The sequence below is a fragment of the Geotrypetes seraphini genome, chromosome 5, assembly GCF_902459505.1.
Source record: "Geotrypetes seraphini chromosome 5, aGeoSer1.1, whole genome shotgun sequence".
NCBI lineage: Eukaryota > Metazoa > Chordata > Amphibia > Gymnophiona > Dermophiidae > Geotrypetes > Geotrypetes seraphini.
This window is the reverse complement of record NC_047088.1, coordinates 104,314,938-104,436,783: the sequence shown is the minus strand read 5'-3', so window position 1 is coordinate 104,436,783 and position 121,846 is coordinate 104,314,938. Positions and strand designations below refer to the sequence as shown.

The 121,846-nt window shown below is 40.9% G+C and overlaps 1 protein-coding gene across 1 annotated transcript; it reads left to right on the top strand.

The window, feature by feature from the left end:
* Positions 1–29,552: 29,552 nt before the first annotated feature.
* Positions 29,553–91,713, top strand: LOC117360376 (serine protease 27-like). The gene is made up of 7 exons (XM_033944076.1): positions 29,553–29,622; positions 40,547–40,616; positions 53,979–54,005; positions 65,753–65,921; positions 79,590–79,867; positions 83,851–84,020; positions 91,093–91,713. Exons 2-7 carry the CDS (start codon positions 40,568–40,570, stop codon positions 91,396–91,398), a joined length of 999 nt encoding a protein of 332 aa, XP_033799967.1. The 5' UTR covers positions 29,553–29,622; positions 40,547–40,567; the 3' UTR covers positions 91,399–91,713.
* The last annotated feature ends 30,133 nt before the right edge of the window (positions 91,714–121,846 follow it).

The window sequence follows — 121,846 nt, the reverse complement described above, 5'->3', positions numbered from 1 at the left end:
ATGGGGGGGGTGTCAAAAAATGATGGGCCCTGGGTGCCACATACCCTAAGTACGCCACTGCCTGCAACTACTCCATATGTACTTCTAATGTCATGACAATTTAGACATAATTTATGTTTTGTTATGTTTGGAATAATGGTTACATATATGAGGTTCAATAAAAGAAAATTTTCACTGCCTGTTTCTATTCTGACCATTTATTCCATTTCATGGTTATTGCAAAAAAAAAAAAAAAAATTTTTTTACATGGGGGGGGGGGGGGGGAGTGGTGTCAAAAAATGATGGGCCCCGGGTGCCACATACCCTAGGTACGCCACTGACTCAACCTCAAATTGTGTCTTGTATAAAAAAACTTTTGGTTCCATAATTCAAGTGGATCCTCTAAGTTTAAGGAAGTTTCATTGCAAGATATGTGGAAACTAAATGTATCAATGGAAGGGATACTTAGGTCAGTAGTTTCTGAGACAGTTGCATTTTCTAAACAAGTGACAGAGATTTGAAAATGTGGACTCTAATTTGTTATTATTGGGACAAACATGTTTTAGGGTTAGAGAAGCAGGTTATTATGCTGTGTGAAAATTCTGTCGACCTCCCCAAAAATTGCCTGTCCTATGGGAGATCCTGTGGGGAACACTTCATGGGAGGCTGGGTGCGGCACCTTGCTACCGGCCAGGGTGCCTGCTGGTTGGCAGTCTCTGCCACACCCCTTCGCTGGCATCCACTCCTCCCGCCCACCGTCTGTCTAGCTTTAAGTTTTTTTTAGAAAAGCGCTGTGGTTCTGGTGTCTGCTCTCCACTGCGGCCAGCCCTAGCGGAAACAGGAAGTTGTCAGAGAGGGCGGGCCATAGTGGAGAGTGTCGGCTGCGGCAGCAATTCTAAAACGCAGCCTGTAGCCTCCCTTCGCACTTTCCTTGTGCCGCACTCCACCCACTAATGATGCTACTTCCATTTTCAGTTAGGCGGAGCGCGGCACAAGGAAAGCACGAAGGGAGGTCACAGGCTGCGTTTTAGAGTTGCTGCCGAGTCGACATTCCCCTGCCACAAAAACGAATATGAGCGGAGGTGAAGGGGGAGGATGTGCCGGACCAGGAAGCCCCCGGACTGTTTTTTTAAAGGTAGAAAGGGGGATGGGTTTCCAAAACCTGCTATACTGGGGGTGGGGAGTGAAGGGGAAGAACTTATAGGGTGAAGTGGCACTCTAGGGGGCGCTATGGAATGGATAGTGAACAATATGTATTTGTGGAGTATTTTGTGGAGTTTTTCTACAAAAGCGCCTTCTTTTCGTATGGTTCTGGGTAACTCTAGGTAGATACAAGCATATGTGTTAGTTAAGGCCACGCCCAATAGAAGCGTACGAAAAGTTGGTGAATAAAAATCTGAATATGGATATAGCCAAGGCCAGAAAAACACACTACAGATTAATATTAAGGAAAAGCATAATAATATTATTTTTATGTACTTTGCTAATAAGCCAGATCATAGAGGAAATCAGGATATACATGAACTCCATCTTAAGGTAGTGACTCCATTTTGTTCTCTGTTTTTCTGTGTCTTCTGCTTGGCTTTACTCCATTTTGTGTTCAGCCTATGTCCCTAGTCTTTGTTCAGGTTTTTGCCCGCCTTGAGCTTCCCTTGTGGTCTAATTGATACCAGATGGGCTTGAGCTGGGTATAATTTTCTTGCATTAAATATGAATGAAATACATGGTATGGATGTGGATGAAAGGGACCCCGAACGGACAAATGAATGGATATATGAAAGATATATGAAACAATTTGTACTTAAAGTGAAATGTATTATATAAGGAACACTAAGGAAAAATCCTAAAGCAACATCTGGAAATAGTTAAGTTAGAATCAGAAACCTGTATCAGTCTCCAGCATAGGAAGGAGGGCATTGGTAGCCCACACTTAGGAATGTGTCAGTGTAACTTGAAACTGTCAGTTTCTGTAAAGCTCAGAGCAGGAGGGGGGAACAGCCCCTCCTTTCTATGGTACTAACAGGGCTATGAAATTTTCAGCACTTTAAATGTAGTTTTCTCTTGACACAGATAAGCAGTTTTAGATTTAACGTTTCTTTGGCTATGTTATAAAATGTTAATGTATATTCAAGGATGAATGTAAACAAACAAATATGATTTCTGAAACTTTTAAACATGTAAAGGAATTTTCTTTGTCCAAATTTAAGGACAACCTCTGTTAGTGGATTGGCTAACAGCCAATGATGTCAAACTGGACTGAAAGTATATATTGGGAAGCAATGCATTATCGAGTTGAGCTCTTTGTCAGAAAGCTAGTGTTTTGGCACTGTACAGAGCTTCCGATGACGCAACCAATCTTTTGAAATTCCATGATGGAAAAATAAAGACAATAATTAATTATTTTGATAAAACTTGCATCATGGGTCAGTTTTCATGTACTGTATTTTTATTTTTTTACACACCTTGAGTGAAAGCTAGCAGTTCACTTGGCAACTGCTGCTTAAAAAGTGCACTGGCGTCCATTTACCCATGCTCAAGGGCCAGGAAGAGAGGATACCAGAGAGAGATGGTAGGCAATGTTGTGGAGGGAAAGAAAAGGATAGTAATAATAATAATATACCAAAGGATCGTAAAGTTCTATGTGGTTTACAATGATTAAAGCATAGGTTGTTGCCTTCTAACACTGGATGGAGGATATCCCTGTTACATTTCTATTATTTAGATCTCTAATTATTTCTTTTGCTTTTCTCGAGACCTTATCCGACTTTTTCATATGCTTCTTAAGACTATTGGTCCCGAAAATGGACAGAGTGCTCTATACAGTGCATGCCACTTAGGTGCACATTGGATAAATGCATAGTCTGCTTGTCTGCACTGCAGAGTGTCAGTCCTGTTTTTCTACAATAGACTTTAAAGAGCAATCACTTCTGTTAGGCATATCAGCTGTAAGTGCATGCTCTGCTTATATGCCTGCACTTGACTGGTCCTGTTTATGTACATCCACTTGACTGATGCTCCGTATATGTGCACAGTCAGATCATTCACCTACCCAGCCCACCAGGTGTCCTTTCATTGGTGTATTCTTTTAATAAATGATGCTAGACTTTCTTGACTACATTTATATGTGACAGCTGTTTTTACAAAATTATCTATTGCCCTATTAATGCATACATGTTGCTACACTGGCTGTGTAACATGTGTGGTAACGATTCTGGGAACCCAATTGGAATTACACAATACATAACAGTTAACGTGTGGTAACTGAGACAGTTCAGAAAGTGTAACATCAGTTATGTGCACACTCCCATTATTTGCAAGTCAAACTTCAGTCCCAAGGCTTTGCACTTACAATACAGTAACTGGAGTGCACTGTATTACCGTACTTTGAGGAGTATAAAGCTTGATTATTCTGCAAATAAGAAGCGTGTTTATCATTTCCTTTTCAGGGTGACTCTGGAGGGCCCTTAGTGTGCAAGAAAAAGGACATCTGGCTGTTAGCTGGAGTTGTGAGTTGGGGATATGGCTGTGCCGTACGCAATCGGCCTGGCGTCTACACTCAAGTCACTGCTTACCAAGATTGGATAAAGAAACATGTGCCAGGAGTGGAATTCAGCGAGGTAGCCACAACCACCAACTCATTCAATGTAGTGAATGTGACTTCAACCAAGCTACCCACTACTAAGGCTACCAATATATCAGCTACCATTGCTACCAACAAGTCACTCGCCACTGCTATAACTGCATCCCATTCAGCCAATACAATTAACTTTAAGTCAGTCACCACTACCATTGCAACTGAAACCACTCTTAGTTTAGCCAATAAACCCAACTTCAGGTCAACCACTATTGCTATCACTACTGTACCCATACCAAATACAATCAATACTACCAACTCCAAGTCAGCTATAATTGCCACAACTAAATCAATACTCACTGTCACAAATAACTCAAATGTCACATTCCAGAAACTCAGAAATTTTTGTCCCCCCTTTGCCATTACAATTACGTATCTGGTATCGATTGCTATGGCAACAGCATTTCCCTTCCAGTGCCAGAGCTAGCTACCAGCTATTAGCTCCACCCAGTTCTGATCTTTTATTTTGTGTAGTCAGGGGAAGGAGAATTAATTATATAATGTTCTTTCTAATTAGATATAAGATTTTCCCATTTCTTCCCTATTGGAGAAACACAATGGTAGAAAACAAGAGGCTATTAGCACAGAAATCTTTAGGATGAGAGAGAGTAATTGAAGTTGGAGAAACTTTTTTTTCCTCTTAACTATGAATGTTTAAAGTACAGCTTTAACATAGTGGCTACCTATTCAGAAGAACATGTCCAAGCCAAATGTCTAATATCTGGAATTAAGAAGAGCAAATGCCAGAATTATACCAGCTGGAAAGCAATGGAAGTAAGGACAGATAGAGGCATCTGGGTTTTACTTCCATTGAAAGCAATGGAAATATGTGAGAAAAGTGCTGCCCATGGTAGAGAAAGACTCTGCAGAGACTTTGGGTAAGTAATACAATTTAGTTTATTTGCTGGCAAAAAGGGTGTCCAATCTGCATGACAATTGCCAAAGTAGGCACACAAAAGTTTACATGATCACACAATATCTAGTTAGTTCATATCTTGATGATGCGAGGAAGTACTTCTTCACTGAAAGGGTGGTAGATCATTGGAACGAGCTGCCTCAGAGGGTGATTGAGGCCAGCAGCGTGTTAGATTTCAAGAGAAAATGGGATATTCATGTGGGATCTCTAGGAGAGTAAGAATCAGGGAGAGGGTCATTGGTATGGGCAGACTCGATGGGCTATAGCCCTTTTCTGCCGTCAATTTCTATGTTTCTATGTTTCTATGTTTCTATCTTTATTAGTCCATCCTGCCTGTAAAGAGCAAAGACAGTTCACAACCTATCAGATACTTTCTCTGCCTCTTCCAGTTTCTTCACCCCTAATTACTTCTCCCATTACCATTATTTCCCAGACCCCTGACTCTATTTACCATTGCCATTGTGAAGACTCTATTTATAATTTACCATTGTGAAGACGCAGGGGGATAGCAAAGATCTGCAACGTGACATAATCAGGCTCGAGGAATGGGCATCGACATGGCAGATGAGGTTCAACGTGGATAAATGTAAAGTGATGCATGTCGGTAACAAAAATCTTATGCACGAATACAGGATGTCTGGGGCAGTACTTGGAGAGACCTCCCAGGAAAGGGACTTGGGAGTTCTGACGACAAGTCGATGAAGCCGTCCACACAATGTGCTGGGGTGAACAGAATACTAAGAATGATAAAGAAGGGGATCACGAACAGATTGGAGAAGGTTATCATGCCGCTATACTGGGCCATGGTGTGCCCTCACCTGGAGTACTGCATACAACATTGGTCACCGTACATGAAAAAAGACACAGTACTAATCGAAAGGGTCCAGAGAAGAGTGACTAAGATGGTTAAGGGGTTGGAGGAGCTGCCGTACCGCGAAAGATTAGAGAAACTGGGCCTCTTCTCCCTCGAACAGAGGAGATTGAGAGGGGACATGATTGAAACATTCAAAGTACTGAAGGGGATAGACTTAGTAGATTAAAGACAGGTTGCTCACCCTCTCCAAGGTAGGGAGAACAAGAGGGCACTTTTTAAAGTTGAAAGGGGATAGATTCCATACGAACGTAAGGAAGTTCTTCTTCACCCAGAGAGTGGTAGAAAACTGGAACGCGCTTCCCAAGTCTGTCATAGGGGAAAACACCCTCCAGGGATTCAAGACAAAGTTAGACAAGTTCCTGGTGAACAAGAGCAATACGCTGGAAGGGCTAGTCTCAGTTGGGGCGCTAGTCTTTGACCAGAGGGCTGCCGTGTGGGTGGACTGCTGGGCATGATGGACCACTGGTCTGACCCAGCAGCGGCAATTCTTATGTTCCTCCCCTCACGTGATATGCTTAGATCATCTTTTTAAACAATAGTCCTTATGGTTAGTTCTGCTGACACCTCTAATACAATGTTCACTTCTCTGCAGGCATTGTATTCAGTGTCCCAGGAATGCTCCCCCTCACACCTTTTGAGTCAGTAATCTTTCTTACTGTTATGTGCACACAGTGTTAGACAAATTCCTTCTGCTGGAATTTTACCAGTATTTCATTTAGTTTTTATTACCACTTATTAATATATCTTTATTTGTATAATATTACCTCCTCAGGGTATTTATTATATGACACTCTGCCTTATTAGAATTATATGCATTAGTAATATCTTTTCACATCTGGTTAAATGTATTATATTTAAGTGTTATATCCTATATGTTCACACCTTTGTATTATTTCTGCAATAATTAACGCCATTAGAAAATATATTAGTATTTTAATTTCTCACAAAGTAAAACCCGGATGTCTCATATCTGTTGTCCTTTTTCTGGAGCCATATGGTAACCCTGTACCAGCTGACATATATCAGGATTCTGTTTGTGAAGAACATTTTATATTCCTGCTAAATAAAACCTGAAATGAAGAGATAGATAGTATGGTGTCCTTTTATATCACCTTCGTTGTAAGGCCTAAGAGCCAGTAGAAGTTTCTATCTACTCTAACTGTGGCTCCCCCATCATTCACACCTTTTCTCACCTATTAAGGCTTGCAGCTGCTGCTGTCTCTGGAACAGCCATTTTTTTTTCCTCTGGCTCTGTGTGGCTTCTAATGAATCTGAACCATTTTGTGTCCAAACTCCCACAGAATTCTCATGAGATTATGAGAACAGTGCAGGAATTCTGGAATCATGTGGTATCACAAGAAAAGAAAACAGCTGTTCTAGAGATTGTGTTAGAAGCAAGCCTCCAGAAATGTGGAGAGATTAACTGGGAAAAATCAAGGCTTGGAGGGAAAAGGTGTGATGGTTTATTGGTAGGAGAACTGGATGGTAATTGAGAATGTTTGGGATAGAGGGAGAGGTTTTTGGAGGAAATGAGATGGCAAGATTTGTGTGTGGAAAAATGGGCTGGAGGATAGGGTTAGGCAGAATGAGGTATGTGCTGAATAAGAATGAGGAATGGGCTGAGGGAGAGAGAACAGTACGGGAGAATAGACTCTATCTTAATTTACATGTGTTGTTCTGAGTGCACTTGAGCAGTACCTTACCTGGAGAGCTAAGTGAGCATCCTCTGTGGTCCAATATGCCTGGTTAGCTATATGAACATCCGATAACTTTTGAGTCCATCCTATCTCACAGTAACATAGTAACATAGTAGATGACGGCAGATAAAGACCCCAATGGTCCATCCAGTCTGCCCAACCTGATTCAATTTAAATTTTTTAATTTTTTTCTTCTTAGCTATTTCTGGGCAAGAATCCACAAGGTACTGTGCTTGGGTTCCTACTGCCGAAATCTCTGTTAAAACCTACTCCAGCCCATCTACACCCTCTCAGCCATTGAAGCCCTCCCCAGCCCATCCTCCACCAAATGACCATATACAGACACAGACCGTGCAAGTCTGCCCAGTACTGGCCTTAGTTCAATTTTTAATATTATTTTCTGATTCTAGATCCTCTGTGTTCATCCCACACTTCTTTGAACTCAGTCACAGTTTTGCTCTCCACCACCTCTCTCGGGAGCGCATTCCAGGCATCCACCACCCTCTCCGTAAAGTAGAATTTCCTAACATTGCCTTTGAATCTACCACCCCTCAACCTCAAATTATGTCCTCTGGTTTTACCATTTTCCTTTCTCTGGAAAAGATTATGTTCTACGTTAATACTCTTCAAGTATTTGAACGTCTGAATCATATCTCCCCTGTCTCTCCTTTCCTCTAGAGCAGGGGTGCCCAACGCGTCGATCGCGATCGACAGGTCGCTCGCTCAGGTGACCCCAGTCGATCGCAGAACGGGTTCCCTTCTTTTTTTTTCCCCTCCTGACTGGCCCGCTCCTGAATTCTGCTGCTGCCTCCGCTGCTCAACATTTAAAAAAAAAACCAAAAGAGGGGCGTGGCTTTGGAGCGGAACTAAATGGCTGGGTAGTGGATTTGCTCTGTGAAGACAAGCTATTTGACAGAGATCATAGCCAGAAAAAATTCAAATTTCACTCTGAAAAGTGAGGTAGAGGTGGATAATGGCTTCGGGAAAGCAAAACAAAAATTTGGCGGCGGGGAGCAGCTCAGGAAGCGGGAAGCGATCGAAACTTGATACGGCTTCACCGATGTCAGTTCTGTTGCCGCCGGAGGATGTAGAAAATAAAGACATAATGAAGGAAATACAGGCGGTAAAGGAAATAGTATTGGAATGCGCTAAAAATATAAAAGAAGTGAAAGAAGAGGTGGTATGTTTATCAAATAAACTGCAAGCAATGGAATTGAAAGTGGATCAAATTGAGAAAAGAGTGGAAAAGTGTGAGGAGGAAAGTATAAAGCACATGGAACACAGTAAGGAAATTGAAGCACTTAAAAGGGAGCTGGAAGATTTGTCCAATAGGGAACGAAGGAGCAATTTAAGGGTGCTTGGGGTCCCGGAGGGAATTGAAAAGTCGGATCCGATTGGATTTTTGATTAATTTTTTGCCCAAGGTGCTCCCGATGCAAAACAAGTTTCCATTGGAAATAGAACGTGCACACAGGGTCCCAACGAGATTATCAAACAGCCAAAAAGGACCACGTCCACTGATCTTTAAGCTACTTAGATATCAACAGGTAGCTGAAATAATTAAATTAGCTAAAGATAATAAAAACTTAAAGTGTCAGGATTCAAAGATTTACATAGTGCCTGACTTTGCCAGAGCAACGGCACAAAAGAGAAAGCAGCTATTAGACCTGAGACCACAGCTGAGAAGTCTGGGAGCTAGATATGGGCTCATATACCCGGCAACTATGCGGGTCACTTATAAAAATAAAACTTTGAATTTTGATACTGCAGATAAACTTAAGGAGTTTTTGGAGCAGTGTGAATCACCAATGGCTACTTAATAGAGACTTGGATGGAAGTATTTGTGTTCTTGGTTGAAATGTTTATTTTTGTTTGGAAATTTCTATGTTAAAGGAAGAAAAAAGAAAAAAAAAGAGTTAATAGGATTCTGAAGGCATGGCTGCAGTTGGATTTCAAATACATTCCACATTCTATCTTGTCATGAGGCAAATGGAATGTAGCCTGCAAGAGCATAAGAGATGCAATATTACAGACCTTTTAAAGGACAGAGGTTAATAAGATGGATTGTACTGACTTGCTGTTTGGACAGACAGACTGAGAAACGATAGAGGATTGTGCAAAACAGATTGAAGGAAATAAGTTCTAAATAGTATTGAGAAGATATAAACTACAAGCAAGAGGACATTAAATAGAATGGATCTGCAAGCAAGATGAGAGTTAGACTGTGACTTTGTAAGCCTTACAATTTTCATTTGCATAAAAGGGGAAGTCAGCTGTGATATATGGAATAAGACATTGTAATGGAAATTCTCTAAATGCAGCAGAGGATTTTTTGAAGATGGTTCTGGTATATAGTTGGCCTGACCTTAAAATAAAAATGACAGAGCTACGATGGTCAAAAAAAAAAAAAAAAAAAAAAAAAGGAACAGGGTTTGTATATGTAGAATATGAAGGATCTATGATTGGCACCACAAGTTTGAAATTGTGGTCATTGTAAATCTTTATGCAAAACAATTGGAAAGGAGATTTAAGGTGGATCAAAAGATGAGACTGAGAATGTATAAACAGTAGTGTGAGAGGATAGAATTTTATATGGATCTGCAAGCAAGAGGAGATTTGAAATGAGACTTTATGAGACATATAGCATCTTATTACAAGAAAAGGAAATTTGTTGTTATGTATGGACTATAGTTTTAAAATTGCAAATCTATTAATGCAACAAGAGTCATAATATTGTTGTTTGGGATAAAAATTGGTCTGAACTTAATATAAATAATGGTGGATATACGAGGAGATTAAAAAAAAAAAAAAAAAAAATTAATTAGAAGTTTTGGTAAAAGCGAAGGATGTAGGAAAGTTTGGATGTTATAATATAAAGCATATGATATGAGAATGTTGTGAATGGAGTGGAAATTAAAAGGGTAGCAAATATGCTAGTGTGGAAATGGGTATGGAATGTTAGGAGGGTTATGTTAAAGGGATAAAAATTGTTGTTTTGGGGAATTTATTGACTTTTTGAATAGGAAAAGTTAGGAAAAAAGATTTCCATTATATATTTAATAATATTTAAAAGTGATATTTAACTTGAGGGAATGTGATGTAATCTGACATGAAAGATGGATGTGGTTTGGATGAATGTAATTTTAAAATTTGGTGTGATTATTTATGTATTTCAATAATATCTTAATGGAAATGAGTGAGTAGAGAAGGGAGAGTTCATGAGAGATGGGGGAAAGGAAAGGAAAAAAAAAAAAAAGAGGTAATCCTTGATAAAGAAGTCTTGTGTGATAAAATGATATTCATTTTAATATGATAATGATCTGGCTAATGGTTTTAAAATTATAAATATAGCTTGTGGGGAGTTTATCTATTGCCTAGTCAAGGTGTGCGTTTCAAAGTTGGCAAGTAATTTAAGGGAGGGATGGGAGGGGGAGGGGATTAAGAATATGGGAAGGGGTATAGGGGAGGGGATGGGTTCTAATAATAATTTTAAAAAGGGGAAAAGAGGTTATAATATTGATGTGAAGAATATTATTGATTATTGTTTTGATTTGATATAATGACTTTAAAAATTTTTTCAATAAATGTTAATGGTCTCAACCACCCGATAAAAAGGAAAAAAGTATTGCTATATTTAAAAAAACAAAATGCGGATGTCTATTTCATACAGGAGACTCACCTTAATGGAGATGAATCAAAAAAGCTAATTGGTAATTGGGTGAGAGATTGCTTTTTTGCACCGGCGGTGGGGAAAAAAGCTGGGGTAGCAATTTTAATAAATAAAAAATGTTCAGCAGGATTTAATATGGTGAAAGCAGATAAATTAGGAAGATGGGTGCATGTGAACATGAGTATGGGCAATAATACCGTGGCGCTATTTAATGTGTACGTACCTAATTCGAATCAAATTGAATATTTTAAAACTCTACAACCAATAATTTTACCACTGGCTGCTAATAATTTGATAGTAGCAGGAGATTTTAATGCTGTTGTGGACCCTTTATTGGATAAAAAACCTAGTAAAATTTTAAAATCTTTAGGGTTGGATAATTTTATAAATTCTTGCAATTTAAAAGATATATGGAGAATTCTTCATTTTAATGATCGAGATTTTTCGTTTTATTCACATGTTCATAAATCTTTTTCTAGAATTGATTATATTCTTGTTTCTGATGGGCTAATACAAGATGTTACACAAGCCTCTATAGAACCAATAATTTTATCAGATCATGGAGGAGTGTGGATTTCTTTAAATTTTAATGACCCGGATAATGGTAGGCCTGTATGGAGATTTAATAATGCATTGCTTGCATATCCAAAATTTTGTGAAGAATTTCAATTAAAAATGGATGAATATTTTCAAAATAATATTACAGAGGAAATATCTACAGAAATAATATGGGATGCTTTTAAAGCAACGATGAGAGGGCAAATTATATCATTTTCAGCTTATTCTAAAAAACAATTAAATAAGCAATTTACGGAACTGGAACACGAAATAAAAGATTTAGAATTAAAATTGATTAATAAGTGGGAGAATTCTACGTTGCAAACTTTATTAAAAGCAAAATATAAATATAATGAGATTTCTTCTAATTTGGCTAAAAAAAATATTATGTGTCAGCAAGCTTTGTATTATGGTAGTTCAAATAAGGCGGGAAGATTATTGGCTAATTATCTTAAAGTGAAAAAAAGAAAGATGAAATTGAATGCAATAAAAGATGAAAAAGGTGAAACTCATTTTCAGATTGGTCCTATTTTAAAACAGTTTTTAAATTATTATAAAAACCTGTATTCTTCTGAGTCTTATTTAAATAAAGAAAAAGATGGTATAGTGTTTTTAAATAATATTGAAGGTCCGAAGATTCCTGATCATATAAAAAGAAGTTTGGAAAATCCAATATCTTTACAAGAATTACAAACAGCATTGAAATCTCTTAGAGTAGGGACCGCTCCAGGTGGTGATGGTTTTACGGTAGAGTTTTATAAAGCATTTCAAAATACTCTTTTACCTCATTTATTAAATTTATATCAGAATCAACTAAAGAAAGGTTGTATATCAGGCACTATGGCAGAATCATTAACTATTGTTTTGCCGAAGCCAAATAAAGATCCCATGTTGGTTTCAAATTACAGGCCTATTTCATTGATAAATGTAGATGGTAAATTATTAGCCAAACTTTTGGCTACACGTTTGGCAAAAGCTCTTCCTCACATAGTTGGTATGCATCAAACAGGGTTTGTTGCTCAGAGACACTCTTCTAATAACACCAGATTGGCATTGCAAATGTTATATTTAACAAAAGAAATTGGAGATCCGGCTTTTTCTGTGTCTCTAGATGCAGAGAAAGCTTTTGATCGTGTGGAATGGACATTTATGTATCAGGCCATGGAGTGGTTTGGTATTGGTTCGGGATTTATACAAATGATTAAAACTCTGTATAGCTCTCCTGTTGCTAGATTATATATCAATAATAATTTTTCTGATTGTTTTAAATTGCAAAGGGGAGTTAGACAGGGATGTCCTTTGTCTCCTTTACTTTTTGATATAGTGCTTGAACCCTTATTATTAGCTATTCAACAAGAGGAGGAGATACAGGGTATACCGCATAAAGATAAAGAATATAAAGTTTCTGCATATGCGGATGATATATTACTTCATTTGAGGAATCCGGAAACAACCATTCCAAATTTATTGGTTTTGATTGAAAGATTTGGAAAGTTTTCAGGATATAAAATAAATTGGACTAAATCAGAAGTTCTTCCTTTAAATGTGCATTGCACAAAAGGATTATTTGACTCATTACCTTTTATTTGGAAAGAAGAAGGAATAAAATACTTAGGTATATGGATAAAAAACACGCTTGATGAGACAATTATAATGAATGAAAAAAGTTTATTGCAAAAAGTAACAGAGTTATGTGAGCAATGGAATCCTTTACATTTATCTTGGTGGGGAAGAGTTCAAACTGTCAAAATGATGATATTGCCTGTGGTTTGTTATCAAATGGGAATGATACCAGTTTTTTTTCAGGGGTCTTTTTACAAAAAGTTAAATAATATTCTTAGTAAATTTATTTGGCTGGGTAAAGCTGTAAGAATTGCTCTAGTGACTTTACAAAAACCAATTGAGGAGGGAGGGGTAAATTTTCCAAATTTTTATAGGTTTCATCAATCCTATATATTGCGCCAAGGTATGTATTGGGTCCTCCCAGAACTCATGGAGAAGCTTCCAGATTGGTTATGGTTGGAGTGGCAGCTCATGTCTCCTATCAGGCTTCGTCATCTGCTTAGCATTAAAATGCCTAGAATAAGGAAAACCAATAGGATATTAATGGACACATGGACAACATTAAAGTATGTAAACAACTTAACTCCTATTACTATTCAAAAATCTACTTGTCAAAATATATGGCTGAACTCCAAGATACAAATAGGCGGTTTTATGATTGTCTGGAAGGATTGGATTGAAGCAGGAATACGTACTTTAGATGATGTTATTAATGATGGTAAGCTGCTGGAGTTTTCACAATTGCAACATAAATTTGGACTTAATAAAAAACAAAGTTATAAGTGGTTGCAATTGAAGCAGGCTATTCAGGCAGGGTTCCCTGAATGGAAGTCTTTAAATACTCATTTTACTCTAGAATTCTTATGCTTCCAGGCAGATTTTATGGGTCACCAGGCCGCACAGTGGTATAAAACATTATCTGGATATTTAAATAAAAAACCAAGGACTGTACTTAGAGATATTTGGAGCATTGAGATTAAGCATCAAATTAATGCATCTCAATGGCCACGTATTTGGTCTTGGAGGATAAGATGTACAATGTCTGCGTCTATGAGGCAAACATGGTTTTTCCTGTTGCATAGAGCACTCTGGACCCCTGTTCGCTTACAAAAATTGGATTGCTCTAAGTCTAATAGATGTTGGCATTGTCATCTTGAGGCTGGAACTCTAGATCATTTATTATTTTATTGTCCTTTTATTAATAATTTTTGGAAATTGATCTGGGGTCAAATAAATTGTATGTTAGAGAATCCTGTGGCCCTATCATATGACACAGTTTTGTTTGGAATGTCTATGAGGGCCAAAAGTCAAATTTCATCGAATAATAACAAACTGTTAATGATTTTAACAGGAGTTGCCATCCAACATATAACACATAACTGGAAAGACTATAGAGGATTGAATTATTGTTTCTGGTGGAGTTCGGTTTGTCAGGTGTATGAAATGGAAAAAACATTGGCAATCAAGAGAGGTTATTATAAGAAATTTAAAGAGGTATGGAGACCATTAATTGAGTATTATAATAAATAAATAATTATATTTATCCCCATTAAATATATGTAGGGGGGAGGAGGGATGGGTGGGTTTTATGACATTATGAGGGGTAATATATGGAAAGGGAGGGAGGGGAGATAGTTTATGGTATAAAATGAATGTAGAGTTTCAAGTGAAGAATGTATAGTATGACTTGAATTATTGTACACTTGTTTGCATAATGTAAAAACGAATAAAGATATTTAAAAAAAAAAAAAAAAAAAAAAACCAAAAAAAGGCTTGGAGAACTTATGCTCCGGGGGCTAACATGTGCTTGTACCGGCTTCCCTCTGAAACCGGAAGTTATGTCCGGGGAGGGGGAGGGGGTAAGAAGGGAAGCCGGCACGCACATGTTAGAGCCCTGTTCGCGGGCTAAAGCGGGAGACAGGTCAGTGAAGCTTGCGATTTGCTCTTCTTGCTGCCAAGTCCTGCCTACTTTCTGTTTCCTTAAAGGCAGGACCCGGCAGCATTTTCCCCAAAATGTCGATCTTGGGCCGATCAGCCTTCCTCTTCCCGACCTCAATTGTGCCGTCGGAGAGGAAGTTCTGGCCAGCGGAACTTCCTCTCTGACGGCAAAATTGACGTCGGGGAGAGGAATGCTGGTGGGCCCGAAGCAAGGAGAGCTTGGCCGGCGGCGGGCGGCTTTGGGGGCCTGTTATCCGATGGCAGCGGCAGAAGCAGTGGCTTGTGGGTGGGCAGGGAGGGAGAAAGAGGGCAGGCAGGGAGACAGAAGGAAAGAAGAGAAACAGGAAAAAAGAATGGGGGCATGAAGAGAGAAAGAAAGAGAGGGCAAGGAGAGAAGAAGAAAACGTTGGGGGGAGGGGGAATGAGGTCAGGAGGAGAGGAAGCATAAAGGCTAAAAGAAGGGAAGAAAGATTGGATGCACAGTCAGAAGAAGAAAGTGCAACCAGAGACTCATGAAATCACCAGACAAGGTAGGAAAAATGATTTTATTTTAAATTTAGTGATCAAAATGTGTCTGAATTTATATCTGCTCTCTATATTTTACAATATGGTCCCCTTTTACTAAACCGCTATAGAGGTTTTTAGCGCAGGGAGCCTATGAGCGTCGAGTGCAGCACTGGGCATTCAGCGCAGCTCCCTGCGCTAAAAACTGCTATCGTGGTTTAGTAAAAAGGGAGGGGGTGGGTATTTGTCTATTTTTGTATGGTTGTTACTGAGGTGACAGTGCATAGAGTCATCTCCTTTGACCTCTTTGAAAAAACCCCAGAATAGGAATGATAATTAACAATTGTATGCGTACAGTGTGCGTTGTGTTTTTTTTTTTTAATTTTATTGTTGGTAGATCATTTTGACTTGGTCATTTTAAAAGTAGCTCGCAAGCCCAAAAAGTGTGGGCACCCCTGCTCTAGAGTATACATATTCAGGGCTTCCAGTCTCTCCTCATACGTCTTCTGGCGCAAGCCTCCTATCATTTTTGTCGCCCTCCTCTGGACCGCTTCAAGTCTTCTTATGTCCTTCACCAGATATGGTCTCCAAAACTGAACACAATACTCCAAGTGGGGCCTTACCAATGACCTGTACAGGGGCATCAACACCTTCTTCCTTCTACTGGCTATGCCTCTCTTTATACAGCCCAGCATCCTTCTGGCAGCAGCCACTGCCTTGTCACACTGTTTTTTCACCTTTAGATCTTCGGACACTATCACCCCAAGGTCCCTCTCCCCATCTGTGCATATCACCTTCTCTCCTCCTAGCATATACGCTTCCTTCCGATTATTAATCCCCAAATGCATTACTCTGCATTTCTTTGCATTGAATTTTAGTTGCCAGGCATTAGATCATTCCTCTAACTTTTGCAGATCCTTTTCATATTTTCCACTCCCTCTTTGGTGTCTACTCTGCTACAAATCTTGGTATCATCTGCAAAAAGGCACACTTTTCCTTCTAACCAAATAGTTCCACAGTGGTCAGTGGTAATATTCAGTGGTATTATCCCCTTAAGCACTGCTGAATGTTAGCAGTTGAGCTGGCCAGCATAATTGAATTGGGCAGAACCCATAACTTTTTAGCCAGCAATTCAGCAAACATACACTGAGAGCTCATAACGACTTCTAATACTTGAGGAGGCTGACTGTTATGTTTTATTCCATTTCATCATCTAGTAAGTTGTATATTTTCAAGTTCCTGTTACTTTTTCAATAAGGCAAAGCTGAATTTGGGTTTAGCTTTCTGTTTAGCTGTAGACAACATATTACATGCTGTGAAGACAGAATACACGGATTCAGTTTTTAGTCACCGCATTCCTTCCCAAACTTCCTTGAATTCACTATGTAACAAGTGAATAATTTTCTAGTCTTCCTGAGTCATGATTCTCTTTCTATGATCTTGTGTTTCCCTTCTTATGATCTCCCTATTTATTCTTGGATTCAGTCTTCTTTTAAAGACATATTTTTAACCTAAGTTACATTTAAATATTAATGATTTTTTTTTTTAATATACCTTTCCTGATGTTGTTCTTCCTTAAATGTTTTTCTTTTGGGTTGTTTTTTTTTTTTACTTTAAACAAATGTAATTTTATCCCTGTATTCCTTATGTACTTTTTTTATTTATGAATATGTTTTTATGTCTATTGTTTAAATGATTCATTTATTTCCCCAATTTTATTTTTGTTATACGCATTGAAAATATTTGATATTGCGTGTAAATCAAAATTTCAATAAACTTGAAACTTGAAACACAAGGCAGCATAGCTAGAAAATCATTTTGTAGAAATGGGAGAAGGAAATACCACAAAAACAGGCTATACATTGCAGAAGACCATGGAGATCATTTTCAAAGAAGATATGTCACAAAATGGCCCAAAACACGTACATCTGCTGAAAACATCTAAATCCCGATTTTTTTTAAAGGCAGACTTTAGACATTTTCCACTGAGTTCATCCCAATAACAAAGGGGCATATTATGGGTGTGTTTTGAGCAGGCCCATATTTAGGATTTCTTTCAGTGATAAAAAAGGCCACACAGTTAATCTGAGTGGCCAGTAACATTGGGCGACATCAAGGCCGGAGGATAAGTTAAAGGGTTAAAATAGGGAGTGAGGGATGAAGAGTGAAGGGGTAGCAACAGGAGGATAAATTTGATTGGAGGATATTGGGATTAGTTGATTTGAGGAATGGGAAAAAAGGGGCTGGGCATAGGATGAGGTGAGAAGGTGAGAAATTGGCGGGCTAGAAGAAGAGAGTAAGGGAAAAAGCAAGGGAGGATAGTAAAATTTTGAGTTTCCCTCCCTCCCACCGCTATTTGGGATTGGGGTTGGGACGGAGTAGGAGGGAGGAGGTGGGAATTGGGGTGGAGGGGGGAGGGGTCGGTCGCAGCTGGTTGTTTGGTGCCTAAGGGCAGCCATTATTAGAGGCAGATGAATTTGAAGTTCTATCAATTTGGAATAGTAATATGTCCTCGTGTGCGACACCGCCACGAGGTGAGGTGGCTTTACAACACCGTAAGTCACTGGGAGTTAAAGGAAAGTTGGGGGATAAGTGAGCTACTGTCGATACCGATTAGCTCTAGGAAGAAATCATAAATGGTTAAGTGTAAAGTTTGCTGATGTTTACAAATTTGTTAAATTAATGTTTGATATAATATGAAATAAAGCTGTGGCCAATTATTTGCCCAATAATTATGATTGTCCTGGATTATTATTATAAATATGTGTGGTTTTTCGGAAAGGCTGATGTATGAGTCCCAATGTTATAGAACCGGAAGGCATGTCCAAGTCAAAAAAGAAGTATGCTTTTATCTAGATCTATTTTAATCAAATCCAAGTTATAAAAAATGCTATGAATGACCAGCTGACTACTAGATGGATTAAGACTTGACCCCTTCATAATCCCCCAGTGGATATTGTTCCCCTCCTACCCCCCTAAGTACTGAAATCAAAAGGGGATACCAGTTGCAATGGCAATATCAGGTATTATGGGCATATCCAACAAAGCAGCTAGCAACTCCTAGGAGTAGTCTAGTGATCAGTGCAGTGGACTATGAACAAGGGAATCCAAGTCCAAATCTGACTCCCCCCCTAGTACATTTGTCATTTGTGATGGAAATTGTGAGCCCTCCAAACCCACCAAATTACTTTGTAGACATAAATAGGTGCAGGAGCGGACCACAGAGCTTCTGCTTTCTATTGGAGAGAGTGAAATGAGGAACGTGAATGTGTGCAATGGAATTTTATTTAGCACTCTGAATTAATCAGTTATTCATTTACATTCTTTGTGATTGGATCTGAGTTCTTAGCTCCTGAACAATACTGACAAGCAATGAAGCAGGCCAATTGTTATAAGATGGAATTAATTTATTTAAAAGCAAGTAGCAGCCAAAAGTGGTCAAAACAGTGCCACTTACTTAGAATGTGAGATTTATGTCAGCTTTTACAAAGCCGCAGAAGAGATTTCTACCATGAGCTAGTGAGGTAAATGCTCCAACGCTCATAGAATTTCTTAGAGCGTCGGAGCATTTATCTTGCCAGCCCGCAGTAGAAACTTCAATCATGGCTTTGGAAAAGGAGTCCTTATGCACTAAATAAACTAGGATGCTCAAGAAAAATACAATAAACATTTACTTCAGATTATTACCCTACAGGCCTTAAATTGTGCTTCTTAGTAATAACAGAGCTGAATACAACAAGGGTTACCATAAGTCCCGATTACCTTGGACATGTCCTCTTTTTAGAGGACTGGCCAGGTGTCCTGATGGTTTCCTGGACTGGGGGTGGAGGAGTTTGTTTGGGATCTGGACACACTCTCTCAAGCCCCCCACCCCAGAGTCTTTCAGCATGGTAATGTTCCAAAGAGATCAAATTCTAAAGTCCAGGAAGTACTGCGCTTTAATAAACAGCTGAACTCAAGAGCACTGCATTGATTCAGGTTTAAAAAAAATAAAAAGGCATGCCTTTATACATTTCCAGGTCCTGGAAGAACTTTAGTCCCGGCTCTGATCAAGCTCGCCAGGGTTCTAAACTCCCCACCCCCTTCAGCCGTATTGATGTACGTGGCCACTTCCACCAGGGAAGGAGATTGTTCTGGCTGTCGGCATCGTGTCTCCATGACACAGACCCGGAGCACCTACTCATGCACCCGCACGCACAGCCCTGTTCTGGCGGCCTTCTGTTTTCTAGATGTACATGCACATCCTTGTCCTGCTGCTAGAGCAAGAAGCAGGTCCCTGTTAGGAATCAAGTCATGAGAGGTTGACTCTGAAGAAAGGAAGGGAATGACTCCACTAACCCCAGACCAGAAAGCAGAGAGGAGAATGGGAAAAGCAACTGCTGGCAAAATAGTTCTCCTCCCAAAAAAAGAGAGAGTGCCCTCCCAGAAAAAGACCCCAGAGGAACTTCAGGCAGCAAGACAAACAGATAACTACTCTCTTTCCTGCTCATCACCAGCTCTAGGCCTATTGGACTCTAGCAGTGCCAGGCTCAGAATAGCAGGGCTTTTCACAGTTCTCTAAACTAAACGAAACTAAAAGCTTAAGTTTGTAGACCGGATCATCTTCAGTTCTCTTTACATGCCTTACAGTGATGGGTCTCTTAGCCAGGGCAAGCCTTAAGAAGGGGCAACAGGGCAGCTACATAGGAACTTGAGAGAGAGTTGGGGTGACACACTAGATGGAAATGGGGGGAGAGAGGGGGTGCACTGGATGAGAGAGTAAGAAGGGGGATACACTGGATGGAAGTGGAAGGAGAGAGAAAAAGACCTGCTGGATAGAAAGAGGTAGAGGATAGTTAGTGTGTGAGGGGGCAGTGACAGGGCCAGGGTGGGGCCATGGGTCCTCTCTTTTATCTTCACAAATATGGTAACCCTAAATATAACCTATCAGAGAAGAGGAGTCTTTTCTGGTCCAAAAGAGTCAGGCTGGCAACGGAACTCTGAAGTGATGCCGCAGTGTAGAGTCAGATTGAGGGGAGCCCAGCAGTGGATATGAGTTGCTGTCTCATTGGAACTTCTCAGCAGGAATCTGTCCACGGGATCAGACCTCTTGTGATTGCTAGCAGTGCTTCCTTTATACTTCTGGACAGAAGGCTTATCTCTGGAGATAAGATGCAGTCATAGAATATGCTATGACTGCAATGCATACAAAATGCTGCAATTCATCTATTAAAGAACCTACACCCCCGTGACCCTATCTCATCAGCATTGTCTGCAGCCCACTGGTTGCTGATCAATAAACACTGCATCTTTAAGGGCCTAACACTGGCTTATAAAGTCTTCCACAACATGATACCAGACTACATTTCCCCCAAACTATCTCTGGTCGACCCCTGTGATCTCAGACAATGGGGCAACTATACATGCCTCCAGGTAGTTCACTCCATCTGGAAAGTGCCCGTAAGCAAGTCTTTTCCCACTTCCTGCCAAAACTCTGGAACCAAACACTTGCATGGAACAGATCAGTAGAAGGGCTACTGCAGTTTAGGAAAGCCATGAAGACCTACCTCTTTCCTGAAATGTAACTACTCAGATTGCCCTCACACTATTTAACAACCAGATAATTCTGCTGTACCTTCAGGAGATTTATGTCGACTTATGTAATCAACGGTACTACCCAGTCATATGTCTGTTTTGTACGCTGATCTGTCTGTACTACTTGTTCTGTTATGCATGTTGACCTGTTCTGGGCTCTTTTGGGAGGTCGGGCTTTAAAACCATTAAATAAATAAATAAATGTGCTCTCTACTCTGTTCTGATCTCTTGACCTGAGCCACTCCAAGAATATGTCACCCAGGGTGCAATTCCAGGAACCTCAGCTTCTCATCTATTTGAGGAACTCGGAGGCCTCTGGCTCCATGTTGGCTGGAAATGCAAGCTCTGGGCAAGGAGTTTATGATGCAATACAAGTCAAAGATTGCATCAGTTGAGTGATACATAAGCAGTTCCTGCTAAGGAGCAAATGCAGACTAATGCTCGCTCTGCTTTAAGGCATAGTCTGAAGGATGAATTCAGGAGGTTGATAAGCTCTATATTAAGGCTATAGGCAGGGGATTAACCCCTATAATAGTTTATAGTTTATTTAAAATTTGTTATACCACTTACCTTACTTCTAAGCGGTGCACATAAATATAAAATAGTAAAATAAAAATAAAAGAGGAATTACAAACTAATAATACAAAACTATTCGGACAAGACATTTCAAACATATTGGAGACAGAAGGATATGGGGGAAATCTATAAAATATATAGAATAGTAAGACATTTAAGGGAAGTACAGAAGGGAGGGAAGATCTTGTCTGAGCAGTATATGAAAAATTAATTCATATTATTTTAAAAATCTGAGCTAGCACAGAAGAAAAGATTTCAGATTTCAAAAGCGTCTGTGAATAGGAAGGTTTTTATTTTTGATTTGAAGAGTTTTTTGGGGTTTCTTCTCTTATATAAATTAGAATAGAGTTCCAGAGTGGGGGAGCTGTTACTGAAAAGATAGAAGATCGGGTTGTATTGTAGTTTATGTGGCGAAGAGAGGGTCGCTGCGGGAGCGGACCGCTGGGCGCGATGGACCCCTGACCTAGTGGTGGCAACTTCTTATGTTCTTACTAGCTGATGCCCCAGCGTTGCACGGGTATTTAATTATAGCAATAACACTGTAAATGGATTCAAATAAAGATACTTTATAGTGGTGAATGAATGCAAGTCTCACTGGAATTAGCAATCTCTTAAACTGAAAAGGAAGATCTGTTGGAATAAGTGGCATCCAAAAGTTTCAGTATTGATTTAAACAACTCAATATGTGGAAACTCAGGTTGAAAAGAAACTCCATGCAGTTTTTTCCCGGTTCAGAATGGAACCTGTGTGCCTAGTTCAGCATATGTGAGTACTCATGTAATGTAATAACATTATGAACTGGGGTGCATGAAGGAAACAGTTACAAACACAGTTAGAACATAAAAACTCTATATGTATGGTGTCCGTGGTAGAATAGAAAAGATGTCCCTAGTGGTTATAGTGTCATATAAAGTGTTTTATAGTTGGAATTACTGTGAGAATGGCAGCTTTTTACATCCTCTCCATTGACATGAATGGGTGAAATAAGATTTTCTGTTTGTAGCTCCGCCCACGTGTGCAGGTGGGCCACGAGACCCCCAGAACATATCACCCCAGGTAGTGAGGGATCTGCATACCAAGTTTCGTTCAAATCGGTCAAGCCGGTTTTGATTTACTGTGAGAATGGCAGCTGTTTACATTTTTTCCATTAACATGAATGGGTGAAATCTGATTTTCTGTTTGTAGCTCCGCCCACGTGTGCAGGTGGGCCGCGAGACCCCCAGAACATATCACCCCAGGTAGTGAGGGATCTGCATACCAAGTTTCGTTCAAATCGGTTAAGCCGTTTTTGAATTACAGTGAGAATGGCAGCTTTTTACATTTTTTCCATTGACATGAATGGGTGAAATCAGATGTTCTGTTTGTAGCTCCGCCCACGTGTGCAGGTGGGCCGCGAGACCCCCAGAACATATCACCCCAGGTAGTTGGAATTACTGTGAGAATGGCAGCTTTTTACATTTTTTCCATTGACATGAATGGGTGAAATCTGATTTTCTGTTTGTAGCTCCGCCCACGTGTGCAGGTGGGCTGCGAGACCCCCAGAACATATCACCCCAGGTAGTGAGGGATCTGCATACCAAGTTTCATTCAAATCGGTTAAGCCGTTTTTGAATTACAGTGAGAATGGCAGCTTTTTACATTTTTTCCATTGACATGAATGGGTGAAATCAGATGTTCTGTTTGTAGCTCCGCCCACGTGTGCAGGTGGGCCGCGAGACCCCCAGAACATATCACCCCAGGTAGTTGGAATTACTGTGAGAATGGCAGCTTTTTACATTTTTTCCATTGACAAGAATGGGTGAAATCTGATTTTATGTTTGTAGTTCCGCCCACGTGTGCAGGTGGGCCGCGAGACCCCCAGAACATATCATCCCAGGTAGTGAGGGATCTGCATACCAAGTTTCGTTCAAATCGGTCAAGCCGTTATTGCGTGATCGCGGTACATACATACATACATCCGATTTTATATATATAGATGTATTGTGAATAGATGTTGGGATTGCGATCTGAGTGATCTGGATGGTGTGTAGGCGATCAGTAGTTGGTTTATAGAGTCAACTTTTTACATACCTAAATATAGGAGACACCTGCAGGGTGGAAGCTGATTGTAATGGTGCACAGTTAGGTATAGTTAGTTTTATTCTGTTCTTGGAGGGCTCACAATACAAGAGTTATGGTAGGAATTGTACCTGGGTGCCATTGTTTAAAGCCCAGTGCACTGACCACTAGGCTACCCCTCTGATCTGCAGGGATATCTGTATGGCTATTTCTCTCAAAATGACATCAGACAGATGTTATAATGCCTGTTTTTTGGTGTTTCTAAGTTGAATGTTTCACTTTGGAAAATGGCTGTTCTTTGTATATATTTTCTGTGCAAATACATCTGTCTTAGAGCCATTTTCAAAAGGGAAACTCAGATAGTTTTGAAAATAGCTCTAAGATGGATGTTTTTTGGGGCATATAATGAGTTAAATGTCCCAAAATCTGACTTGGACATTTGTTTGAAAATGCTATCCAATATAAGAACATAAGCATCGCCTCTGCTGAGTCAAACCACAGGTCCATCGTGCCCAGCAGTTCACTCCCGCGGCGGCCCCCCAGGTCAATGACCTGTAAGTTATCTATTACTCATTTCCAACCTATATTTGAATGCTTTATGACCTGTAAGTTATCTATTACTCTAAAGCAGGGGTGTCCAATGTCGGTCCTCGAGGGCCGCAGTCCAGTCGGGTTTTCAGGATTTCCCCAATGAATATGCATTGAAAGCAGTGCATGCAAATAGATCTCATGCATATTCATTGGGGAAATCCTGAAAACCCGAATGGACTGCGGCCCTCGAGGACCGACATTGGACACCCCTGCTCTAAAGCATTTTGTACTGTATAGTACCCCTCTTTTTGTACCCTTCAATCCCCTTTTCCTTCAGGAACTTCTCCAGTCCCATTTTGAAACCCAAAATCGTACTCTGTTCTACTACCTCCTCTGGAAGTGCATTCCAGGTGTCCACCACCCTCTGAGTGAAGAAGAACTTCCTGGCATTTGTTCTGAATCTGTCTCCCTTCAATTTTTCCGAGTGCTCTCTAGTTTTTGTTGCCCCAGCCAGTCTGAAGAATCTGTCCCTCTCTACCTTCTCTATACCCTTCATGATCTTGTAAGTTTCTATCATATCCCCTCTAAGTCTCCACTTTTCTAGGGAGAAGAGCCAAATCTCTCAGCATACGAAAGATTCTCCATGCCCTTTATCATTTTTGTTGCTCTTCTCTGGACCCTCTCAAGTACCGCCATATCCTTCTTAAGGTACGGCAACCAGTATTGAATACAGTACTCCAGATGCGGTCTCACCATCACCCTATACAGCGGGAGGATAACTTCCTTGCTTCTGGTAGCGATACCTTTTTTGATAATGCCCAACATTCTGTTCGCCTTTTTCAAGGCCGCGGCGCATTGTGCCGCCGGTTTCATTGTTCTATCCACCATAACCCCCAGGTCCCTTTCTAGATTGCCTTCCCCCAGTACTGTCCCCCCCCATTGTGTAATTGTACATCGGGTTTCCTTTTCCCATGTGCATGACTTTACATTTCTCCACATTGAAGCTCATCTGCCATTTATTTGCCCACTCACTCAGTTTGTTCAGGTCTCTTTGAAGTTCTCTAAATTCCTCGACAGTTCTAACCTTACCGGTATATTAACTTTTGAAAACTTTACTAGATATAGACATAAGAACATAAGAGATGCCGCTGCTGGGTCAGACCAGTGGTCCATCATTCCCAGCAATCCGCTCACGCAGCGACCCTTTTGGTCAAAGACCAGTGCCCTAACTGAGACTAGCCCTACCAGAGTACGTCCTTGTTCAGTAGGAACTTGTCTAACTTTGTCCTGAATCCCTGGAGGGTGTTTTCGCCTATGACAGCCTCCAGGAGAGCGTTCCAGTTTTCCACCACTCTCTGGGTGAAGAAAAACTTCCTTACGTTTGTACAAAATCTATCCCCTTTCAACTTCAAAGAGTGCCCTCTCTTTCTCCCTACCTTGGAGATGGTGAACAACCTGTCCTTATCTACTATGTCTATCCCTTTCAGTATCTTGAATGTTTTGATCATGTCCCCTCTCAATCTCCTCTGTTCAAGCGAGAAAAGGCCCATTTTCTCTAATCTGTCACTGTACGGCAGCTCCTCCAATCCCTTAACCATCTTAGTCGCTCTTCTCAGGAAAATTACACATCTGTGACAAAATAATTCAATTTTCCAAAATGAAAATTTTGAGCAAGACTTATTTTTTCAGCTTCTTCAAAAAGAAAATGGAAACATAGATGTGTTTCAGAAAATAATAGTATATATTGAAGAACTAAGGCCAGTACTGGGCAGACTTGCATGGTCTGTGTCACGTATAAGGCCATTCAGTTGAAGTTGGGCTGGGATGGTTTAGATGAGCTGGAATGAACTTCAACGGAGACTCCAGTAGATGCACAATACTGGGCAGAATTCTGGGTTTCTGGCCCAGAAATATCTAAGAAAAAGAACAATTTAAATTAAATCATTACATTATAGAGAGTGTATGTTTGGGCAGACAGGATGGACCATTCAGGTCTTTATCTGCCATCATTTACTATATTATGTTACTATGTTTCATTTCCTCTTATGCCATTCGGCATTTGCCTGCAATTTTGCAAATACAGAACAGGAAATAAGGGACACGTCATCCAAAGCTGTGTATCTGTTAAACTGAGGCATCTTAATCACGCTCACAAAATCTTGCACACTGCAAAAGCAAATGGAAGTGTTAGAGATTCAAGTTTAAACAACTGAGTAAAAAGGTTTTAAAGCCAGATTGAAAATGCTCCTTCTTGTCTTTCCATCACTGAAGAAGTTCGACCACACCACCGCCGCATACCAAGACACACACTGGCTACCTGTACAAGCAAGAATATTTTAAAAATTCTACTGCATGCTCTTCAAAACCCTACATGGCAAATGGACCATCTTACCTGAACACTTGACTAACTCGGAACAACTCTTCCAGACCAAGGAGAACTCAGACACTCTTCACCTCCCCCCCAATCAAAAGCATTCAGTGTGAAAAAATACATGATGGACTACTTGCCACGCAAGCAGAAAAACTAGACAGCCATATCTACATTTTATTGATTTCAGCACCAAACTACAGAACCTTCAGGAGGGAAATAATAACTAGGTTGTTCAAGAAATATGTCAAGACAAACTCCTGATACAACCAATATCCTCACTCTATCACCAGACTCCAAATATTCCAACCAATAGCTTCCCTGTAATCTTCTGGAAATGACCAGAATCTTTGTAATCCGCCTAGAACCGCAAAGTATTGGCGGAATAAAAGAAACTAATGTAATGTAATATTTTATCATATTTCAAATAAGGTCAGGAATCATGGATTATATATATCACTTTCTGTAATACAGCCAAAGCAGTTAACATTTATTATTTGCAGGCTCTAGTGTACTTAGGGCGGGGTGGCGGGGATAATCCATCCCAGTTGCAGGCAGTGGGGAGTGCAAAGAGCATGTAAGCTTATTGGTGCAGGAGCAGGGGTAGCCCACATAGCCTGGTGGAAAACCAGGATGCTGGAATACAGAGTTTATAATATATTGCCACTCTAGTTTATTAATTCTCTTTATTTATCTGTATTCGCAAAGATCCAAATTCAAATCCCCTGTGCCAGTAGGATTACTGACAAGCAAATAGACTAGGCTTGGTGTTAGCAAAATAGAACATTTATTTTTATTGCAAGTGGCAAATAATAATGATTAGAAAGTGCAAATTAGGTATAAGACTTTTAGTGCTTAGAAAAGCTAGAATGCATAAAGAATACAATTACCCATTATTATATGGATTACTTGGGAATCAAAACACAGGCTAGAAACTGACCTCCTGACAAGTTCCCATTATTACACAAATAAGTTGATATGACCTGTACACGCAGGGAAGGTCTTCCTCAGTCAGATTGAATTCTGACACGATCCAGGTACATAAGGATGCTACCCAACATGTAGCAAAGCAATATTATGCTAATTTCTATACCTTTGCTACATTCTCATCAGATTTTAGATTCCCTTAGTGATGCTTTAACTATACAGGATATCACATTACTAGCGTGTTTCCCCGAAAATAAGACAGGTTCTTATATTAATTTGTGCTCCAAAAAGCGCACTAGGGCTTATTGTCGGGGAATGTCTTATTTTCAGTGAAACATGGTATTTACCCTTGACATTTGCCATGTTAGATCTATCACTCCCATCTCTTTATGCACCTGAACACCACCGACCCTCCCACCATGTTATACCTATCCCTCTTTCCCATCCCTTTGTGCAGTGGAACATCACCAACATCACTGATGACATCATCAGTGATGTAGCAGAGGGAGTCTCCCGGTGGGGAAGGCCGCAAAGCAGCCCGTTCAGAGTGCTGCCACCAGTTTTGAGGCTTCGGAGGTATGTAAGGCAGTCGGTGGTGTTCTAGTACAGTGTTCTTCAACCTTTTTACACCTATTGACCTGCAGAAATAAAAGAATTATTTTGTGGATCGGCATCGGTCTGCAGACTGGCGGTTAAAGAACACTGAGCTAAGTTGTAGGCCATCTGGAAGCCTTCCTTCTGATGTTGCGACATTAGAGAGAAGGCTTCCAGTTCAGGCATAGGACATGCGTAGGAGCCGCTACCCGTGGCTTTGTGCACTGAGTCAGTGAGGAAGAGGGAGCCGGCCCAAAGATAACGCTGCATCAGTCACACCGCGAACCGGCGGTTGAAGAACACTATTTTGGGCCTGATGCACATGCTGGCCCTGTGGACCGGCAGGAAATTTCTGTGGACCGGCACTGGTCCATGGACTGGTGCTTGAAGAACACTGTTCTAGTACACAAAGGGATGGGAGGGAGGGATCATAACTAGGGCTTATTTTTGGGGTATGGTTTTTATTAGGACCTACCCCGAAAATCATGCTAGGGCTTATTTTCGGGGTAGGTCTTATTTTCAGGGAAACAGGATACTACTATTTTTTTTTAACAATGATTTTTACATTTGTACATTGTTTTTAATTTGAATGTTGATTTTTGATATGTTCATCATTAAGATTGTTTGTCCAATATTTTGCTATTTTATTTGTAGATGCCCAAGGCAGGCCATAGTAGCCGAAACATGTAAGTGTTGAGTCTTAATTGATGCATTAAAGAAATTGAGCACTACTGGTCGCCTTTGTTGTTTTTTCTTTGTATCCTTCCCTGTGCCATGAGTTCCCTACCCCCATGGCCCTCCTCCCATATCTCTTCAAATCTTTGCTAACGGGAGCAGCATCTCTTACCCTCTGTTCGCACCAGCTTCATCCTTCCCTCTGATGTCACTTCCCAGTTTCAGTGAACAGGAAGTGACATCAGAGGAAGGGATGAAGTTGGTGTGAGCAGCGGGTAAGAGATGCTGTTTGTGGGCAGAGATTTGGAGAGGTACGGAAAGGAAAGAGGAGAGGTGCTGGCATCACCTATAAAGGTCTGCCCCCTGCCCCGTTACTACGCCACTAAGCACTGGGAATAAGAAACATAACATGCTTGAGTTGAGTCCGAGCAAAGCCGACAATGAGAAATGTCTTGGCTTCTGTTTTCTGTACTTAACTACAGTGTAAGCCTTCAGTGAAATATGAAAAGCTTACATTTAAAGGCTCAGAGGAAAAGGATCAATGTACATTTCACTTACAGGTTTGCCTGTCACATGTGCACAAAAGCCGTGTTTACTGCAAAACATATATGCGCATGCTCCAGGCACATTCCTCTCCCTTTACTTTTGGTCTCACAGTGCACATATTATTTGCATGCAACCACTATTGATCACTGGAGAACTATTTTTATTCTTTGTCTATCCTCATTTACCTGCCCTCCCTACCAGTTGCTGCTAAGCATTTAAAAAAAAAAAAAAACAACCCAGTGTGAGGGCCATAAAGGAAGGGAAGGGTTGCAAATAAACGTGAGAACAGAAATTTTTGCTTTCCCTGAAGGAGGAGGCTGCTATTTAATGTTTAACTCCCCTTCCACCCTGAGCCTTCATCACAGAGAGCAAGAGCACATAAAGGAAAGAAGGAGAAGCGTCTTCCACTAACTGAAGGATATCTTTTCCTCAAAATTACTTGTGAGTACCAGCTCTCCAGATAACCCACGTTCCACCCTGGCAGTCTACATACAGGGCCAAAGCAGTCTGGAAGGATTTTCAGCTGCACTATTCGTGTGAAAGGCAATTCTATAAGTTAGATGCCCATATTTATGCCCATACTGTATGGGTAAATATTTAGAATATAGCATTTTCTTTCTAATTCTACAAATGGCACACACAGTTATGTGTGTAATTGCACACAGAGTTATAGAATAGAACAACTTTGCACATAATTGGCCTTTGATTGGTGCTTAATTGGCAATAACTATCAATAATTGGCCTTAACTAGCTCTAATTGACACTAATGAGCTTGGGTGATCATGCTTGAGTGATCATCTGGCATCCAGTGATCACTGCATGGTATGGTTTAATATTAAGACTGGTATAGAGAGGGCTCATTCAAAAGCAAAGGTTCTAGACTTTAAAAAAAAATAACTTTGAATGGATGGGGGATTACGTCAAGGAATTGTCTGGATGGGAATGTCTGGAAGGAGTAGAAATACGGTGGGCAAAACTGAAAGGAGCGATTGTAAGGGCGACAAACCTTTTTGTGAGGCAAGTAAGTAAAAGTAAGAGGAAAGGAAGGCCGCTTTGGTTCTCAAAAGTAGTAGCTGAGAAGGTAAGGAATAAGAGATTAGCTTTCATAAACGACAAAAGATCACAGAAAGAGGAAGACAGGCAAAAGTATCTAGAAAAGTTAAGAGGCTGGTTGGGTAGTCAGGAAAGAAAGATACTAATGAAAGAAAAAATAGCAGACAGTAAAACGGGGAGAAAAGACATTTTTTAGATATATCAGTGATAGGAAGAAGTGCAAAAATGACATTGTGAGACATTTTCAGCTTCATCAGGTGAGATCTTGCTGGCACGGCTTGAGATTAAAATTGAAGAAGTGAAAATCCTGATTATTGACACATTATGTGATCTTGGCATACATTTGGACTCCAAATTAACTATGAAGGATCACATTTCAAAACTGTTAAAAAAAAAAAGTCTTTCATAGGTGAAAATTGATCTGGCGATTAAGGGATTTTCTTATGAAGGATAATTTTAGACAGGTCATCCAAATCCAAAGCTTGGTTATTCCTTGTTTTGACTACTGTAACAGTTTGTAATTAGGTATCCTGAAGAATATTCTTAAGGGCAGGCGATGAATATTCTCAGCTGCTAGAATAATTGGGAAATTGTCTCATTGGACTCACATTACACCAGTTTTGAATCAGCTACACTGGTTACCAATTGAATGGTCTTTAACATACTGAATAAGCTTACTTTGGTAGTTTTGGCTACCAAATTACACCTTTATCAACCAGTTACAGCTTTGAGTTTTACAGAGTTAGCATTATTAAATGTGCCTTCATTTAAATCAATACGATTGGAAGAGTACAGAAATGCCATATTTTATATTATGGGCCCTAAATTATGGAATATGTTACCATCATCACTAAGGTTAAAGCAGGATATGAAAGCTTTTATAAAGAGTTTGAAAACTCTTCTATTTCTTAAGGCTTATTCTCCTGATGTTTGAGTAGGATGTTATGATTCCAGGTATGGCGTCTATATGAGATGGATATGGACATTGTGTAATTAATGCTAGTGAATGTTGGGTTCCTGTTTGTAATGGATTTTAATATGTATGTAATTTTTGTAAACTGCTGTGAATATCAGAGAGGCAGTATATACATTTGCTAAAATCAAATCGATCAAATCCCTGGCCCAGATTATCACAACAGGCAAGTTCTTTCCAAAGTATGCAGAAAAATCAGCCAAGAAGTCTACCTGTCAAATGATTATTTATAGACTTGTTCTCTAGAAACCTGACAAATATATTTTAAACTCAGCCATAAGCGCATTTTCTGGCAACAAAGTCTGGGTTAGTTGTGTTTGTACTGAGAAAACTGTTTTAAAAATGCCCAGCCAAAGAGCAGCACTTTCAGCACCATTAGGAGAATAAAATGAGTCTGTCCAAGTTAGTTGCCGGATGTAAGAAAGTGGTTTGTGGGAATGTTTCGAATACTGTGAAAATGCAAAGAAAAGCAGGTACCTAATCAGGCTTACATGCAACAGCAAATGTGTGAATGCAATGTGCTCATTGTGGGAAATCAACCAATCTTAGAAAACAGGTGGAGCATTTCCATAAAACAGAAGCTCAAATCTTAAAATCACAGGAGTCTGCAGGAAAGAAATTAAGCTTGATGGTCCAATGACCACTAACCAAAATAATCCAGTAAAGCCTGAATCCTACTATTTCCGAATTCATGAACCTCAGCCCAGTCCATATCATATAGCCAGCACTCTGACCAGTATCGTGTACACATGAAACTGGTTTTGGGTGTGGTTATTGCTACCAACAGTCAATGATGATTATGAATTCACCTGAATTTAGAAACATTGCTAAAACCTTGGATCCCAAATTTAGACCTTTTCGCAGTGCCACAGCCCTGAAAATGTTGCAACAAAGCAGAGTTCTTGGCAAAGATACTGAAGGAATGATTGCTTGGAGCAGAAAGGACACAATAAGCCTTGAAGGATGGACCACAAAAAAGGCCTCTTGTTAGTTTCTTGATATATCAGCTTGTTTCTTGAACTCAGGAACCTTAAATGCAATCCTTAACCATAAGAAACTATTATTTATTTATTTATTACTAGATATACCACAAACTAGCAGCAAAGCGGTTTACAATTTGAAGAACGAGAGGAAGGAGAAAAGAAAAAGAATAAAAAAGAGGTGAAGGGAAATAACAGAAAGAGAGGTGAAAACTATAATAAGGAAATTTTAGAAGGAAAAGATTTGATTGAAAGGAGAGAAAAGTGGTTTGTAGCTTAATAGCAGCTAGCAAAGAGTTTCCGAGTTTTGGAGCAGCATATGAGAAGGCAGATTCATTTGTGGTGCCCGGGTGTCAACTGTGGAGGTACTTAGGGAAGCAATTGCACAATGCCCGGATGAAAATCTGATAGAATTGGATATCAAACCTAACAAAGTTATGTTAATTAATTGTTATTGATAATGGTGCAAATATAGTCAAAGCAGTTGGTGTATTTTGAAACAGCTATAATGAAAAAACAAACTGTGGTAATGTGGAAAATGGTAGATTAGTCACTTTAAAAAGCACCAAGTCATGCACATGGGGGCTGCTCTTGATATGTTTGTAATTTATATTTAGCTCACAATTTAAAAAAAACCCAAAATCCCAAGAACTGAAATTATTTATCATGAGTTTGTGAACTGAATAAGAACTACAATTTATGGGAGAGGACTGAATAAAAACTATAATTAACATCGTTGACAGACCTAGAATAAAATAAGAATATAAATTATATGTTTTGCACATAAATAAAACCTAGAACAAACATTTTTTTTTTCTAAACTAACCTCCCTCCCCCTTTTACTAAGCCACTGTAGAGGTTTCTACCACAGCCCAGAGCGCTAAATGCTTTGACACTGCTCTGATGCTCATAGGAATTCTATGAATGTCAGAGCAGCATTGTACCATTTAGTGCTCTGGATCACAGTAGAAACCTTTCCCTGGCTTAGTTAAAGGGAGGAGGGGGGACTAAAATATCACTGAGGAAGAGAGCACTGCTCAAAGGAAAATAAGAGTAGTGAATCCTTTGAAACATTTTCATTTTTTTAGTAACTATTTACCTCATTCTTATGGACTGTTTGCCTCATTGTTTTTCCAGTCCCTTCTTTTGTATATATTTGTACAGTATTAGAGAATCCAAAAAATGGGAATTTTATAATTAAGAACAACATCCAATTAAATGGTTTTTTCCTTTGAATGCATTGTGCCTATCAAATACTGACTATTTTAACTCCTAAGCTGGTACTATAATAGGGCTCTTTACATTGAGAGATTTTGGGGAGATTGTTTTAACCACAGATACTAACTAACTCCCCACCCCCACCCCCATCCCTTTTACTAAGCCATGGTACAAGTTTCTACCATGGACCGGAGCACTAAATGCTCTGGGCCATGGTAGAAACCTCTACCGCAGCTTAGTAAAAGGCGGGTGGGGTAAATTGTATGTGCACTAGCTCTGTCAATCTGAGAGGTCCGCTTCATATCTATATCTATCTGTCTAATTATCTATCTATTTAAAGAATGGAAAAGAATTGCTCTATTTATACAGTAAACTGACTCCATCAAAATTATAGTCTGGTCTCCTGAAGCAGATTCCGAAACAGGGCCACGTTGAGACCTGTAGACTACATTCAGAGCTAAGATTAAATTAAACTAGGGATTCGTTGTCATCTGCAAATATATACCTTTTGAGTGAATTATGGACTATATATATAAATGAAGAAAATACAAAAAGAAATTTAATAATTAAGTAACAGTTGAAAACAAACATTGAGGGCTCCTTTTACTAAGCTGCGTTACGGCATTAACGCACGGAATAGCGTGCACTACAATGCCACGCATGCTAGACGCTAATGCCAGCATTGAGCTGGCATTAGTTCTAGCCATGTAGCGCAGGGTTAGCTTGCGCTAATCTGCTGCGTGCGCTAAAAACACTAGCGCACCTTAGTAAAAGGAGCCCTGAGTCTCAGAGAGTGATCACATGATAAAAAAAAACTCTTACCATGGGGATGGCGCCACTCCCCATTGGAGTTTCATATCTCTGAGCGTATTATATAAAATTTGATCACTCTCCACAGACTATAATTTTGTTGGAGTCAGTTTATTTTATATTCAATTTGTATCCTTTACTGATCTCCTTTATTTTTGAACTCACGTACCCTGATTATTCAAGTGAGTGGGTCTATTTATACAGTAGGCTGGGTGGGTCTGCTAACACCTAAAGCTAATTTGTTCTTCTAATGATAAAGTACTATGGGGTAAATTCTATATATGGTGCCTAAAACGTCAGCGCTGCAAAAAAGCACTGTTCTACATACATGCTTAAAGTTAGGCGTGGTTTAAAGAATAGCGCTTATGTTCAAGAACCACACCTAACTTTAGGCATGGCTATTTGCACTAACAAAAACATGGCGCAAATTCCCATGCCTAAACTTAGGTACAGATGCCCTTATTCTAAGTGTGTAACTAAAGGAACGCCCCAGATCCACTCATGACCTGTCCATTTCCACGCCTTCTTTTTGACGTGCTTGTAAAATTTAGGCATGGAAAACGCCAATTGTTGGTGCTAATTAGCTTGTGATTTGATTAAATTGAGTGTACAAATCAGCTACATGCCCAAATTTGCGTGTGCGATTTTCAGCGCTTTTTATAGAATTAGGGGGTATGTAAATTTCATTTGTGTTATTCACAAACACCACCTTTTAGATAGAAAAACGAATCTAGAACTAAAAACTCTCAGCCACCCAGTAATAAGCAACAGGGCTTGGACAGTTCTTTGCTATCCTATGCAGAAGAAAATTTACTGTCTTTCAAGGGAGGAAAGAAGAGCAGTGAGCAGTGGGACAGTTCTCCGTTCTCCTCCCCCCCTTTTCCATCCAAAATATATAGATATTGTTTTCCTGCCTGTCCCCTGGCAAAAGAGTAGAGACATGTTGTTATTCTGCAAGTGGGAAAAAGAAGCACAGGGAACAGCAATTTCTCATCTGAGGAAGTGGACTTTATACTTTCTCTGCTGGCATCACACCTATGAGTTCTAGGAGATGTGCAGCTGTTTGTCATACAGTTGCTCCCTGGCTGTTTGTCATCAGGAACTGATTAGTCCAGTTTTGATTGCACTGATTAACCTAAGATGTGAAAGCAGGATCAGAACAAAGGTCCACCGAACCCATTCTCTTGTCTCTGACAGAGCCAATCTAGTTCACAATTTCCTGGCGGGTTTGTTTCCTTGTTGCTCATTCTCTGGAATAAGTGGTGGCTTTTACAAATGTTCCTGGCTAATAATAGTTTGTGAATGTTTCTTCCAGGAACATGTCTAAATGTGTTAACTGTCATGACCACATCTTTTGGCAAGAAATTTCACAGTTTAGTTGTGCATTGAATGAAAAACATTGTTTCCGATTAATTTAAAATTTGTTACCTCCTAGTTCCCACAGGTGCCAGCTCCTATAGGTGTGGTGGGTACTTGAGCATCCCCAATGTTAAGTAAGTTCCTTCACTGTATCCGGGAAGGGGTACAATAATTTTGAATTGTGTTTAACATCCCCAGTTGTTTAGATGAGTTGGCTTCTATGATTAGTTTCATAGAGATCCTTCTAACTTGGATTTTATAAAACCTTTAAATATATCCCCTTTCAGTTATTCATTTTCTAAGCTAAAGAGACTTAGGGCTCCTTTTATCATGGTGCGGTAGACGGTTAACGCGCTAGTCGCTAACGCCTCCATTGATGAGGCGTTAGGTTTTTGGCTTGCCGCAGGGGTTAGCGCGTGATGAAATGCCCGACGTGCTAACCCCCCGTAGCACATCTTGATAAAAGGAGCCCTTAATCTTTCAGTCTTTCTTCATAGAGCACTCTTTCTAACCCTCTTATTATCTTGATTGCCCTTCTTGCTACCTTTTCTAGGTCTGCTATATCTATTTTTGAGATGGGGTGAGCAAAACTACACACGGTACTCAAGATGTAGTCATACCATAGATTATTATAGAGGCATTAAAATAGTCTCAATTTTATTCTCTTTCCTCTTCTGAATAATTCCTCACATTATAGTATATGTATTTAACATTATAATATATCTAAAACGGCAGGCCTAACCCACTAAAGGAAAAAGATTTGGGAACCATATATTTTGGTTCTTCTGGCTCCTGCTCGAAATTTTATCCTAACCCAAGCTAATTTATAGCTTACACTCGTTCAGCCCTTTGCTATGCCCTCATGATTTCACCACACTTAAATGACACCAAATGGGGGGTGGTGTTTATTCGGGGGAGGGGGGATGCGAGCAGATTGTTCTGAATACCAGGGCCCATAAGAACACAGGGCCTGGTATGCTTTGTTCCTTGTTATTAGAGCGGTAGGGGGTGAGATGGAGGGTGGGGGGGGAGGTCCTGTGAAAATGGTGGGATTATTCTAGTAGTTTTGTTTTTCAAAACATGATGATGATGTACTTATCATGGTTATATTATAGTATATTATAGCATCTTGTCTGGTCAAACTACATTGTACATGTCTATTTTGTTCTGGCCTGTTTAACTCTTACATGCAGTTAACTTTTATATGCAGTTACTGAATAATGGACTTTATCCACATAACTTTCAGGCACACCAAACATGACCCAGCATTGAACATCCAGGTCTAAATGGCCTGACTGTGGTATGCAGGTTGCAGTACCTGCTACCTGGACAAAGACTAGTTAAACATATATTCAGTAGCACTATCTAGATTGTCAGACTGGCTTGACAATATTCAGACAGTGTAGGGTAGGAGTTGGGATAGAGGTACATATTTTCAGATAGTGGTGATTTTCTGCACTGCTATCTGAATAATTATCCAAATAACTTATTCACCCCCCCCCCCCCTTTTATCAAGCCAAGCAGCCAAGCAGTACGAGGTAAATGCCGAGTCGCCCATAGAAATAGAATGGGTGGCACAGCATTTAGCTCGCACTGCTCAGCAGCACAGCTTGATAACAGGGGGGGGTTAGAACATGCTACTGTTCACTTAGGTATCTGAAGAGTGGCTGAATATTGCCCCTATACAGCTACTGCCAGCACCTCTCCACTTTAGCCGGATATTCAGCGGTAGCCACTGTCTGGTTATCGCTGTTGAATATCTGGAGTTTGTTGCCCATGGCAGCTCGTGTTTAAAAAGAAACACTGGTGGTCATAGGTTCAATATTATCCCAGTAGTTTCTTTCCTTCTTTCTCTTTAGATGCCATGTCAGACATCCTCCCTTGGTCGGCAGGCCTGCCTCCACTGAATGGCATGCCTTCCCCTTCCCAGTGCATCGTGGGATGCACCAGGGAGGGGCCTAAGGCCCAGATTGGCCCAGGCGCCTAAAGCCCCTCCCATAGGAGGGGCCTTAGGTGCTTGGGCCAACCGTAAACATAGACCTCTCACCCAGTGCATTCTGGGATACACTGTGAGTGGCCTAGGACTCCGATTGACCAGGTACCTTAGGCCACTCCCATGAGGGAATGTCTCAGTGGGGGTGGGGGAAGGAGGTTTCCGACTACTGCAATTCATTATACAAGGAAATTACGCTTAAAGTACTAAGGCGCCTTCAAATTTTTCAAAATACTGCAATAAAAATCATCACCAAAAAGAAGAAATTTGATCATGTCACACCATTCTTAAAGAACGCACACTGGCTGCCCTACAAAATAGCCCTAATAACCTTTAAAATCAAAATGTCCAAAGCCCTTCTATTCCTTATGCCCCCTCAAGAACATTAATATCCAAGGATAAACATCTTCTTTCAGTTCCCTCCTTAAGAACTATTAATACTAAACTAAACTAAACCTTAAGTTTATATACCACATCATCTCCACGGAAGTAGAGCTCGGCACGGCTTACAAGAACTTAAAAATGAGAAAGGATAGGAAAAGGTTTACATAAGTTTATAAATAGAGTGGAAAAGTAAGGGAAAAAAGAAATTACATGTTAGAGAAGAGCCAGGTTTTTAGTTGCTTGCAGAATAAATGGAGGGAGTTCAGGTTCCGCAGCGGGATAGTAAGGTCGTTCCAGAGACCTGTGATTTTGAATAGAAGTGATTTTCCCAGTTTACCTGCGTGGAGAATACCATTTAGGGAGGGGAAGGATAGTTTTAATCTTTGGGGGGGCCTGGTGGAGTCAGGACACGAGGAGTTAAAGGAAAGTGGGATTAGGGAAGGAAAGATGCCGTGAATAATCTTAAAAGCCAGGCAAGAACATTTGAATTGGATTCTGGAAATCACTGGGAGCCAGTGAAGATTGGCCAGGAGTGGGGAGATGTGGTCAGATTTACGTTTTGCAAAGATCAGCTTGGCTGCAGTATTCTGAATAAGCTGGAGTCTATGGAGGCTTTTTTTTGTTAAGCATAGGTAAATGGCATTGCAGTAGTCAAGTTTGGAGAGGATGATGGATTGGACGAGGACAGCGAAATATTTTTGGCGGAAGCAGGGTCTTGCTTTCCTTAGCATGTGGAGGCTGAAAAAGCATGATTTTGTCAAGGAGTTGAGGTGGTCGTTGAGGGAGAGAGAGGAGTCAATAATGATGCCAAGGACCTTGCTTGAGAACTCAAGGTGTAAAGCAGCACCTGAGGGTGGTGCAAAGAGGGTAGGCAGGTGTTCTAACTTTGGGCCGAGCCAGAGTAATTTTATTTTTGATTCATTTAGTTTCATCTGTACCGAGAGGGACCAGGAGTGGAGTCTCATTATGCAGGATGTTATGTTATCGTGGAGGTTGGTGAGGTTCTGGTCTGTTTCAAGAAGGACAAGGATATCATCGGCGTATGTGTAGATTGTTTCAAGGGGGGAAAGCTGGAGGTGCTTCAGTGAGGACATATAGATATTAAAAAGGATAGGGGATAGGGATGATCCCTGAGGGACACCGCAAGAAGGAGACCAAAGAGAGGACATGGTGCCATTAGAGTTGACAATGTAGGAGCTAGAGCAAAGGAAGTTTGAGAACCAATTAAGAACGGTTGAATCAATTCCTATCTCGGAAAGTTGATAAAGTAGTATGTTGTGGTGGACGACATCGAAAGCAGCAGAGAGGTCGAATTGTAAAAGAACAGCAAATTTGTTTCGAGGAGGAATTGGGCACTCCTCTTGCCAAGGACATTGAGGAGTAGAGAGCGGCTTCGGGGGTTCTGGCATCCTGCCGGGGATTGTTTTGGGGTTTGCGGCAGGAAGGATTAGGCATCCCTCCTGTGGCAGATAATGTGTGTGCATTTTGCTGGCCTACATTTCAAAAGACGCTACAAAAAGGCAGAAATAGTCAAAAGGTTTTCAAGGAGAACTCGAAGGAGATCACTTAAAGCAACACAGATGAAAGGAAAATACTAAGTGTAATGGGGCTTTCTCAGTGTGGGGAGTCCATGAAAGGAGGAAGAAACCTCCAGCACAGAAAACAACCAGGCAGGAGCGAAGTGCCCCTGCCCGCACACCATCATTGAATGCCTCACATGTGCTTAAATAATATTAACGTGAACAGTGAATAGTGAAAAAATAAACACTACTTAGAGTCATAAAGTAAGTATTCAATAGTTGCAATAGTGAAATCACTCAGAGTACTCTTTGAAAACCCCCCCAGTCAACTCCCAAAAGGCGATGAAATAAAACTTAGCTTGAAGGATGAGATGGCTTCCTTTAAATGCAGCAAGTTTCCGCGAAGAAAAAGGAGTCCACACAGTCACCACAGTTAAAGACTTCCTGTAGATGGGTTCAATCAAGCCCGGTTTCGGTAACTCAGCGTCTCTTCATCAGGAACCCTTAAAAGAATGAGTGAAACAAAAGTAATCACACATAACGTCCAACAAGCCGACTGCCTTAGGGAGACGTCTAGGGCCACCTCAGATCGCCTAAGGCCACTTCTGGGCAAAACAATGCCCACACCTAGACTTGGGTGAGTTTAGGTGGCCCTAAGCATCTCCCTAGGCTTGCGAAAATGCCTAAAATGTAGGCAGCCTGCCTTGGGGTGTTTTGTTTTTTTATCGTGTGTCCTGATTGGCTGCTTAGACAGTGGTAGAACGCCTATCACCGCCTACAATCGGGACGCCATTTTTAGATTTTGCCCCAGAACAGCTCCTGCTACCTGTTCTTAAAGACAGGTGCCTCATGTCAACTGAGAGCCATTGTTTCAAACAGATAGCAAATTATGCCAGAGGAAGACACTAGAAGGTACTCAAATCTATGAAGACATGCTGCAGCACCTTGATCTCTCTCTTGCTCCTTCCTCTCTGCCTCTTCACACCTATCTATACACTCACAGTACAAAATCACAAAGCACAAAAGATTACAATATTATGGAATTTGCTTGTTCATACTTTCCCTTCTTTTAAAGGTTGCCTTCCTGCTTCAGAGCATGATGAGATATCTCCAGCTGCATTTGCTTTTCCTGCTTCTGCATATAGGTAAATTAATAGCTATAAAAGTTATATGAAAGGTAAACTTTGCTATCATATTGAAGGGGGACATTATTAATCTGGCCTACCATGAAGATGTGTTATTTTACTGTAATCCCCAGTAATTAGGTCTCATTGCATAAAATAGAACCTGTGCTCAAATAGCTTGTGTTAGTAGAAAAATAGTATATCTTAACAATAGTCCATATTGATAACTATGCCCCTAAGTAATTACACTCATACTGAGGTTTTACAAGTGCCTCTCAGGATTGGCAATTGACTCCAGATTTTCAGATCATTCTAATTCCATATCTGGTTTTACTGCACTGCATGCAGGGACATGTAATCTACTATTACTACTACTTAGCATATATAAAGTATCTGATTAGAGAAAAACGAACAATACACTAAGCACAAAACAAATAGCAAAGAACTTTTCAAGTTGGTAAACAGATTAACAGACACTACCCAAATCATGCTACAGGATAATGAATGTATGCCCTCGGCAGAAAACCTTGCCACCTTTTTCAACAATAAAATCTTAGACGTAAGAGCGACCATACCTTCACCCTCATCCAACTTCGAATTCCAATTCGGACCCCACGAAAAAGAAACCAGAGTAGACATGCTCTGGAACCATTTTGAACCTCCAAACTGGCACCAATTTTTAACCCTATTCAATAAATATACTAAATCAAACTGCCTACTGGATGTATGTCTTTCCAAGACCTTGAAAGCAGCTACACTAGATTTTAAAAAGGATCTATTTAACTGGATAACAACCACTCTTACTGAAGGAACAGTTCACGAGGAAATGGGACATATACATATCACACCCATCCCTAAAGACCAAAAAAACTCACTAGCCCTGAAAACCAACTACAGACCCATAGCAAGCATCCCCTTATTCACCAAGCTGCTCGAAGGACTGGTCAACTTAGAGCTAGTTGAAAAGGATTTGGTCCCAATTACTGCCTCACACACTCTGTCATTAGTAAGTCAGATGCATCTGGGGACAATATCTTAGAGACAACAAACGCCTATTATCTCCCAAACATGTCCAGTTTATTGTAACATAGTAACATATGTAACATAGTAACATACATAGTAACATAGTAACATAGTAGATGACAGCAGAAAAAGACCCGAATGGTCCATCCACTCTGCCCAACCTGATTCAATTTAAATTTTTTTTTTTTTTTTCTTCTTCTTAGCTATTTCTGGGCAAGAATCCAAAGCTTTACCCGGTACTGTGCTTGGGTTCCAACTGCCAATCTCTGTTAAGACTTACTCCAGCCCATCTACACCCTCCCAGCCATTGAAGCCCTCCTCTGCCCATCCTCCACCAAACGGCCATACACAGACACAGACCGTGCAAGTCTGCCCAGTAACTGGCCTAGTTCAATATTTAATATTATTTTCTGATTCTAAATCTTCTGTGTTCATCCCACGCTTCTTTGAACTCAGTCACAGTTTTACTCTCCACCACCTCTCTCGGGAGCGCATTCCAGGCATCCACTACCCTCTCCGTAAAGTAGAATTTCCTAACATTGCCCCTGAATCTACCACCCCTCAACCTCAAATTATGTCCTCTGGTTTTACCATTTTCCTTTCTCTGGAAAAGATTTTGTTCTACATTAATACCCTTCAAGTATTTGAACGTCTGAATCATATCTCCCCTGTCTCTCCTTTCCTCTAAGGTATACATATTCAGGGCTTCAAGTCTCTCCTCATACGTTTTCTGGTGCAAGCCTCCTATCATTTTCGTTGCCCTCCTCTGGACCACCTCAAGTCTTCTTACGTCTTTCACCAGATAGGGTCTCCAAAACTGAACACAATACTCCAAGTGGGGCCTCACCAATGACCTGTACAGGGGCATCAACACTTTCTTCCTTCTACTGACTATGCCTCTCTTTATACAGCCCAGCATCCTTCTGGCAGCAGCCACTGCCTTGTCACACTGTTTTTTCGCCTTTAGATCTTTGGACACTATAACCCCAAGGTCCCTCTCCCCGTCCGTGCATATCAGCTTCTCTCCTCCCAGCATATACAGTTCCTTCCTATTATTAATCCCCAAATGCATTACTCTGCATTTCTTTGCATTGAAATTTAGTTGCAAGGCATTAGACCATTCCTCTAACTTTGCAGATCCTTTTTCATATTTTCCACTCCCTCTTCGGTGTCTACTCTGTTACAAATCTTGGTATCATCTGCAAAAAGGCACACTTTTCCTTCTAACCCTTCAGCAATGTCCCTCACAAACATATTGAACAGGATTGGCCCCAGCACCGAACCCTGAGGGACTCCACTAGTCACCTTTCCTTCCTTCGAGCGACTTCCATTAACTACCACCCTCTGGCATCTGTCTGACAGCCAGTTTCTGACCCATTTCATCACTTTGGGTCCTAACTTCAGCCCTTCAAGTTTGTTCAACATCCTCCTATGAGGAACTGTATCAAAGGCTTTGCTGAAATCCAAGTAAATTACATCTAGCATATGTCCTCGATCCAGCTCTCTGGTCACCCAATCAAAAAATTCAATCAGGTTCGTTTGGCACGTTTTACCTTTTGTAAAGCCATGTTGCCTCGGATCCTGTAACCCATTAGATTCAAGGAAGTACACTATCCTTTCTTTCAGCAACACTTCCATTATTTTTCCAACAACTGAAGTGAGGCTCACCGGCCTGTAGTTTCCTGCTTCATCCCTGTGACCACTTTTATGAATAGGGACCACATCCGCTCTCCTCCAATCCCCAGGAATCACTCCCGTCTCCAGAGATTTGTTGAACAAGTCTTTAATAGGACTCGCCAGAACCTCTCTGAGCTCCCTTAGTATCCTGGGATGGATCCCGTCTGGTCCCATCGCTTTGTCCACCTTCAGTTTTTCAAGTTGCTCATAAACACCCTCCTCCGTGAACGGCGCAGAATCTACTCCATTTTCTCGTGTAACTTTGCCAGACAATCTCGGTCCTTCTCCAGGATTTTCTTCTGTGAACACAGAACAGAAGTATTTGTTTAGCACATTTGCTTTCTCCTCATCACTCTCCACATATTGGTTCCCAGCATCTTTTAGCCTAGCAATTCCATTTTTTATCTTCCTCCTTTCACTAATATATCTGAAAAAAATTTTATCTCCCTTTTTTACATTTTTAGCCATTTGTTCTTCCGCCTGTGCCTTCGCCAAACTTATCTCTCTCTTGGCTTCTTTCAGTTTCACCCTGTAGTCCTTTCTGCTCTCCTCTTCTTGGATTTTTTTATATTTCATGAACGCCAATTCTTTCGCCTTTATTTTCTCAGCCACCCTTTTTTATATCATTTTACATGGTTCAGTGTCGTCAGTATATGACGTAAATACAAACCATATATGGTGACAGGTCACATGAAACTTTAAAAGAAATAACATGCATCTTACTATCTAAAGGCCAAAGTCTAAAGGTGCTTTGGTTAGCAGAGACTTTTTTATCTAAAACTACGAAGACAATTGAATTCACTTCACAACAGGATAAGAAAACACATCTCTCAAACATAAAATGGCCTTGTAGTATATCAGCAAGAGAAGGAAAAACAAAAAGAGTCTGGTTTTTTACAGCTTCAAACACAGTTGAAAGAAAAACTACAAGACACATAAAAAGTATCCCTCAATCCCCTCTTACATCATGAAAATGACATCATAAATGCACAGCATGAGCTTGGAGGGAGAGATACTCTAGATGTGTCTCTCGAGGAGGGGTTTTAGGAGCTGTAATATGAATAACACAGTGCATAAGCAGTCGAAAAATTACATAAGAGACAAGAATGCAGATAATAATAGAAATTATAACAATAAAAAGGTCTTTTACCCAGCCCTGCATCCAACTAAAGTACTGATCCCAAGGATTAGATAAACCAGAGTTACGTTGGAGCTCAGCAGAGAGGTCTTCTAATTTCTGAATGGCCATAGTAACCTTTCCTGTAGGACCTGTATGGTCAGGAATAAAAGTGCAAGACGATAAAGTACTGGGAAGAATTTTACAGACACCCCCCTTCTCAGCTAGAATCATATCCAGGGCCATGCGATTTTGAAAAGCCATCTGAGAAGTGGGGCCTAACTGATCAGCAATACCTTGCAAGGCATCTCTAGAGTAGTTCACAAAGCGTTGCTGATTATAATAAATGTAATTAATCCAATCAACATTCTTATTGATAGTAATAAGGGGAATAAGGGACTCAAACCCAGCCTTAACCTGGTCTCAGGCCTTGAATTCATCTGGGACCCCTCTTGGGACCCCTATAGCATCTATGTATACATGCGGATCAAAACTACCAAGGGGATCACGTTTATGTCGAGACAGAGAAGAGGAAAAACCATGTGAATAGGAAGGGTGCCCTTCAGAAAGGATATGCAGGGGCATGATAACTTTAGCTAAAGCGCACTGGCCTATCCACTGGCTGGGTAGCTTAACACGGAGCCTAAAGTCTCCACAGAGCCAATAAATATCACCTAAGGTGAAAATCTGATGCTGCAATAATGGGGCATACCTATGATCCAAGACAGAACAATACCCTGTGTCAAATTAGAAACATGACATGTGTAATTACCCTTATAGATGGTAACGGCAATGTCAAGCTTTTTCTGTCCAGGCAGCAAAGGGTATTTAGAACGCCACAGCGCACAAAGGGGATAGGTAAAATTAGAGGAGGTAGATAGCTCCCGTAAGAAAAACTGATGGGTCGGATAGCTAGACCCACCCTTAAACCACATGCCGATAACGTACATACCTTCATCAGTAGGTCTAGGGTTGTCAATAGTAAGAGAAAGCTTAATAATTTGTGCAGGAACACTTTTCCTATAACAGTTTCCAACCTTACGAAGGGTCATACGAGTAAGCAGTGATTTACCATTTTTTTCAGAGCACTTTCTGGTTTATAAGCCCAGTCAGTGCCAGTATTATATCCTACCGCTCCCCAGGATGCACACTTATCCCCCCAACGTGAGTCAGTAACACATATATATATATATATATATATATATATATATATATATATGTCTTTAGTTTTAGGAATCTCCAAGGATCAATGGCACAGACATGAGACATCAATTGATGAACAGTCCACAATACGTCAATCGCTCCTCCTAAACTTACTTGCTCCACTTCATCACTGACGCTGACCCATTCTGCTTCTATTCCTTTCTCTCCTCTCTTCTACCTTCCAAAGTATTTAGACCAATGCTGTCTTTTTAAAATATTTATTTTATTTTTATTTTTCCTCTAACTCTACTTTTCACTTCACTATTACCCTCCAGGTACTTTAGTTAGATTGTGAGCCTTCGGGACAGTAAGGGAATTTTCCAAGTACCTTTCTTATTTCTAATCTTAATGTATATTTTCTGTAAACCGCTTAGAACCTAACGGATGTAGCGGTATATAAGAAATAAATTACATTACATTACAATGTCACAATACTCAAAAGTGAAGGTGGCCACGTGCACACTGCTGGAATTATACCAAAGGGTAGTATACTGTCTATCTTTCTGAATTCCAATTGAAGGGCAGCCCTTGGGAGGAAGTCCAGCTTGACGTCTTAGTCGCAAAGAGATGCCGTGGGTGCTGTTTACAGATGAGTACATTGTTGGGGTGTCATTTACAGATGGTTATGGGCAGAAAGTGTCGTGGACCCAGGACACATCATCCCTGTAGACACAGTTGGAAATGATCCATACAGGAAGAAAAACTAGCAGCAATGTTGCCAGTAGGAGAATGATAAAGTTGGTGGAATGCTGTGATGAGATCATCATGTTGTTCCACTGGAGGAGGTGAAATCTGCGCAGAGACGGCTTGCTTCTGGGGTTTTAGGTTAACCCTCTTCAAGCGACTTGCGTGGATCCAAACAGGAGACTCCTCAGTGAGTACAGCAGTCCTGGTCACAGCGATCACAGTAGTGAGAAGGCCAAAGGGGAAATCCATCTGCTTACGATCCTTGAAAAGCTTCTGGACGATGACTTCATCACAAGGCTGGAAAAAATGGGTAGAAATCTGTGGAGAGAAAGGAGAAGTGCAAGATACGTTTCTTTCAACATGCCCTAATATTTCAAAGAGCTTTCGGACGTATTCTTCCTGTATCAAGGGGAGATCACTACTTTCAACTATTGAGGGGTTGTCTACCCATGGGGCGAGGAAAGGTCATCCCATGAGAATCTCAAAGGGAGAATAGCCAGTGGTGCAGGAAGATAAATCAGTCCAGCAGGAATGGACAGTCTCCCTAAACTAGTGAGATGCACACTCGGGATGAAATGATGTCTGTGCATACAGGGAGAGATACACTGGCTTAAAAAGAGTCCAAATATCATTCAGCAGCTGTACTCCAGTGTGATCCAAATAAGAGATAGAAAACAAGAGAGAAACCATGTTGCCTATACTGAATGTGGCAACATATGACAATATTAATGCATTTACTTGGTATAGTTATGGCAAAAGAGAGACAATATTCAGTTATTAAAGGTTCTTAATTGAACATTCCAAAAAGATATGTTTTTTGTGTGCTGCATATAACTATTATGGCACTTCAGAGAGACCATACTGATGTACTGAATGTATTCAGAAATGTATACTGAATGGATCATATGTAGGGAGCACCACAAAATAAACACTGTATAGGGTAAAACTTTTTCTTAAACATATAACCCCTAACTAAGCTACATTTAGAATATGAAAGCTATAAGTAAAAAGAACATTGCGCAATTAGGCTAATATAAAGTGGGAAAAGAGCTCTAGAAATGGCCAATGTTATGTATCCTGTGGTACCCACTAAGCTAAAACAAATAGACATGGCACAGACAAAACATAAAGTTTTAGGCATGAAGCTATTTTTCCATCTGTCAAGTGTGCAGGCCTGAATTTAACTCTGCAAATAAACACATTGTTATAGAAAACCAAAATAAAGATGAACACATAAGTAATACAAATAATGTATATCATAACCATCTCATATTCGGAAAAAGGCATAAAGCTAATGTCTCTTTGGAGCGTCTCTATCTCTGCAGTGATAAAGAGGATCCTTGGAAAATATTAGAAATATCTCTGTGCCAAAACTGATCTGGGATGGCTATGTATATCCAAACTACTGCTAAGAAAAAGAAAAAACATTTTAAATTGGCAACATCCTAATTTCAGCTAAAACAATAGAAAGGAATTTTTTCCAATTCACAAACATGCCAGCTGTAGCTATCGAGCTATATATGTCTGTATCAGGGAGCGAAAAGGTCAAGAATGAAAAAATCATTGGCAAGAAGTTGGAATGTCGAGCGATCACTGCGATGACCAATGCCATGATATTGGGCAATGAATAAGGGAGAGCTAGCAGCTGATATACAGGGTTTCCCCTCTTTGCACCAAAGTCCGTCCGAAGGGCGGCTTTGGGCATCTGCCAGACACCAGACATAAAGTTCAGAGAGGGTAACAAAGGACTGAAGCTGAGAAAAAAAGAGAGGAAGGGAATCCTGGTCACCCTTGAGACCCAGAAGCCCATTTAAAAGAAGGGCTTGGACATTGTGAGAAGTGTGAAGGGTAGTGGGGTGACCAAGGGTCAAGGGAGTAGCCAGCTCTACCACCATAGCACATGCAGCCAGGGCTCTCAAGCAGGCAAGCATGCCATGAACTTGAACAAGAGTGACTTTAGAAAAAAAAAAGGCAACAGGGCGTAACATACCGCTATGAGCTCCCGTCATGGTTTTACAATGGTCCCAAACAAAGAGATGAAACATTTGGTCATAATCAGGAAGACCCAGGCCTGGGCTAGAAACCAAAGCACTTTTCAAATGTCCAAAAGCATCCAACATTTCTTTAGTCCATCTGATAAGATCAGTCATTTCAGAACCCAGGGTCTGTCTCAGAATCTGGTCATAAAAGGGACAATCGGGGATCCATTGGCGGCAGTAACCAATCATACCAAGAAAAGTAAGCATGTCCTTCTTGGTAGCTGGGTGGGGCAGACCCAGAACAGCAGCAATGTGGGAGGTGCTGATTTTCCTCTGACCATGAGACAGGACAAAACCCAGGTATTTCACTTCAGATTTACACCAGTGTAGTGTATTTCGTGACACCTTGTGACCACACACAGACAACCATTGTAAAAGGTGCAAACTATCAGCCTGACAGGTCTCCTGAGTTATGGAACACAAAAGGAGGTCATCCACATACTGGATGAGGACAGAACCATGAGAGGTAGTTCATGGCTGTAGAGTAGCACAGAGGGAAAATGGAGAACACCACAGGGGAGTCAACATAGCCCCAGGGCTTTCTACACCAATATACTGTTGCTTAAAGGTGAAGGCAAAAAGGGGCTGAGTAGCCTCATCAACAGGGACTGAAAAAAACAAAACATTCTTTAGGACAATGACAGAAAAAAAAACATGGGCTGCAGGTGGAATGGAAGAGAGGAAAGAAGGAACATCAGGGACACAATGGGTGCAATGAGAATTACCAAAGCATTAACAGCCCTAAGGTCTTGGATGAAGCGGGGGGTGCCATCAGCTTTGACAACAGGAGTGATGGGCGTATTGTAAGAAGAGATGGTGGTTTTGAAATACTGGAGGAAAGAAAAGAAACAATCAGTGGAATCATGACTCTCACCTTTTCCCGGGGGATTGGGTACTGCTTGATAAAAATGAGAGTGAGTGATTTCAGAGAAGCACGATAGGGGGTACATGAAATAAAGCCTACAGCATTGTCAGCGGAAGCCCAAACCGGGGAGTCTGGGGGAAGGGGCAAAAGCATTCATGCACGAACCCTGATAATGGAAGCAAAGAACAGCTGCTAGTCTGGCAGCCAAAAGTGCGTTTGTGCTTTATATAATTCAGACTGCCAAGTAGAGAAATGTTGCTTTAAGTCAAAGAAAGAAAAACAGAATCACATTCCTTAAGGTCAGTAACTAGGTATCCAAATAAGCACAGAGAGAATTTACAACTTGCTAATCTTCTAAAAAAACATGAGCCTTGCACAAGAAAGGAAGCCTGTAAAATGAAATTTTGCCAGCTCAGAACACAGAGGAAGCAGCCGAAGGAGGAACGCACAATATGAGTCAGAGTCAAACTATTGTACGTTCGAGAGGGAGCCACATAACAGCATGTCCTACCTCAGTGTTAAACTTATAAGCAGTGCAAACGTATACGGGAAAGGACTGGTGACACAGAAAGATATGAGCTGGAGGGAGAGTGTCACACACAGGCAACATAAATCTTACAAATCTCATCTGTGTAGGAGGGGAAGAATCCTAAGTGCCTTTATGACCCATTACAAAAAAAATATAACAATGCAGAAATATTCGCTTACCTTACCTTATAAGCGAAGTACAGTAATAATAGACAATAAAATCTTATACTCTATAAAATCTTTAACCCCACAAACGACAGAGTGGGCAGGCGGTTCTATAAATAATTTCATTCTTCCCGAAAGAACAGCAGCTGCTTATATTCACGAGGGGAGCTTCCCAAAAGCACCCCGGGAGTTTCGCAAAAACTCCGTAATAGAACCCAAAGCCTTAACTTAAAATAAAGGGTTGGGACAGGACGCCAATACCAGTGAGTATTAGAGAACAGAAAAAAATTCAGAAATACACACAAAATACTGGTGATGTCATCTTACCATCCCGGGCAAGCCCCCAACTGAAAAGGATTTGGTCCCAATTACTGCCTCACACACTCTGTCATTAGTAAGTCAGATGCATCTGGGGACAATATCTTAAAGGCAACAGACGCCTATTATCTCCCAAACATGTCCAGTTTATTGTCAGTTTTACAACCTTTTTTATATCATTTTACATGGTTCAGTGTCGTCAGTATATGACGTAAATACAAACCATATATGGTGACAGGTCACATGAAACTTTAAAAGAAATAACATGCATCTTACTATCTAAAGGCCAAAGTCTAAAGGTGCTTTGGTTAGCAGAGACTTTTTTTATCTAAAGCTTCTTACAAATACAACTACGAAGACAATTGAATTCACTTCACAACAGGATAAGAAAACACATCTCTCAAACATAAAATGGCCTTGTAGTATATCAGCAAGAGAAGGAAAAACAAACAGGGTCTGTTTTTTTTACAGCTTCAAACACAGTTGAAAGAAAAACTACAAGACACATGAAAAGTATCCCTTCATCTAGACAAATTTAACATACTCAGTGAACACCAATCAGGATTCAGAAAAGGTTTTAGCACTGAGACAGTCCTAGCCTCGATCCTTAATCACCTATACGGCTTATTCAACAAAGGAACAAGTGCTCTGATTTTACAACTAGACTTCAGCAGTGCCTTTAATCTTGTTGATCACGAAATAATGCTACATTGCCTAGATGAAATAGGAATTACAGGAAGAGTAAGGAACAGGATACAGGGTTTCCTAACAAATAGATCATACCATGTGATTAGTGATGGGACATACTCAAACTCCTGGAAAAACCCCTTGGGAGTACCACAGGGTTCACTACTATCACCTACACTATTCAACATCTACATATCATCCTTAGGACACTTCCTGCAAAAGCTAAAATTAAACTACTACATATATGCAGATGACATTTCCATTTTAATCCCAGTGAACAGCATAACAAACAAAACCTCAGAATACATTTCTCATATTATGACCAAAATAGAACATTGGACAATCAATTTCAAACTGAAACTAAACACAGAAAAAACAAAAGTCTTCCTTGCAAGCCCAACGGACAAAATTAGCAAAACAACTTTACATATAACAGATCACGACTACTGAAACAATAAAAATATTGGGAGTCATATTAGATACACATTTGACAATGATTGAACACATGAACATAGTGGTAAAAAAGTGTTTCCTGACATTATGGAAGTTAAAGACCATTAAAAACTACTTTGACCCATTATCATTTAGATTACTAGTGCAATTGCTAATGCTTTCTACACTGGACTATTGCAATATCGTTTATATGGGTATACCTCAAGAAACAGTAAGGAAACTTAAAATTGTTCAGAACACAGCGGTCCACTTGATATTTGGATTGAAAAAAAGCGACCATGTTAGCCCCTACTACAGACTGCTACACTGGCTGCCAAAGGAGGCACGAATAATATTCAAGTTCTCTTGCATATGTTTCAAGCTGGTTTGGGGACTAGCTCCTACCTACCTGCTACCTCACTTTGTACTATATAGCCCTACAAGACAAACCAGAAACTGCAATCTATTTGCATACCCAAGCATTACTGGCTGTAAATACAAAACCTTTCTGGATAGAACTTTTATGTACCAAGCAAACAAACAACAACACTGGTTAAACAACTACATTAATGGAGCTAGACTGATCTATGGAGCCTTTAGAAAAGCCATAAAAACTGCCTTATTCGCCAGAAATATCACCTAAAAAGTATCTACACCAAACACTAATTCAGATTCTATTATTTCAAATATGTCCACTCCTGCGTATAAGTCTGAAATTTTTTAACAATTTATAACAATCTGTATATTGTAATTCGCTGCCTTTTAAGATTCTGCTTACTGTAATTCTCTATCTGCATTTTGTAACTCGCTGACTGTCCAGTTCTCTTCAGCCTAGAATTCTCATGACTATGGCGGTATAGAAGAATAAAGTTATTATTATTATTACTATACATATGTGGTGCTGTACAGAAACAGCTAAGAAAGAATGTCTCTTCTGCAGAGCTTACAATCTAGTCAAGACAACATGAAGCACAGACCTTCAGCACGCGGTCCCTGGGCCACATGTGGCCCCTACAGTGCATTTTGGTGACCCTCATATCCATCAAACCTCACTGCTACTGCGGTAGAGACAAGGTCCCATGAGACTCTGCTGGGTTGAACATAAGAACATAAGAATTGTCGCTGCTGGGTCAGACCAATGGTCCATCGTGCCCAGCAGTCCGCTCACACGGCGGCCCTTAAGTCAAAGACCAGTGCCCTGAGACTAGCCTTATTTGCATACGTTCTGGTTCAGCAGGAGCTTGTCTAATGTTGCCTTGAATCCTTGGAGGGTGTTTCCCCCTATAACAGCCTCCGGAAGAGCGTTCCAGATTTCTACTACTCTCTGGGTGAAGAAGAACTTCCTTACGTTTGTACAGAATCTAACCCCTTTTAACTTTAGAGAGTGTCCTCTCGTTCTCTCTACCTTGGAGAGGGTGAACAACCTGTCTTTATCTACTAAGTCTATTCCCTTCATTATCTTGAATCTTTTGATCATGTCCCCTCTCAGTCTCTGCATGGTAATATTGACACACTTGTGTGTGCATGCACGCGTACAATTGCTGGTCGGCTTGCCTCTTCTTCTGTTTGTGTGTGCATGTGCGTCAATGTGACCACGCAGTCACACACAACCCAGCAGAGCTTTGCAGGGTCTTTATTCTACCTGCAGTAGCAGCAAAACCTCCTGGCGATGCACATCTGCTCCAGCTGGTAAACATACACCTCCCATTTTAATATTGTCTTAATAAATTTGAAAATTAGAGAAAAGATCTGTGGTACTTTGCACCAAGGTGGGTTGACAGGCAGCAATAGAATTTTATTTATTTTTACATTTTCTATACTGTCTAACCCTAGGCAGTCTACATAAAATCAAACATACATAATGCTTAAAACAATACAAAGAGACAAACAAAACATCAGGATTTAAATTCACAATATATTTTTGATCAAGGTGAGTCAGACCATATAAAAAAGTAGTAACCAGCTATTGTGTTTTTAAGAATTTTCTAAAGGTTCCTTTATCGGCAAAATTCCTTAACTGTCCTACCAGCGAATTAGTGGGTTTGTTGTGTGCACCCTCATCGCTTGCACTTACCTGCATGATGTCACACTATTGGATGGCAGTGTGCTAGCAGCATTAAAATTAGTATTTAAAATTACATTTGTAAGTCTAACATCTCTTGATGCCCCACGGAGCTTTCTGATGTCCACTTTATAGCCCTTTACATGGAAAAGGTTGGAGGCCACTGACAGACATGAGGTTCTATGATATATTCTCCTAGAGAAGTGGTCAAGTTGTAAATGCAACCCTACAAAATTATGTTTTTAGTTTAGATTTGAGTATGGCCAGAAAGAGAGAGAACATGATGCACTGACAGACCCCTGGGGAACCCTACTGTTTACCCTTCCAACAGTTGCAGAGTGAATACATTTGTAGATGAGCAATAAAATGATATGCAAAAGTGGAAGGGAAGCTAATGTATAATTTTGAAGAAAAGGGTTAAATTGTCACAGTAATTCTGAAGGAAGATGCAAATGTATTTTGAGTGGACTAGAAAATTGTCCCATTTGTTAGTATCTTGTGAATCCAGTGGGAGATATTTATAGCCCTATCTATCATTTTAACCAATTACTTCTTCCCCCCCCCCCTGCCCCCCACTTAGGTATTGCTGAGGCGCTGTCTTCTACAGGTAAGAATATTTACCACCTGAAACAGACTCTTTTCTTTCCCTGTAGAGTTACTCTATCTAATCTAATCTAATCTTCCATTTGTGAGTTGCACATACCTATATAGGCTCAAGGTGACAGATCAAAGAGGAAGGGAAAGTTGTAGGGGAAGGGGGCATGGAGAAGCAAGAGGAGGGACATAGGGGGATAAAAGGGGAAGAGACTACGGAATGCATGCAAACAAAGGTTCTGTGGTAAACTTAACTTCTTGTGAGCCAGTGCATACTTTCTCCTACTGTTATACTGAATATGAAAGAGGAAGTAGGACCAGCACAATGGAGGCCCATGGAATGTGCTGCTGATTGCCTGTGCTAGACAGTTTCTGACTGCCAGAGGAGGACCTTTTCTGCTGGTGGGACTTAGGGATCCCCACCAGCTCAGGTATTTGGGGGTCATGGGAGGAAGGGGAGGGGAAGAGACCAGGATGCTGGTAGAGAGTGTGTGTGTGTGTGTGGGGGGGGGGGTGTTTAAATGTTGTGCCCCTCCCTTTGAGTTCAGGTCTACCAAAATCAAACATCTGGCTATACGACTGTTGTGCGCATGTGAAAACAAAAATGAAAGCATCAACACACATTAGCACCCATTCTTCTGTGCATGAATATCCAGCTTGCAAAAATTTCTTCCATATAAAATAAATACTGTACATACATTTATGCTGTTAAGAACAGATGCTAATGTGTGCTGACACTTTTTGTTTTTTTTCTAATGTGCACATAAACTCTTACTTCCTGTCAGTCCTTTAAACTTGCAGGCAATTGTGAGTGCCAAACTGGCAGTTAAATTTTAAATCCTTTCTGCTAACCCTTCCACGCTGCCCCAGGCCTTGTAAAAAAAATTTCTTGAGGGGGCGCTAGTGAGCTTAGCAAGGAATGACTGCATAGTGCTTGAGCTCCGCCAACTGATTTCTATAAAGCATCGAGTCTGTTGGCAAAAGCTGCCTTCATAGATCTAATTCTGCTTCCAGCATCTGTTAGATCATGGCCTCCAGTAAAACTGGAAAACGCAAATACACAGAGCTGATATCACCTCAAAAAGTGCCTTCGACCAAAGGTGAGATGGAGAATAAGGCCTTACACACTGTTATGGAGGAGCTCCATACTGCAGACTTCTGTAACAAACACGGAGGATTTGAAATCTGATCTTACCTCACTCTCGACTGAAATGGCTGTTTTCCGATCACGTATTGATATTGCTGAACAGCGTGTCAAAACGAACAGTATAAACATTAAAGCTATACAACAACAGCTGAAAAAGATGGCGATCCTAGAATAGGAGCTTGAAGACACACAGAATAGATTGCGTCGTAATAATTTCCGGTTACTTGGTATCCCCGAAGGTCGGGAGGGCCGTGATGTGGTAGCTTTCATACAATCCCTGCTACCGAAAATTCTTGATTTCGACTTTAAATATGATTTTGAAATTGACCTGGCCGATCATGTTCCCTCACACAAACTTGATGTGGGCGCATGCTATCCACAGCCCATTGTAGTGAGGCTTTTAAGATATGGTCAGGTTATGGATGTTATGAAACAGGCCAAACTTAAACATCCGCTGTACTCTGCTGGTTGTGCCTGATCTCGACAAACAAATGGCTAAACGACGAAAAGCATTACTGGACTATCATCCCCAGCTTAAAGCTGTTGGCGCGAAGTTTGGCCTTTTATATCCCGCCACGATGTGCATCACATATAACAACGCTACGCAGAACTTCACTAACCCGCTCGAATTGGCGGAATATCTTGAGCGTATTGCTCCAAGCTCCATCGATAAGACCTAGATTTCACTTACTTAGTATATGTGGTAACCGGCTTTGCCGTATCAGTTGATTTGTTTGTGTACACCAGGGGTAGGGAACTCCGGTCCTCAAGAGCCGTATTCCAGTTGGGTTTTCAGGATTTCCCCAATGAATATGCATGAGATCTATTTGCATTCACTGCTTTCAATGCATATTCATTGGGGAAATCCTGAAAACCTGACTGGAATACGGCTCTCGAGGACCGGAGTTCCCTACCCCTGGTGTACACTATCAACTGTGGCACTATTACTTGCTCTGCACCTAGCGCTTTAATGCATTATAACTCATGGCTTTTTGATACCATTCTCATTTAAGCTGTTCATATTTCCTTATTCATTGCTTTGCATTTAATGAAAACATTTATTTCTTGTTTGTCTTTCAAAGTTTACACTCATGTATACTTATGGTGATTGGTCTTCCATGACTTCACGTTTGGTCTGATATTCTGATCTATAACATACCAGATGCTTACTCAGTTAGTTGCTGCCTTATCTAATCTATTTCTGTTGGCGAGCTTGGCCCATTGTAGCCCTTGTGATCTTGCTATCCTGTTTTTTTTTTGCTCTTCTGTATCTTGTCCGATTCTGTTTTTCTTTTCTTTCTTTTTGCAGTGTTCCTTACCATCACGCTTTCAGCAGTATTTCAGTCTATATCGACGTATATGTTTGTCCTTGCTTCTCTTGTCTTTAGTAATGTGTTTTCTGATGTTTTGTTTTCATCATAGCAGGTCATATCGCTTTGCTTTTCCTCTAATGGAACAATATGTTTCCTCTTTACTGGTACTATCAATGTTTTTTGCTTATCTCATTCAAGCGTATTATGAAATGTGTCACTATGATGTTTAATATCTGCTCTCTTAATGTAAAAGGTCTAAATATTCTGTTAAAAAAACAGAAGATTTGGGACTATGTTAATAGCTTACAGCCTGACATCTTGTTTTTGCAAGAATCTCACTTATCAGCTACTGATTCTGCGAAACTGTCCTTTCCTTGGGCTCTGCCAGTGCTTTATTTGCCGGCTATTGATAAACATAATGGGGTCCTAACATTCATTAGGAAATGTTTTCATATAGAGCTTATTGATCATTGTACTGATAATCAGGGTCGTTGGATCATTGCTACTGTTAAAATTGCTGATAAACTGATCACTTGTATGAATGTATATGGTCCCAATTCTGATGACCCGTTGTTTTTTTTTTTATAACGTCTCTGACCAACTGGCGTCATCCATTGATCACCTTCTCTTTTTGGGAGGTGACTTCAATATGATCATAGACCCTATGATAGACCGGAAATCACATGCCACATATAAAAAAATCCAGATCCTGGCACAAACTTAATGATATGATTCTTCAGTTCCATCTCATAGACCCATGGCGCTTGCAACACCCTAGTACTTCGGATTTTTCTTTTTTTTTTCTGCTCCCCATGCTACCTATTCACAAATTGATTTTTTCCTTATTAGTGTGGCTCTGTCAACTTTCATTTCGTCCTCATCGATCAAAGAAATAGCTATCTCTGATCATGGTGCTGTGATCCTTCAACTACGTGGCTTATTCAACCCACCCAGAGAAGATGGAGATTCAACAACTCTCTCCTTAATAAGCCTGAATTTGTCACTCACATTAATATGGCCATTGAAGAATTCTTCCTGAATAACAAACCTACTGATTCTACTTGGGTTGTGCTTTGGGACACATTTAAAGCATTTATTAGAGGCAAGATTATCTGTTATGCAGCGTATTTCAATAAACAACGAAGAGCTGATCTACTAAAACTTGAAGTAGAAATCAAACACACTGAGCAGCAACATATTCAGTCTTCCAATGATTTCTTTCTCTTAACTAAACTTAGGTCTCTCAGATTACAACATAGTGTACTTTCCAGTCAAACTGCCAATAATCATCTTCTTTTGAAAAATGCTACATATTATATGGAGAATAATAAGTGCGGCCACACTTTGGCTCAATATTTGAAGAGTAAACCGTCCAAGACGTATGTAGCTGCATTAAGGGATGATAAGGGGATTAACATCACAGACTCTAGTGGAATTGTTGGGCAATTTCAACAGTTTTATCAGAATCTCTATTCGTCTGAAATTGAGACATTGGAATCTGTCCCTGAGTTCTTAACAGATCTTCCTAACAACTTGCTCTCAGAATCACAGAAAAATGCTCTGGACCAACCTGTTCAACTGGCTGAAGTGTCTTCTGCTATTAATGCTCTTGCTAAGAAAAAAAACCCTGGGCCAGACAGTATCACCTCTGAATTTTATCAGCATTTCCTTCCCCATCTGCTTCCACACATGCATGCTTTCTTTACACATCTAATTACAAATGGTCGAGGGAGTGGCACATTCACAGAGGCGACGATCATCGTTCTCCCTAAAGAGGGCAAAGATCCTACTGATGTCAAAAACTATCGGCCGCTCTCATTAATTAACACAGATGCAAAGATTTTTGCTAAACTGGTTAAGACTAGATTACAATCTGTTCTAGATAGCCTTATTGCCCCTGATCAGATGGGATTTATGACTGGGAGACTGTCTTCTGACAACACTAGACTACTTACCAATATTATACATGGTGCCCAAACATCACACCGTCCTATTTTGGCTATCAGTTTGGATGCGGAGAAAGCGTCTGACCGCATAGAATGGTCCTATATCTTCCATGTATTAACCTGGTATGGATTTCCTCCCTACTTTCTCTCTCTCATTCGTGTCCTGTACTCCAACCCTACTACTAATCTGTTCATCAATGATGTTTATTCATCCTCTTTCCAACCTAAACGAGGAACTAGACAAGGTTGTCCTTTGTCCCCTCTCCTCTTTAATGTGGCTCTGGAGCCTCTTAGTTGCCCTAAGAGTCAACAACAAAATATTAGGGTATAAAATGGGTGAGCATGAATTTAAAATTTCAGCCTATGCTGATGACGTGTTGATATACGCCTCACCCTCCTCTCTTCCACATATCTTGAAGGTGATACACAATTACTCTATGATTTCTGGTTACAAACTCAATCTTTCCAAATCTGAGATAATGTCTCTAAATTGTCCTGAAGCAATGGTTGAAGTTAGAAATCTTGGTTTCAACTGGGCACAAGAGAAGATAAAATATCTGGGGGTGTACTTTGGTCCTACTCTTGAAGATACTTTGATCTTTAACTCGGAATATATTATACAAAAGACCACATCCCTATTAACGCTTTGGTCTCCACTTAAATTATCATGGTGGGGTCGCCTTGACACTATAAAAATGATGGTATTGCCAATAATAACATATGTCTTAAGTATGCTTCCATGCCTACTACACAAGTCCTTTTATAAGAAGATTGAATCCCTCCTGGCTGCCTTTCTATGGAATCATAAGACACCTCGTATTAGTCTGCAAAAGCTTAAATGTACGAAACAGGATGATGGAGTCTCCTTCCCAAGCATATACGACTACCATATCTCATTTTTATTGCGATAGGGATCCAAATGGAATTATGCCATTGACACCTCACCTCATTGTCACCTCCCTGGTTACTGCTAGAATCTGCCTCATGCTCATTACCACTGAAATATATTCATGCCATGAGCAAATCAGTAAATGTGTTATCGAATCCCATCATGCAAGCTACTATTACTGCAATCCATGATGTTGACCTCTTTTCAGAAATCTCTTGGAGCTCGTCATCGCTTATGGAATAATCCAAAACTTCGGATCCAAAATAATTTAGTATCATGGAAACTTTGGCAAGATCATGATATCTGGACTGTGGGTCAACTGTATGATGGCAAGCAGTGGTTCACTTTTGCTGAAATCTGCAGGACTTTCAACCTTCCCCCTTCACAGTTCTTTCGTTGGCTTCAACTTACACATGCCATACAAAAGGACCTTCTATCATCATCTCCATGTTCCGGATCCCCATCTTATTTATCCATATGTGACAAATTTTTGTTTCAACGACATGAGGCTTCTCGGTGGTATAAATTGCTCCAAGGACATAAATTCAAACCCGATAGAGGGATCTATGATTATTGGAATACTGAATTGGATCTGACTATTGATGTTGACCATTGGCGACTCATATGGACCAACATCGGTAAAGCCTTTCATTCCTCCTCTTTGATACAATCAGCTTTCTTTCTGTTGCATAAAGCATATTGGACTCCAATACGTGTTGCCAAACTGGGTTCTCCCCACTCATGTTGGTCCTGTAATAGTATGCCAGGAATACTATGGCATATGCTATTTGATTGCCCTTTGCTTGAAACATACTGGAGCCAAATTTGGTCAACTATTGAGGAAATTCTTTCAGTTAAAATGTCCTTAGCCTATGCCATAGTCATTTTTGGTTCAGTGGCGATGTCTCGCTCGCTTTCTGAGCCAGTATCATTGCTATTGAATGCTTTATTGACTTTGGCGATTAAAGTGATCCTGTTGAATTGGAAGGACTTGTCCGCTGCTAATTACTCTATTTGGTGGTCTTCTATGGTAGTCACTATAAAATATGAAAGGCTATATGCAGAGAAGTTTGGCTCATTACGAAAATTTCATGAGATATGGGATTTGTTGTCAGATTACTGTTCATCACGATACCACTAGTTATTAACTCTTTCTCTCGGAATGTTTCTGATTCAGACCTTTTTTTTGAACTATGATCAATGATATATCAGTATTCTTTCTGCTATGATATATTTTGTATACTTCACACCTGTTGTATTGCATTATTTTATGACTGCTGACATTTTACCCAGTTTTTTTTTTGCTACTGTTGATTGTAGTATGTTTCCTGGCTGTATTTTACTTGTCATAAGACAGACTTGGTACATTGTAATTCTCCATCTGCTGTTCTTATATTGTTCTATGTTTCCATGTTTATATACCAATAAAAATATTGAACTAAAAAAAAAAATTTCTTGGGTTGTTCAAGCAATAAAAGACAGTATCCTTCTGTGTATTGCCTGGAATACTCAATAACCTGATTACCATACATTTTAACACAACATTTGGCAATGCCTTCCACGTAACTTAACACCTTTGATTAATCCCTCTCTAAAATTACTCTACTTTACAGTATTTCTTCCCCTCACCATAAAATCACACAACAAATTAAAAATACATAAAACAAGTTATTGTATACTAACTAAAAACTCCATTACACAGCTTCAAAGAAACATTGCCTACAAAAACAAGCTTTTAATTTAATTTAATTTTTTTTTAAATCGAGCATCAGTGGCGTATCAAGGGGGATGTGGACTACCCCGGGTGCACGCCCTAGGAGGGTGCACAGCCAGCCAGGGCTGGAACCTCCCACCCTACTGTGCAACAGGACCTGCACCTCATCACAGCTGCTGGTGCACACCATCCGACGTACTTGCTCTGGAGCAGTCGGCAACCAGCTGAGATGCAGGAAGGTTTCGCGATGACTACGTCTGCCGGCTCTGCTCTGGAAGAAGTAAGTTACATCAGGGTGGATCGACAGGTGCAGGGAGTTGTGGCAAGGTCCTGTGATTACTGCGTCTGCCAGGTCCACCCCCTCCAATGCAATTTATTTCTTCCGGAGCAAAGCTGGCAGATGTAGTCATCGCGGGACCTTCCTGCACCTCAGCGCGGCTGCCGCTCCAGAGCAAATACTTTGGAGTGAGGTAGACCGGCAGCTGGCAGAGAAAGGAGCAGGTATAGAAGAGTGGTGGAGGGAGAGAAATGGGGCAGGGTGGTGCTGATGGAATTGCTGAGCAGGGAAAGGGGAGAGAGACATAAGGGGGTAAGGATACTGGATGGAATTGGATTGGAGAGAATGAAGGGGGCAGATGCTGATGGAAGTGGGGAGAAGGGAGAGACAAGGGGTAGATGCTGATTGAAGAGGGTGGATGGAGAGAGAAAGGGCAGACTTTGGATGGTAGTGGGGAGGGTAGAGGGGGAGCCTATGGTGGATGGAAGTGCAGATGGGAGAGATAAGGGAGCAGATGCAGGAAGGAAATGGGAATGAGAGAAAGAGGGGAGCAGACGCTGGATGGAAGTGGACAGAGAAGGTACTGGATGGAAGAGGTAGAGAAAGAGGGCACATGATGGAAGGAAGGGATAAATTATTTTTTATTTTTTAATTATTTATTTATGCAATTTTAAATGAACATACAACATAAAAATGCATTAAGAAATAGAAAGCATATTGCTAAATACAAAAACAATCCATAAAATAATATTTCCCATTGAAATTTAACAAGCAAACATATTCATAGCAACTTTCTCTATAAGTCCTCAATTAAAGATAGGGAGAGGATAAGGAAAAAGAGGCACATCTCAGAAGAAAAAAAACAAAAGCATAAATAAATCAATAATGACAACGTCTCGTCGGAAATAAACTAATACAATCTTCCATTTCTAATAATTATTATATTCTTTCCCCCTAACCCGACACCTGTACCTGTATTTTACGCTTATTCTCAAGAAAAGCCTCCAATTGTTTGGGATCAAAGACAAGATACCTCATACAATATTAAACATTTACAAGGAAAACGCAAAAAGAAATGAGCACCCAGGGCTAACACCTGAGAGCATAGAGTCAGAAATTGCTTCCTTTTCTCCTGTGTGTCTACACAGACATCAGGGAAAATCCAAACTTTACCTCCCAAAAACAAATTTATCAGAGTTACGAAAAAACATTCTCATCACCCAGTCCTTGTCAGATTCAAAAACAAATGTAACTAGGAGTGTTGCTCTTATACACTCTTCTTCCAAAGATGTTTCTAATAATTGTGTTACATTTAAACTATCCATCGATAGTTCTCCTTGGGAAGAAGTTTGCCGTTTCTTCCCTGGCATAGAATAGACTCGAGAAAATGGAGGCACAGTTTCCTTTGGTACCCCCAGAACTTCCATCAGATATTTCTTAAGCAGTTCAATGGGGGCTACAGTCCTGGATTGAGGAAAATTGATAAAACGCAAATTCAACCTACGGGCATAATTCTCCATTTTCTCCATTTTATTCCTCAGTCCAGTCATACCTTGTCCATAGATCAGGGTATTAGATTTTGAGTCTTTAAGACTTTATTGAACTTCCTCTACTTTTTTTTCGAGCTCAAAATTCTTTGCCTCCTGGATGACAATACGTGTTTTACAGTCTTGCAAAGAATTGTCCACCAAAACCTTATTTCCCATGAAAATCTTCTCCAAGCGAGCTACAGCATCCCAGATAGAATCTAAAGTAACATGGGGAGGTTTAACCAGTGGTGTAATTTGCTGCTCACTAATATCCTGCCGCTGGTCAAATTTTTCAGACCTAGAGCTCTCTCCGTGCGTCTCCTCTACACCTCCTACAGCACCTTTAATAACCAGGTGGAGCTCAGAACTCGCTCCCATATTGTCTCCCAGCTCTCTGGTTTCTCCTCTTATGCTCCGGATACTACCCTCCTCTGTTGAATAATCCGCAGCGCTAGTCACAGCCTGCGGGTTCAATGCTTGTTCCGGCAGCGTCACCAAGCCTGGGTCAGAGGGTGGAAGTCGCTCCTCTGGGCTCAGAGTGACATTGAGCTCGGGTAAGGCCGCTCCTTTGCCAGCACCCGCTCCAGGGATGTACGCTGTTCGGACTACAAATCTCTCCATGGTGGAAAGGGGAAGTGGAGAGGACTCGGAGGGGTAAGTCCTTACTTTCCCCTTTCTCTTACTCATGTTGATATTAGTTCAGCGCTATACAGCAAGAGGAAAATAAGTTCCAAACAGTAGCCTTTCTCAGCGTGGCTACCGGCGAGACACCATCTTGACTCCTCCCCCCCTCCACTACCCGGTTACGGGAAAAATTAAAGGAGGGCACATGATGGTGGGAAAAGGATTGAGTTAGTGAAATACTGGAGGGGGTGAGGGAAAGAGGTGGAGAGCTGTAGATAGACAGTGAAAAAGGAAATTGATGACAGGGTAGTAAGAACGTAATCTAGACAGAAACAGAAAATAAACTGAAAAGGAAAATGAGGGGAAAAAGGGAAAGGGAGAGGAGAGGTGTGAGAGAGGGAAGGGAAGGAGAGGAGAGAGATGCCAGATCAATGGGGATGAAGGGAGCGATGGAAAGGGGAGACATACAGTTTCTGGAAGGGGCATAGAAGGAGAGATGATGCCATATAGGGACAGAGAGAGGGCAGAAAGTGGATGGAAGGAAGAGAGTAACAAGACGATGAGGAAAGCAGAAACCAGAGAAGGCAAAGGTAGAAAAAAAATTTCTATTTATTTATTATTTATTTTTTGCTTTAGGAGACATGTGTCACTGTTTCTGTGGTGTTGCATTGGATGCAGTGTTCAGCTTCTTGGTGGTTCAATTTAACCTTTGTCTATGTATTATCTATTTTATCCCCTTCCCATGTCCTTAGTGCCACCAGTGCCTCCTTCCTATGTCCTTAGTGCCCCTTCCTATGTCCCCCTCACTGCCTTCCTGCCTTTGTCCCACCCCCTCCCCAGAAGTCAGCCTGCCTGCCTACCTCCCTCCCTCCCTTCCTGCTGAACCAAAGCCAGCCAGCCTGCCTCCCTCCCTGCCGTGCCAAAGCCAGCCTCCCTTCTTCCCTCCCTCCAGCGCCTGATTCACACCCCCCCCCCGGGTCCACCACCACTGCTTGCCAGCCTCTCTCCTTACCTCCCTCCAGCAGCTATTCAACCCTTCTCCCTGGTCCACCGCCACTGCTTGCCGCCCAGAAGCCTCCTTCACCTGTGCTTCACAGTAACATAAAATTAAAGATCTATTCCTTCCCCGCACCCCTTTATTCCCTCCAAACTATAATATTGCTCTATTCAATTTCTCCATTGTCATCTGACACACTTTGTTTCAGTGTCTTGTCATTTTACAGCAAGAAGTACAAGGCTTTCCGTATTATGTCAAGGCAGCAGCTGGCCTAGAATCACTGATTTTTGCCTTTTTGCTGCTATAATTTTCAGTGTCAGATAAAGACAGATGCATCTATATTTAAATACCACACCAGAGATAAATGCTCCCATAAATCAGCCTTACAGGAGGTAAGTCCATGACTCTAAAAGCCTGCTCCAACTTGCTGCAATTGCCATAGAGTTGTAGAGCAGATCACCATGGTTTCGTGGAATTCCACACTGATTTAAGCAGGTCTCCCCATGACCTTTCCCTAGGAATGCCTCCCTTTTGAGTTGCATGTAATACACTCAAGGCGCCCAGGGCCAGATTCTCAAAACTTCTCCTTACCTCCCTCCAGCACCGATTCAACCCCTCCCTCTGTCCCCCCGATCCGCCGCTGCTGCTGCTTGCCACCCAGAAGCCTTCTTCCCGATGTCAATTCTGACATCGGAGAGGAAGTTCTGGGGGAGGGGAGGGGTTGAATCGGCGCTGGAGGGAGGTAAGGAGAGTGGCTGGCAAGCAATAGCGGCAGACCTGGGGGGGGGGGTGAATCGGGCGTGGGAGGGAGGGAGGGGAAACGATCGCCTGTCCTGTTGTCCCCATGCACAGCTTTAGGACGCTGTCCCTGAAAACGGGACATTTCAGTGTCCCGAAGCTGTGTGCAGGGACAACAGAACAGGGGATCTAAAACAGGACGGTCCTGTTCAAAATGGGATGTACGGTCACCTTATGTTATGTGCCAGTTATCAGCGCTGATTAAGACTATTAAATTAATTACACACACACACACACACACACACTCCCCTTTTATGAAGTCACATTAGGGTTTTTTATCGCTGGCTGTGGCATCGGAGCTTTTATTGCTGCAGCTTGCGATAAAAAACCCTAACACAGCTTCATAAAAGGTTTTGGGAAGGGGTGTTTAATTAGGTCCCTATATTGGCTAGGTGCGCCAATGTAGACATCTAACTTTAGGAGGATTTTATAAAATCAGTACCTGATGGTCTCAGAGGTGATGGGAAAGTAGTACTATTTACAGAGAAACTGAACAATAATTCATCTCTTAATGTTTGTTTTTCAGGCTTGTGCAGACCCTCAGTGGTGTCCAACCGGATTGTTGGAGGTCAGGATGCAAAGGAAGGGCAGTGGCCTTGGCAGGCCAGCATCCAATATTTTGGTAGTACACATTTCTGTGCAGGGTCTTTGATTACACCTCAATGGGTACTTTCTGCAGCACATTGCTTTTCCTTGTAAGTAAAGTTGGATTTTGTGGACAAGGACATTTCAGGTAAATAGGCATCAGGAATGAGAAGGATTATTGTAAGATAAACTTAAATCACTATCTATGTGATCCAGGTGATAAATCACTTATCCCCTGTATCTCAGATTTAATCTCTAAGGCCTAGATTCACTAAGCCCACCAATCTTATCCGACCAACCATCTTCATGCAAATGGGGGTGATCGGAGACACGCCCTTCACCGACGACACGGATCGCGGGAGAGTGATCCCAACACATGCGCAGACCATCTACTTTGCCTGTAGATGGTCTGCGCATGCGTTTGCTGTCCTTTTTTTTTTTTTTTTTTACCTCGCCCCAACTCTCCTGCTTTCTGCCGCCCTTCCTTGCAATGCGAGCCTGTGGTTTTAACCCGTGGATTTAAAGTGGGTTAAAACCATAAGCTTGCGCTACAGGGAAGGGCGGCATGCAGGAGCAGAGAGCTTTTTTCAGCAGAGCAGGAGAATCATGGCAGAGAGCAAGGAAGGAGCAGAGAGATTTTGAGCATGGAACAGAGCTGTTGGCAGAGCAGGATCGCGGCAGAGAGCACGGAGCGAGCAGAAAGCTAAATGGAGCAGGGCAGAGAGCGGGCTGGTGGAAGTTGGCTGGGATTTCAGGGCGGCATGGAGCAGGAGAGTCGGCAGGGACGTGTGCGACTGGTCCTAAGCAGTCACTTGTTTTGGGATCGGCCAGCCAAGTCAGTGTTCCTTATTTGTTTTAGTGAATTGCTGCCTGCCTACATTTGCATGCCGTTCCCTCTCATTTGCATGCACGGATCGGATCGGGTGCAGGAAGAAGGTTAGTGAATTGGGTCAAGGTCACAAAGTGATCACATAGTGGTCAGGACATGATCGGTGTCCTTAATGAATCTAGCCCTAACTCTTTAGTTTATTTTCTCTTTGTAAGCTTAGAATGCCTCTTTGGGGAAGATTCAAAAAAGGTTGCTAAAGTTAGGCCCCAAACATTTGGGAGTTAAAGGGATGATTCAACAAACAGTGTCCCAATTGTAGGCGGCAATAGGCATTCTACTGCTGTCTCACCAGCCAATTGGGACACACATTAAAAAAAAAAAAATGAAAGTGACATTTTACAGGCCTACATTTAAGATGCCTGTCTTACACCTAAGGAGATGCATAGGGATACTTACAGACACCCAAGGTCAGCGTGGATGTGGTTTTCACCGGAATTGGACTTGGGTGTCCAAACGTGTCCCTATGCATCTCCATAGGCATGAGACAGACGCCTTAAATGTAGGCCTGTAAAATGTTGGCCTACATTTAAGGCATCTGTTAGAAAAAAAAAAAAAAAAAGATGCGATTCTCCAAAGGATGTGTGATTAACATGATCGGCGGCCGCTTCACAGACCGTAAATGTCAATTTTATAGCTGGGGTTTCGCATAGAACTGTCGCTATAGAATAAGAAACCAAAGTACAAATATGAATACCAATACCGGCAATAATGCAAATTACAAAAAAATTGGTATTAATGGTGATAATCTGTCCTTGAATAGCCCTGGAGGTGATGAAGAAAGATGTGCTTCCCCAAATTGGAATTAAAAAAAACAGGATAAATAAAATGAATGAAATAAATGAATAAAAGGATCAATCAGTATGGGCCCAGTACCCTCGTTTCAACCATTGGCCCCGGGCAGGTGTTTATGCAGTGACAAGCACTTAGAAATAAATCTAAATAAACCCTGCCCCTTAAATATTGTCCCTTTAATATATATAATTTGTATAGAAAAGTATAAATATATATTACCAAATAATTGGAAGCACGATCATCTCCAGGTTAAAGCAACAGGAGAGAAAATCACCCCAAGAAAAACCTCCCTGAAACCTAATATAAGAAAACACAAGATGTGAAAAGTGAAAAACCAAAATGTAAAAAATGACAAAAAATCGTCATAAAACCAAAGAAAAAGATATAAATAACAATGTAATATCCTCAGTCTGTTTCAACAAACCACAGCGCCGAGAGCCCTGTGCCCCTGTCACTAATAATTCGTGAAAATAGTAATGAATAGTGAAAAACGGTGAAAGATACTTAGCTCGATGAATGCAAAACGGGACAAAGTTCAAAGTTCACCAATCATGACTATTCAGTTCCTCTCGTTAATCAGTCCCGCTCGTGTGAAAAGTGCTCATTGAAGAGTCATAGCTGTCGGTCCATTCGCCATAACACTTAAATCGCTCAGTCCCGGGCAATCAAAAGTGCTGTTCAATAATGTTCGCTATAAATTTTACTCATTCTTCAATATTGTTCACTTCAATATTGTTCACTGCTCTTTTTGCTCGCTCGACAGGTCCTGTTTCAATATCCTCATCAGGATGGAGCAAGAAAATTAATGGAATGACTGAAAATTTTTTTTCCTTAAAGCATTTTATAAGAACTCCTTGTTTCAGACATTCATTTGTCTAAGCAGCTTGATTGTGCCGCTGCTGGGGATTATTCTGTCCTTTATATTTCAGGACTTGGCGTTTTGAAAAAAAATTTTCAGTCATTCCATTAATTTTCTTGCTCCCTCCTGATGAGGATATTGAAACAGGACCTGTCGAGCGAGCAAAAAGAGCAGTGAACAATATTGAAGTGAACAATATTGAAGAATGAGTAAAATTTATAGCGAACATTATTGAACAGCACTTTTGATTGCACGGGACTGAGCGATTTAAGTGTTACGGCGAATGGACCGACAGCTATGACTCTTCAATGAGCACTTTTCACACGAGCGGGACTGATTAACGAGAGGAACTGAATAGTCATGATTGGTGAACTTTGAACTTTGTCCCGTTTTGCATTCATCGAGCTAAGTATCTTTCACCGTTTTTCACTATTCATTACTATTTTCACGAATTATTAGTGACAGGGGCACAGGGCTCTCGGCGCTGTGGTTTGTTGAAACAGACTGAGGATATTACATTGTTATTTATATCTTTTTCTTTGGTTTTATGACGATTTTTTGTCATTTTTTACATTTTGGTTTTTCACTTTTCACATCTTGTGTTTTCTTATATTAGGTTTCAGGGAGGTTTTTCTTGGGGTGATTTTCTCTCCTGTTGCTTTAACCTGGAGATGATCGTGCTTCCAATTATTTGGTAATATATATTTATACTTTTCTATACAAATTATATATATTAAAGGGACAATATGATGTACGGGGCAGGGTTTATTTAGATTTATTTCTAAGTGCTTGTCACTGCATAAACACCTGCCCGGGGCCAATGGTTGAAACGAGGGTACTGGGCCCATACTGATTGATCCTTTTATTCATTTATTTCATTCATTTTATTTATCCTGTTTTCTTTAATTCCAATTTGGGGAAGCACATCTTTCTTCATCACCTCCAGGGCTATTCAAGGACAGATTATCACCATTAATACCAATTTTTTTGTAATTTGCTATAGAATAAGAACATAAGAACATAAGAATAGCCTTACTGGGTCAGACCAATGGCCCATCAAGCCCAGTAGCCTGTTCTCACGGTGGCCAATCCAGGTCACGAGTACCTGGCCAAAACCAAAGGTGTAGCAATATTCCATGCTACCAATACAGGGCAAGCAGTGGCTTCGCCCCTGTCTTTGTCAATAACAGACTATGGCCTTTTCCTCCAGGAACTTGTCCAAATATTTCTTAAAAACAGCTACGCTATCCGCTCTTACAAAATCCTCTGGCAACGTATTCCAGAGCTTAACTATTCTCTGAGTGAAAAAAACATTTCCTCCTATTGGTTTTAAAAGTATTTCCCTCTAACTTCATCGAGTGTCCCCTAGTCTTTGTAATTTTTGACAGAGTGACATATCGATCCACTTGTACCCATTCTACTCCACTCAGGATTTTGTAGACTTCAATCATATCTCTCCTCAGCCGTCTCTTTTCCAAGCTGAAGAGTCATAACCGTTTTAGTCTTTCCTCATATGAGAGGAGTTCCATCCCCTTTACCATCTTGGTCACTCTTCTTTGAATCTTTTTTTTAGCACCACTATATTTTCTTGAGATAAGGAGACCAGAATGGAACACAATACTCCAGATGAGGTCGTACCATGGAGCGATACACTACCCAGCTCTATCTTGCATCCACATCACCAACCCGCCAGAAGACACTATAAATCATATTAAGGTTATCTCAAATAAAAACAGACACCACCGTACCCTTAAAAAAAGAACGAGGGAAATAAAAACCATCAAAACCACCAATTCAACAGAAATCGCCATAGCCACTTCAATCCCATGTGCAAATCTTAATACAAGATCCGTTAGAAATAAGGCATTCCTTATTAATGACTGGATCATCAACAAACAAATAGCTTGCCTCTTTCTAACTGAAACTTGGCTATTGTCTGAAGATGATCCAATTATAACTGATCTCTTACCAGACAATTTCAAAATCCTAACGTTAAACCGCACAGGCAAAAAAGGAGGAGGATTAGCCATAATCCTTAAAGAAGGATTCGAGTTCGAACTTCTAGATTCCAAAATGACCGACCACCTAGAAATCCTAGCCTGAAAAATCAATAATACTCAGCTAGAAGAATCTTTATTCTGCATACTATTCTATGTCCCGCCTAAAAGCTGGTCCAGAAGACTTCTGCAAATTCGTCCTGCACAATTCTATTAGCCATAATCACAACATCATCGCAGGGGATATAAACTTACAACTAGACGAAGAGAACAACACAGACACAAAAGAGCTTAAAAACTTCCTATCACTGCTCAACTACAACATCCCCGTACCCACACAAACTCACGAAAAAGGCCATCACTTAGATCTGGTTGCAATGTCCACAAAGGAAAACCTTGACCCAATCATCTCTCTGTCTGAAGGTACCTGGCATCACGACATCTGGTCCGACCATTTCACTTATTATTTTAAGCTGATCTGATTGAACCGATAATCTAAAACGCGTCCGATGATAAAAAAAGAACATCAAACAAGAGGTTACATTAATCCAGAAGAATACTGGTCAGAATACGAATTGCAGACAGTAATAGAGGAAGGAGTAGATTTTTGGGACCACTGGAAGACAACCAGCACATCCATCCTAGATAAAATCGCCCCCATACATATAAGCAAAAGCAATGCAAACAAATACAACAATGGTTCGACGCCGAACTACTAAAAACGAAACCACTAGCTAGGCGACTAGAAAGAATTTGGAATAAAACAGGAGAATTGATAGACTGCAACAAATGGAGAGCCTACATAAAAACCTACAAACAACTAATAAAAGACAAACGAAAAGCGTTCTACTCTACCAAAATTAACCTATCCTGCAATGGTTCACAAGGAATCAATACAAAAGAGTTATTCAACATAGTCGCAAATCTAATCGACACCACCCGCCACACCACACCTGTGCACAACACGAATTTACCCACTTCGAAAGACCTAGCCATATATTTTGATTCCAAAATTAAAAACCTAAGAAATAACTGTATAAGAAATAGTGATGCAACATTCATCCCCAGCAATCACCAAATAACTAACTCACATGACAATGAAATACCAACAGACATGATCTGGAGCTCCTTTCAAGATCTAAAATGGAACACCTACACCAAACTATACAACAAATACTCTATCTCACTGCATCTTAGATACATGCCCCCTGGAGATCATGAAAACAGCACCATCAGAATTTAAAATATCACTACTACACTACTTAGCCCACAACCTAAAAAATGGGACTTTCCTCACTAACAACGGTCACATAATAATTACCCCATCCCAAAAAATAGAAAAGAATCCTCAGCGCTAATAACCAATTACAGACCCATAGTATCTATCCCATTCATTGTAAAAATCATGGAGGGATTAGTTCACACCCAACTAATGGAATATCTCAATCAATTCTCTCTCCTGCATGAAACTCAATCCGGCTTTAGACCCCTATTCAGTACAGAGGCAGTAATCGCTGCTATCCTAGACTACCTGCGCCTATTATTTAGCAAGGGCCTCAACGCCCTGATCATGCAGTTTGACATGAGCTCTGCATTCGACCTGGTAGACCATGAAAAAATGCTACAATGCCTAGACGCCATCGGTATCAGGGCTGAGGTACTGAACTGGTTCCATGGCTTCCTCACATCCTGTTCTTACCAGGTACGCTTTAACAACGATCACTCCGATACCTGGAGCAACTCATCCGGAGTCACCACTTTCCCCACTGCTTTTCAGTATCTACATGTCCTCATTAGGTGTGAAACTAACCCAACCAGGGATAAAACTGTTCAGCTACTCAGATGACTTTACAATCATCATCCCATTCGCTAACTCTATCTCTGAAACCATTCCCAAGGTATCCATGCCATAAATGAGATGGAACAATGGATGACAGATTTCAAGCTCAAACTTAACACAGAAAAAACAAAATTCTTCGTTGCCTTCCCCCACCTACTTGACAATAAAACCACACTATGCATCAATAAACTCAACTACCCTATCCAGCCCAACATAAAGATATTAAGTGTTACTCTAGACCAATGCCTAACTATGAAGGAACAAGTAGACTCCCTATTCAGAAAGGGTTTTCTTACACTCTGGAAACTCAGATCCATTAAATCATACTTCGATACATCTACTTTCAGAATCCTGGTGCAATCCCTCATACTGAGTCAACTCGACTACTGCAACATCGCCTATCTAGCAATCTCCCAAAAGAATATGAGACGACTTCAAATAATGCAAAATGTTGTGGTCAGGCTTATCTGCGGGCTAAAGAAATTCGACCACGTGACACCTTACTATCAGCAGTTGCACTGGCTGCCAACGGAAGCACGAGTAAGGTTTAAATTCGCCTGCATCTGCTTCAAAGTACTTTATGGACTTGCACCCAAGTACATAATAGACCTTTTCTCATTTTCCAACAACAAACGCAAGAGAAACTCACACTCAAAATTCATTTCTCCTCCAGTTAGAGGTTGCACACTGAAAAAACACCACAAACACCTTCTCTCTCACCAAGCAGCCCTATGGGGTAAAGACCTAGATCAACTGCTTTCGCCCACTACTTACGGGGAATTTAGGAAGCGCCTAAAAATATACCTGTTCCTGAAATACCTAAACAATTGACCCGCTTTCCCCTCTCTCTCCCCAAGAATGGTCTCCCCTACCCCTACCCCTACCTTTACCCCCCTTACCTCTTCCCACCACCCCCTACCTTTATCCACCCCCCCCCTCCTTAGTCCACCTGAATCTCACGGAACTGTGATACATATAAACTATTATCTTTATAATATCGTAATTTTTTGTTGTTATTTTCTAAAACATGTGGCTTATTCCAAACAGGTCCTCTCGGACATTACCTACCAAAATGTACAACTTATACTCTTGCTAAGTAAATTGTATTTCTATATTCTTGCTTTCTTAAAGTCTATGCTATCTGTATTTCCTATGTATATCTGCATATTGTGTTTCGCTGAATGTCCAGCTCTCTTGATTGTAAACCGCCTAGAAGTCGCAAGATTGTGGCGGTATAGAAGAATAAAGTTATTATTATTATTATTATAACATTCTTTGTCTTGTTAACCATCCCTTTTTTTAATAATTCCTAGCATCCTGTTTGCTTTTTTGGCTGCCGCCACACATTAGGCAGAAGGTTTCATCATACTGTCTATGATGCCACCAAGAACCTTTTCTTGGGTGCTAACCCCCAAGGTGGACCCTAGCATCCAGTAACTGTGATTCAGGTTATTCTTCCCAATGTGCATCACTTTGCATTTGTCCACATTAAATTTCATCTGCCATTTGGACACCCAGTCTTCCAATTTCCTAAGATCCACCTGCAATTTTTCATAATCTGCATGCGTTTCAACAATTTTGAACAGTTTAGTGTCATCTGCAAATTTAATCACCTCACTTGTCGTTCCAATTTCTAGATCATTTATAAATAAGTTAAATAGCACCAATCCCAGTATAGACCCCTGCGGCACTCCATTGTTTACTCTCCTCCATTGGAGAAAAATTACCATTTAACCCTACCCTCTGTTTTCTATCCGATAACCAATTCCTAATCCACAAATGAACTTTGCCACCTGTCCCATGACCCTTCAATTTTCTCAGAAGCCTCTCGTGAGGAACCTCATCAAAAGCTTTCTGAAAATCTAGATACACTATATCAACTGGCTCACCTTTATCTACATGTTTATTCACACCTTCAAAGAAGTCAAGCATATTTGTGAGGCAAGATCTCCCTCGGCTGAACCCATGCTGACTTGGTCTTATTAAATCATGTCTGTCTACGTGTTCCACAATTTTATTTTTTATAATCGTTTCTACCATTTTTCCTGGCAGCTGAATGCCTGCCAGTCTGTAATTTCCCGGATTTCTCCTGAAGCCCTTTTTAAAAATCGGAATAACATTGGCCACCCTCCAATCTTCAGGTACTATAGACAATTTTAGCGACAGGTTACAGATCACTAACAGCAGGTCAGCAATTTCATGTTTGAATTCTTTTAGTACCCTGGGATGTATACCATCCGGTCCTGGTGATTTATCACTTATTAACTTGTTGATTTGGCTCAGTACATCTTCCAGATTTACCGAGATTTATTTCAGTTCCTCTGCATCATCACCCTTGAAAACCATTTTTGATAGATCTCTTACATCTTCTTCCACAAAAACCAAAGCAAATAATTCATTCAGTCTCTCTGCTATGGCTTTATCCTCCCTGAGCGCCCCTTTCACTCCTTGATCATCCAATGGACCCACAGATTACCTCACAGGTTTTCTGCTTTTGATGTACCTAAAAATATTGCTATGAGTTTTTGCCTCTTTTGCAAGTTTCTCTTCATATTCTTTCTTAGCTGTCTTTATCAATGCATTGCATCTAACTTGCCAGTGCTTGTGTTTCTTATTTTCTTAATTCGAATCCTTTTTCTATTCTTTAAAGGATGTTTTTTTTGGCTCTAATAACCTCTTTCACTTCACCTTTTAACCACGCCGGCTCTTGCTTCCTCTCCTTTCCAACTTTGCTGGTATGTGGAATACATCTGGTCTGGGCTTCCATGACGGTATTTTTAAATAACATCCACGCCTGGTTTACAATCCTAACCTTTGCAACTGATCCTTTTAGCTTCTTTTTAGCCATTTTTCTAATTTTATCATAGTCGCCCTTTTGAAAATTAAACGCCCCTACAGTAGATTTCATTTGCAACGTTGCTCCCGGTATCAGCTCAAATTTGATCATATTATGATCACTGTTTCCCAGCGGACCCAACACAATTAACTCCCTTACTATGTCTTGCATTCCACTAAGGACCAAATCTAATACTAGCCTAGGTACACATTTGCACATCTAACTTTAGGAGTAACAGGAAGAATGCAACCGTGCTTTCTCTAAAAGAAAAAAACTTTTGTTTAAAAAGGATTTTTGTGATGCTTTGAAATTCTGCAGCAGCATATAGTCACGTACTGATGCAGAGCTTTAGCTTGAAACATGATTGCATCAGATTTTCTGTGGAATTGTATGCACTGTACCCTACTTTTAAGGAAAAGTGATTGCCAGATAAGTCCTTTATTATTTTTTCTTATTTTGATAAATATTTTTGCATAAAATAATGTTGGAGGATAAATGATGAAAGATCGTTTTTCACATGCATGTATACAAAACTTGATACATGATTATAGCAAGATAAAACCAGTAAGCCCCTCCCTAGTCCCACTCAAAACATGACCACATCCCGCCTTAGAGACATATAGCAGTTTTAGACTTTCATATCTGGCTATATAAAATTAGGATTTGGATGTTCATGCCATATGGAGTCTAAATGCTGGTTTTCAGACATCAAAACATGAATGGAACTTCGAAAATAACCACCTTAGTGTCCCTATCTCCCCTTATATTTAGCATCACCCCTCTGAGTTCCAAACTCACCCCCTTTCCATCATTGTCCTTCTGTGTCCTTGTCCCTAAGTTTACTCCATGCCCAGCAACTCTTCTCTGTGTTTTCTCCCTCCCTTCTCTCTTCTTTTCATCCTGCACCCCCACACGGTGTCCAACATTCCTTCCTCTCTGCCATCCCCCTCAAGGTCTGGTATATCTCCCTCTCTCCCTCCCTGCATCCAGTGTCTCTCCTTTTCTGTTCTATTCCCCCAATCTGGTCTTTCCTCTCCTATTTCTCCTCCCCAGGTCCAGCATCTTCCTCCTTCCCAACAGGTCCAGCACATCAACGTTTATCCCCTCCAGGTTGAGCATACCTACATTTCCCTCTTCTACCTCCTCAGATCCTCACATGTCCATTTCCCTCCTCCCCCCTCCCCCCCACACAGATTCAGCACATATCCATCTCCCTCTCCCCAGATCCAACACTTCTCTATCTCCCACTCCCCCCCAACAGGTCTAACATCTCCCCCCTCTCACCCTACCTTGGATGAATCCAGCATTTTTCCCTATCCTTACCTCCCCGAAACAAGTCCAGCATCTGTTCCTCCCATCCCAAAGGGCCCAACTTCTCTCTCTTTCTCCCATCTGTCTTACAAGTCCAGCATCTGTCCCTCCCCCTCCCTCCCCTTGAGTCCTCCAACTTTACCTCAATCAACACTGGTGATGCCATGATCAATGCAAAGTTAAAGTTGGAGGACCTGGGGAGGGATGAGAGACAGATGCTGGATCTGCAGGGGGGGGGAATGCTCTACTCAAGAGTGGAGGGGAGGATGGGGAGAGAGATACTGGTTGGGATTGGGGGTGGAAGAGAGATGGACTGAAATGTCAGGCTCAGAAAATCTGGTTTTTGTATTGCTGGTTTTAGGAATCTGGCAGCAGCTGGCCTGGTCATTGAAAAATCAGCCTGTTGGCAACCCTAAGGAAAACATACATTTATGGGCCACCCTACCATTGATCCTATTTTATATCCTTTCTCACCTATAGTCACATTACAGTAGAGTTGGGTATACTATATTACTTTTACAGGTAATACATTACTTTTCACAGAAACCTACCTAGACTAGTAATTGTAACATACAGTATTCCTGTTTCATAATGAAACTGTCTGTTTTATATTACTTTTGAAAAATAACTTACTCAACTGTGGTTACTCATACTTTTAAAAATAATATATTACTAGTGATATGTTGCCAGTAATATATTATTGCAACTATTACTTTTCTTATCCTTTCCTTCAATGTATTTCCTTTCATTTGACAATTGGCATTCTTTCCTCTCAGATTTAGATTTGTTGTCTATTGTTCACTGCTTCGTTATCTCCTCAGGAAAGATGGTATATTAAATTTTAATAAACAATAAACCATAAGATGTTACTTAATAATATATTATTTGTCCAACTTTGCATTACAGTTTCCCTGCCCTCCTCCCTCTTCCATCTACTGTATATTTATGTTCTTGCACCCACATTTTACCTCTCCAAAAGTAGCAGGAAAAGGTGTAGATTCTAGTGGGCATGGTAGTTGTAATTGTTTGTGAATGGCATTCAAGCTCCTGTATTATGCTCACCTTATCTTCTGCACAATTCTCCGCATTAGAGTGGAATAGCTAATAGCCGCATAACCACTGATTTTAATATGTTATATATTGGTGTCTAAGGAAAAATAGTGGCAAGTATGCATTATAAGGATGACACACGAAAATAAACAAGTATAAAACTATAAAAGTTTATTAAAGAAAAAAAAATATGTATATATATAAGTATATACTTCTTAAATTGGACTGCATAAAAAGCAATCCTATTTTATGCAGTGAAGGGTTGAATATTGCACGTAACTGCATATTTAATTATTCAGTTTTTTAGCCTGTCTTCCCAAAGGATCTCAGAACAGGTTACAAATCAGGTATTCAAGCATTTCCCTTGTCTGTCCCAGTGGGCTCACAGTCTATCTAATGTGCCTGGGGCAGTGGAGGTTTAAGTACTTCGCTCAGGGTCACAAGGAACAGTGCGGGGCTTGAACCCACAACCTTAAGGTGCTGAGGTTGTAGCGCTAACCACTACACCGCACACTTCTCAACCACTATGCCACACTCTCAACCAACATATAACTGGATATTCAACGCCAGTGCCCGGACAAGGTCTGGCATTGTGTATCTGGGAATACAAATGGTGGTGGACATAAAAATGCTGACCACCACTGGCTAGCTGAATATCATCTGAATAGTTTTCTTGTTTTCCCTTAGTTATCCAGAAGAAGTTCTAGGAACTTATAGAATGTTGCTACAAAAATTCTGATGGTGATGAGGAGCTTCATTCACTGTTGTTCCAAGGGATCTACATTGGCCAACCTGGTACTAGAGAAGTAGTTCTCAACCCAGTCCTCAGGACAAATCTAGCCAGTCAGGTTTTTATGATAGCCACATAAAATAGAATACATAAAATAGATTTGCATGCACTGCTAGGACTGTGTTGAGAACCCCTGGAGAATGACACAAGGACAAATTTGTCCCTATCCCCGCGGGATCTCAATATCCCAATCCCGTTCTCGTGAGTTCTATCCCCGTCCCATTGCTGCAAGCTCTGCCTTAACCGCACAAGCCTTGAACACTTACAATTTTAAAGTGTTTGAGGCTTGTGCAGATGAGGACAGAGCTTGCAGCAATGGAGCAGGGACCGGGACAGAGCTCGCAGGAATGGGACGGGGATAGGGAGATCCCGCAGGGATGGGAAAAATGTATCCCTGTGTTATTCTCTATGCCTGTACTAGAAGGAGATAGAGCAAAGCAGTGGTGTATCTACATGGGGGGCCTTGGGGGCCTAGGCTCTCCCAGTTTGGGCTCAGGTCCCCTTCAAAAATTGCAGCACCAGATTCATGGCAGGGGGCATGTTCAAACCCGCCAAAGATTTGCGGCCCATGCTGCCTGAGCAGCAAGAAGCCAGCAGGATTCTCCAGCCACCAATGCCATTTCTGCTGCGAAAGCTCAGTTCATGCATTTGAACTGAACATATGTGGAAATGTCCAGTGTCAGAAGGTTGGAAAATTCTGTTGGCTTTCTCATTGTTTCTGCAACATTGGCTGGAGCTCCAGCAGAGAATCTCTGGATGATGGGGCTTGAGCATCCCCACCATCAAAGGTAGGATTTGGCATCAGTGAGAAAGGGGGGGGGGGATTGCAAAGAGATGCTTGCCCCCTCCAGCCACCCCCCCCTGGGTTCCCCCCAAACCAAGTTCTGGCTATGCCTCTGGAGCAAAGAAGAGCTTAATCCAGAAGAGGAAGAGAAGATGCTTGATGAGCATCTTATCCAGATTCAAGGATACTAGCTACTGAGGGATACCCTTAAGAGAACAGGAATCCTTATAGCCCATTCCAAAAGTAGTTACTTTCAACAAGAACAAGAGATTGTGAGAATGTGATTAGTGCATGCGATATGAAAGATATTGATTGATCTCCTATGAAGTGTACTTTATCATGCTATTGCATTAAATAACAGTTAATTAACTGTTATTAAATTAAATAGCAGATAATTAAATAACAGTTTATTGTTAGAACATCACTCAAGTATCGTATCTGATCTGTGAATGTTCAAAAAGCAGCATTGGAGTTTACAGATTCTCCCCTCCATGTGTAGAATGAATTTTGAGCTACAATGAGCTGGGCTAGGTTGCTGCAGCCCCCCCCCCCTCTTTTGTGGAAAGTACAGGAAGGAGGGTTACACAAATACCCTGTTACTTATTACAGTGTATTGTTCTTATTTTGCAGGTCTTATCCAGTGCACCTATACTCAGTTTGCTTAGGAGCCCATCAGCTGTCAGATACGAACAATTCGAACATGGTGTGTGTTCAACTGCAGCAGATTATTATTAATATCAACTACACAGGTGCAGTCGATTCCTCTGGAGATGTGGCGCTCCTAGAGCTGAAGACCCCAATAACCCTCACAGACTACATCATCCCCGTATGTTTGCCAGCTCCCTCAGTCCTCCTCTCCACTGGAATGACATGCTGGGTCACGGGCTGGGGATTTATTAAGGAAGGAGGTAACTATAATTTAAGAAAGCAGTGAAAGGGATTAAAGGGGGTAGTTACTAACGTGCAAAAGGGAATCATGCTCAATTTTTACCCCTTAATGAGTGTTAAAAGGTCAAATCATGTGTTATTTAATACGTTTGTTTAAGATACCATAGACTAAATAAAAATGAGATGAAAAGCATGCAAATGCTTGTGTAGCCCTGGTTCCGCCTTGTGGCCATCCCACGGAGCTTTGACCAGCTCGCTGGGTCGGGACCCGCAACCAGGGCTCACAAAAAGATAACATTTTACAGTTCTCACAGATCACACTGATCTCAGCTTCACAGTCTCACTCAAGCTTGGGTGTAGGCCAAGGCTGGATAATTCCAGTAGGCTGGAAGAGATGGGAACAGTGGCAAAGTAAAGGGGGGTGGTCTGCCCCAGGCGCTGTCTGCATGAGGGGTGCCGGCAACTCTCTTCTTCTCTGCCCTCCACGTGACTCTTTAAAATGTTCACCAGTGCAATCAGCATCTTCCGCTCGTTCCTTGTGCCGGCCTTGACTCCCTTCTAACATCCCTTCCCGGTCGCGGGACCAAGACGTGATGTCAGAATGGAGCCATGTCCAGTATGAGCAGCAGGTGGAAGATATTGCTTACACCATCAAACATTTCAGGAAGTACACGGGGAGGGGGGGGGTGCTCAAATGGCAAGGAAGAGTGAAGGTCCCATGGTGCAGCTATACCGGGTGCCACCTTTCCTCTCTACGCCACTGGCTAGGAATTCTGGGTCTCAGTCACAGCACCCAGTCTTCCTCCACTGTTTATGAAAGGAGCAAGCAGAGGCCAAAGTATAATTGAAACAAATTGGAACTCTTTATTCTTTTTTAAAATTTTTTCTTTATTAAATTTTCATAGAGTTTACAAGATAACTCTTGCTTCAGAAACACAGAAGAAAATAGCATAACATAACTTTAAAGAAAATAGGCAAGAATATCTCTTCCTTAGACCACAATAAATTCACCTCCCCTCTTGATAGCAGTTTTTAGCTCAGGGAGCCGCGCTGAATGCCCCTAAAGTTGTGCACGTACATTGGTACGTGTAGCTGATGTATGTGCACAAGTTAATTGATTAATTGGCCTAATCAGTGCAGGTCATTGGCAATTAACATCTCAAAATTGTCGCTAATTGAATCTAATTAAAAGTTATGCATACAATTCAGAAAGTGCAATTTTGTAAAAAGTAAGTGCCAGTTGCAATGGGGGAATATGAAAAGGGCAGATTGGGGGCATTCTTAAATGTTAGGCGCACTGTTTTAGAATATTCCCGATGTGCGCATAAGTTAGGCACAGGCATTTAGGCCTGGTTTTAGCTGGCCTAAATGCCTGTACTAAGTGTGATTCCATAAAAGGTATGCACACCTTGTAGAATCGTGCTAAGCTGATTTTTTAGGCACAATATATTGAATCTGGCCCAACATGTGTAAACTGCAAATCCATCCACACTTCACTCACATTCCATACCTGCATATAGTGGCGTCATAAGGGGGAAGCGGGGGGGGGAGGGATGGTCCATCCCAGATGCCGTCTTGGTGGGGGCACCGGCACCCGTCTCCCACTTCACTCCCCTACTCCTTCTCACTGTCTCTAGCTCTTCGCCGGTGTGAACAGAAACTCCAACCAGCTGCTCACACCAGTGTTGGCTGTCCTTCTGATGTCACTTCTGGGTCCTGCGCCTAGTAGAAAGAAGTGACATCATAGGGAGAGCTGATGCCGATGCGGGAAGCAAGTTGGTGATGCTGCTCACGCTGGGAAAGTTAAAGATGTACGTGGAAAGGGAAGGGGCATGTGCGTCATGTGCGGCAGTGGAGTGGAGAGGTGGAGAAGAGGGCGAGGAAGGAGCACCAATGCCCTGAACGCCTCTCACTCTTGCTATGCCACTGCCTGCATGTGTCTACACTTGGGTCACATTAAATTATGTGCCATTGTGCATATTTTTACCTGTGAAACCTCTTGGGTAATTTTATAAAAACCCTTTAATAGGAATAAAAAGGCCTTAATTTGTGAAAATGTCTTTATACATTTGCCCTATAATGGATTGGTTAAGAATAGAAGAGGTGCAAGATAGATATAGTCATTTAAGTAGGAAAGATATAGCATGTTGAAGATATTGTGGGAGTGTGTGGTACAGTGGTTAGAGCTACAGCCTTAGCACCAAAGAAACTGGGCCAACCCTGAGGCTGTGGGTTCAAACCCTGTGCTGCTCCTTGTGACCCTGAGAATGTCACTTAATCCCCCACTGCCCCAGGTACATTAGATAGAGTGTGAGCCCACCGTGACAGATAGGGAAAAATGCTTGAGTACCTGAATGTAAACCACTTAGACTAGCCCCCTCTTCTATTAAACTGCGCTAGCAGTTTTAAGCGCTAGGAACTCTATGAGCGTCGGGAGCAGCGCGTGCCATTCTGCGCGGCTCTCTGCGCTAAAAACTGCTAGCGCAGTTTTGTAGAAGAGGGGGTATAAGTGGTATATAAATACTAAAATAAAATGATAAATGTTATTTGTTTTGCTTGTTCTTTATAAAGCTTGATATACCTCAGAAAAGGTCACAGCGGTTAATCTAAGACAAAGTACTTCTATCTGGGTCACCCTCCTCAGTGCGTTCCTTCATCACAACCTAGCACTCATAACTCCCACAACGCTCTAGCCCTTAACAAAAACCAGACATGTACACTCCCTTTCCTAATACATGCCTATAGCCCTATATCCTCTCAAATGCTTTTCAAAATAACCATGATTTCACAGTCCTGAAGACCAGAAGTTTGATGCCTGTCGGTCTCCAAAGGAGATGATGGACTTCAGAAGTGGGAATGATTCATATTGTAAATTTGTTTCCAAGTATAATTTTATTATTTGGTGCTAAGGGGGAAGAGCAGGGGAGAGTCTCTGTGCAATGTGTAAGACATTTTAAAAATATTTACATTTGATGCAGTTGGATAATGCATAGGTTTCCCATATGGCTCCTGAAAAAAGAGGATGGATTGAGACATCCAGATTTCACTTCCATTGAAAGCGATGGAAGTAAAATCCGGATGTCTCAATCCATCCTCCTTTTTCTGGAGTCATATGGTAACCCTAACAATGCTTTGGTGCAACTGTTGAACTGCACTATAAATGTTTCAGCTATAAAGCATGTGAGCAGTAGCTATTAATACTGTTTTAGCCAAGAATTTTAAATTAGGCACCAAAATCTGAAGTGAGTTCTCTTCAAGTTCATAGAAGACAATGAATGACAGAGTCATGGAATACAACTGAAATACAAGAAGATAGTGACTTTTTCACACTGCACACCTCATATTCCATCAATGCCGCTATGTCCACAATACCTCTCTCCTCAAGCCACTTCATTGGCTCCTATCCATTTCTACATACAGTACAAACTCCTCTTTCTTACTGACCTACAAGTGTATTCACTCTACAGCTCCTCAATATCTCTCCCCTCACTCCCCCCCCCCCCAGGCACTCCACTCAGACAATTCTCTCTTAATTGTACCCTTTTCCTCTACAGACAACTCCAGGCTCCGTCCCTTCTACTTTGCTGCACCGTATGCCTGGAACAAACTGCCAGATTTGGTATGTTAAGCTCCGTCTCTGGCAATATTCAAATCCAGACTCAAAGCCTATTTCTTTTAAGGTGCTTTCAATTCCAAACTCCAACCTACCTGCTAAGCACCAATGTCTGTCTTATCATTCCCTCTGTAATTCCCCCACCTGAGCACAGTGTATCGATACACCTTCTTGTCCAGTTTGGCTGCCGGCTCCTAAGTTTTTGGACTGGCTTCTAGATTTTATGAAAATTTGTCAAAGTCTCCTGTAGAGTAAATGGCAGAGAGGAAATTTCATAATAAAAAAAACCCAGCTATAATCAGCTGCTGCTTCCCATTATTCATATTTGTTTGTGAGCAAAAAGAACCATCAGGTATCCCATTCTAATTCCTCTCATTTTTGTTTCTCTAGTTCCCCTTCCTAGCCCTGCGACACTTCAGCAGGTAGATGTTCGTCTTGTGGATGGTCAGGCATGTGAGGACATGTACCAAGCAGGGAGCATCTCCATCCTAGATAGAAAGAAGATCCAGGATGACATGATCTGTGCAGGGCAACCTGAAGGACAGAAAGATGCGTGCAATGTGAGTAAGAAACAAAAAAAGACAAAAATATATTATTCAATAAGAATTGGTGGCAGTAGTGGCATTGGATCCGTGGCATAGCTGGGACTCAGTGGGCCCTGGGCAGAAGGACTGAGATGGAGTGCCCTTCCTCTCCCACCCCGGGTCCAGACTTTTAAGGAGGAAACCCTAGCCCTGATACCTGACACTTTAGAGAAAGAAGATTCAACCATTACCATACAGCAGTGTCTCTCAAACTGTGTGCCCCAAAGAGATTCCAGAATTTTACTTTAATTTTAAAAATCCCCTTCATAAGTATACATGAGAATCGATGACATGTACATTGCGTACTCAATATTTATAGTACTAGAATAAAGTTAAAATATGTAAAACAAAACTGCAGTATCAAAATAACAAATTAATATATATAGTGTGCTCAGTGCTCCAGCAGATAAGTCATATGGAATATAGACCAGCTCAAAGAGGGTCTCCGTAAAAAGATATTTATTCATTTATTGACTTGTTAAAGTATTTTGGTTGAAATATACTTTTATATAGTTTTGTATTGATTTTGATGTGTTTTGTGCAGTTTTGAAGACTTTTTCCAGTGAAGAATTTTTCATACAGTCCTCCTGAAGAACATTAGAATAGCCTTACTGGGTCAGACCCACAGTCCATCAGGCACAGTAGCCCATTCTCATGGTGGCCAATCCAGGTCCCTAGCACCTGGCCAAAACCCAAGGAATAACAGCATTCCATGCTACCGATCCAGGGCAAGCAGTGGCTTCTCCCATGACTTTCTCAGTAACAGACTATAGACTTTTCCTCCAGGAACTTGTCCAAACCTTTCTTAAAATCAACTACGCTCTCTGCTCTTACCACATCCTCTGGCAATGCATTCCAGAGCTTAAATATTCTCTGAGTGAAAAATTTTTCCTCCTATTGGTTTTAAAAGTATTTCCCTGTAACTTTATCAAGGGTCCCCTAGTCTTTGTAATTTTTGACGGAGTGAAAAATCAATTCACTTGTATTCATTTTACCTCACTCAGGATTTTGTAAACTTCAATCATATCTCCCCTCAGCCATCTCTTTTTCAAGCTGAAGAACCCTAACCTTTTTAGGCTTTCCTCATACGAGAGGAGTTCCATCCCCTTGGTCGCTCTTCTTTGAACCTTCTCTAGTGCCGCTACATCTTTCTTAAGATAAGGAGACTAGAACTGAACGCAATACTCCAGATGAGGTTGCACCATGGAGCGATACAGGGGCATTATAACATTCTTAGTCTTGTTAACTATACCTTTTTTAATAATTCCTAGCATCCTATTTGCTTTTTTGGCCGCTGCCGCACATTGGGCGGAAGGTTTCATCGTATTGTTACAGTGACACCCAGATCCTTTTCCTGGGCGCTAATCCCCAAGGTGGACCCTAGCATCCGCTAACTGTGATTCAGGTTATTATTCCCAGTGTGCATCACTTTGCATTTGTCCACATTAAATTTCTGCCATTTGGAGGCCTGTCTTCCAATTTCCTAAGGTCTGCCTGCAATTTTTCACAATCTGCATGTGTTTTAACAACTTTGAACAGTTTAGTGTCATCTGCAAATTTAATCATCTCACTCGTTTCAATTACCAGATCATTTATAAATAAGTTAAATAGCACCAGTCCCAGTACAGACCCCCGTGGCATTCCACTGTTAACTCTCCTCCATTGAGAAAAATAACCATTTAACTCAGCCTGAGTTGAGGAGATGAGTTTTTTCTGATTATGTAGAGGATTTATAATTGTTAAGCTGCTTTTTTCTCTATTTCATTCTAATTATTTTGGATTTTTTTTCACATTTGGACACTGGGAATTGTTGCAGCAATCATATGGAGATATGTGGAGCTTGAACTTTACTATGACTTGCTTTTACACTACTTGAAGTGACCTTGTCACCAAGTACTCTTCAGCCTGCAATAAAGATAAGTGATAATTTATTGTTATCTATACTTTGGCAATTACTTATGCATCTTCGGTGAGAAAGGTTTTTTGCTTTGCTAATGATATTGAGGAAGTTGGTGGTATTATGATGGTTCCTCTTTGAGCTGGTCTATATTTCATATGACTTGTCTGCTAGATCACTGAGCACACCATTATGTATTGATTAGCTATTTTGATATTATAGTTAAAAAAACAACTTTATTCTAGCATATTGAATATGGTATAAGAGTGCAGGATTCATATAGCTTTACCCATTTTTTTGTAAAAATAATGCACATTGCGTATGCAAGAGTCTGTCAATGTTATGTGCGTCTGTGTGTGTAAGGATGCAACCACCTAGACAAGCATCATTCTTTGATGTGATAGTTTTCAAGGACCAAATGGCAAGTAATTTTATTTTTATTTTTTAAACAGTAGTTATCCTAACTTGAGTAACAAAGCAATCAAGTCTTTGTCACTGTTTGGATCTTCTTATCTTTGCGAACTTTAATCTTCAGCTCTGACAGAAATTAAATCGAAAAAAAAAGAATGTAGATGGTGGATGATGAAATGTGTGTTTGCTTGTCGACTATTGAGCCGCGTTGTGAATTAATTTGCATTCAAAAACAAGCACATCCATTGCATTGATTAGCAATTCTATCTACTTTAGTTTCACCGTTGCTACAATTACCCATACATAGCTTAAAGAACTTTAAATAAAAAACTTTCAAATTTAATTTTAAACCCTGCTAAGCCAACTGCTTTCATCATGTTCTCCAGCAACAAATTACAGAGTTTACTTACACATTGAGGGTTTTTTTTTACTAAAGTGCGCTAGCCGTTTTACCACACGCTAAACGCTAATGCATCCATTATAATCTATGGATGCGTTAGCGTTTAGCACATGCTAAACGGCTAGCGCACCTTAGTAAAAAGGACTCATGAGTGAAGAAATATTTTCTCCAGTTTGTTTTAAATTTACTACTTAAGCAGCTTCATCACATGCCCCCTAGTCCTAGTATTTTTGGAAAGAGTAAACAAGCGATTCATATCTACCCTTTCCACTCCACGCAGAATTTATTTTAATTATTATTAAATTTTTATTGAAAATTATAGAAAATACAAAACATCAAACATGGATATCAGTAATAGCATAAATGCAAAACTGCAATAATTGCAAACCAATAATGCACAAGAGACACTGCACAACATCAAAAGAATAAACCCGATACCCGCTCTCAAATAGTACCCCACTTCCCATCCCCAGCCCCTTGAACCTAAGTACTCCAAGAAGGGACCCCCCTCCACGCAGTATTTTATAGACCTCTATCTTAGGCCAGAGGTCATGGCCTGAAGCTGAGAGGGGACACGGCCAGGACAAATGTCAGAAAGTTCTGCTTCACACAGCAAGTGGTGAACGCCTGGAACTCTCTCCCGAAAGAGCTGGTGGAGGAAACCACCATTCTAGGATTTAAGGGAAAATTGGATGCACATCTTCTTGCAGGACACATTGAGGGATACGAGTGACTAATGTATTCGCTAGGGTACGCCTGGCTGAGCCTCCGCGTGTGCAGATCACTGGACTGGATGGACCCCGGGTCTGATCCGGTGCAGGCATTTCTTATGTTCTTATCTCCTCTTCTCCAAGCTAAAGAACCCTAGCCACTTTAGCCTTTCCTTAGGGAAGTCGTCCCATCCCTTTAATCATTTTCATCACCCTTCTTTGTACATAAGAACATAAGCAATGCCTCCGCAGGGTCAGACCTGAGGTCCATCGTGCCCAGCAGTCCACTCACGTAGCGGCCCAACAGGTCCAGGACCTGTGCAGTAATCTATCTATACCCCTCTCTCCCCTTTTCCAGCAGGAAATTGTCCATTCCTTTCTTGAACCCCAGTACCGTACTCTGCCCTATTACGCCCTCTGGAAGCGCATTCCAGGTGTCCACCACATGTTGGGTAAAGAAGAACTTCCTAGCATTCGTTTTGAATCTGTCTCCTTTTACCTTTTCCGAATGCCCTCTTGTTCTTTTATTTTTCGAAAGTTTGAAGAATCTGTCCCTCTCTACTCTCTCTATGCCCTTCATGATCTTAAAAGTCTCTATCATATCCCCTCTAAGTCTCCTCTTCTCCAGGGAAAAGAGACCCAGTTTCTCCAATCTCTCAGCGTATGAGAGGTTTTCCATCCCTTTTATCAGACGTGTCGCTCTCCTCTGAACCCTCTCGAGTAACGCCATATCCTTCTTAAGGTACGGCGACCAATATTGGACGCAGTATTCCAGATGCGGGCGCACCATCGCCCGATACAACGGCAGAATATCTTCTTTTGTCCTAGTCGTAATACTTAGCATTCTATTTGCTTTCTTAGCGGCCACTGCGCACTGTGCCGTCGGCTTCATTGTCATGTCCACCATTACCCCCAAGTCCCTTTCTTGGGTACTCTCATTCAATAACATCCCTCCCATCATATAGTTGTACCTCGGGTTTCTGCTTCCCACATGCAATACTTTACATTTCTCAACGTTGAACTTCATCTGCCATCTTGCTGCCCATTCCCCTAGTTTGTTCAAGTCCCTTTGCAATTCTTCGCATTCCTCTTTAGTTCCAGCTCCACTAAATAGTTTTGTATCGTCCGCAAATTTTATTATCTCACACTTCGTTCCTGTTTCTAGATCATTTATGAATATATTAAATAGCAGCGGCCTGAGCACCGAGCCCTGCGGAACACCACTCGTAACCCTCCTCCAGTCCGAGTAGTGACCCTTTACTCCTACCCTCTGTTTCCTGCCTGCCAACCAGTTTCTGATCCATCTATGTACGTCTCCTTCCACCCCATGGTTCTTCAGTTTCCGAAGTAGGCGTTCATGGGGTACCATGTCAAAGGCTTTTTGGAAATCTAGATATATGGTCTCCTCTGTCCATCCGTTTGTTAATTCCTTCGAAGAAGTGCAATAAGTTCGTTAGGCACGATCTCCCCTTGCAAAAACCATGTTGGCTTGTTATCAGAAGTCCATTTCTTTCAAGATGTTCATCGATGTTTTCTTTTATCAGTGCTTCCACCATTTTCCCCGGAACCGAGGTTAGATTCACCGGTCTGTAGTTTCCCGGGTCACCTCTTGAACCCTTTTTAAAGATGGGCGTGACGTTGGCTATCTTCCAATCCTCCGGGATCATGCCTGTTTTCAGGGATAGGTTGCAAATTTGCTGCAGTAGTTCCGCTATCTCCTCCTTTAATTCCTTCAAAACCCTTGGATGGATTCCATCCGGACCCGGGGATTTGTCAGTTTTAAGTTTTTCTATCTGCCTGTGTACATCATCAAGGCTCACTTCCATGGATGTTAATTTTTCTGCTTGATTTCCATTGAAGAATTGCTCAGGTTCCGGTATGTTGGTTGTGTCTTCGTTTGTAAATACAGACAAAAAGAACATGTTAAGTCTTTCCGCGACTTCCTTCTCCTCCTTCACCGCTCCCTTCCTGTCTCCTTCGTCCAGCGGGGTCCCACCTCCTCCCTAGCTGGCTGTTTCCCTTTAACATATCTGAAGAACGGTTTGAAATTTCGTGTCTCCCTGGCTAGCCTCTCTTCATACTCTCTTTTGGCTTTTCGAACCACACGGTGACATTCTTTTTAATACTTCCTGTGCTCCTTCCGGTTCCCTTCAGTTTTGTCCTTATTCCATTTCCTGAATGAATTTTTCTTATTGCCTATTGCTTCCTTCACTATTTTCATCATCCATACTGGGTCTTTTGTTCGACTCTTTTTGCACCCCTTTCTGAATCTGGGGATGTACAGATTTTGTGCCTCGCTCACCGTGTCCTTGAAAAAAGACCAGGCATGTTCTACCGTTTGCCATTTCTTGGAAGTGATTCTAAGTTTCCTCTTTACCATTTCCCTCATTGCTTCATAGTTTCCTTTCCTGAAGTTGAAAGTTGTCGCTATGGTTCTCTTTCCATTCGGTATTCCTACTTCAACCTTGAACTTGATCATATTGTGATCGCTGTTTCCCAACGGTCCAACTACTTCCACTTCCTTTGCAGGTCCCATTAGCCCATTTAGGATTAGATCCAGAGTGGCATTTCCTCTCATCGGTTCTCTAACAAGCTGCTCCATGAAGCAATCTTGTATAGCCTCCAGGATTTCTGTCTCCCTAGCGCATCTTGAGCTTCCAAGACTCCAGTCTATCCCGGGGTAGTTGAAGTCTCCCATAATAACCGTGTAACCGCTTTTACATTCTCGCTTCATCTCGGCATCCATTTCTTTATCGATATCTCCGGTTTGCCCGGGTGGACGATAGTATAGGCCCATCTTTATTTCATGCCCTTTCCTACCCGGTATTTTAACCCATAGCGATTCCAGTTTGTTGGTCGTCTCCACTGTGTCCATTTGTATCGATTATATGCTTTCTTTTACGTATAGGACTATTCCTCCTCCTTTCTGTCCTGACCTGTCCTGGCGATAGAGCTTGTACCCCGGCAGTGCTGTATCCCATTTGTTTTCCTCATTCCACCATGTTTCAGAGATTCCAATGATGTCTATGTCCTCTGCATTGGCCACGGCTTCTAGTTCCCCCATTTTTCTAATTCTGCAATATCTTTTTTGAGATGTGGCGACCAGAATTGCACACAGTATTCAAGGTGCGACCGTACCATTGAGCAATAAAAAGGCATTATAACAACAAGAATGTGCTTGTGTCCAAACAAAACCAAAAGTGTCAGCACATATTGGTTCTGCTTTTAAATATGAGCCTACTAAAAACTTCAAGTGCAACCAATTTTTGAAAAGCATATTTAGGCATAGAAGATCAAGGATCAAGTACGCTCACACTTTCATTTTGGTTTGCACATTTGAACAACAACAAAAAAAGCCAAGCTTTCAGAGAAACCTTGTGAACATATGTCCGGCAGACTTCCCTCACATTTGCTGCACATAAAATTTGTCTTTAACATACTGTATTCTGCGGTATTATACTTGTGGTATAAGCCACAAGCCTTTCTGCTTTGGGGCCCCTGTGTGGTACTGTAGTATGCTGCAGTTATCATTTGAACCATGAAATCAACTGCACAGCGGTGAGAATTTTGTTTTACAGATCTTAGCCTCCCAGCATGTATGTAGACAATTTTGATTTTTTTTTTTTACAGGGTGATTCAGGAGGGCCTCTTGTATGTGAGATGAAGAACCTTTGGCTGCTGGTTGGAGTCGTGAGCTGGGGACCAAAGAAGTGTGGAAGTCCATATTTTCCTGGTGTCTATGCCCGTACCACTTTTTATTCTACCTGGATTAAAGAGAAAGTACCAGAAGTGGAATTCACAGTGATCGATGGGAGTTTGGCTCCCACTGACACTGTCCCCATTGTCCCCACTAACACTGTCTTTGGAATTACAATGACTCACCTGATTTCTCTCACTGTTCTTTCCTTATTGCTATCCGCCAATTCCCTAAATTAGGTTCAAGGTAGGGCACATAGTAGAGAATGACACGGGGAAAACATTTATCACCAATCCTGCCTGTCCCTGTGAGTTTGTCCTCATCCATGCCCCGTTCCTGCAAGTTCAGTCCCCGTCCCTGCCCCTTCCCTGCAAGCTCAGTCCCCGTCACCTCAGTCCCCGTCCCAGCCCCTCAAGCTCGGTCCCCGTTTCTGCCCTGCAAACTGTGATCCCATTCACACAAGCCTCGAATAGTTATGATTTTATAATAAACTTATTTTATTAAAGTATAAAAAGAGAATATTCTGTACAATTGTCATTTTATAAACACAAATAATACAGAGCAAGTGTCACAAAAATCCCTGTCTCCCCTCACAAATATCCCCTCCAGTATCGTCAAATTACTACAGAATGCTACATAGAAAAATCAAGCTAAAAAATACTTCAGTCACATATGGCAGGAATAGTGTTAGGGGAGAGCAACTAGGGCAACTGCCCCCTAGTCAGAGTGAGTTCCCTAAGCCAGCTGGAAGCTAAAGAAGCACAGCCTGGGCTTTGCGGTCCCCAATTATGTCTAATCCAGCTCTAGCAAGATACATATTTCAAATCTGAAATATTCTAATCACAAAATATAAAATAAATTAATTTTTTTCTACCTTTTGTTGTCTGGTAATTTTATTCTTCAAATCACATTGGTCTCATGCTTTGGTTTTGGGTTCCTTCTGTCTTCATCGTGGCATGGCTGGCTCTTGAAGATAAAATAGATGCAAGAGGAGCTGGAGAGGAGATGCCGAGTCTAACAGGGGTGCAACTTTTTTACCACAGGAGCAAGATTTTTCACCGCTCCCATGGGGCGGCAAAAGGTCTTGTCTCCATTCCCAGGGGGCGGTGAGAGGTCTTGTCCCAATTCCTGCGGGGCAGTGAAAGGTCTTGTCCCCATTCCTGTGGTAAATCAGTTGTAAAATTCTCCATTCCTTCGGATTTACTGTGGTGCCCACGGTTTACTGCGGTAAACGGTCCCCGTGTCATTCTCTAGTACAGTGGTTCCCAACCCTGTCCTGGAGGACCACCCAGCCAATCAGATTTTCAGGCTAGCCCTAATGAATATGCATGAGAGAGATTTGCATATAATGGAAGTGAGAGGCATGCAAATCTGCTCCATGCATATTCATTAGGGCTAGCTTGAAAACCCGATTGGCCTGATGGTCCTCCAGGACAGGGTTGGGAACCACTGCTCTAGTACATAGAACTATAAATAAACAAGAAAAACCAAACAATTACTTCAAAATATTTCATCACATCACAAATTTTTAAATAAATAAGTCTTCAAAAGTTTTCTTTTTTTTTTTTTTTTTATTTCTTTATTGAATTTTATCAATTGTTACAACATATAACAATGTAGGCAAATTAAACAATATAAAGAAAAAGAAAAAAAAATATTCTCACAATTAAAACAATAGTAATCATCAAGTCCACATTATTAAGGGCTGGCTATTTCCTGCTGGAACATACCAAAGCAATAATAAGCATCAACATCTTTAACTTTAAAACATTCTTAAAGTCAGGCAAAATAGCAATCATCATTTTCATCATTCCATCACAACCTCTGCACTAATAACAGGTAAAATATCTAACTAATGTACTTGGACCAATGGATCGTCATCTTTCTGTGTTAACAATGACATCTGAAGGTAGGACTGATTTTCGATCTCAATCTGCCTCTCTATCATCCGGTGAACCCACGCCTCCACCTCAACCTCTAACTCCTTTACCAGAGAAGGCTGACTCCATTTCCCAATCGGGATCGGACTTAGCCTCCCCATTACCTTTAGAGTTGGATTCCAAAAATACTTTAAAGGGGGAACGACTTTTCATGGTGTCTCCTGTTTCTATGCCCACAGGCTCTAATTTTAGGCCTGAGGAGGGTAATAAGACAATTACATTGCAAGATGTCTGGACTGTAGTGAATAGAATTGAAAGTTCATTGCAGGGCACAGTAGTCAAATTGTGTCAATTTTCTTCAGAAATAACAAATAAAGTGGCTGAGCATGATACTCAACTGGTAGATATGGGAAAGAAATTAGATAAATTAGAAACATCTGTTTCTGTAATTCAGTCATGTGTTGTATCTCAAGTTAAAGACAATACGTTATTACACCTACAGATGGAGAAAATGGAGAATGCTTTAAGATCTAGGAACCTCAGATTTCTGAATTTTCCTTTATCTCATTTTCTTTCACCCTTGGAACTACTCAAAATGTACTTAAAAGATGTATTATCATATAATGGCTTAAAAAATTTTTCCCCAGATAATCTTTACTATTTGCCTAGTAGTATTACAAAGATTTCAGAGGAAGGGGGGAAAGATCAATTAGTGTCTCCTGACAGCTTGAATATTTCCCAATTTCTTGAGTCATCTAAGGATTATATAGCCAAAAGAGCAACATTACTAGTCACATTTAGGACTGAGATGGAAAAACAAGATATTCTAAGATTGTATTTCTTGAATAAAAATGCTGTGTTCTGTGGACAACAGATAAATGTTTTTCCAGATGTCTCTAGGCAAACACAATACAGGAGGAAGCAATTCCTACAACTTAAGGATAAAACCTTGGGTGTAGGTGCTTCATTTTTTCTTAAGTTTCCCTGCAAATGTTTGGTGGTATTTCAAGATACCAAATATACTTTTTTGGATCCAACTCATTTAGAGAATTTTCTTATAGATAAACAAAAGTTTTCTAAACATAAAATCATTATTTGAAGCTGTATTGTCATAGGTAATATACAAGGATGTGCTGAAAAGTTCTTAGCCCAACCAAGACGGGAATGACATGGAGCCATGAAACTTACAAGTTATTCCACATATTCACCCCTAAGTTCAACATACTTGGCACATCATGTGTGAAGTTTCTGTAACCCTTCTAAAAAATACTCTGGTGTCTGGTCACTGAAATACTGTTCTGCTGCTGCAATCACCTCCGAATCACTTGAAAACTGTCACCCTTTCAAACTCTTTTTAAAGTTTGGAAACAGAAAAAAGATGGAGCAAGATCTGGTGAGTAGGGTGGATGCTCTTTGCCAGGGGTGGGCAACTCCAGTCCTCGAGGGCCAGAATCCAGTCGGGTTTCAGAATTTCCCCAATGAATATGCATGAGATCTATTTGCATTCACTACTTTCAATGCATATTCTTTGGGGAAATCCTGAAAACCCGACTGGATTCCGGCTCTCGAGGACCGGAGTTACCCACCCCTGGTCTATGCACTGAAACCCCAACTGCGTCAAAACATCCAGCCTCATGAGCAAGTGCATTGTCTTGCAAAAAGAGTACTCCTTTCCGCAGCCTCCCTCTTCTTTTTTCTGTCCATACCTCCTTTAATCGGAACAGCAAACGAATAGTAGTATTCTGCATTAACTGTTTGGTCCTTAGGAAGATAGTCAGTCATTATAACACCTTCCTGATCCCAAAACACTGTGGCTATGACCTTTCCTGCTGACTTTTGGGTCTTGAATTTCCTTGGCCCCGGAGAACCTTGAGTGCCGCCATTGCATGGGCTGCTGTTTTGTCTTGGGATCATAGTGGTGTAACCATGTTTCATCAGCAGTAACTAGTGGTTCCAAAAGTTTGACAACAACTCATTGAACATGCTGCAGAATCAACTTGGAAGTGTCCACTCAGCGTCGTTTCAAGTTTATTCAAATCTTGATATGCCTTTATTTTTATTGTAAACTAATTAGGGCCTGTTTCACATAGCTGCGCTAGCGGCTGCAGCGCAGTAACAGCCCCGAAGCCCATAGAGATTTAAAGGGCAGTCATTAGTGCAGCTTTGTAAAACAGACCCTAAGTAGTTTACAATAAAAATAAAATAGAAATTATTGGGAGAACATATCTGCATTGGTGGTGCTATTAGAGGAGACTTATTGCCTTGGATAGCAGTGCTCTATTTTCAGCCAGAGCCAGGAGACATCGGGAGCCGAACTCCTACGGGCATCCGAGGAGACAGCTACACCGACGTCATCCGGGTCCTTCACTCGTGAGTGAAAAGGACGCCGAGACTGCTTACCCACGGAGAACATATCTGCATTGGTGGTGCTATTAGAGGAGACTTATTGCCTTGGATAGCAGTGCTCTATTTTCAACCAGAGCCAGGAGACATCGGGAGCCGAACTCCTACGGGCATCCGAGGAGACAGCTACACCGGCGTCATCCGGGTCCTTCACTCATGAGTGAAAAGGATACCGAGACTGCGGCGCCTGGCCGTTGGGAGCCCCTTGGAGACACTGGGAGACATTGGGAAAGTGAGTTGTTTAAGTGTTTTGTATTATTATATATCATGGGCAAAAGAAAGGGGAAAGCTAAGGTTTCTACACCTATTATAATGGGTCCCATAGAAAAGCATTTCATGCCAACCAATGTCTCGGGTCATAGCCGAGGTGCCGACTCTCTATCAGGGGCGTCTTTGAGTCCCCTAGAAAGAACTCCCCCTCCTCCACCTATTATCACTGTTGGTTTGGAACCCAAGAATGGTTCCAGTTCTCAACTTGTGGGAGTACCTGACCAACAAGTATCTTCTCCATTAGTTTATGGAGAGATACCTAAAGCCTTATCCTTTAAAGATGAGGCTATGTTTGTCAGAAAAACCCAGGAAGAGCCACAGGAAGTTTCCCTGAAAGATTTATGGCATATTAATACTAGAGTGGAGGGTTTATTGAGGTCAGTAATGGATCAGAATGTAAAATTTTCACAGGACGTTGTTAGTAAGATGGAAAATATTGATTCCAATTTAAAGATTATTGAAAAACGGGTTAAAACAACAGAGTCTCAAGTGGCTACACTGCAAGCCGTATCTTCAACAGCAGTTAAAGATTTTCACATTACCCACTTAAAATTTGAGAAAATGGAAAATAGTTTAAGGGCAAAAAATCTACGCTTGGTCAATTTTCCCAAAACACAATTATTGTCTCCAGAAATATTAATTCGGAAATATTTTAAAGAAGTATTGGGATTGGCAAACGCAGAGGAATTGTCCTTAACAAATTTATATTATATTCCACAAAAAAAAAAAGAGTTCTTTGGCTATGGGAGTAGAACAGTTGGAGCAAATGGAGTTTGATTTAACAGGTTTCCTAGAAGATTCTCAAGATTTAATTCAAACTAGATCTACTCTTTTAATAACTTGTGTTACAGAAATAGATAAATCCTTAATAATGAAAGCTTATTTTCAGAATAAGCTAATTAAATTTTGTGGAGATAATGTTTTGATTTTTCCAGATGTGGCCCATACCACACAATTGAGAAGAAAAGCTTTTTTAGCTTTGAAACCAAGGGTGTTGGCTTTGGGAGCCACATTTTATTTAAAGTTTCCATGTAAATGCTTAGTTAAATTTAAAGAGTGTGAATATGTGTATTGGGACTCTACTCACTTGGAACAATTTTTACAACTTCATGAAACTAGTAAGGCTGATATCTGACTTAATATTGGAGTTTTGTATGTAAGCACCATAATTTGTTTGATCTTTTTGATCTAGATTATATAATAGATGTATCTGTTTAATTAAGATATATTCTCCCATTAATGTGGGCTTGAGGAAAAATGATTTAGTTATTTCATGTTTAAACTTTAATTTCTATGTAAAATCCTTTCTTTATTATTGTTGTAAAATGATAATGATGAAAATTTTGAATTAAAAAAAAAAAGAAATTATTTTTTTCAAATCCTTTATTTGTTTTTCAACAAATTTACAAGAAAATAAACTTCTTGTCACAGAAATACAGCATATATAATGTTAATTATATGCTCTAAAGGAAAAAAAGTAGCATATTTGTTATCCTTCCTTTGACCACTACATGGAGGGAGTTCGGTTGAATATAAGAGACTCATTTCATAATCAAACAAAAAGGAATTATTATTAAAAAAAGAGGAGAAACAAAATGGCGGTGGCGTGGTAGCAGTGAGGTCGATCTGCTCCGCATATCCTTGCGATTTTACCTGTGGAAATTGTTTATTCTTCTGAGTTTTGTGATGCCTCATACAAAACGCAAGGGCTTTCCTTCACCCCAACAAGCTTCGCTGGGCAGATTTCTCACTAGCTTGCCGGCTAGTACTGAGGGTGGAAACCCAGCGCTTACTTTGGAGGAGGGAGCCGCCAGAGTCTTGGGACTTGAGACCTCGTTATCCACTCCAGCAGCCTGGTTACCACCGAATCCAGTGTCAGGGGATGTGGTACGCGCAAGTACGGAAGACCAGAAGAGTCAGTCGTCTTTGCGAAGTGGGAGGCCCCAAGTTCCCGAACACGCAGAGTCTTCAACTGGACAAGTTGCAGAAGGTCCCCACACTCCACAGGTGACACTGGAAAACTTATGGACTGTCCTTCAGAAGCTAGAAGTAGCAACAACGAAGTCCCCAAGTGATATCTCAGCTATACTTAGTAAAATTGATACTTTGTCAGCATCCGTGCAAACTATTCAAACTGAAACAAATCTTAAATTTGATCAAATGAATGCAGAGATTGCCTCTATACAGAAACTCTCAGGTAATTTCGTAAAAGAGAGAATGTTTCTTCAAAGAAAAATTGAATATCTAGATAATTATAATAGAAGACTTAACCTGAGAGTGTTGAATTTTCCTAAGTCTTCTGCATTTACTCCTTTGAATATGTTTAAAAAATATTTAATGGAAAATTTAAAATATACCTCTGAAGCTATTCCTCCTTCCAAGGAAGAAGACTGAATTACCATCTCTTTTTTTTTTTTTTTTTTTTTAATTCTTTATTCATTTTCAAGATTACATTAAGTATTAAAATATATTCATTCACATAAACAATAAATGCATCACTTATAAACAATCATTAACACATTTCATAAATTTTTATCCCCTACCCCAACCCTCCTTCCCATATATTCCATTATCATATAAAACATATAACAATAAAATCCCCCCCTCCCTGCTCCTTAAATTAATAAAATATAAGGGAAACAAATATATAAATATATATTTTAAATTAATCTTTACAATATTTCGTTAATGGTTGCCACACATCCTGAAATTTCTTAAAATAACCCCGCTGTAATGCAATAAACCTTTTCATTTTATAGATATGGCATATTCATTTGCTGAATTACCATCTCAAAGCACTCAGGCTGACAATTTACAACAGTTGGACTTTAATAATATTACAGATATACTGGAAACCTCACAAGAAGTGGTTGAATACTGAGGGACATTACTAATCTCTTTTGTTTTTGAGCAGGACTTAAATGAGAATGTTCTTTCACTATTCTAATACTCAATTTTTGGCAAAAAAAATATGGATATTTCATGATGTTACTAAATCTACTCAGGACCATAGAAAGTTGTTTTTGGATATGAGGGAAGAGGCAAAAAACTTGGGAGCTACCTTCCAGTTAAACTATACATGCAAATGTCTCATTAGATATGCCGGGACTAAATATGGTTTTTTTTATACCGGAGCAAGTTCGAAGTTTCTTGGATATGAAGAAAATATCTTAGTTTTCTGTTAAAAGGCTGCTTTATAAGAAATTAGCCGGGAATGTTTTCACATTAAACCTTTTCTGTTAAATAGTTGCTTGAATTGTTTGGAGCTCTCTATATTATCTTATAGTGTTTCTCTATGCTCTTCTTTCTTGAGGACATATAAGAGTTTAAGTCTGATAACAAATTATATACCTAATTGATAATTTAAGTTGAATATTGATTCATCAGCTATAATTTTTTCATTTCTTTTTCTGATTTAGGTATTATTCTTGTTAAAAATTAAGATTTGAATACTCTGATTTACTGTAACAAGAGGATTTCTTGTGTATTGTTTGGAAAATTAATAAATAAATAATTATATATATATATAAAAAAAGAAAGGCTACAAAGCAACATTATTTGCTATCTCTATATTTGCACTATGTTTACTTCAGACTTCATGCCTTCTTTTTCAGCTCCAGAAAGGACTTTAACAGATCAGGAAGAAAAAATATATATTTAACCTGTGCATACTTTATAATATACTTACAGGGATATGCTAATAAGAAAGAGGCCCCCATAGCTATTGTTTCCTGTCTCAAAGATAGAAATTGCTTCCTTCTTTCCTGTGTGGTCTTTGACTAACGTGATCATTTATTTTTTTCATCAAAATGGGACAACTGTTAATTGTCAGTCCTGGCTCCAATCCCGCCCAAGCTCCGCCCCCAATCCCATCCCCAATTTATTCCATTCATTTTTCATGTATACATAATATCTTATTAATTCATAATGGTAACCATAAAATTAAAAAAACCCCACAAAGCTCACTATACGCAGAGAAATGTTAATTATCATTTATATTTGGGGTTTTTTCAAAGATGTCAAAGCAGATGACTTTAAAATTTGCAATGTCACCTCAGTAACTATAGAAAAATAGACAAATATAGTGCAAAATATAGACAGCAGATATAAATTCTCAAAACTGACACATTTTGATCACTAAATTGAAAATAAAATCATTTTTCCTACCTTTGCTGTCTGGTGATTTCATGAGTCTCTGGTCGCGTTTCCTTCCGACTGTGCATCCTTTCTTTCATTTCTTTCTTTCTGCACTCAGGCCCAATTGTCCCTTTCTATTCCCTCCCTCCTTCCTTCCTGTCCTTATTGCCCCCAGTGCCTCCTTCCTATGTCCTTAGTGCCCCTCCTTTACCAAAGCCAACCTGTCTGCCTGCCACCCCCTCACTGCCTTCCAGCATTTGTCCCACTCGCTCCCCAAAGCCAGCCAGCCTCCCTCCCTGCCACACTGAATATGAGAAAGCTGAACTGCAGGACTCCTGCCTGTGTGCCTCCCTCTCTCCGAAGCCTACCTCATTCTTCTGCTCCCCTCCCCCTGATCCTTCAACAACGCCCGCTGCTACTTCCTGCCCTTGTCGCAAGTGCAGTAAAGGCATGTCCAGGCGCTGGCCCAGAAGCCTTCTCCCCAATGTCAATTCTGATGTCGGAGAGGAAGTTCCGGGCCAGCCAGGCAGCGATAGATGAGAGCACTAGATGAGAGCGTTCTCAATGCACCTAGCTTGGTGCTGCCATCTTGCCGAACTCCAAATATAAATTATTATTAGCACAATTTTATTGTACCAGCTTCCTAGACTCATGCACTCTGGAGCAGGGAAATGCCTATTCATGTATCTGAACTTTTATCTTGTCTTGAGCTTGGATTTGGAAAGGTAGGACACAGCTAAAATCTAAATAAGTAAAGTAAAGGGCCAATCAAGAATTAAAAGAATTTGTGATATTTACAACAAAGAAGAAAACATTAGCTAAAGTCCATTGCAGGCACCGTCCTGTGCGCTGCAGCACAAGCACTTCTCCCTTTGCCTTCCAGGAATTCGGGAGCATGTGAGTACTTGGGAATTTAGGTGCCGAGTTGTTAGCCGGATGTGTGGCTGGTTATTTGTGGGACACGGTGTAAGTTGATCAGTGCCGGAGGGTGCGTTGTTTTTTCCCGTACATCCGACGCGGCTGCAGAGGGTTTTTTTTTTTTGCCTAAATGGTTTTAGTCTTCTGGACGAGCGCAGCGTTGTGTTTGGGAGCTATTTTGGTGACGCGCAGCTTTGCTGGTTAGTATGGGTGTGATCGGTTTCCCAGATGCACCTTCTGCTAGACGAGGGAGATATCAGTTGGAGGGAGTGGGGTGGATGGCCGTTGTTCTCATCCCAGCCCTGCAGTTTCCCTTGGCAGCTAGGCAGGGTTCTTTGGCTGGTTCAAAAGACTGAGGTCTTTAGAACACGCACGCTTACCTGCTAGGTCAGCAGCGCCACAACTGGCTTCATGTTCCTCCTGAGGCTGTGTTTGGGGCAGCATTTCCACGATTTCCTTGTCGTTGGGGAACGGAGGCATCTGGTTGTAGCTGGGGTTTTCCGCAGCATGGTGCTCTTAGCGAGGATTGCTCCTGCTCACATGAGCTAGAGGGGTTACCCTCTGTATAATCATAGGATACATACTCTCTGGGAGTCATATCTCCTTGGACATGTGCTGCAGGGCAGGTTTTCAGTACACTTGTTTATTTCCCTCCCTATGTTTGGGGACTGCTTTGGTACATCCCACTAGTCTCTGGATTCATCTGCTGTTGATGACAAGGAAGGTAAAATTATGTCCTTACCTGATATTTTTCTTTCCTTTATTCATTTATTTAAAAATTTATATACCGCATATAACTATGCAGTTTCTATATCACATACATAAAATTTTGTTTCCCCCTGATTATCACATGTAACATAGACATGTCAAAACAACAGCACAAATTGAATCAATTCAGAAATACAAACAAGCTTTAAATCATACATTGATATCAGAAAAATTCTAAAAGGTGATTATCAACTGAAATATATCTTAGCCTAAGAAGGCATAAGCAGATGAATCTAGAGCCCCACCCTGGTGCAGGGTTTGTCACTCTCAGGAGCGGTTTGGACTTGCCTTTAGACAGAAATTGCAGCCTCGATTTTGAAGCATCAATGGTTTGGGTAACGCATGTGAAGGAAGAAATTCCATATGTGTCTTATGTCTCATTTGTTTAATGCAGTTTATGTGCTTTATTTCAACTGCTTTGAGAAAACCTATACTGATTGGTCAGGAAGCTGTGCATCCAAGATATACCCGAGATCAATTCAGTGCTCTCTCTCTCCCCCTGCTGGTTGATAGACATAATCTCACTAGTCTCTGGATTCATCTGCTGTGACTAAAGGAAAGAAAATTATCAGGTAAGAACATAATTTTACCTTACCTAGACTTTACTAGGTACTTTAACTATTTCTAATTTAGATTTTTTTTAAACTAGTGTACCCAGTTTTACTTTACTGAGCCACTTCAATTTTACTTTTACTTACCTAGTTACCTCCCTCCCCCAACCCACCCCCCAAAAAACCCCAAACAAACTAGGTTGCTAACACTACTCCTCAGCTTGAATGGCTTCTTTGCTGAAACTTTATAAACTTTTATAAACTCATGATGTTCTGCAAATAAAAAAGAGGCAGCATGATTAGTCCGATGCAAATAAGAAAGTTGGTGGATCCATGATGGCTACCTGATAAGATAGAGTTTTAAGCTTCAGGTACCTTGAGTATCCTCAGAAGATATGGGGAAAAAGAGGAAGGGAGTTCTCTATCAAGTTTTCCTTCCACTCAGGGTAGTTCCTCCAAAGTGACAGACTGTTTTGAAGCAGTTTTGCTCTTCTTTGGGAACTTTTCCATTATTGGCTTTTTCCGCTGAGAACAGGATCTCCTGGTGGCAGCATGAGCTGGGTTTCTCTTAGTCCCATGCAGGGGATTGATCTACGCAAAACCAGAAGCCTTGAAGTTGTGGTTATAGACAGGACTGAAAGAGTTTAGTCTTTTTCAGTGGTCCGGAAGGTCGATCGCTTGCTTCTTCTTCACCCCAATTGACCAGTGGTTCTGTGGAAGTTGGTCATCAATTGCAGCCTACAGTGAGTACTTCCACAGGCTTTGGGGGTAATGAGAGGGTTTCAGAATTAGCTGTGCAACAGCTACAAAAGCCTAAAGTAGTGACAATGGACTCTTTGTGGGATGCTCTGCAGTTTCTTAACAAAATGAAATACGGTTGAAGAATGCTATGAACATTGATGTTTAATTGCTGTTTATCATTGTATGGTTTTATGATTTTATATTGTGTTTCTGTATGGTTTTATGTCTGTAATGACGTTTATTATGTTTGTTGATTAGTGTTTCGCTTTGAATAAGGCCAATAATAAATAAACACACAATACAATACAATACAATACCACTTTAGTTTCAGTCATTCGAGTGATGGGAAATCTAATTCTAAATGGTGAAGATTCAGTCCCATGAATTAAGTCAACAAGCTTAAAAAAATCAGTTCTCTTGAAAACAAGATAGAAGAACTTCAGGAGCTTAATAATAACTTGGTGAAGGATGAAGGATTCTTGAAAAGAAAAATTGAATATTTGAAGAATCAGTCATAAAAACTCTTTGCAATTTTTGAATTTTCCTAAATCTCTAGTGATACCACCTATGCAAAGTATATGATTGAAATTCTAAAAATTTCATCTGAATCTTTTACCCCAGTTGTAAGGACTCAGGACTCCATTTACTAAGGTGCGCTAACGGTTTTAGCGTGCACTTAGCGTGTGCTACAATGTCACGCGTGCTAAACGCTAACGCCTCCATAGAGCTTGCATTAGTATTTTTCATTTAATGCGTGGTTTGCGCACGCTAATCTTTTGCGGGCGCTAAAAACTCTAGTGCACCTTAGTAAAAGGAGCCCTCAGTATTTGAGCCTTACAACAAGCTCTGATTTAGTTTTCATTTGAGATAAGGAAAAGTCTGTTCTTAATTTTACTGACTTGTTTGGAATCATCATTGGAACTTGTGACTCAGAGGACCACCTTAATAACAACATTTGCTTTGGAATTGGATTGTACACTAGTTTTGAGAGTTCATTTCCGTGTTATGGATGAGAAGTTTTTTGGGTCTAATTTCCTGATTTAGTTAGGAGTATTCAGAAACGACATGAATTCTTGGCCTTACAGCCTAGAGTACTAGCACTGGGGACTGAGATTTTTATTAAGATTTCCGTATTCATGTGTTATTAATTTTGAGAGCAGATCTTTCATGTTTTTTGAATCAAAACAACTTGTAGAGTTTCTTGTGTCTAGAGAGGAGGTGAAGATTCAAATCGTGGTTCCGTAATCCGCTGAAGTTGGCTAGAGCCTTTTAATGGAGGATGGCATCTTGATAATTTTTTATTATTCCTTACTATTATTGTGTAATCGTGGATCTTTAATTATGGTTGAAAAATTAAGTTTGGATGGTGTTTTTCTTTTTATTTCTATTTTGGATATGATTATTTCATATTTCCTAATTGTTGCAATGATGCAATTATGATTTATTATACTGAAATTCTTAAAAAATAAAACAGTATACTTATGAAACAGAGAAGCCTAAGGAGCTCATAATAATAATTTTTAAAAAGTCTAAAAAGTGGCCTAAATGGGTACATGGATGATCAAAAAGCCCGGCAACCTGCCTACCCACCACCGCAACGATCGCGTCAGGAGAGATTGGCTATCTCTCCTGCCGTGATAGCCAATCACCCCTCTTTGCTACTGTCTTCACGAACGAGGACACAACAACAATGCCAGACACAGGGCATATATTCACCGGCAACATTGAGGAAAGCCTAACATCAGTAAATGTGGAGTTGGCAAGGTATACTTCCAGATTGACAAACTAAAAAGTGATAAATCCCCTGGAGCGGATGGAATTCACCCGAGAGTATTAAAGGAACTTAAGGTAGAAATTGGGGAACTATTACAATCCTTGGCCAACATGTCAATAAAAACCGGGCAAATACCAGAGAACTGGAAGATAGCAACTGTCATCCCAATTTTCAAAAAAGGAACAAGAGGGGAACCAGGAAACTACAGACCTGTGAGTCTCACCTCGGTTCCGGGAAAGATAATTGAAGGACTAATTAAAGATACCATTGTAGAGCACTTGGAGGATCACAACCTGATAAGAGCTAGTCAACACGGCTTCAGGAAAGGGAAGTCATGTTTGACAAATTTACTACAATTCTTTGACAAGGTGAACAAACCAATGGATAGGGGAGATCCAGTGGACATAATTTACTTGGACTTCCAGAAGGCATTTGACAAGGTCCTGCACGCAAGGCTCATGAGTAAATTACAAAGTCATGGAATAGGAGGAGAAGTGCACAGATGGATCAGCAAATGGTTAGAAAACAGATTGCAGAGGGTGAGCATAAATGGGAAATTTTCGGATTGGGTGAAAGTGACTAGCGGCGTGCCTCAGGGCTCGGTTCTTGGGCCTATCTTGTTCAATATTTTTATAAATGACCTGGAAGAGGAAACAACATGCAATATAATCAAGTTTGCAGATGATACAAAATTATGTCGGGCGGTTGACGCTCAAAGAGACTGCGAGGATTTTCAGAAGGATCTCAACCAGCTGGAAACGTGGGCAAAAAAGTGGCAGATGAATTTTAACTTAGACAAATGCAAGGTGATGCATCTGGGAAGGAAAAATAAAGAACATGAATATAGGATGATGGGGGTGACATTAACCAAATGCGAACAAGAAAAGGATCTGGGGGTAGTGATTGATAGAACCCTAAAACCTTCGGCTCAATGTGCGGCGGCGGCGAAAAAAGCAAACAGGATGTTGGGCATGATTAAGAAGGGGATCACGAGTAGATCGGAAGAAGTTATAATGCCACTTTATAGAGCAATGGTCAGACCACACTTAGAATACTGCGTCCAACACTGGTCTCCATACCTTAAGAAGTATTTAACTCTGCTGGAGAGGGTGTAGAGGAGAGCCACGAAATTAGTCAAAGGATTGGGGAATTTGAGCTACAAAGAACGCCTCGAGAAACTGGGACTGTTCACCCTCGAAAAGAGAAGACTGTGAGGGGATATGATAGAGACTTTTAAAATATTAAAAGGATTTGACAAAATAGACCAGGAATCAGCATTACTAACATTTTCAGATGTGACACGGACAAGAGGTCATAGCCTGAAATTGAGTGGCAGCAGGTTCAGGACTAATGTCGGAAAGTTCTGTTTCGTACACCGAGTGGTGGGCACTTGGAATGCTCTCCCGGAGGAGGTTGTGATGGAGACTACTGTTCTGGGTTTCAAACGCAAGTTGGATGCATACCTTCTTGCTAATCATATTGAGGGATATAGGAAATCCGGATCTCCATAAAGGAGTACCTAAATGGGCCTCCGCGTGTGCGGATCGCCGGACTAGATGGACCTAGGTCTGATCCGGAGAAGGCATTTCTTATGTTCTTACCCAAACCGCCACGACCCGCAGCAGGAGAGATGCCCAATCTCTCCTGCCGCGGTTTGTGGCAGTTTGGGTAGAGGGGTGATCGGCTATTGCAATAGGAGAGATAGCCAATCTCTCCTGTCACGATCCACCCTCCACCCCGATCGGATTGGGTAGGAGGGATCCCAGCCCCTCCAGCCCCGATGCAGCCCCCCCATCGGATCGGGCAGGAGTGAGCCTAACCCCTTCCTGCCCGAAGACCCCCCACCCTCCCTGACATGATCTAGGAAGGAGGAAGCCCAACCCCTCCTGTCTGAAGACCCCCCACCCCCCCGAAATGATCTGGGCAGAAGGGAGCCCAACCCCTCCTGCCCACGACGACCCTCCCCCCCCGACTGCCTCCCCAAACAGTCCCCCGAACTCCCCCACCTGCCAACCCCGCAATTCCCCCACTAATACCATTTAATGCTGCCTTGATTCATTTGGAAAGCAATACTACACTTTAAATCATTCTAGAATTATACCCTGGATGTACTGTCTGAAAAAAATCTCACTCCTTCATGTGGTAAATCTCACTAAGGTTCACCCTTGGCATCTCTGTTAATATAATAGCCCACCCTAATGCTCACTGGGCAAGCTAGAGTTACCCATAGAAATGATACCTCTGTGATAGGAATCAGAGATGTGATGGGGAATAATGGATTGGTAGCTTTTAAATTTCCCATTGGCACAGTTCTTGAAAGTATATGAAGTTTATCACTCACAATTTTTGAGGAGCTTATTAGAGAAAGCCCTGGAGCCTGTTTGGAAGATAGCAACATTATCACAGAGAGAGAGAGAGAGAGAGAGCCTTTCCAAACAGATGTCATTCTTATTACTCCTTTATTAAAGGAGCCAGAATTAGATCCTGTGGTGTTCCAGTTACAGATCAGTTTCCAGTTTGCAGATTTTGGCTAAGGTAGTTGAATGTGCAGCCTTCTGTCAACTTCACAGTATTTTGTAGACACTGGAACTTTGGATTATGCTCATGCCAGGTTTCAGCCTGGACATAGTACAGACAGTGTTAGTGTTGATTCAGGATGAGTCTGGATGTTATGGATATGGGTGCACAAGCTTTTCTAGATTCATTTGTCACTTTTGATTTGGTAGACTGAGAGAGAAGTGTATGAAACTTGGGATAGGTGAAAAGGTTTTTGACTGGGTGAAGTCTTTCGAGGAGGGCTGGTTCTCATTGGTAGACGTGAATAAGATGTGGGCTATACTTCTTTTTTATCTTTATTTTTATAAGGCTTATTACATCCAAATCATAACTGAATTTCAGGAAATAGAATCTGCCAACAGAAATAAAATAATTCAAAGAGAAAAAAAGCAGGCTTGATTAGTCCACAGGGAGGGCTCTACTTTTTACTCCAGTTTGTGGAGTTCTCTAGGGATCATGTTTGTCCCCTTTGCTTTTTAATGTATTGGATCAACTGAAATGAAATTGAATCCACAGGGAGAACTATACTTTTTATTCCACATTGTGGAGTTCCCCAGGGTCATGTTTGCCTCTTTGCATTTTAATATTATTTTTAATGTCCTTTGGGTGTTCTGTAATTTAACAAGGGTTTTTATTGAAATAAGTATAGAATTAATATTGCAATACTAGCAAACAAATAAGCAATCATGAACATAACTTTTAATGGCCATACAGATTCAAGAAATACACCAAACCAATACAGGAGACACTGAAATCATACAGGACTCAATTTTTTTTTTCAATGTACAAATTACAAACCAAACTAAGAACCTCCCCTTCCCCCCCCCCCCCCTCCGGAGTCCCAGCCACAGTGCACTTATAACACAGCAAACAGTATAATTTTAAAAAAGCAATGTTCAGTTTAACTTCACTTTATATAACTTTTATATTAAATACCCTCTTGACTTCTCCCTCCCCTCCCACTGCCAATATCCCTATCCACCAGCACAGCCAAACCCCGGGATATACAAACTGCTGCCTCCATGCCCCAGAATAATAGTATAAGGTAAGAGTGTTGTCTTAAAAACATAATTGAGCTAAAAGAAAATACAGAGGCTGTGAAACATGAGACTTTGCAAGTGACCTTTGTTTTTCCACAGGTTTCTAAGCACATTTTGAAGCTTTATTTTTGTCACAGACAAAAGGTATTCATGAGTCAGAAAATATGAATTTACCCTGGTTTAATTAAAATTACACAGGGCTGGAGAAAAATTTCTTTTGTTACAGCAACAAGTAGTTTCACTTAGAGCCAAATTTATACTTAGATTTCCTTGAAAATTTTGTGTAACTTGTTTTCTTCATAAATATGTCTTTTTTTGTCCCTGATCAGCTAAATGTATTTCTTGATGCTAGGAGGACTGGGCTTCCAGTATCAACCAGTGAACGATAGCTTGTATTAGATTGAACTATGTCTCTCTTATAATGCAATACCTTAAGGTTACCTGTAATGATACCCTTGCTTCAGGGCTTTTAAAAATGATTTTGGATCTCTCTATATTTGTGGACTATTAACACATTGGGCTGCTTCCACCTTCTCTGTCGCCTTGATCCCCGGTGTTTTCTTTAAGCTGCATGGTTTTATGGAGGCCTGTGTGGCTCAAAGAAACAATTGGTCCCAGGGCAGCAGAGGAAGAGGAGGTATTAGCCTGCTGTGCAGCTGTGCAACTCCTTGTCTTGCCCCACTGGAAAGGTGTATGTGCAGGGAGGGAAGGGGGTGCCTGGAAAAAAAGCAAATGGAGGGAGAGGCTGGAAAAATGTGAATGGAGTGTGGGGTGATGATGATAAAAGGTAGATGAGGAATATGTGTGTATGCCTCATGGCAAGGGGGTAGAGGGCTGTAGAAAGGTGCATGGAGTTGTGTATGTCAGCGGGGAAGGGCTAGAGCAATGTGGATGGGATGGCGGTATGCCAGTGGAGGTGGAAGGGCTGGAGAAAAGTGGATGGAGGGTGAGTGTTATGGGTGTGGGAGGCTGGAGAAAGGTGGATGGTGTGTGTGTGTTTTAATGGTGGGGGAGGCTGGAGAAGGAGGATATGTGTGCTATGGAAGGGGTGAGGGCTTGCAAAAAAAAAAAAAAAAAGACGCTGAAGGGAAATGGGGAACAGAGAGTGGGGAGAAGATGCTGGAAGGGAAAAAGATAGAGATGCTAGACTATGGGGGGAGCGGAGGGAAGAAGATGGATGCCAGACCAATTGGGGGTGAAGGGAAAGGCACTGTAACAGAGCAAATGGAAGACGCAGAGAGAAGACAGACAGTGGCTGAAAGGAATTGAATGAGAAGATGAGAAAAGCAGAAACCAGACAGCAAAGGTATTTTTTTTTTTTTTTTTTGCTTTAGGATAAAGTAGTAGTGTGTGTGCTGTTGGATTTGGGGCAGAGAAAAGTAAGGTAAGGGCTTGCCTGAGAGCATGGGGGTGGACAGAACAGGGGCGTTATTGGCAGTTAGGGGGAGAACATAGGGAGGGCAGTGAAGGCTGAGGGATGGGGAGAGAACTCTAGAAGGCAGAGTGCTGCTAGAGGGTAGAGAACAGGTGAACAAAAAGAGGGTGGAAGAGGAAGAGGAGGAGAAAAATTAGAGGGTTTCACCCTGGAAGAAGGGGTTGAGAAAGCCAGAGACTGAACTTACTAGGGGGAGGGATACAAGCTGAGAGAGAAATGGGGAGGGTGGAACCTGAGGAGGGAAATTGTTGTGACGGTGGTGATGATGGTGGAGGTATCTCATGCTGTGGTGGGGCGGGGAGAAGTCAGCCCTTATATTGGTTGAATTCTGCACAAGAAGTTTACAAATAAATTGTGCAGAATTTGCAAAATTTTCAGATATTCTTCTCAAATCTATAAATGGCACCTAAAAATTGTATGCTGAGTAATGTGGTTCACTGTCTCTGTGGACAACACTCTCATCCTTCCTGTTTTGTCTGCTCATAATCTTGGAGTCCTCTTTGACTCCTTTCTTTCCTTCACCGCCTAGGTATAACATATTGCTAAAACCTGCCGCTTCTTCATCTATAATATTACCAAAATCCAACCCTTCCTTTCTGAGCACACTACAAAAATACATCCACGCCCTTGTCACACCACACTTCCTCTCTGAGCACACTACAAAAACACTTTCACACCCTCATCACCTCACACTTAGATACTGCAACTCACTACTCTCAGGACTTCACTTAGTCATCTCGCTCCCCTCTAATCCATCCAGAATTCAGCTGCACAATTTATATTCCAGGAGAGCCACTATACTCACATTACCCCTCTCCTAAAGTCACTTCATTGGCTTCCCATCCATTTCAGACTACAATCCAAACTCCTCTTACTGACCTACAAATGCACTCACTCAGCTGCCCCTCACTTTCTCTCTTTACTTATCTCCCACTATGATCCCCCCTTCCCCCCGTGAGCACCACTAAGCTGGTAAGTCCCTTCTATCTATGCCCTTCTCTTCAACTGCCAACTCCAGACTCTGTCCCTTCTGCCTTGCTGCACCGTATTCTTGGAAAAAGCTGTCCGAATCCCTATGGCAGGCTCCATCTCTAGCAGGGTTTAAGACCCAGTTAAAAGACCCGCTTCTTTGAGAGCACTTTTGACTCCTAACTTTTCTCACCTTGGGTTCTGCATCCCCAATCCTATATGTCATGTCTGTCTGTCTAAGTTAGATTGTAAACTCTTCTGAGCAGGGACTGTCTATAAATGTGAAAATGTACAGCGCTGTATATGTCTTTCAGCGCTATATAAGTGATAGGCACAATTCTATAAAAGTTAGTTGCATTTTATAGAATCGCGACTAGCGGTGCCTAAAGTGGGCTTAGGCATTGATAGGCATCCTAACCTTAGACGCACCATATTTATGCCACGGTTTTCTTGGCTAATTGAGCGAACCTAAGTTAGGCATTTGCTGGTATCTAAGTCCAAAACAGACGCCCATGATCCACCTCCTGACCTTATCTATTTTCTGGTACATGTCTTGGCCTAGGAGCCTACCTAAAATAGTAGGTGCTTACCTCAAAATAGTTAGGCTACAGTGACATTTGGGAAGAAATGCTTAGAGTGAACTATCACCTGCCCTCTCAGCCACATTAGGTTGCTATAGATAGGCAGGAATGTTAAATAATAGAGGCTTTGCAGGACGGTTTCCTGATGAAAGATAGCTATGGGGCATGTAAAGTAAAATTATATGATAATTATAAAGAGAGCTAGTTGTGAAAGGTCTATGTTTGACAGCTTCCTGATGAGAACTAAATGAGAAGCAGAAGGATGAGCGACCATATGCGATATCTCCATTATGAGATTCATATCAAAGGAAGAAATATGAATGATAATTTTCTATTGAATACTGGACTGGAAAGATAACATGGCATACAAATGGCTCCCTGATGAGAACCAGGTGGAAGAAGAAAGACTTACCAGAATTATTAATATTTTTGTTATTGCAACGCAGTATGCAAGTGGCTGGCAGGCTGTCTTTTGTCACATACTGTTATAATGAAGTAATACAGATTGCTGTTGTTTTCCCAGATTATTCTCAGATGCCTGCCAGAGCCCCTCTTTTTCTCCTCTGCATATTTTATACTGAACGTGGTGCTCACAGCGTAAACTTTTTTCCTGTGTTGAGTCTACTCAGAGCTGGATCCGCTCCAGCGAGCCATCAGCTGCCAGAATTCCCACCTTTTTCTTCAGAGCTGTCTCCAGAGCCTCTCGCTGCTGCAGTGTGAGAAGACCCACACAGCACGCAGAGGAAATGTACACTTTGAAAGAAGCACTTTCTCTCTTTCTCAAGTGTCACTTTGTCCCTGTCTCTCTGCCTTTCTCCTTGGCTGTTATAATGTCTGAGACTAGTCTGTAAGAGTGTCCAGATTTTTTACCAAGCTTTCTTGTATCTTACAATGCTGATGGGTCCCACGGTTCACCAATGAAAGAGCTTTGACTCTGAGAAAAGGGGCTAGTGTCAAACTAGAGTTCCAGATGTTTTGAATAACAACTGGAATATCTCCCAGTACCCAGGCATTTCCTGCTGGGCTGCAGGTGTGGGAAGGCAGGGAGGGGATGCCCAGGGAATTGGAACAGTCTAAAGAGCTGCAGATGTTCTGCTGAACAAAGCTTATGGAACACACACTCCTTTTCCTAAGCATAATTTTCCCACTCCATTTTGTTACATCCGCTATATAAAAAAAAAAATCTTAACAGAGAAATTTTAGTACCAGTAATGCATATAGCTAGAGCAGCAGACTGAGAACCAAGACAGCCCAATTCAAATCCCACTTAAGCAACTCCTGATTCATTTATTTCCACAAAAAGAGATTATGTACTTACCCTGGTAAGCTCTTTTCTAGTAGATAGGTGAGACATTCTAGACAGATAGGTAATATCCCCTTAGCCATATCCACGTGCATCTGCAGAAGTAATCCACTCTGGATTTTTCCTTTTGCCTCTGCTGTACTTCACTGGGCTTCACTATCACCTGCCCTCTCAGCCACATTAGGTTGCTATAGATAGGCAGGAATGTTAAATAATAGAGGTTTTGCAGGATGGTTCCATGATGAAAGATAGCTATGGGGCATATAAAGTAAAAGAATATGATAACTCTATGAAGAGAGCTAGTTGTGAAAGACCTATGTATGACAGCTCCCTGATGAGAACTAAATGAGAAGCAGAAGGATAAGCAACAGTTAGTACCCAAGCGCCGAGAGCCACCCAATAAAGGTGAAGTAGAGGAACCTGTAGCAAAAAGGCTTAGAAACAAACTGTTCTGCTCAAGGAGTAAATCAAACAGTAAGGGCAACCACCAACAAAGACTTCAAAGAAGCACAGAACTATTCTCACATATAACGGAAACTTATATACAAAATGCTTCCCAGCCCCCAAGGGCTGACAGACATTCAAGAATCAGCTTGGAGAAGCATAAACAGACTGAAACAGTAGACAGGCACAGGAAGGGCTGGCCGGGAATCTAGAATGTCTCACCTAGCTACTGGAAAAGAGCTTACCAGGGTAAGTACATAATTTCTTTTTCCAGTGTAATAAGTGAGACATTCTAGACAGATAGGACATACAAAAACAGTCCCCAAAAAAGCTAGGACAAGCTTGCTGCCACACTCCTGGAAGGACGCACTTTGACGGAAACAGGAGACTGTTTTCCAGAAAGAATGTAGGCTGACAAAATGGCCCTTACAGATTCATCCCTGGCAAGCAAGTTATCAGAAGACAACCAGAGCCTTGGACCAACAAGATTTTAAAAATAACCAGACAACAAAAGGTAGAAAAACTAATTTTATTTTCTGTTTTGTGATTACAATATGTCAGATTTGAAATGTGTATCCTGCCAGAGCTGGTGTTAGACCGCAAACGTTAGCTAGGATTTAACAGAGAGAGGAAAAGTCATTTTTGTTTCTTTATTTTATTTACACCACAGCGCCAGTGTGGTTAGAAGAAGCCAAAGGGGGGTGAAAAAGCTATAAAATAAACCCACCAGGATGTTTGAAAAAAACAAAACACCCAATTGGGCAAGAAAATTGAATCGAAAAACCAATTCAGTAGGCTGAATCGAATTGAAATTTTTTTTCCTGAATCGGGCAGCACTAGTTTGCACTACTGTCTTAGATTTTAGGACCTGGGATTGGGGAGAGATGGCATCCTCAGTACTTTATAATGTAAGTGAAACAAGGATTTGGCCAGACTTTTGAAGGGTCTGCAGAAGAACAATATTGTATAGGCCGGGGACATGAGACAGCAGGAAACGGGAACTTTTCTTCCTTCTATTTTTGTGAATGGCAAGGCTGAGGATGACAGAGAGTTCAGTTAAAATATGTGCTTTATAAGAAAATATAATAATGTGTTTTATAAGCTTATAAGCATTGCTGGCCTACCCGGTGAGGTGTTCCTAATGGTGGTGGTGGTGGCAGCGTGTCAATGTGTTGAGAGGAAGAGGTGGTCTGGAAAATTCTGCTGAGCCAACTCCGGGCCCATTTCCACCCCCCAGTTAGTCCACTCCACTCAACTGGTTCACACACTGAGTGGGTCTTTGGGTGTTGTTCTTTGGTAGTTGTTTTGGGATCTCTTCCAGTGGTTTGTCAGTATCTCCTTGTGGTCCAAGGAAGGAAACTTTGTTAACCTTAGAATTGACCTTCAGAATATGTTTGTAACAGCGCTGTTTGTGTAGCATTAGGCTATGTGGTGATCGAAAGATAAAACCAGACCTTTGCACATTTTTGCACTATATGGTGGGTGTATGAGGAGATTCATATTTCCTGCACAGCTAAGTCCGTGTGAAGTTCCTTGTTCTGTATTTGACATCTAGAAAGGTCTCTGTTTGGAAGGAAAAATCTAAGCTTAAAAATGAAGTGGCCAGAAGTTATGGTAAAAGCAGATAGCATTGCTGGTTTTAAGAAAGGTTTGGACAAATTCCTGGAGGAAAAGTTCATAGTCTGTTATTAAGACATGAGGGAAGTATCTGCTTGCCCTGGATCGGTAGCATGGAATGGTGCTATTCTTTGGGTTTTGACCAGGTACTAGTGACCTGGATTGGTTACCATGAGAATGGGCTACTGGGCATGATGGACCATTGGTCTGACCCAGTTAGGCTATTCTTATGTTATGTTCTCATCTGTAGGGGCCTTTGTTTTCACTTCTTATTTAATGTATTTTTTTTCTGGGAACTTATCAGTGTTTTTTATAATGGGAACAAAAATGGAAGAGAATTAATGTGTGTGGAATGGGAGGGGGGTAACTAATTTCTTCAGCTAAATAATTCAATCCACCTCAACCAGACATAGGAGAACTCACGCACCATTCACACACCCTCCAACCAAAATCATCAAAAGAAAAAAACTGTTCGACAACCTCCTAACACTCGACCCCCAACTCTACAACCTATTGACCTCGATCACAGACTACAAAACCTTCAAAAAAGAAATAAAAACCATTCTATTCAAAAAACACATAAAACCGAACTAACACAATCAGAACTGTCCCAAGCATCACCTGCAACTACTCCATATGTACTTCTGATGTCATGACAATTCAGACATAATTTATGTTAAGTTTGGAATAATGGTTACATATATGAGGTTCAATAAAAGAAAATTTTCACTGCCTGTTTCTATTATGACCATTTATTCCGTTTCATGGTTATTATTTTTTTACATGGGGGTGTGTTTCAAAAAATGACGGGTGCCACATACCCTAGGTACGCCACTGGCTAGGAGTGCCTTTAAGTCCCAGAAATTTGAGAAAGAGAGAGTAAATATGGCTTAAATAACATAGGCCTTTTTTGAAAAGCCAGCTCTTAAGAGCAGATTTAAAATGTATCAGATAGGAATAGGAGTGTAAAAAATCAGTAGCTCATTCCAGAGCTTAAGAGTAAGGCAGGAAAAAGCCAAATCATGATAAATTTCAAGACCAACTATTCTATACGATAAAACAGATAGGCATTGCTTGAGTGGAGAGATTTTGTATGATGCTATGGAATGAGAAATTAAGATAAATATGGGGGTTACACCCTATAAAAGGCCTTTGAGCAATTAGGAGAATTTTGAAATAAATCCTATTTTGAATATTGGATAAATTGTCTCCTTTGCCTCACGTACAGAAAAGAACACGATACCTAAATGAACACCAGTTCTTTGACGGCTTTTATGTGATATATAAACAAATAAAACAGTAAAAAAAATGTAAATGGGTTTAGATCACCATTTCTAGGACTAGACTAGATGGGCCACAAGAGAACAGGCAAAGGTAGCGTGTTTGAGGTGGGGAGAGTGAAGGAATAGAAAGTTAAAGAACCTAAGTTATTGTTGAACTGATCCAGCCGTAATTATGGGATATATCCAGACTCCAGACCTGAAGTAAATCAGCAGAAACCCCCTAGGGAGGATTCTGGCAGAGGTGGGTAGCATTTAGACTCTGCTACATTTCCTTTTGTGGAAGACGGCGGGCACAATAAATCAAAGAATTTAGTAACAAAAACAAATATAACAAGTATGTGGTAAAGGTCAAAGAAGCAGTATATAGAACAAAAAACCTCTTGCATTCTGGAGCATGCTGGGAACAGTAACAAAAACGTATGATTTCCTCTGTGAGAACTCAAGGCAATTTCTTAGGGGAAGAGCACTTTCAATCTATCTATATTGAAACAAAGACTATGTAGACTTTTTAATGATTGGACTTTGAAGCAAATTTCAAAGCAAAAAATATACACATACTTTGACTTTAAACATGCCCTGGATACAAAGTACACATGGTAACTTCCATCTGCAGTTCATGCAAGTAGATATTTGATGGAGAACTAAGGGATTCTTTTACAAAGGTGTGTTAGGGCCTTAACACGTGGAATAGCGCACGCTAGCCGCTACCGCCTCCTCTTGAGCAGGTGGTAGTTTTTCGGCTAGCACACGCTATAATGCACGCTAATACGGTGTGTGCACTAAAAATGCTAGCGCACCTTTATAAAAGGAGCCCTAAGTGAAAGAACTGGAAAATAGAGAACTTGGTGGTACAAACAGACCGTGGAACAGATTCAGTAAATGGTACTCAAAAATGGCCACTGGAAAAAAAAAAAAAAAAAGGGTCCTAAGCGCTATTGTGTAAAGAGCACAGCCCTTTATAGAATAGTACTTAGCGCCAATTGGCATGCCTAACGTTATGTGCTAGGTGCTAAACCTACGTCTGCTGAAACGTGCAGGTTAAACGTGCTGAGGAAGTATTCTATATCTACCTGTGCTACCCCTGACACTCTCCCTTTTGAGTTATGTGCTTTTAGAGTTAGGCACCATCCCTTGTAGAATAGCGCGCAGCCAATGCCCACTCAGATTTTAATGATTGCCAATTATTAATGGTTAAAGAGTTTATTAACCAATTAATTTGCACACAGAAATTGGCACAGTGCCTAAATTTGGGCACGCAAATTTCAGCGCCATATACAGAATTCAGGCACTGCCGGATTTAGACTTGGTGAGGCCATAAACTTAGAAGCCCCTTGTTAATAAGTTACAGTATATTGTTTACCCTAAAAAAATATATAAATGGAATTGTAAAAATAATTTTAGCATACATTGATAATCTATATCTATCTATCTATATACTGTAAGAGAGTAACTCAAAAAGTAAAGGCAAAATACATGTAACAGCTTTAATAGAAGCAACTGTGAGCAATTGAACATATCACCTTTCCACATACAACAAATGTATCATCTTGCATAAGAACATCCTTACTGGATCAGCCCAATGGTCCATCAAGCCCAGTAGCCCGTTCCCATGGTGGCCAATCCAGGTCACCAGTACCTGGCCAAAACCCAAGGTGTAGCAATATTCCATACTACTGATACAGGGCAAGTAGTGGCTTCCCCCGTGTCTTTCTCAATAACAGGCTATGGATTTTTCCTCCAGGAACTTGTCCAAACCTTTCTTAAAACCAGCTACGCTATCTGCTCTTACTACAACCTCTGGCAACGTGTTCCAGAGCTTAACTATTCTCTGAGTGAAATTTTTTTCCTCCAATTGGTTTTAAAAGTATTTTTCTGTAACTTCATCGAGTGTCCCCTAGTCTTTGTAATTTTTGACGGAGTGAAAAATCGATCCACTTGTACCTGTTCTACTCCACTCAGGATTTTGTAGACTTCAATCATATCTCCCCTCAGCCGTCTCTTTTCCAAGCTGAAGAGCCTTAACCATTTTAGTCTTTCCTCATACGAGAGAAGTTCCATCCCCTTTACCATCTTGGTCGCTCTTCTATGAACCTTTTCTAGCACCACTATCTTTCTTGAGATAAGGAGACCAAAATTGAACGCAATACTCCAGATGAGGTCGCACCATGGAGCGATATAGGGTCATTATAACATTCTTAGTCTTGTTAACCATCCCTTTTTTAATAATTCCTAGCATCCTATTTGCTTTTTTGGCCGCCGCCACACATGGGGACTATTGTTCCAGTGGTGTAGTAAAGGGGTGGCAGTCTGCTCCAGGCGCCATTTTGGTGGGTGTGCTAGCACCTGTCCTCCTCTCTGCCCTCCACTCCTTCCCACCCACTCCTTGTCTTGCGCCCCTTCCCTTTCTTCATACCTCTCTAATTTTCCTATCATGATTAGTATCACAAACTTGCTGCTGCACCTAGGAAGTGACATCAGATGGAGAGCCAACACGATGAGGGAGCAACTTCATAAAGCTGCTCATGCTGGGAAAATTAAAGAGATATGGGGAAGGGAAGGGAAAGGGGCATGCGTGTATCGAGGGGGGAGCGTCAGGAAGGAGCAGGGGGATGGAGAAGAGGGCGGGGAATGGTGCCATTTACCCTCGCTATGTCACTGTATTGTTAAACTAGTTTCTGCATTCCTGCAGAGAATTTTTTTCGGCTGCTCCCAAACCTGGGTGAGCACCTTTTCCTTTACTTCACTTCATCATGATTTGAGTTTTGCTCTCCAGGTCACAGCGATGCACCCATGTCTCGTCATCAGTGACAATTCTCTCCAAAATACTTGAATCTTCTTCATATAGTCTCAGGAACTGGGTCACAACTTCCATATGCTGTTGCTTGTACAGATCGGTAAGCTGTTTGGGAGCCCATCAAGTGCAGACTTTCCTATATCCCAAGTCATCATGCATTATGGCAAATGCAGATCCATAGCTGATATCCAAATTTACAGCCAATTGGGACACCAGTCTTCTCTAATCAAGGCATCCGCCCTGTCAATGTGCTCTTGTATGCGAGATGTTGATGAGCGACTAGAATGACCTTCATAGGTTACGTCTGTTCTTCCCATTATTAAACCTTTTTACCCACTCATAAACTTCTAGTCTCTACTATAAAGTATTAATGAGTTTGGTTCCATCCTACCTGAGTTGTTTTGTTATTCTTCTACGCAACACTCGCCTATTGCCAAAGCCTTTTTTGTTTTTCCTCCATATAAGGGCTGTAGGTACAAAAGATATCATGATAAAACTCTCTCTTTTCAAATTGCTTTATGAGACAAGGATTTCAAATGGTTTTTCATCATCATCCATTTCTTACCTTCATTACAGGAAATAATTTAAGACTTTCTTGTTTTTCCATGGTAAGTCCAGGTAACATATATGCTATGGGGCTCATAATCAAAACTTTAAACACATCTAAAAACCCGCCCAAGTTGTCACTTGGACAACCTAAAAGACAGGTCGTCAAAGTGCTGATTGTAATCAAACCAACTTTCTGGACATGCCATGGGACTTTTTATTGCTCTGAATGCTGCTGTGCACCCAGAGTTGAAATGGGCATATCTGGAGGAATGGTTAGGACAGGATGGGGGGACGAACTAGACTTAGTCATCCTGCAAGGATAATCGAATGTTTTACCTGACATCCTGGATGAAACTTAAACGTTGTGAGCTAGACGATGTAAAACAGGTATAAGTGCCAAAAAGATATCCAAAGTAACCAGATAACCACTGCAGAGACAAAGTAAAGCCCCCCACATTCCCCCAGTGTTCACTGATCCCCTCACACATCCACAAGGATCAAAATAAAAAAGTATATACCTGTCTCCAGAACATCAGCACCTGGTATAGAAAAGCCTAGTAGAGCTGCAGATAGATGTCTTAAATAGCCTGGGATGTGGACTAGTGAACCACTACATTTATGGTGGAACATGTGCGCCCACCAAACCCCTCCAAAACCCTAATTTACTGCCATATAGGTGCCACTTTCAGCCATAAGGGCTATTGGGGTTGTAGATAGGTAGGTATAGTAGTTTTTGGAGGGCTCTCCTTAACCTATAAGGAAGTTATGGTGAGATATTCATCTGGCACCTTTTTTGTGAAGTTCACAGCTGTGCCCTTTAAGGTGCCCCACTGCTCTGTTGCCATGTCTGGGTGGCCAGTCCATTACAAGTTTGGCCCCTCCCATGTCCAAATGTCTTGTTCTGGATGAAATTTTGGTTGAAAATGTGGTATAAAGATAGATGTCCTGGCGGTCTGGACAAACAATAGCCTGGACGTTCAGATAGATGATTAAAAAAAAAAAAAATTCTAGACATATTTTTGAAAATGGGCATTTTCCCACTGCCGACTTTGGGCATCTAGCGCCATATGTCCATATTGGACTTAGACATATGTTTTGATTATGCTCTTCTAGGTATTCAATGCACAAATCTTTATTCAAAGCCTTTACAAATTGTTTCATCAGGCCTAGCTTTATATGTAGTGGTGGCAGTATGATTCTATCTTGTGCTACCAAAGTTTCATTGATTACATTTTGGCCTCCAACCACCAAATATTCGCTCAGAGGCCAATCTTTTTTTTGCCCAGTGTTCATATTTGGCTCTACTATCCCATAACCATATCTAAGAAACTAGAGCTGATGCAATTTTCTAAATCAGCGCCCCCAAATAACCCCAGGAACACCAGGTCAAAAACCCAAGGCACAGTTTTTAGCACCAGCCATGGTGGTAAAGAGCTCCGATGCTAAAAACCGTGCTACAGTTTTATAAAAAAAAAAAAAAAAAGGGGGGGGGGGGGTTAGTTTGTGATTACATATTCCATACTGGTGTTTTCTGTGTTCTGGGAGTACGAAAAACATGGTTCTCTATTAGCACTGACTGTGCAGGATCAATCTGTACTTGTCTGGATTATTTAGTTTTATAATGGGTATATTGCTGCTCTATTGCTCATTGCAGTATGTAAGATGCTACCTTTTCCTAGATACACTCTTATTATGCGATGTATGGATTGTTACTAAAAATCATGTTTTTCCTATAGATGAAGTGGGTGTCAAAAAATGATGGGCCCTGGGTGTCACATATGCTAGGTACGCTACTGACACTAGTATTCTGTAATGGCAATTAAGGGCTCCTTTTACGAAGCCGCGGTAGCGGCTTTAACGCGCGTGACTTTTAATCACGAGCTAACCCCCGCACTAGCAGAAAAACTACCGCCTGCTTAAAAGGAGGCAGTAGCGGCTAGCGCATCCGGCGGTTTAGCACACGATATTATGCGTGTTAAACCGCTAACGCGCCTTCATAAAAGGAGCCCTAAGTGTTTAATTGCTGTTACAAAATTTGCACTCAACACACACACTTTGGGTGCCTATCTCTAGATATTCTGTACAGAATTACTCCTTATATGATGTGCCATGAGTCAGCCTGAAAAAGTTGGGTGGGGATAATATTGTTGTTCCTAAACTTTGTGACACCTTTATATTTAAATTTCCATTGGTTACCAATGGAATTTAGGATCAAAGTTAAGATCCTAATGTTGGCACATAGAGCATTATTTCAGTTACAGCCTTCATATCTTTCTAACCTGGTGCCATTTTACTCCCCAAGTTACGATCTCTGAATGATAATAGGGTAGTTGTTCCTCATATCTCAAAGGCACATCTTGTGTCAACTAGAGATTGTACATTCTTTTATTTAGTTCCGCGGTTATGGAATAACTTGCCCATAGACTTGAGAAAAGAAGAATCATATATAAATTTTAAAAGACATTTAAAGCAAATTTTTTTCAATTGGCTTTCTCAACTTAGAATAGAACTTGGGACTGTGATCTCTGTTTATGTAATGATTAATTTTGTAATGAAAATTTTTTAGCTGTATGTATCAATTATGGTTCATTGAGATTTGATTTGTTTTATTGTTCTACCATTAGAATTGTTATTATTGAGATGTTGTTTGTTATAATATATTATGAAGAAAAAA

Coding starts and splice junctions, on each gene's coding strand:
- LOC117360376 (XM_033944076.1), top strand. CDS start 40,568: ATGATGAGATATCTCCAGCTGCATTTGCTTTTCCTGCTTCTGCATATA. Junction 40,617..53,978: donor TTTCCTGCTTCTGCATATAG/GTAAATTAATAG, acceptor CCCCCCACTTAG/GTATTGCTGAGGCGCTGTCT. Junction 65,922..79,589: donor GCAGCACATTGCTTTTCCTT/GTAAGTAAAGTT, acceptor CTTATTTTGCAG/GTCTTATCCAGTGCACCTAT.